The 144,179-nt window shown below is 43.1% G+C and overlaps 4 protein-coding genes, 2 long non-coding RNA genes and 6 pseudogenes across 8 annotated transcripts; 8 read left to right on the top strand and 4 right to left on the bottom strand.

Annotated features, from left to right (window-relative positions):
- Positions 1-13,330: 13,330 nt before the first annotated feature.
- On the top strand, positions 13,331-16,420 carry LOC125541651 (protein neprosin-like; annotated as a pseudogene).
- Positions 16,421-21,726: 5,306 nt separating this feature from the next.
- On the top strand, positions 21,727-23,325 carry LOC147988219 (uncharacterized; annotated as a pseudogene).
- Positions 21,863-25,289, top strand: LOC125529107 (MDIS1-interacting receptor like kinase 2-like). Its single transcript, XM_087520135.1, has 2 exons — positions 21,863-24,620; positions 24,709-25,289. Exons 1-2 carry the CDS (start codon positions 23,432-23,434, stop codon positions 25,134-25,136), a joined length of 1,617 nt encoding a protein of 538 aa, XP_087376261.1. The 5' UTR covers positions 21,863-23,431; the 3' UTR covers positions 25,137-25,289.
- A 7,397-nt stretch (positions 25,290-32,686) lies between these two features.
- On the top strand, positions 32,687-34,364 carry LOC147988218 (uncharacterized; annotated as a pseudogene).
- Positions 34,365-34,548: 184 nt separating this feature from the next.
- Positions 34,549-36,119, top strand: LOC147988217 (MDIS1-interacting receptor like kinase 2 pseudogene; annotated as a pseudogene).
- A 3,622-nt stretch (positions 36,120-39,741) lies between these two features.
- On the bottom strand, positions 39,742-48,789 carry LOC125532490 (uncharacterized). 3 transcript variants are annotated; one of them, XR_015615991.1, is made up of 7 exons: positions 48,499-48,789; positions 48,198-48,416; positions 47,560-47,968; positions 47,019-47,250; positions 41,851-42,122; positions 41,277-41,547; positions 39,742-40,124 (listed from the first exon to the last, which is right to left on the bottom strand). It is a non-coding gene; the product is annotated as an uncharacterized LOC125532490 (long non-coding RNA). The 3 variants fall into 3 exon arrangements; XR_015615996.1 differs by lacking the exon at positions 39,742-40,124 and having other exon boundaries at positions 41,117-41,547; positions 47,560-47,660; positions 47,800-47,968; XR_015615984.1 differs by lacking the exon at positions 39,742-40,124 and having other exon boundaries at positions 41,117-41,547.
- Positions 42,652-46,990, top strand: LOC147988216 (uncharacterized). Its single transcript, XM_087543534.1, has 2 exons — positions 42,652-45,628; positions 45,717-46,990. Exons 1-2 carry the CDS (start codon positions 42,661-42,663, stop codon positions 46,073-46,075), a joined length of 3,327 nt encoding a protein of 1,108 aa, XP_087399660.1. The 5' UTR covers positions 42,652-42,660; the 3' UTR covers positions 46,076-46,990.
- A 1,489-nt stretch (positions 48,790-50,278) lies between the features above and the next one.
- LOC147988214 (uncharacterized) lies at positions 50,279-121,447 on the bottom strand (annotated as a pseudogene).
- LOC147988215 (uncharacterized) lies at positions 77,944-79,857 on the top strand. The gene is made up of 3 exons (XR_015615982.1): positions 77,944-78,237; positions 78,447-78,600; positions 78,686-79,857. It is a non-coding gene; the product is annotated as an uncharacterized LOC147988215 (long non-coding RNA).
- Positions 84,200-87,817, top strand: LOC125541587 (uncharacterized). The gene is made up of 2 exons (XM_048704959.2): positions 84,200-87,232; positions 87,316-87,817. The coding sequence occupies exon 1, from the start codon at positions 84,208-84,210 to the stop codon at positions 86,785-86,787; it is 2,580 nt and encodes an 859-aa protein (XP_048560916.2). The 5' UTR covers positions 84,200-84,207; the 3' UTR covers positions 86,788-87,232; positions 87,316-87,817.
- A 3,700-nt stretch (positions 121,448-125,147) lies between the features above and the next one.
- LOC147988213 (protein FAR1-RELATED SEQUENCE 5-like) lies at positions 125,148-126,582 on the bottom strand (annotated as a pseudogene).
- Positions 126,583-131,173: 4,591 nt separating this feature from the next.
- On the bottom strand, positions 131,174-132,542 carry LOC125527030 (uncharacterized). Its single transcript, XM_048691609.2, has one exon. It carries the CDS (start codon positions 132,450-132,452, stop codon positions 131,334-131,336), a length of 1,119 nt encoding a protein of 372 aa, XP_048547566.2. The 5' UTR covers positions 132,453-132,542; the 3' UTR covers positions 131,174-131,333.
- Between the last annotated feature and the right edge of the window lie 11,637 nt (positions 132,543-144,179).

The following is a 144,179-nucleotide window of genomic DNA, read 5'->3' as shown; positions in this document are numbered from 1 at the left end:
ACCTCCCGAAGTGATCACGGCCCAGTAGTATAGCATGGCAGACGGACAAGAGTGTAGGGCCACTGATGGAACACTAGCATCCTATACTAAGCATTAGGATAGCAGGTAATGGTAACAACAGTAGTAGCAAGGACATGCTATGCATCAGAATAGGATTAAGGAAAGCAGTAACATGCTACACTACTCTAATGCAAGCAGTATAGAGAAGAGTAGGCGATATCTGGTGATCAAAGGGGGGGCTTGCCTGGTTGCTCTGGCAAGAGAGAGGGGTCGTCAACTCCGTAGTCAAACTGGGCAGCAGCAGCGTCGGTCTCGTAGTCTACCAGAGAGAAGAGGGGGAAGAAACAGTAAATACGGAGCAAACAAATCATAACAAAACATAACAAGGCAATACGCGGTGTAGGTATGCCCTAACGCGGTAGTAGGCGATACCGGCGAAGGGGGGAAACATCCGGGAAAGTATCCCCGGTGTTTCGCGTTTTTGGACATATGAACCGGAGGGGGAAAGTTGTGTGTTTGCTATGCTAGGGATGTGTGGCGGACGAACAGACTGCGTATCCGGATTCGTCTCGTCGTTCTGAGCAACTTTCATGTACAAAGTATTTTCATCCGAGATACGGTTTATTTTATATTAATTTTAGAAGTTTTATACCTTTTCTATAATTCTGGAATTAATATTAATTCAAAAATTAAATAGCTAAATGCTAAGTGCACACAAAAAGTGTACACAGCATAATGTGAGGCTGACAGTGGGGTCGTGGGCTGAGTCAGTATGTAAAATGTTGACCAGTTGACTGGTCCTCTGGGTCAACAGGGGCCCACCTATCAATGACTGGGGCAATCTCAGTCAGCATTTGACTAGTCAATGGGACCAGAGGGACCCCGTTGTAGGTCATAGTTCTATTCATCGGAGTTTTGCTAACGTTTTAATTAATCTAATTAAGTAGTGGGGCCTACTGTCATTCTCACATTAGGCTAATTAGAAGTTAATTAGCTAAGTAAGTTAATTAACTATTTGATTAATTAGTTAATTAATTTATTGTTTTTATCTATTATTTTCTTTTCTTTACATTCTTTTCCAGGGGGGCCTGTGGTCAGAGGCACATGCCAGGGGCGAGGCGCGTGCTCGCACATGAGCACCGGAGGAGCTGCGGGCGCAGCCGCGGCAGCGAGCGCCGGCGAGGGAAGGTGGTGGTGCGGCAGGGCGTGCCGGAACGTGGCCACGGCGGTCGGGCGAGGAGGTCGGGCGGGGGCCGCGGTGAGGCAGGCATGCGAGCGAGCGCCGGTGGGGCACAACAGCAGCAGCAGCTGGCCGTGCGTGGCGGTGGCTGTTCGTGCGGTGCAGGGGTACGACGAGCGACGCGGTGAACGCGGGGAAAGAGAAGGGAAACGGGGGCGGCTCACAGCGTTGCTGAGAAGGGGGGTCGGCGTGGCTTGTGGACGTCGTTGTGGAGGAGGACGGAAACGCGAGATCCCGCGATGATGGAGGAGCTCCGTCAAAGGGCGCTCGGCGACGTGGCTCCGAGCGATGGCGATCCGGGGCGGTGGCCGATCCTGGCGAAGACGGTGAGGGGGCTCCGGCGGCGCGGTCCTCGTGCGGCGCCAGAGGTGGTCGGGGCACGATGCGGCGGGGCGCACCCGGCCGGCGGTGCCTGCGGCGGGACGGCGTAGTTGGGGGCCGGCGAGTGCCTGGCAACGGCGAAGCTCTGGGGGAGGCAGAGGGCACGGGGCGCTGAGGTGGTTGCCCCGATCCAGAAGGGGATCGGGGAGTGGGGAGTGAGTGAGGGGAGTGGGGAATCGGGGAGGGAGAATTGGGAGGGGTTAGGGTTTCGGTCAGGTGGACCGGGGTTAAGTGGTGGGGGTGTGGGCCGGCCTGGTTGGCCCGATGGCTAGCTGGGCCGAGGCCCAGCGAGGCAGGGGGGGTTTCCCTTTCTTTTGTCTTTATTTTACTTTTGTTTAGTTTTCCTTTTCTGTTTTCTGTTTTACTTTAGTTCCACTTTTATTTTAGTTTTGTAAACTATAAAAGCAGTCCCTAATTTAGTGTTAGTAAATAGGCTACTGCGACATAAGTTTGGGCAACTAAATAAAATAGTTTAATATTTTATTTTGCAAAAGGCATTTAACTAATTGTTTTTGTTACTGTTTAAAATATTTTTAGAGTATTAAAACCTTTTCTAAAAGTGTGGTTTCCCCACCATACTTTCCTATGCATTATTTTGCTCACCCCGAACATTTTAGTTTTAATATTTGAAAACTTTTATTGTTTGCTTGATTTTGAATTTGAATTTGAACCGATTTCAAACTAACGCGAGATTAGCAACAGTAATCGAGGTGACGTGGCATCATTAGCAGATGGTTACTGTAGCTTAATTATCCGGGCGTCACATCGTGGCACCAGTCGCACTCCCCCGGGAGACTTTCATCGTCCGATGATGATGACGACATATCCTACGTTCATAATTCAAAACTACATCATTTAGGGTTTGTCGACACCGAGGCATCCTAAAAGCTAAGCTTTTATCATTTAGGGTTTGTCGACGCCGAGGCATCCTAAAAGCCTAAGCTTTCATCATTTAGGTTCTTATCGACACCGAGGCACCCTAAAAGCCAAGGTTTTATCATTTAGGGTTTGTCGACGTTGAGGCACCCTAAAAGCCTAAGCTTTCATCATTTAGGTTTTGTCAACGCCAAGGCACCCTAAAAGCCTAAGCGTACATCATTTAGGTTCTCATCGACACCGAGGCACCCTATAGAAGCCAAGTTAAGTTTTCATCATTTAGGGTTTATCGATGCCGAGGCACCCTAGGTTGGGCCTAATCACTTGGCACTAATCACTTGGCTCTATTGCCACCTATGTTGGGTTTATCATCTAGGGTTTATCGATGCTAACGAGAATTCTAAGTTGGGCCTAATCACTTGGCTCTATTGCCACCTATGGTTTAATGCAGCAAGAATGGCAGGGCAGTTGATCCTACTTAACTAAGTACTAAGATACCCCGGCCCATGCATTAGTCGCAAGTACCCCATATGTCCTATTTTTAGCAAAGTCATGCTAAAATTCACGGAAAATTTCGGCATGACCTTTGCTAAAAATAGGACATATGGAGTACCCGAATTTGCCAGAACGGAAGTTAATCGACATTCCGGCACACTCAAGGGCCTCTCGGGGTACAGCAGCAGCATCACAAGTTGACAAAATTCCCAAGTAGTACAGGAGCAGCATCACAAATAGTACCAATGAACATATAGTCCAGCAACTTGAAAAAGCTGAAGTTCTCAGCATGAAGTAAATAGGAGTATCCAGAATAGTTATTTGCTTGATCTCAAGTTTGACATATACGATAGTGATAGATGTAAGGAGCAGAAGAATGCCAAAGCCACAACCTCAAATCAGGAACAAATAAAAACACAAACTACAAATTGATGCGATCTAAATATACTTTTCCCTTACAACAAAATAGCACTGTGATTTACAATGTAATACTCCAAGCTGAGCTGAATATTTTCAAAGGTAGGACTATTTAGTTCATGAAACATAACATAAAATTTTGTTTCCTCTTGTTCAGTAATAATTAGTTTTTTTAATGAATAACAATGGCATTTGATTTCTGCTGGTTTATTTAGAAACAACAGATCCCCAAGTCAAAAAACCAGAATCCTGGAACACTGCAGGAGCACTTGAATTTCAAATTCTGCTGGTTTCTGTTGTTTACATTTAAATAAACAACGCAACTTCAGTAACATGGAACTAAGAGCAGAATAGTTATTTGGGGTACTAGCTAGCCAGACACCACCAATGATCAAACTTAGTTGTTACCTGAATATTTCAAAGCAGACTTAGGTACAGATGTCACCCATACTACCTTGGTTGGAACAGTCAATGCAATCTACTAGGACAGTAATAAGGCATGCATTTACAAGTTTAAGAAAAGTCTATAGATCTTGCTTCAGTTAATCTGCAAGGAAGCCTATAGATCTTGCTCGAATGCAGTAGCAAACTGAAGAGGAAAAACTGAAGATTACTGTGAATAACAATGTACAGTAGCAAACTCAAACTGAATCCAGTAACCATCTGAATTTACAGTAGATTTTATACTCCAAGTTCAAGCCCAAACATCTGAATTACTTTAGCTAAGACTGTACATTTCTGAACTTGTTTCAATTGTTGAACATGTTTCAATTGGAAACCTCGACGGTGCACCAGGTGGAAGAGGAGAGTAGCATGGGGAGAGGGGAAGCTCACCGGGTGGCACAAGGAGGCCGGCGAGAGCTTAGTAGCAGCAGAGGGTGGCGGTGCCCGAGGGGGAAGACTAGGGCGATGCAGCGAAGACGAGCTCGAGTCCGGGGTCGGGGAGGATGAAGCGGAGCTCGTGGACTTGCCGCCGAGGTGCGGGGACGGCGATGGCCGCGGCTAACACGGCGACTAGGCTCGGGATCTGGCGGAGAAGGCGAGCAGGGGAGAGGGCGAGAGGGCGAGCACGGTGGCGCGGCTATGGCGTCGGCCGGGCGGCGGAAGGAGGGGGCGCGCGTGAGGGTGTGGCGAGGGGGGGATCGAAGTGGATCTGGCGAGGGAGGGACTAAGGGATCGGTCGAATTAGCAATGGCGCACCCTAGAGCAGTGCGCCATAAGTAATCTTTTTTTTTGATAGCAATGGCGCACCACCCAGAGGTGCGCCATAAGTAACTTTTTTTGCATAAGTAATTTATTATTATTATTTTTTTTGTTGCATCTAATAATTTTTTAGAAAATGCATATGAATATGAAACAGTAATAATTTTTTTATAAAAACAGTAATATTTTTTTAAAAATATCATCAAATTTGTTATTTGAAAATATTTATGAATCGAAAAATATCATCAAATTTATTATTTGAAAATATCATCAAATTTGTTATTTTAAAATATAAACAAATTTGTTTTTTTGGATTTGTTGCATTCATTTGTGACGGTGGAGTGGGGGAGGGTGCGGGGGGTCGGCGGCGGCGGTGGAGCGGGGGAGGGTGCGGTGGGTCGTCGGCGGCGGTGGAGCGGGGGAGGGTGCGGGGGGTCGGCGGCGGCGGTGGAGCGGGGGGAGGGTGCGGGGAGGGGGTGCTCGGCGGCGAGGGGGATAGCTATCGAGAGGAAGGGGGATCGAGATCGAGTGTCCTCATGAATATTCAATACTTTTTCATATGGAATATGAAAAAATATCATCAAATTTGAAAAAAAATATTCATGAATTCAAAAAGTGCCCATGAAATTTAAAAATATTCATGATATCAAAAAGTAAAAAAAGTGCCCATTACTAGTTTAAACTAGTAATGGCGCACTATGCAACGGTGCGCCATTAGTAGTTTTGCAAAAAAGTAAAAAAATACAGTAGTGGCGCACTCTATGGCTGGTGCGCCATTAGTAGTTCTAACTACTAATGGCGCACTCTGCCCGGATGCGCCATTACTATGTTTGAAAAAATGAAGAAAAAAAACATTTTGTTACTAGTGGCGCACCGTTTGCCTGGTGCACCATTAGTGTCTTCCACTAATGGCGCACCAACAGATGGTGCGCCATTAGTATATAGTAATGGCGCACCACATGTCTGGTGCGCCACTAGTGTCAATTCCATCTATAGCGCTTTTCCTAGTAGTGAGGGCAACTAGGAGCCCAATGATCAGGATCCCCACACACATGACAAGCACCTTTCTTCTTGCCATTCTTCTTCTTGAAGTTCGTGTGTTGCACAGCCTTCTTTTTCCCATCAAACTTTGCTTTTCCATCAAACTTTCCCTTGTTCTTGAACTTGTGGGGCTGGAAGTTCTGCTTCTGTACCACATTAGCACTAGATCCTCCCTCAATACCTCGAGCACGTGTGTCCTTTGCTCTCGCCTTTTCTTCCACATCAAGAGTGCCAATGAGATCTGGGACGAAAAACTCCTGCCTCTTATGCTTCAGCAAGGTAGCAAAGTTCCTCCATGAAGGAGGAAGCTTAGTGATGATACCTCCGGCAACAAACTTGTCCGGTAGCATACAACTGAAGTGCTCAAGTACTCTAGCAAATGACTGTATCTCATGAGCTTGCTCAACCACGGAGCGCTCTTCAGTCATCCTGTAATCATAGAATTGATCCATGATGTACAGCTCAGTGCCAGCATCAAGACCCCAAACTTGGCCTCGAGTGCATCCCACATATCTTTTCCATTATCAATTGACGCATAAGCATCAACTATATTCTCACCAAGAACACTCAAGAGAGCAACCTTAAACAGAGTATCAATTTTCTGAAAAGCTTGTGCCTGTTGAGCATAAAGCTCTCCTTCAGGTTTGCTGAGAGTGGCGTCATAGCAACTCATGGTTTGAAACCATAAGATTGCTCTCACGCGCCACCTCTTATAGTGGATACCCTCAAACATAGGAGGTCTCATGGAAGCAGCAAAACCACTCAGGGTAAATTGCCTATAATAAGGTTTTTGGATTGTTGGAAATATGAGCAATTTACCGAATGATTTTATTAACAGAAATACTAGATAAAGCATGACTAATACAGTAGAGATAAAACAAGTCATGCGTTTGGACAGAGAGAAGGTAAAGAGCATCTGCATATATGAACTTGAACTAAACACATCTAGAACAGACACTAGATGAAGTTGCATATATGAAGTAGAACCTAACACATATAGGACGGAAAGTAGAGCAAAGAACTCTGTCATGACATCTAACAGAAAGAGCAAGAACACGTACGGGACAGCAGCAGTGGAAGTGCTGGACTTGGAGTCGGTGTCCTCGCCTGCCATGTCGTCGAGGAGATCGTGGACGTCGGGGAAGAAGTCGTCGGCGACCGGATCGCCCGTGATGAAGCAGCCAGTAGTCGCGCTGAGCGCTCCCCAAAAACCTTATCACCCTTCTCCCGTACAGGACTCAAAAGGTGCAATTTCGGAGGCCTACTGTCCCGACCTGCGGTGCATGCCGCAAGCCGGGATGGGGAAGATTGTAGCAGCAGCGCAGTGCTCAGGAACTTGTGGCGAGAGGAGGAAGAGGTTCTGGTGCATCTCTCTGGGAGGAGCGACCTCCCTTTTATAGGCGCAAGAGAAGGAGGCGAGAGGGCAACGACGGGAGGCGAAACGAAGAGAGTGTGTGGCAAAAATTTAGATATCGACTCGGCTCTTTCCCGCAACCCGTGGCGCGGCGCGGCGCGGCGCGTCGTGACGAGGCGGGCGGCGGAGGAGCGCGCGTGGATATCCCTCTTGTTCTCATGCTCGTACAAGTGGGAAAAGAACCTCCCTTATAAGGAGGTCCAACTCCCACTAAACTAGCAATGTGGGACTAAACTTTAGTAGTATCACTTGCCTTGCACAAATGGGCTAAGTGGGCCTCTAGGATTTATTAGGAATTTCTGAAATTGTTATTGGGCTGCCCAAAATAAACTAAATTCCAGCAAGATCAAACCTACACCATAGCTTGTTTTTGTTAATTTCAGATACGAATTGACGTGTGTGGCACTGCAGGCAGTCCTAGTTCATCTTCCTGCACAAGCAGAGGAAAGCAAGCACAGCAAATTAGTTTACTAGTTGGGACACAAGCATAGACGTTCACTGAAACTGAAATGAAGCAAAGTATGTGATGTGGTATGATAGGACCGAGACAACGGTAATTGTTCCAAAAGCTCAGGATCAAATCCATCATATGGTACATGTTTGGCATTAAAGTGGTTTGCATGTCCTCCCGTGAGTTGTTTTTGCTGGTAATATCAAGCAAGGATAAGCTCAGTTGTTCACACCAACAATATAGGTACTTGACATGAAATTAAACCCGAAATACACAATTTTTAGGTTAGGAAATACTTCCATAATGATCGCACGTATCTAGCCTGTCATTTAGATCATGTGACGAGATAAAGAAGCCGTTTTACAACTTCACGCACAGTGATTGCATGGGAAATGGCATGAACCATCGATTTCTTTCTCAGGAAATCAACACCATAATCAACATAGCAGAAACTAGTCAGTCTTGCAATTGGCATACCTAACTACCTGCTGCCAGTTTTCCATGACTGCTGCATGACCACTTGGTGAAGCAGGTAAGTTAAGCTCAAAATCAAGATATGTTTTATTTGGTTAGAGGTACGATGGGACTGAATTTGATTTGAAGTCCATCAGCTTCCAAAGCATCGAGCTCTGCATTTTTCAACATATAAAATGAGCGCAGCAAACAAAGAACTGTCTTGTATGTACATTAATAAATAGTGCAGGGATTATGACAAAGTGCCAAAGAAACGTTTTAGGTAAAATCATGGACCTAAGAACTGATAAAAACTGAGAATTGCTGGATTGAATTCAACTACAGAATTTAAATTGATGTGAGCAGTGAAATCATGGACCTAAGTACCACTGTAAGGGAAACTATTTGATTCAGTAACTTTAAGGTGATAATACCTGGTGTTTGAGTCATCTAAGAATAGCCAACTACAAATAAATTCCTCCTCATCAATGTCATCTGGGACATTGTAGCTTCTACCTAGAGTTCCTTGTATTTCACTGCTCACATCCATAACATCTATCGTCTCGTCTTGCATGCTCTGCGGATTATGAAAGCAGGTACGGATTCATATGTAATTCAAACAAAATAAGCTGAAGATCTTGAAAACATGAACAATGATGCTGCACACGTCTATATTTTCAATCCTGACAGTCTTCATCATCCCTTTCAGTTCTTTATTGGCAGCTTTCATTGCAGTCATCTGTTAAATGAAAAACAATTCAACATAAGTTTGGGTGCCACAATAAGAATCTGTCATGAACTAGATAGGAAACTAAGGCAACATATAGTGTGTTGAGCATCTTTAATTCTGTCTGATGCCAAAGCGAGTTGGTCAAGATTATATGTTTGGTTGGACAGGATGTCACGTTGACCTTCATACCTGTAGGGAAAGCATGTGGAGTATAAAGATTGGAGCACTAGAATAATAGCCTACTGCCACAGGAGGAATGATTAAATGATACAGGGTAATCAGTGCCCTTTAACTAATAGCATTTCCATTTCTGTCTTGTCCATGTCAAGAAGTTGTGAAATCAGCAGTTTCTATAACGAGTAACATTGTAGATAAGAACGTAATCTTTTATCTATATATAAGGAGGTTTTCAAACTACACAAAAATGACCTATTATTGTAAAGAAGGGGAAAAAAACCTAAAGGTGTATGAGAGCACATAAACCAGATTCGGGATTGAGCTATATGCCTTCTCGGGCAACCTTTTAGATGGTCACTTGTCAACATTGATGATGGCAGCATGGACCGGCGAGCAGCCGCGAAGAGAGGAGAAAAAAACGTCGCTGCAGCGTGTTGTGGGCATTTCATCGAACATGTGGTGTGCGGGTGCTGATCTTTATGGCCTTGGTCGCCTCTCTCCTCCGATTCCTCGTCTGCCCCCGAAATCGGTGCTCAAACTACCAAAATCAGCAGCAAGCAACAGTTTTCTTCATCCGTGGCATGGCATCAATCAACGGAAGTTGTAGGATTTGGTAGAAGGAGAGAGCACTAGGCGGCGGAAACGCAACACCTACTGACCTGAGGCTGTGAGCACTGGGGGTCGAGAGGGAGTTGGCCAGAGAAGAGCTGGCGGACGTGGTCGGTGTCTTTGCCGACGAGCAGACACCGCAGTCGCTCGCCGACGGGGACGGAGCTCGCGATCTCCCGTCGTGGCGCCGCAACTTGGCAACGACGGCCTCGATATGTAGATATATAGAAAAAGAATAATCCATTCCAAAATAAGTGCCGTGGTTTAGTAGTTTCTAAAGAATGTTCAACGTGTAATATAAAAATGTTTCGGGGAATGTCAAAAATTATGTTCTCACAGTTTTAAAAAATGTTCGTACAACTCAGAAAAATGTTCACGAGTTTAAAAATTTCTCATGCAGTACAATTTGCTTTTATAAGATTTAGAACAAATCACACCATCCAATAAACTGTTTGTGACACTTTAAAATGTTCACACTTATAACAAAATTATGTTCATGAAATTTCAAAAACAAGTTTGTCCATGCTCAACATACAATTAAAAAATGTTCGCATGTATATGGAAGATGTCCAACGCGTATTCAGAAAATATTCAATGTGTATTTAAAAAATATTCATCATGCATTTACAAAATTATCAAGTTGTATCCTGAAAATGTTTCACATGTATTGAAAAATATTAAACATGTACTTGAAAAATGGTTATCATGTGTTCCAAAACATGTTCAAAGACGTATTTTATAAAATGTTCATCATGCATTTGAAAAATATTCAGTGTGTACACAAAAAAAAGTAGAGCATTTGAAAAATATAGCTCTGGCGCTACTATCCATCGCTTTTAGCAAGCGCTAGCGTACGAGTCCCTCGCTGGTCACCCCTAAATAGGTCAGCGAGTGCTAGCACTGTGGCACCAGCGAGCTAGTGTGGTGGTTGTTTTCTTTTTCTCCAAAAATTGTAACTTTTTAATGTTTGCAAATTCAAAATTCTGAATATTTTTATAAATGATAAATTCTTTAAGAAATTTGAATTTTTTAAAGAGTGAACTCTTTGAAAACACGAATAAATGTTGAGAACACGATTTTTTTTAAATCCAAGCAAAAAATCGAAATTCTATCCAAATTTTGAAAAAGTGAACAATTTTCAAATTACTTTTTGAAAAAATACACACTTAACAATTAATTATATATTTTGTTGAACATTTTATATATGGTTAACAATTTTACAAAATCACACTGAAGAATTATTGAATATGCAATGAACATTTTATTTGTGTACAATGAAATTTCCTTAATATACGGTGAATAATTTTTAATTACACTGATCATTTTATGTTTTATGGTGAACAATATTTAAAAATCCCAAATATTTTTTGATGTCTCGAACAATTTTTTAGACATGTGAAAACTTTTTGAAAATTTCTTGAAATTGTGAATAAAATTTAAAATTTTGAACATATTTTTGTAAAATAAAAAAATGATTTGAAAAAAGGTGATTTTTTTCATAAAAACATGAACAATTTAGAATATCTGAACATTTATAGAAAATTTTGAAATTAAAAAAGAAAAGAAAAGAAAATTAAACATAAAAGGTAAAAAAATTGGGAGGAAAAAATAGTAGAAAATAAAACTATTATTTCAAAGTCATGTATTTAAAAAGGAAAAAGTAAAAGAGAAGAACGGAAAACGAAAAAGAAAGAAACCAAAGAAGAAAAAGAAAAAGTAGAAATAGAAACCGGGTCAAAAAAAACAAGCAAAAAACATAGAGAAGAAAAGACCATTGGAAGCTTCCCAAAACTTTTGGGGATGCTTCCTCTCAATGGACTGGCCCGCTGGACACGCCTGTAGGTGATTGACGTCGTAACGCTAGCAAAAACCGACATACATCAGTTGTGATATAGCTCTCGCGCTTGGCGAAGGCAATTCTAGTCAACTGTGTGTGCGTGCCAGGCTCTACGATTTGGTGCCCGTGATGGACCTCACAATTATGATGGGCTGAAGTAGTCTACACCACACAAAATGATGGTCCGAAAACAGCCCAAGAAGTAACTACTTATAGCAAGACTTCTCCCATGTCCTTAGGAACAAACGTAACTACTCAAAAATCATATTCATGTTCATAATCAGAGGGGTATTAATATGCACATAAAGGATCTGAACATATGATCTTCCACCAAATAAACCAACTAGCATCAACTACAAGGAGTAATCAACACTACTAGCAACCCACAGATACCAATCTGAGGTTTTGGGACAAAGATTGGATACAAGAGATGAACTAGGGTTTGAGATGACATGGTGCTGCTGAAGATGTTGATGGAGATTGACCCCCTCTCGATGAGAGGATTGATGGTGATGATTTCCCCCTCCTGGAAGGATGTTTCCCCGGCAGAACAGCTCCGCCGGAGCCCTAGATTGGTTCCGCCAAGGTTTCGCCTCATGGCGGCGGAGTTTCATCCTGAGAGCTTGTTTATGATTTCTTTTTTTCCAGAGCGAAAGACTTCATATAGCCAAAGATGGGCACCGGAGGCCTGCCAGGGGGCCCACGAGGCAAGGGGCGTGCCCCCCACCCTCGTGGATGGTGGGTGCCCCCCTCTGGTGGTTCCTTCGCCCAATATTTTTTATATATTCTGAAACTGACTTCCGTGGAGTTTCGGGACTTTTGGAGCTGTGTAGAATAGGTCTCTAATATTTGCTCCTTTTCCAGCCCAGAATTCCAGCTGCCGGCATTCTCCCTCTTCATGTAAACCTTGTAAAATAAGAGAGAATAGGCATAAGTATTTTGACATAATGTGTAATAACAGCCCATAATGTAATAAATATCGATATAAAAACATGATGCAAAATGGACGTATCATGAGATCGTGAGGATTAATTATCTTGGTGGCGTGGCCCTAGATTGTAGAATGGTGAATGATGAAATTTGTGAGTCAGTCCAACAAATGGTATTGTCAATAGGGTACATATAGTATTTTTTGTAGCCAGGTCAGCCAATGGTCCCATGTCTATAGGTGGTGTAATATTAACATTAGCCCAATTTTCCTGCAATTAACATGGAGACCCTCTTTAACTTAACTGGTATATGTGTTAAATGGAGGAAAGTGTCAATCAAGTCCACTAAGAAATAAAAATTGATGAAAAATCTATCTATATTCATATCTAAACAAAAATATATCATGAATCAAACATTTATTAGATGCAAATCAGCTCCACAATTAAGGAACATTGAGACAATGCCTATTTTTTGCATATAAGAAAATATAGATAATGAGGGCATGTACAATGGTTGATAAGATTGCCTTATCTTATGTCCCCTATGTAATCTAGAGAAGACAACAAAAAATGATGTACAATGTATTACTCTTCGTCTGATCTCTAATAACAAGATATTCCTAATTATGTGGTGAGAGAATTTTTGCTAAGAGATCATCTCTTAATGAAGAGAAGGCAAGTTTTTTCTTATGGTTTCTCTCTCCTCCACCTCTGCAATTATCCTAAGTAGCACTTCTAAGATAAGACCATTGTATATGTCCTCATACATCCTTTCCTTGGATGTAAATCAAGTCCATTGTTAATTATTATTGATGCATAAATTGATCTGTATTCATATAAAAGATAGGCCATCAAGCAATCATTAATTGGATGTAAACCAAGTCCGTATTTAATGAACATTAATTAAACAATTGATTTATACCCAACTCTAGAAAGATTAGTTCACTGGATGACTACCCATTAAATGTTCAGTGCATCATCAGTACAATGCAATCTAAAGCCTTCTAAAAAAGAACCTGGCTCAATTCTATATAAGTTGTGTTCTATGAAGAAGATACAAGTACGTCAAGAATCATATAGTTACTATTTCATGAAAATAACACAATTACCTATACAAATGGGAGGTGATTATGTTGTCATATCGGTCTTACTATGCTTTTTGTGTATAACTTTCCACCTCACCTTTGTTGAATCGATAGACGTAGATGTCAATCTCCAGACAAATGAGAAGGTAACCAATAGTTTACTTTTAGATTTTGATATATACAACTTTTTATCAATTGCTTTATGTATTATCCCATTGTTGTGTCTACTTGACCACTTAATCTTGATAATTACTATTGGTGTTAATATTCATAACTACTTTATGTTACTTATATGCCCAACTAAAATTTAGGACACATATGTGAAACAAATACTTATCTTTCAAAGACTATGTACATCAATTATATATGCTAACTAGTCATGAACTATTATTTCCCTCTACAGAACACCACTCTTTTAAGACCTAAACCTTTCCGTTTTCCTTGGAGAGCTGATATCATGAATGAAGGAAGCGACATTGTTTCTCATGTACACACACTCAACCCCATTCTCTGTATATATCTCTCTTTACTTTTTCATGTGTTAGATTTGGGATATTTTGTTAATTTCTTGTTGGGTATTGATCACAAAAAACGTCACAATGTATATGCCAGAGTGACATGTGACAAATATAAAAGGCAAAGTCAAGGTATTTCCAATATAAGCATCACATATTTAAACCATAGAGAAAAAACAGTAGAAATCTAATTCATTCGTGATGTATCTAAATCATTGCTAGTCAATCTAAATTATGGCCAATGGTCCAAGAGACAAGGTGGTACATAAAGACCAGATAAAAGGCATACACCTAAATGAACTTATCTTGATCCCCTATATACCGCGAAAGCTATGATCATTACATACAAAACATGCTACCAAAATACCGTGAACAACAGATTCAGAGAGGCATTTAAGACATACTCTATTGGAGACTTATGCTGACATACCAACTTTATTGGCAATACACTTCACACCTATTAGAGAGAGAATCAAATCTTGTTTCAACCATGCCACAAGGAGAGAAGATGTTGTGAGCCCAAACACGTAAGTAAGACCATCGAAAATGCACATGAACTAAAGCATTGCATGCATCACCACAAAAGGTATAACTGCGTTGGATTGATACCACACCCCATGGAGGAAGCTAAATCCAGTATCATATACTCAACAAGGCCAATGAAAACTAATCTAGACTAACTCCAAGATAGCATGAAAAATTCCCCATTGTAAATGTCTGGTAGGTGAACCTCATACCAAGGCCAAGAACGCACACCCTCACTTGTTTATTATGTCGTTCTCTATAGATTTTTCTGGTTATTTACTAATTTGAGCTATAATCTTCTATCACTAGTATGCAATGTGGCACACAGAGCCAGGACAATTCTACGGCCTTCGAGCTGACATGAGTATATGGGCTTTACCAAATCAAGGAACTTCTCAAGAATCTGGAGCATCCTTACAGATCTATTGTCAAGATGGAGGAAACTACAACTTAATTCAAGTTGGATTTCATGTACAAACATATCACCCATTATGGTAAAGTCAAAATGCTTTTGAATAAACAACTATTTCATAATTTGCTTCTGCTTGCAGATTTCCCCCTCTTTGTACCATAACAGAGATATTCGCTTCTTTACATATTAGACCGTAAGTATAATCAATGTCATTTTAACAAGTTATATATTATTGTGGTCCCCATATAGTTTTCTGGTATTTCGTAGGAGTTAGAGGCACTATTGGACTAAGTAAAAGTCTCTTTACATCCAAAATAATACATGTCTCCTTTTTTTGTTGCTCAGAAGGACTTGAAATCGAAGGGGTGCTACAACTTGCAGTGCCCAGGATTTGTTCCTGCAAGTCGAGCTAATCTGGTGCCTGGACAAGCCGTGGCTCCTCCATCAATTTATGGCGAACAAGACCACTACGTTAGGCTTAGCCTCAACAAGGTGCACCATTTGTCCCATTCTGGAGATTACTATATCTATACAAATTCACAAATATGCTACTATTTCTACAATAAGTAGATGATACATGCGCGTTCCTGCAGCAACCTCATCGAATGAATCACGTAAATAGATGTTATATAAGAGCAACTACAAAAGGGAAAAAGTTGGATTGTAGTTAATAGAATTCCATTTTTCTAACAAAATGTGAAATATGAACTGCATATGTATCCTCAGTGTGCCCAACATATAATCCATTCATGACAACAAAAAATAAATGCAAAAACAGTAATTTATGATGAACATGCATGACTTGCTGGCGTGGCAAGACTGCATGGATAGGAAAAACAAGCACATATGAAAAATATAACTTACGGGGAACATGCATGACTTGTTGATGTGGTATGGATGCACACATAGAAAGAAAAGTAAACTTATAACTAACATGTATGACTTGCTGACGTGGCATGGCTGCTTGAATAGGAAAAATAGGTAGTGGATTGCAACTATTTAAGAATAGAGGATTAAAATTAACAAAGATATATTTTATTAATGTCAAAATTAGTTAGGCATAAGTTCACATGGTTATTAAGTACCATGCTTTGTATTTTATTAAGAAAATATGGAACATTGGAATCTAGGAAATTGTACGCCACCCAAGATTCTTGCAAATAACAACATGTTTTCTACTCTTCTTGTACATGAAATTTATTGTTCATTGATGTCATCAATCCCTTGTTGACTACAGGATCCAAATTCCGGAGATTGGGTGGTGTACCATCATGATTTACAAAAACCATCATTCTTGGGACATTTTCCAAATAAGCTTTGCCCCGGAACACAACGTATACAAGCCTTGACTAGATTCGTGAATTACTTGAAGAATGCACATGGTCCTCCAATGGGTAGCGGCCACTTCCCCGATTATGACGATAAGAGATCTGCGTACTTCAAGCACATTCAGAATTACAATCCAAATGGCCATTCTTCCGACCTCTTTGGCATTCCCATGGTTAAGTTAGTTGATAGGCCAGATTGTTATAGAGCAAATAATTTATTTCACGAATATAAGAAGGGTTATATGTTCAACTATGGTGGACCAGGTGGTTGTGTTGGTTGATAAAAAAAAGTTGTATTGCCATTTGCGTTCAATAAATAAAAAAGACTGTCCCTTGTTTCATTTCACGAATATAAGAAGGGTTATAGGTCTTGATGTTGATTATCACCATTGTCCTAGTTTATTAAATTGTTGGTTTTCACCGCACACTTAAGCCATTCCCATCGCGTGCACTTCTGACAGGAGCTAGGTGACAATAGTAAGACAAATCAATGAAGCCTCAAAGCAGCAAACACCATACGATCGGACCTCTATGGGCCCAAATATGGGGCAGGAAACCTAGGTAGAACACTACCAACCAATGTGGAATGTTTATTTTGTGTGTGCACTTGCTGCTGTGGCCAAACCCTCCATCCACTGAAAGTCTGAAGCTTGTCTCAGATAGACTCACTGTGTGCAGTGCAAGGTTGGTGCATAGAGAAAGTGGAGCACACTCCTTCCTGCGCAAGCAGCCGAGTTGACGATGATGATGACGGCGAATTTCTCGTCTCTGGGCATGCAGGAGATGACGGCGAGGATGATGATGGTGATGATGACGGGGGCTGATCGAGCACACACCCCAAGCCGGAGACGGGCACGATGCATGCTTTTGCTTTTGTTTCTCGTGATGACTTGTAGCAGAAAATGTAGAACCTAACACAATAATCTGAACAATCATCGAGTTCAGAGACCTTTGCTACACGACAGCTTTGGTCGACAGGCAAGCAATATTACAAAAATGAAGTCCTTGTCCATATGAGCATTATATATCCAGGAATATGTAGTCCTTGTCCTTGGGGCGGAACAGAAAATAATATATGTTTTCAGGGTTAGGGCAGGACTGGCATGAACTGGATCTTTTTATGTGATGGAAACCAATTTTGGATATGCAATTAGAACTGCTGGATTGTTTTGTCCATCAACTGGAGAGTTGCTCCATATATACATATAGCATGGACTCATGCTTGATCAGGCAGAAAAGAGCTCCAAGTCTTCCCGTCAGTGCTGGAGATGTGATGGAGATCATTCAACTGGAAGCATGCAAAGATACATCCTGAGCTGACTCGGAACCTGCAAGCACTCCTTCTGAGGTGATCTGCCTGCTTGTGCTACTAGCCTCATGTGGCGCGTTTTAAAATTTCTCTTGGAAACATGAACCTTACTTCTGATACATGTGCATGTGCTTATAGCATCCGAGCACTTCATACTTCGTTAATACAGTATAATGAAAGCGGGCGGTGCATCCTTTTTCTCTAAAAAAATTGTGGTCGGCTTCACCAAACATTCTCTTTTGGCTTGATTGTCCACCATAATTATTTTGGGCACACCATAGGATTCACCCATGATGGTCGTGATGCTGTGCGCAGCATCTCACGAACTCTGATGATCAGATCCGGCACTGCTGCACATAAGAAATATCAGCTGAGCACAACGATCTATCTACACATGCGTCAGTATATCATTTGGCAGCAGGTGAGCAGGAAGATGCGTCTCAAAGGTTGATACTTGTTGTGGCCTGCCCCTGAAGATTTGTACAATAAATTTATCAGCTAACATAATAGTTTGAATAATCAGAGACTTTTGTTACAGACTTATAGTAGAAGTTTGGTCGACGGTTATGCAGGCAAGCAAACATTGGAAATTCGTCGTGAGCTCATAAGAAAAATGATTGACATGGAACAACAAATAATTTACTACTAGGGTACCTTGTGTCTTACTTAGTTTCAAGCATTACAAACTTAAGATCATGTGAAAAGGCCCAGGTGAAGAAAACAGGAGAGCTAGCAATGCCTCATAAATTCTTTATAATTAAGAAAAGTAGATACCAATTCAACCAAAATAATCATCATAATTCACCTCAGCTAGTGGAACCAGACATGCTAAAAAGAGGACGTACAACCGCATCGGGAGCAGCTCCTCTATCACTCGCTATTATTCCAAAACAAAAGTAGTAAAGAGACATTCCATTGTTCAACTGGGATCAGGAAGGGAAAAAAAAATCAATCTTGCAACCAGGAGCTGAGGCAAGAGAATACCATGCACAGGGTGACGTACAGAATAATGCAGAAAGTGTGTCAAACAGCAAAGGTAGTATGAGTCTACCTTAGAGACTATGTTTAAAATGCAACCAGTCTAATCTACATGTACACAGGCGCCACTTGGAGCTACCAATTACCAAGTATGGGAGCAATAATAATCATTCGCACACTTTCTGATTACTTGTATCTACAAAAGTGCTGGGCTATCAACTCATTCATGGGAAGACGTGCAGAATGTGCTAGAAGAAGTAGAATATTACCAAATCAATCCACTTGAGCTTGGAACTTTTCTTCGGTCAGTGTTGGCCAAAAAATTTGCTTGGCTGTATTCCCCGCTTGTATTCCACAAGTTGAACGTTTCTTCAGCTAGCCACTTGAATTCAACAAGTTGCAGGACTATCACTTTGAATTCAACAAGTTGCAGCCACTGCCTCATATTCCCTCACACAGGGCTTCCAACAATACTTGGTGTCCAGGATTTGTATTAACCCCAATTCCAACACTGAAACCTTTATTATTTTTACCTAATAATAAAGGACGGTGACTTTCATAGTTTTTCATACGTCACTCTTTTATATCCGTTGATTTTGTGTTAACCATAAAGATTGACGGTTCATATTTAAATAAAAACTAGATCTACGTAACGAAAACCGGAAACAAAACCTGAACACACATAAGAAAACGAAACCGAGAAGGAAACTTTCACACACGGACACTCATCCAGTTAATAAAATCAGAACAAAACCTGGATGCACGTAAGAAAAGAAATCGAGAAGAAACCTGACCCTTAAAAAAAAGGAAAAGTACACACACGCCCGCACGGTCCCAGCCCCTTCCTCCACGCTCGAGGGATTCCCCAATTTCATCCCCTCTCCACGGATGCCTAAAACAAAAATCTTCTGAGGACCCGTCACCTGCATGGCTCCACCCGTCCATGCACCTGCGTCTTGGCCGCCGCACCCCAGCCCTCCGATGGCGGCGCCTGATGCTCCTTCCAATGACTTCTTCCCTGTGGTGCCGCCGGCGGCCACTGGTGGTGGCTCTACCCCTCTGTGCACGCATGCGCCTACACCGGTGTCAGCGACGGGCGCTATGCGGTGGCCTTCCTACATCAAGACTGAGGAGAGTGAGTCTCATAGTACGCGTGCGTCTTCTCGCCAGAGACACGGGCATGAACGTGGAGCAAGGTGTCGAGGCTTCCCATGTCGGAGTCCAACCAGGCGTTGTGTGACCTTCATGGCTATGCAGCTGCAAGCAGGTCACCCTGCAAGTGAATCAAGATGGGCTGGGTCGACCTCCTGTGCAGCATCCTCCTTGAATTCAACCTGTTCGACAAAAGTCCCGTCACCAGATCCCAATTGCTGGACCATCGGTAAAGGGTAGAGAGCCACGATAACACACCAAGCAGTCCAGGATATTGTCGCCGTGGTGTCTTCAACCACGTCGCCTCACTGTGCCCATATCAACCAACCAACCCAAGTCAGTGTGGTACACTCCCCAACCTCTCCACTGTCTTTTATTTGGCTTTATTTTCTTGATTCCATCTCTAGGTCAGGACGTCAGGTGAGATGATCTTGTCAAGCTGCAGCTCTTCAGTCTTCACCATCTGCATCCAGAGAAATATTTGGACATGCATCCTGTGATTGGACGGTGTGGAGCAGGCGCTACAGTTATGGGATGGGAAAGAACCCTTATTTGTGCTAATGTGTTTATAGAGTTTATTATAGAGCGCTACACATTAGCACAAATAGGAAAGAACCCTTATTTGTGCTAATGTGTTTATAGAGTTCTCCTACAGTTCGAGAATTTTTTAGGACCATTTGTTTGACTGAAACTAGAGGCGCAGTTATGACAATTTGTACTTAGAAGAGATCTTGAGAATACTAGAAACCTATGGACTGAAACCAGAGCAGATGAGTTTAGTGTCCTGTTTTTGTATCTTGGTAGAATGAGATGACCAGGAAAGTTTATCGCTGCACTCTGTATAACGTGGGATCCTTATAGTGAGACTTTATCCACCTGGTTAAATCCGTGATTTATATAAGTTCTCTTAAGAAAAGGCTCGCAGTAGCTTCTTCAAGAAATAATTTATATTTATTCATGACAACACACTAAACATTACTAGATTTATCTAGGAGGATAATGTACGCAGTTGCAGACTTTCAGTTTGTTGCAATTTATTGTGAATTTCGTATCTCCCTTCTGCACGCTCCAACCCAGTCCTGGTACATAAAGGAATGTGCCTCCGAGTCAGCACTCACACACCGCCACGGTTGCTCAGAAATCAAAACAAAAAACACCATCACAATAGAGATCCCCGCCGCTGCACCGCCTCACGAGGAGGGACTGGTGCTATGTATCCTTCCTCCGCCCTAGATGGGTTAGAACTGCGGCTATTTGCACGGCAAGCTGTTGCTATTTTTCTAGAAGGGCTGATTTTTTAGGAAGTTGTATGATGCTATGTCTCTTATTCAGTTTTTATCTCGAGTTTAGCTCTCTGCTTCAAGCAAAGCCATGTCCTCCAAATAAATAGTGAATCAAATAGAAGGAAAAGCAAGTTATGCTCGCAACTTTATTTTTCGATTATATTTTACCTCTCGATTAATCCACTAGCGAACAACCATTAACTGTAAAAGAAAGGGACAATATTGCTTGATGCGCATAAGGATCCTCAAGAAATATATTTTGCACAATAAATATTAACAGCTGAAATAAATATGCACCCGTTGCAACACACGGGCATTTTTGCTAGTAGTAATATAAAATCAATAGAAATTCAGCATGGAATTTTCCCAAGGATAGTTGCATTGCCGCCCCACCACTTGAGCTAATCTTTTGGTCTGTGTACCAACTGAAAAGCAAGGAGGGAAACATTTAAGAGAATAGCTTAAGACATAATTGAAGCAGTTACAATTTACATCATCAAACAAACAAGAATTACTATCAAACCAATCAGAGGAGCTGCCATCAGATAAAAACTCTGCCGCAATGTTAACTCAAAAGTCCATTCAGTGCATAAGTTGTAGACGGAGAAGAACTCAGAAGGATATGAGTAGGCGTACGCTGTGGGTACCCTTCTATCCCTGCTTTCAATTGCTTTCAAGGAGTAATTACTCTGTCATATTTCCACAGGCATGAGGAAAGAAAATAGAGTAAGAGATGGTGACGCTGAAGGAAAAACAGGCAGTCCAACAGAAGCTTCCTGTTAATTTGTGTGTTGACTGACTGAGGATCTCATAACAGTGGACGACACACACCTTAAATACTCATCAATGGTGTCCACAGAATCACATCCTCCAACCAATAGTCCAATACACAACATGCAAACACTAGGCAGCAAAATGCCATCTTCCTCGACACCATTGTTGTACCTCTGGTGGTGTGCCTTCTTCTCTTGCAAGAAGCACACGCGGCTCACCATGGAGGGATCTCACTGAGGTCGCAACACATGGCCCTCCTCCACTGGAAAGCTACACTTGTGAGCCCACCACCGCAGATGAGCTCTTGGCAGGAAAACACCAGCCTGTGCAACTGGACGGGCATCATGTGCACGGCTGTTCGCCATGGCCACCGCATGCCCTGGGTGGTCACCAACATCTCCCTGCCAGATGCTGGCATCCGTGGTCAGCTTGGTGAGCTCAACTTCTCGGCTCTTCCATTCCTTCAATATATCGACCTTACTAACAATAGTCTCCATGGTGCACTGCCCTCTAGTATCAGCTCCCTGTCAGCACTTTCAGTACTTGGCCTTCAATACAACCATCTCACAGGGAAAATTCCCTATGAGATTGGTGACCTGCAAAGTCTCAGGGTACTTGGCCTCGCATATAACAGACTCACAGGACATATCCCTGTGTCTCTGGGTAACCTAACAATGTTAATTGATCTTTTCATTCACCAAACCATGCTATCAGGCCCCATTCCCGAGGAGATTGGAAGGCTTGTCCACCTACAAGTTCTACAGCTAAGCAATAGCACCTTAAGCGGCATGATACCAAAAACCCTTGGAAATCTGACCCAGCTAATTGGTTTGTTCCTGTTTGGTAATCAACTTTCAGGGCATATACCCCAAGAACTAGGCAGGCTCGTCCATTTGCAAACTCTTCAGCTTAGTTCAAATGATTTTTCAGGTCCAATTCCAGTCTCCATAACAAATCTCACCAAGATAAACCAACTATATCTCCATCAAAATCAAATCACAGGTTCAATACCCCCAGAACTAGGGAACCTGGGTATGCTCAATGTACTTGGTCTCTATACAAATCAAATCGCAGGTTCAATACCACCAGAACTAGGCAACCTCACTATGCTAAAACAACTTGCCCTCTCTGAAAATCAGATAACCGGTTCCATCCCCCAGGAAATTGGCAACCTGATGAACCTCGAATATTTAAGCTTGCATCAGAACCAAATTTCCGGATCAGTACCAAAAACTTTTGGGAAGTTGCAAAGCATCCAAACCATAAAAATCTTTAGTAACAAATTATCAGGTTCTCTTCCTCAAGAATTTGGAGAGCTCATAAGCCTTGTTGACCTTGAGGTGTCAAACAACTCACTTTCAGGACATTTACCTGCAAAGATATGTTCAGGTGGCAAACTTCAATATCTCAGTGTCTCTTTTAACATGTTCAATGGCCCCATTCCAAGGAGTTTAAAGACATGTACGACTTTGGTTCGACTTCTACTGGACTCGAACCAACTAACAGGAGATATATCCCAGCATTTTGGTGTGTATCCACAACTCATAAAGATGCGTTTGACATCGAATAGACTCTTTGGGCAGATCTCACCAGATCTAGGTGCATGTACCCAGTTAGAAGTACTACATCTAGCACAAAATATGATCACGGGTTCCATACCTCCGATCCTTTCTAAATTATCCAATCTAGTAGAGCTAACACTCGGTTCTAATAATCTCAGTGGTGAGATTCCACCAGAAATCTAGACGTTAACTAATCTATATAAACTGAACTTATCATCGAACCAATTATCTGGATACATACCTACACAGATAGAAATGCTAAGCAATCTAGGATACCTTGATATGTCTGGAAACAGACTGAGTGGATTAATACCTGAGGAACTAGGGGCCTGCATAAAACTACAGTCCTTGAAGATCAACAATAACAACTTCAGTGGGAGTTTGCCACCCGCGATTGGAAATTTAGCAGGCCTACAGATCATGCTAGATTTGAGCAACAATAACCTCAGTGGTGTGCTGCCGCAGCAACTTGGGAAGTTGGAGATGCTGGAATTTCTGAATTTATCACATAATCAGTTCAGTGGCAGCATTCCATCCTCCTTTGCAAGCATGGTGAGACTTTCAACATTTGATGTGTCCTACAACGACTTGGAAGGACTGGTCCCAACAACACGGCTACTCCAAAATGCTTCAGCAAGTTGGTTTCTTCCCAATAAAGGTCTGTGTGGTAACCTCTCTGGCCTGCCACCTTGTTATTCAACTCTAGTACCAGCTGGTCATCATAAAAGAAAGGTACTCGGTTTGCTTTTGCCAATTGCTATTGTCGTGGGTTTCGGCACTGTTCTTGTAATTGTTGTCATAGTAATGCTTACTTGTAAGAAGAGAAAACCACAAGAGAGTGTTGCTGCTGAAGCAAGGGACCTATTCTCTGTTTGGAATTTTGATGGAAGATTAGCATTTGACGATATTGTAAGGGCAACAGAAGACTTTCATGATAACTACATCATTGGAACAGGAGGATACGGCAGAGTCTATAAGGCAGAGCTCCAAAACGGGAAGCTAGTTGCTGTGAAGAAGCTTCACCAGACCGAAGAAGAGTTAGATGATGAAAGAAGGTTTCGTAGTGAAATGAAAATCTTAACACAGATCCGACAACGAAGCATTGTCAAAATGTATGGATTCTGCTCCCATCCAGCGTATAAATTTCTCGTCTACGAGTACATTCAACAGGGAAGCCTCCACAGGACATTGGAAAATGAGGAGCTAGGAAAAGAACTGGTTTGGCCCAAGAGAATTGCTCTTGCAACTGATGTGGCTCAAGCAGTATCTTATTTGCACCACGAATGCAGTCCACCTATAATCCATCGAGATATCACAAGCAACAACATATTACTTGATGCATCCTTCAAGGCTTTTATCTCGGATTTTGGTACGGCAAGGATTCTTAAGCCGGATTCATCAAACTGGAGTGCACTAGCAGGAACGTATGGCTACATGGCTCCTGGTATGTACGAGTATAACATTTCTTCTCACCACAGAAGTATTCATGTCTATCCATCTTTTTCAAATTCTAATGATTTGATTTTGTGCAGAACTGTCGTACACATCTGTTGTGACAGAGAAATGTGATGTCTATAGCTTTGGCGTGGTGGTGCTAGAGCTAGTGATGGGGAAGCATCCAAGGGATCTATTGGACGGTAGTTTGTCAAGCGGGGAACAAGGTATACTTGTGAAAGATATTCTGGACCAACGGCCGACAACACCAACAACAACAGAAGAGAAGAGCTTAGCTCTGCTCATCAAGCTGGCCTTCTCTTGCTTGGAATCTTCTCCACAAGCAAGGCCAACCATGCTGGCGGCATACCAAACGCTCATCCAGCAACCTTGTTCTAGTTCAAGTCCCGTGCCTTTCAGCACACTTACATTACAGCAAGGGATGCATGTTGATGATTCGAATTCTAGTGAGAAGCCAGGGTCTATCGTGGCGGAGGTCGATAAAATGTTTCCACTTTTGACTTGAGTCACTCATATTCCACCTATATATACCCCACGTATGCCAACATGGGATGAGTTGATGGCTTATTGTAAGTCTATGTATTTGTGGACACTCTCGTCATACAGTGAAAGATAACCGTCGTGTGCATGTGGTTTTTCCCGCAAGGGTTTTCCACGTAGAAATTGGTGTCATGTGTTCTTGATATTTCTCTTTTTGTTCGCTTGCCAATTTCTAAGAATGCATAAATATAATTTTATTGTGGGTTGCTTGTAATTTATATGTAGTGTTTACACTTATATTTGCTTAGACGTAGTATCCACATGTGACACTTCCTTTGGGTTGTCTGCACAGGTGCTTCAAATGGTGTGCTAATATTTGTCTCTTTTTGTCTACTATTTCTCCCATGAACCTAATAAAAATGAAAAAATGGGAAATATAAAACTGGTGTGATATCATGTAGTCCCGCTTTATAGTTCTTCGGGAATCAAGATTAAAATACCTTGGACTAAGCAGGAACTATCACAATGATCAAGTGGTCAATGCATAAATGGGATCAAATGAATTAGGCACATGGGGCTAGGTGCATAAAAAAGGAAAATTACCACATAGGTCTTTAGGGCTGAAGTATGAAGTCCTTGTCCCTATGATGGAGCATTGTATCCAGGAGTATGTAGTCCTACTAAACTTAGTTTCAAGCATTGGCTGGCGAGATTGATATGGAACAAAGATAAAACCTTCTTTTCTTCATGCCTAATACAAACTTACTAAAGGATCATATGAAAAGCCCTGGATGATAGACAACACGAGAGCTAGAAATGCCCCATAAACTTTTTTTATCAGAAAACTAAATACCAATTCAACTCAGCTAGTGCAATCAGACATTCTGGGATAACCTTTCTTATGGTGCGTTGTCAACGTTGCTGGGTGGCAGCGTGGGCTGGCTCCTTGCCGGTGAGAGGGGAGAAGAAGATGTTGGTGCAGGTGTTGTGGGCATTTCATCGAACATGTAGTGTGCAGGACACCAGGGAGAACTGTTGGCGTTGTCGTGGACCTAGCGGGCGAGCGGACACCGCGGACGCTGGAGTTGGCGCGGGCGCCACCCGAAGCTCGGTGGTGGGGGTTCGTCGCGGCGAGGACGACATCGGCGGGGTCGGCCGGCGAGGCTTCGACGACGGACGGCGACGGGGCGGCTGTACAGCTGTTTTTTTTAGGGTTGGGGGGTCCTATGTGCCGCATTCTGCGTCAAATTGCTGGGCGTTCGCATAGAGCTGCTCGTTCGCGGGCTTAGTGGGCCGATCTCGCTAGACACAAGTAGATACCGGTGGAATAAAAATGTTTAGTGAACCCAAGACTTGCTGCGAGAGAGCATACGACTCCAGCTAGTTGACCTAGTGACCTTTATTGATTACTGTACAACGCAACACCTTAAGAAACTCAAACACCAATCCGTTTTTTTTCAAAAATTTGGACGCAAAAAAAAATTCGGAAATAAAACGTGAACTTTTTACCATACAGGAACATTTTTCGATTTTTTTTGAAAACTCAAGCATATTTAAACACGCAAATGAATTTTGGAGAAGCAAATAATTTTTACAAAGAGAAAAAATTTTAAACAACCCCAAAAACTGAACAAGATTTTTTTTTCAAAAACAGGAACATTTTTCAAATTACAAAACAAAATTTGGAAACACGAACAACTTTTGCACGCAAACAAATTTTGAATTTGCCAAAAATGTTTTGAAAACATGAATGTTTTGGAATTTGTGAAAAAAAATTAAAGCATGAATATTTTTTGAATCTTGAGAACAAATTTTGAAGCGCGAACAATTTTGTAAAGAACGAACATTTTTTGTATCTTAAGAACAAATTTTGAAACAGAGAACAAATTTAAGAAATCCTGAACAAATTAGGAAGCGTAAATTTTTTTGAATACGTGAACAAATAATTGAAACCCGGTACATTTTCTGAATTTCGAAAGTTTTGAATTATTTTGTGTAATGAGAACAATTTTTGAATTTTGAAAACATTTTTTCGACAACTAAACATTTTTTGAAAACATGAACATTTTGGAATTTGTGAACAATTTCTTAAAGCACAAACATTTCTTGAATCTTGAGAACAAATTTCAACGCACGAACTAAATTTTAAAGCAAGGTCATTTTTTGAATCTTGAGAACATATTTTGAAAAATACCTAACAAATTTGAAGCATGATATTTTTGAATACGTGAACAAAAATTGAAATTGGTACATTTTCTGAATTTCGAAAGTTTTGAACTTTTTGTGTAATGAGAACAATTTTTAAATTTGGAGAACATTTTTTCGAAAACTGAACATTTTTATAAACCTGAACAAAACTTGAATATTTTGAAAAAAAATGAAAAAAAGAGAAGTAAGTAAAAAAGAAATAAAAAATCAAAGAAAGAAAATTTGTTGAAAAGAGAAATTCACTTGAAAAGGAAAACTGAAAGAAAACATAAAAGTAACAAAAAGAAAAGACAAAAGAACAAGAAAAAGGAAGAAGAAAAAAAACAGAACGGGTAAAAAAGAAAAAGAAAAAGAAATGGAAAAAAACCGGTTCAGGAACCTTCTAGATGGTTCCCAAAAACAGTAAGAACCGGCTGGGAACGCTCTAGAAGGATCCCAAAACCGGAACCTGTAGGTACGCTAAAGACGGGCCGGCCCAAATAGCTCGCTTGTCGAACCCCCCTGTGCGATTCGTCGACACTTTGCCGCAACGTGCGGCAAATAGGAAATCGCCTGTACAGCTGTTATGCTCCTGTTTGCCGCTCACTCTAATGGGCCGGGCCAATTGCCAGTTTCCCCTGTTTTTATTGGGTTTTTAACTTTTTTCTGCTTTCTTGTGGTTCAGGCTGGATTTTCGGTTTTCTATAGTTTTTTATTTTTTACTAACAAAATGGCACGTGCGTTGCAATGGGAGAAAAAAATCCCAATGGCCATGAACACATTTTGCTGCATCATCAAGATACACTATCACTCTTATTTTCGTGAAATCGTGAACAATTTTAGAAAACCGTGAACACATTTTTAAACTTGTGAACATATCTAAAATTGTGAATACGTTTCAAAATCATTAACGTTTCTACAGATTTTTGAACATTTTCTAAAATCATGAACATGTTTTGAATTCATAAATATTTTATACTATTCGCAAACATTTTTGAAAAATTGTGAACATTTTCTAAAACATTTTTCTTGAATACGTGAACATTTCTAGAGTGGACGAAGATTTTTTTTTGGAAATTGGTGGAACAATTTTTAATTCACAAATATTTTTTTGATTTAATGAATATTTTTTTAAATGCATGATCATATTTTGAATGAGCGAACATTTTATAAATCAACAAACTATTTTGTATGTCACAAAAAGTTTTTGAAGATTTAGGATATTTTTTCAATTCAAGAATATTTTTTGAATTGGGGAAATTTTGTTCAATTTCATTAACATTCTTCAATACACCAACTTCTGCAAAAATCATAAACATTTTTTGATTCTCCAAACATTTGTTTTCAAAATTGCGAACATTTTTGGATATCAATATGTGAACATTTATTTTAAATTGCAAAACATTTCTGAATCCACAAACATTTATGAATTGTTAAACATTTTATTTCAACATTCTCATTTTTTTATCCTTACCATCAATTTGTATTAAACAGAATTCAACACTGAAAGCTTTATTTCTACCGCAGCCGGTGGATAGAATTCAAGCACGGAATTTTCCCGCAATTTGTAGTTGCATTGCGCCACCAGTCATGAGTCGTTAACTCAAGTCCATTCAGTGCATGAGTTGTTGATGGAGAATTGGGAAATATATGAGCAGGCGTACGCCGTGGGTATTGCTTTCTAGGAATAAGTCATGTGTCATTTTTCCATAGGAATGAGGACAGAAAATAGAGGAAGAGATGGCGACACTGAAGAAGGAAAACATGCGCCCAGCAGCAGCTGCCAAAGGGATGTGCCAGCATAAACCTTTTAACCAAAATTCGGCACATAAACCTTTTATCCTTTCCATTGACAGAATTTCCAGCACATAATTTTTCCGACAATTAATATTTTGTTCTACTACTATGTAGCGTCTGAAAAGAAAAAGGTGGAACATTAGTACTGCGGAGAACAGCTTGCTTTCCTGCCAACTTCTCTCTTCGGGAAATTTAGCAGTAAATATACCAATCTGAACAATTATCGAGTTCAGAGAACAGCTCCCTTTATCCTTTTCTAATGGAGAAGGAGATAAGAGAAGTGGATTTATACCAGTTCAGAGTTCTGAGTTCCGAAACCATTTCTAACAAGTTCAGAGTTCAGAAGACAACCATGTACATACTGATAATAGAAGCGGATACCCATTCAACCCCAAAAATCCATCAAAGTTCAGCACCTGAGCTCAGCTAGTGAGGATGTACAATAACCGTACGGCCAGCAGCCCCCATTGTTCCAAAACAAATATTGTTCTAGCTTGCTCAGTGCATTCTCAGATTTTTGACGGAATATCAGAGGTCAACAAGTGGATTTAATTTGCACTCATTTGATTACTCATAAATTACGAAGGGGCATACCTGGGAATATTGGCGTGTTAGATATTACAAGCAATCAACAACGTACATGGCCCGGCAGGCCCACTTGTGCTTGGAATTTTTGCTTTGGTTTGTGTGGCGAAGATACTGCTTGCTGTACAGGCTATGAATCCCACATGACTTCCAACAAGACTTGTATGGTTGTACAGTGCCACTTTATCGTTTTCCTCGGACACATGACTTCCAACAAGACTTAGGGTCCAACATTTGTATTAACAACAATTTAACACTGAAAACTCCACTGCAAGTGTTAACTCAAGCCCATTCTGCACATTAGAAGAAAGCGAGGCTGTGGCACTGAAGACAGAGGAGAATTGGGAAAGATCTTGTGTCATTTTTATGCATGGATGAGAAAAGAAAATAGAGGAAGAGATGGCGACACTGAAGATGGAAAACAGGCAGCCCAGCGACAGCTGCCGAAGCGATGTGACAGCGTCCAAACAAGAGCTTGGAACTTCCTGTAGAGAAAGATGGCAAACACTGAAGAATAGTCATCGAGTAGCAGCTTAAGAAACTGAAAATTTTATTTTTACCATCGGTAGAATTCCACCACTGAATATTTCCCACGTTTAATCGTTGCATTCCACCAGTCACGGTTCTGAAAAGTGAATAAGGGAAAAATTAGAACTATAGATAACAACTTAAGACAAGCTGCTTCAATTTTTTTAATGGAATTGCTATAATTGAAGCAGCTACATGATCACATAAACAAGAAATACTATCAAACCAGGAACCTTGATTCACAGGAATCTTGTAGATGTGTGTCTTAGACGAAGCTTGTAGCAGCCGAGAATCTTCTTTCCGGCAAGCCACATTTGCAGGGACCTTGATTTTAAGAGTTTGTCCAGGCGACGTTGAGATCTGAGACACCGCTCACATCTGGAGGAAGCAGCTACACACACCGTCGCCTTATGTCCCCCCCTGGCGTTTTCATCATTGTGCTTACACTTTTTTCCTTTTCACTTATTTTTCCAATCTTGTGCTTGCTTGATGTATATATGAACCCTGACTGGTGCTTTATCTATAAAGCAGGGCGAGAGCCTGTTCCGGTAGATTGGATAATTTCGTTTATAGACTGAATTTTGGCATGGGGATACCTAGGTGGAATAGTTGGGTTCATCTGATTTATTCTCTAAAGTATGGAAGCAAGTGTAATAATCTGCACCCTTTTTGATTACTCATAAATTACAAATGGTACATCTCGGAATATTGGCATGTCTGATGTTACACGGCAACCAACAGGTAAGCGGGCCAGCAAACGCACAGAAAGCGCCAGTGACCCATGAGCTTGGATTTTTCTTTCCTTCAGCTTGTGTGGTGAAGATGCTGCTCGGTTGTATCGCCTCATATTCCCTCAGACACAGGACTTCCAACACGACTTGGGGTCCAGGATTTTTATTAACCACAATTCAACACTGAAACCTTTATTTTTACCAACAGCGGTGGCGAAATTTTCCACATAATTTGTCGCCATCACTCATCAGTCATGAGTCCTTAAGCTAAATATTTTGTTCTATGTACATAACTGTATGTAACTTAAGACTTCTATGAAAAGTGAAAAGGGAAACATTTAGAGATTAGCTTAAGATATAACTGCAGTTACAAACTACATGATCAAATAAACAAGGAAATACTGAATGCATATGCAGTGTGTGTGCGCGCGTTTGTGTGAGCTTGCTGTTATGGACTGCTGATTGATGCATAAGATTTTCTTCAGTAGACATACAGATGTGTGTGCACTCCCACTAAAAATAGTAATAATCTGCACACTTTTGATTACATGAAAATTACAAAGGGCATACCTGGGATTATTGGCATGTCGGCAATTAACATGTACGTGGGCCGGCCGCGCCAATAACCCACTTGAGCTTGGATTTTTCTGTTCGGCTTGTGTGGTCATGATGCCTGCTTGGTTCTGCAGGCTTTGAATTCAACAAAATTTGCAGTCAGTGCCTCATATTCCCTTGGACACAGGACTTCCAACAAGACCTGGGGCCAGGATTTGTATTGACCACAACTCAACATTGTACTAACCTTTATTTTCACCACCTCAGGTGAATAGAATTCCATCACATAATTTCTCGTTTTGTGTTGCGCCACCGGTCATGAGTCTTTGAGCCAAATGTTCTGTTCGAAATTCTTCAGCTTGTGTGATGATGATGTTGCTTGGTTCTACAGACTCTGAAATTCCCAAGTTACAGCTACTGCGTCATTTCCCCTCAAACACATGACTTCCAATAAGACTTGGGGTCCAGGATTTGTATTAACCGAACTTAAGCAGAGAAACCTTTATGTTTACCATCGACAGAATTCCAGCACAGAATTTCCCCAAAAATAATCATTTTGTTGTGCCACCAGTCGCGAGTCCTTGAGCTAAATCTTCTGTCCTACGTACCAGCTGAACAGCGAAAAGGGAAACATTTTAGAAAATAGCTTAACACAAATTGCTTCAATTTCCCCATAACCGAAGCACTTACCAAAGAAATACTAACAAACAAATCACAGGATATACCCATCAAATAAAAACTATACAATAATGCTAACTAAAGCCCATTCAGTGCATAAGTTGTCGATGGAGGAGAATTGGGAAAGATATGAGTAAGCTAGGTGTACGCCATAGGTATTACTTTCTATGAATGATTCCTGTGCCATTTTTCCACAAGAACAAGAAAAGGAAATAGAGGAAGAGATGGAGACACTGGAGAAGGAAAACAGGCAGCCCGGAAAGCAGCTGCAAAATGGATGTGCACTGGAGAACAGCTGCAAAACGGAAGTAAAACAGGCGTCTGAACAAGAGCTAATACGCATCCAGCAGGCAAAGATAGCAACACTGGAGAATAGTCATCCAGTAGCAGATTCTACTCAACCAGCGTGAGTTCACTGAGGACCTCATAACACTATTTAAATATCAGTAGGGTTGCAGTGTATAGTGAATCACACCACCCAGCCAAACACAGCATGCGAAAACTAGGCAGCAAGATGGGACCTTCGTTCTACCTCTGCCTACTGCTCATGCCATGCCTCCTTCTCTCGCAAGAAGTGCATGCAGCGCGCCATGGAGGGATCTCACTGAGGTCTCAACACATGGCACTCCTCCACTGGAAAGCTACACTTGCAAGCCCATCGCTGCAGATGAGCTCTTGGCAGGAAAATACCAGCCCGTGCAACTGGACGGGCATCATGTGCACAGCTGTTCGCCATGGCCGCCACATGCCCTGGGTGGTGACCAACATCTCCCTGCCAACTTCTCAGCTCTTCCGTTCCTCACATATATCGACCTGTATAATAACAGTCTACATGGTGCACTGCCTGCTAATATCAAGTCCTTGTCAGCACTTTCGGAACTTTACCTTGCCTTCAACCAGCTCACAGGGAAAATTCCTTACGAGATTGGTGGCCTGCAAAGTATCAAGGTTCTTTATCTTGGGTTTAACGGACTGACAGGACATATCCCTGCGTCTCTGGGTAACCTCACAAATTTGACAGACCTTGTCATTGGCCAAACCATGGTATCAGGTCCCATTCCCGAGGAGATTGGAAGGCTTGTCAACTTACAAATTCTACAGCTAAGCAACAACACCTTAAGCGGTTTGATACCAAAAATCCTTGGAAATCTAACCCAACTAAATGCTTTGTCCCTCTATGGCAATCAACTTTCAGGGTCTATACCCCAAGAACTAGGCAAGCTAGTCCATTTGAAAATTGTTGCGCTTAATTCAAATGATATTTCAGGTCCAATTCCGATCTCCATAACCAATCTCACTAAGATGAACGCGCTTGATCTCTTTGAAAATCAAATCACAGGTTCAATACCCCCAGAACTAGGCAACCTTCCGATGCTAAACCAACTTTTCCTCGACAGGAATCAAATAACAGGTTCAATACCCCCAGCACTAGGTAACCTCACTATGCTTGATACTCTTTCTCTCTATAGAAATCAAATCATGGGACAACTACCTTTAGAATTGAGCATCTTGCTGAATCTCCATGATTTGGACTTATCCGACAACAAAATATCTGGCTCTATTCCTGATAGCTTCGGAAATATTACCAAGCTAGTAGGATTATCCCTCCATAAAAATCTGTTAACCGGTTCCATCCCCCAGGAAATTGGCAATCTGATGAACCTCAAATGGTTATTCTTGTCTCAGAACAAAATTTCGGGGTCAGTACCAAAAACTTTTGGGAAGTTGTAAAGCATCCAAAGAATGTATATCGACGATAACAAATTATCAGGTTCTCTTCCTAAAGAATTTGGAGATCTCATCAGCCTTATTGAACTTGGGTTGTCTAATAACTCACTTCCAGGATATTTACCCACAAATATATGTTCAGGTGGCAGACTTCAATATTTCAATGTCCATAATAATAGGTTCAATGGCCCCATTCCAAGTAGTTTAAAGACTTGCACGAGTTTGGGTCGAATTTCCCTTGAAAGGAACCAACTAACAGGAGATATATCTCAGCAATTTGGTGTGTATCCACAACTCATACATATGGTCTTAGCATGGAATAGACTCTATGGGCACATCTCACCAAATCTTGGTGCATGTACCCAACTAACGATGCTACATTTGGAACAAAATATGATCACGGGTTCCATACCTCCAATCCTTTCCCAATTGCTCAACCTAGTAGATCTAAGACTCAATTCTAATAATCTCAGTGGTGAGATTCCATCAGAAATCTTTACTTTAACTAATCTATATAGCCTGAACTTATCATCGAACCAACTATCCGGATCCATACCTACACAGATAGAAAAGCTAGGCAATCTAGGATATCTTGATATATCCGGGAACAGACTGGGTGGATTAATACCCAAGGAACTAGGGGCCTGCATGAAACTACAATCCTTGAAGATCAACAGCAACAACTTCAGTGGGAGTTTGCCTGGTGCGATTGGAAATTTAGCAGGCCTGCAGATCATGTTAGATGTTAGCAACAATAAACTCAGTGGTGTGTTGCCGCAGCAACTTGGGAGGTTGCAGATGCTAGAATTTCTGAATTTATCACATAACCAGTTCAGTGGCAGCATTCCATCCTCCTTTGCAAGCATGGTGAGCCTTTCAACACTCGATGTGTCCTACACCGACTTGGAAGGACTGGTCCCAACAGCACGGCTACTCCAAAATGCTTCAGCAAGTTGGTTTCTTCCCAATAAAGGTCTGTGTGGTAACCTCTCTGGCCTGCCACCTTGTTATTCAACCGCAGTAGCTGCTCACAAAAAGGGGAAGATACTTGGTTTGCTTTTGCCAATTGTTCTTGTCATGGGTTTCGTCATTGTTTCTGCAATTGTTGTCATAATAATACTTACTCGTAAGAAGAGAAATCCACAAGAAAGTGTTACCGCTGAAGCAAGGGACCTATTCTCTGTTTGGAATTTCGATGGAAGATTAGCATTTGATGATATTGTAAGGGCAACAGAAGACTTTGATGATAAGTACATCACTGGAACAGGGGGGTACGGCAAAGTCTACAAGGCACAACTCCAAGACGGGCAGCTGGTTGCTGTGAAGAAGCTTCATCAAACCGAAGAAGAGTTGGATGATGAAAGAAGATTTCGTAGTGAAATGGAAATCTTAACACAGATCCGACAACGAAGCATTGTCAAAATGTATGGATTCTGCTCCCATCTAGTGTATAAATCTCTTGTCTACGACTACATTCAGCAGGGAAGCCTCCACGGAATATTGGAAAATCGGGAGCTAGCAAAAGAAGTAGATTGGAAGAAGAGAATTGCTCTTTCAACTGATGTGGCTCAAGCAATATCTTATTTGCACCACGAATGCAGTCCACCTATAATCCATCGAGATATCACAAGCAACAACATCTTACTTGATACATCCTTCAAGGCTTTTGTTTCGGATTTCGGCACGGCAAGGATTCTTAAGCCCGATTCATCAAACTGGAGTGCACTAGCAGGAACGTTTGGCTATATAGCTCCTGGTATGTACTAGTATAACTTTCCTTCTCACGTCAGAAGCATTCATCTCTATCCATTTGTTCCTGATTCTAATATTCTCGATACTTTTGTGCAGAACTGTCATACACATCTGTTGTGACAGAGAAATGTGATGTTTATAGCTTTGGAGTGGTTGTGTTAGAGCTAGTGATGGGCAAGCATCCAAGGGATTTATTAGATGGTAGTCTTTCTAACGGCGAACAAGCAATAATGGTGAAAGATATTCTGGACCAACGGCCAACAACACCAATATCAACTGAAGAGAATAGCTTAGCTCTGCTCATCAAGCTGGCCTTATCTTGTTTGGAATCTTCTCCCCAAGCAAGGCCAACCATGCGGGAGGCATACCAAACACTCATCCAGCCATCTTCTAGTTCAACTACCGTGCCTTTCAGCGCACTTACATTACAGCAAGGGATGCATGTTGACATAAGGTCTGAATCCTAGTGAGAAACCAGGGTCTACCGAAGCAGAGGCCGATTCATATTTCTGATTGTTTTTACTTACGTCACTCATACAACACCTATATATACCTCTTGCCATATGACATGCCATGCCACACAGGATGAGTTGAAGACTCATTGTAAGTCTATTTATTTGTAGACTCTCCTGATACAACAAAGATCACCGTTGCGTGCCCGTAGTTTTTCCCGCCCCATGTAAAATTGAGTGTCTTGCCCGTGGTTCGCGGGTTGCTTATATTTGTTATAAGACTGTACTGTACACATAGTATCCACGTGTGACACTTTCTTTCGGCTGTTGTCTGCAGGGTAATTAAAATGTGACCTAATATTTGTCTCTTTTATCTACTATTGCTCCCATATGAGAATCAAGATAAAATATCTTGGACCAAACAGGAACAATCACAATTTGTCAATTCATAAATGGGAAGAAATGAATGTAAGCACATTGGAGAGTAGGTGCATAAAAAAAGAAGTAGCACAATATACTAAGTAAAAGGACTTACAGAGGGTTGTAGGGCAGGAGTATGTAGTCCTTTTCCATGTTCTTGCTCCCATGAACCTGAAGGTGAAAAATGGAATGCAAAACTGACACGTTATCATGTCATCCCGCTTTATTGTTCTCTGGGTATCAAAGTAAAATACCTTGCACCAAGCAGGAATGATCACAATGATCAAGTGTTCGATCCGTAAACGGAACAAATGAATGTGAACACACGGATATAGGTGCATAAAACAAGAAAAGTACAACAGTACTAGGTAAAAAGAGCTTACGGAGGATTGTAGGGCACACATATGTAGTCCTTGTTCTTAGGATGCAGCATGTGTAGTCCTTGTCCTTGGGATGGAGCAATAGATAATTTACCACTAAACTTAATTTCAAGCACTGGTTGGCGAGATATTCATGGAACAAAGATACAACCTTCTTTTTCTTCATGCCTAATACAAACTTAACAAAGGATGAGATGAGATGATAGGAAAAAGCCGTGACTGAGAAAATCAGATACCAATTCAATTCAACATAGACATACTAGCAACAGGATGTACAACCATATAGAGAACACTCCCTTTATCACTCACTATTATTCCAACACAATGGAGAAGAGACATTTCATCGTTCAACGAATTGCAGTGGTATATGAGGAACGATGCAATGAATTTGTCCGTGCATAAACAAAGCGTCGACTATTTACAACGAGATCAAACCTATAACGTAGTCTTTTTTGTTACTTTTCAGGTACGAATTGATGCGTGCGGCATTGCAGGCAGTCCCAGTTCATCATCCTGCGCCAACAGACAAAAGTAAGCAGAGCAAATCAGTCTACTGGCAGACAAGTGTAGACAATCAGGGGGAATCAATCAAGCAAATTAAAGTATGTTTCGTTTGAGATGTTCAACAGAGATTTCAAAGTTCAAGGTCAAATCCATTATACAACAGATGTTTGGCGTGAAAATGGTTTTTATATTCCCCCTTCTGCTTGTCTGTTTTGCTAGTAAGATCAAGATAGGATAAGCTCAATTGTTCACACCAACAATACAGGTATTTACCATGAAATTAAGACTGAACTTCATGATTTATGAGTTAAGAAATACCTTTCAATTAGATCACGTGACAAGATAAAAGACACGCGTTTATAGCTTCAAGCACTTTGATTGCATGGGGAAATGACACGAGTCGTGGATTTCTTCCTTGGGATATCAGCACCATAATCAATGTGAATAGAAACTAGTCAGTCTCGCAACTGACATACCTGCTGCCGGTTTGCTGGGACTGCTGCATGACCACTTGGTGCAGCATGTTAGTTAGGCTGAGAATAAAGATCAGTCTCCTTGTCTGATTCGAAGTCCATATCAGCTTCCAAAGCATCAAGCTCTGCATTTTTCAACATAAAAATGAGAAGACCAAACAGAGAACTGTCTTGTCTCTAAATTAACATGTGCATGACATAAAACTACTTTAGTTTTGCAAAAGTGCCAAAGAAATGGTTCAGAAGAAATCTAAGACTGATATAAATTGGAGAGTTTGCTGGATCAGTCTCAACTATGAAATTTATAAATAGAAGTGGTTCCTCCTCATCGATGTCATCATCTCTTCTTACATTGCTCACGTCCATATATCTTGAAAACAATCTAGTAAACAACAGGATGCTGCATACATCCATGTCTTCATCATTCCTTTCAGCTCTTTATTTGCAGCCTTCACTGCAGCTATATGTCGAATGAAAGACACTCCAACATAAGTCTTGGAGCAAGAATCAGAATCTATCATGAACTTGGTAGGAAACTATGGCAACATACAGTCTAGTGAGCATCTTTAATTCCCTCATGGGAAAGCAACTTGGTCGAGATTATATGGTTGTCCAGAATGTCACATTATCCTTCATACCGAAAAAGGGTTTCCCCCTGCTTTGTATTCCAAAGCAAACCACCATGATACATATTGCAATGCTGGGGCGAGCAGCACATCAAGCCCAAAGAAAAAGAAAAAGAAATAAATGCCAACAACGGCAGCTCGACAAAGCGCGGCAGACACACGACCGCTGCGCCCTCCGGAAACAAACCACCACAGCCCGAGGCTCCGATCTACCGCGAACTAAGCAGCACCTCCAAGAAGGGATGCGACGCCGACGACGCTGCTGTCCGGACAAGTCCTAGGGTTTCCCCCAGTACGCGGAGGGAGGTGGGGGATAGCTACTCCCGACACCCTCCAAGAAGGGATAGTGGCACCTGCCGGTGTCACCGCATCGGAGGCGGACGAACCGGCAAGGATTTCTCCCGCACGCCAAACCCCACCGGCCAATCGGAGCCGACCAGCCAAACCACCGCCCAACCATGCGCCATCACGGTTGCGCCGCCACCAACGCCGTCTCGCTGCGAGCACCACCACGAGGCCAAGAAGACCGGAGAGAAGATCCAAGCGACAGGAGCAGCAGCACCGAGGCCGAGCGGGAGGGAACCACCTCCACCACCGTCGTGCGGGAGGCTCGCGCCTCCGGCACCGTCGCGGTAGCCGACCGGACACGGCAGCGGGGCATACCAGGCCACCCCTAGCCCGGCCAGGCCCGAAATGGGCCCGCTAAGCCACGCCGGCCATGCTGCAGCAGGCTGGCATCGACGCCACCAGCCCCCGCCGATCATCACCGCTCGCCACCGCTTCCTGATGACCATGCCAACGCCACGCCAGGCGCCGGACCGCCCAGGCCCAGATGGGGCCCGAAGGGCCCAGTCTGGGCCGGGCGGGCGCCGCCAGCCCGCGCCACCGCGCAGCCCCGCCGCCAACGGCGCCGCCGCCGCCCAGAGCTCGCCCCCGCCGCCGCACAGGAATCCCCGCCGCCGCACAGGACCGCCGCCGCCTGAAGACACCGCCCGGGGCGCTCCGTCCCGCGCCGGAGAAACCCTAGACGGGTAAGGGCCAGGGGCCGCCGCCGCCAACGTCGTCCGGGCCAGGCCCGCGGCGGGCGCCGGCGACGGCGGCAGGGAGGAGGTGGAGAGAGGGAGAGGGCTCGCGGGGAAGGGGGGGAGGCACGACCGGCCACCCGCAGGGGCGGCGCGGTCGCGGTCGAGAGGAGAGGAGGATCCTCTGGTGTTAGTTCACATTATCCTTCATACCTGTAGGGAAAGCATGTGGAGTATACAGATTAGAGCAGTAGACTAATAGGCTGCTGCCACAGAAATGAAATGAATGATTAGATGCTGCAGGATCATCAGCTCCATTTAACTATGGCCAGGAGCATGGAGCAACAATAGCACAACTCCTATATGTAAGGAACTTCTGAAACTACACAAAAATGACATATATTATTGTACAGGAGGGGGAAAAATTCTAAAGGTGTATTAGAGCACATCGACCAGATTCATGTCGCAACACACAAAGCACTTCGCTGGTACCAATAATGTGCTCTAACTGTGCACCGCTGTGTCGATTTATTCCACGGTGTATTTCAGAGAAAGGATCATAGGCCCATACACGCTGTATTCCTTCAGAGATAAACTGCAGAATACACACATCACGATTAATAAAAGGGAAAGTAGATAAGAACCCAAATAAAGTGACAGTACTTTGGATCATGATGTTGATCATGGCTAAAACTAATTCACATCAAACGGGTGTTTGGATCTATTTTCATATCCTGGACTGTCGAGGCATAAATAATCCATCAACTAAAGTGACAGTAGATAAGAACCCAAATAAAGCAGCTGAGCTGCACTGTTAGCAAGCTCGGCGTACCATTTTGCTAGCTCTTCTGTTGTAGCAAAAATATCTGTCTACTCAGATAGCTACACAGGTAGTGACTTCTTTCAGCCTGCTTGTCTCTAGGAAATTTAGCAGCTAAGACAGGCAAGGTTCATGTGTGTATGTATGTACTCATAAAATATTCACATGGAACGACAAATCATTTACATCATTTGCTAATAACCAGATGCCTGAAAATCAAATAAGCGCCCATCAATTTTCCTGAAGACGATTGCGAACGCTCAGGACCGAGCACCCCAACCCTGATGCTTTTTTTAGAACATCAGGGAGCAAGACGCCATCCCCGGTTCCATTATCAAAATGAAACCAAAGGTAAAAGAGTGCAATAGTATACTTATTACAGTCCGGAGCCACATTTTAACAGAGCAATCGCTGCTGCTGCTGCTGCTGCTGCTGGCGCGATTCCAGCCAAAGGAGTTGGCTCGGTCTTCGACCTCTTCAGTGAAGATTGATTTGGAGCCTGATGCTTTCGTTTCTTGTGACTGACTACTTTCAGCTAGGTTTGGTGCCTACTACTCATGCAGTAAATCTAGCAGGCAACATAACACTGAAGAATCGTCGCGTTCGGACGTTTGCCACACAACAGCTTTGGTCAACAGGAAAGCAGCATATATATTAGGAAAAAAAAGCTTCCACCTGCTCTAAGACAAGTTTCCATATGTGTTATATAATTTAGTTCTACTGGTGGCTTGCTTATTTTAATTCAAGCATTGGTTGGCGAGATTGGCTTCGACCCAAAAAATGATGCAACCTTATTATTTCTTCATGCCCCACGATTAACAGAGGATGACAGAAAACAGAGATGGCCCGAGGAAGACAGAAAAAAACAGAGCTAGCAATGCCCTAGAATTTCTTTATCAAAAAAAGTAGATACTAATTCAACTCAACTCAGAACTGTTGACTGCCGTGTAACATCCAACAAGACCACTTGACCATAGAATGCTGCTTGAATTCCACAGGTTGCAGCCACTGCCTCGTTTCCCTGGGCACACGACTTGACTTCCAACAAGGCCTGGGGTCCAGGATTTGTTGGACCACAATTAAACACTGAACCTTTTTATTTCTACCAGCGCCGGTGGCGAAATTTCCACGCAACTTGTCTTTGCGTTGCGTCACCAGTCATGAGTCCTTGAGCTTAATATTTTGTTCTATGTACCAGCTGAAAAGTGAGAAGGGAAACACTTCAGAGAATAGCTTAAGACATAACTGAAGCAGTTACAAGTTACATGATCAAATGAACAGAAAATGCATAAGTGTTTACTGCCGTTTCTGATATGTTGTACCCTACATCTCTATGCACTGCTATGAGATACCGAAGTACTGAAGCAGTAATAATAATTTGCACACTTCTGATTACTACTTGTAAAGTACAAAGGGCATACACCAAAGGGAATTCTGGCGTGTTGGATGTTACACGGCAATTAATCAACACGTACAGAAAGCACTAGTAGTAGAAATTTACCGAGTCAACCCACATGAGCTTGGAACTTTCCTTCAGTCAGCTTCGTCATGATGTTGCTTGGTTGTGCAGGCTTTGAATTCCACAAGCTGCAGCCACTGCCTCATTTTTCCTCAGACACATGACTTCCGGGAAGACTTGGGGTCCAGGATTTGTATTGACCAATATTCAACACGGAAACCTTTGTTTTTCCAACAAGAATTGTGAACTTTTCCCACATTTAATCATTGCGTTGCACCACCAGCCATGAGTCCTTAATTAATCTTTTGTAGCAGCTGAAGAGCCAATAAGGGAAGCATTAGTACTATAGAGAATAGTTTGAGACAAGCTGCTTCCATTTATTTATGGAATTGCAGTCACATGTTGCATGATGAAATAAACAAGAAAAACTATCAAACCAATCACAGGATATACCATTAAATAAAAAACTCTACTGCACTGTTAACTCAAGTCCATTCAGTGCATAAGTTGTAGACGGAGGATAGCTTGGAAATATATGAGTAGGCATATGCAGTGGGCACACTTCTATCCCTGTCTTCAGTTGCTTTCTAGGAATAATTAATGTGTCATTTTCCTGTAGTCATGAGGAAAGAAAAAAGAGGAAGAGATGGCGACACTGAAGAAGAGATGCCCAGCAACAGGTGCAGAGATGGTGACAGACCGAAGAATAGTCATCTAGCAGCAGTTTCCACTCATCTGTTGTGCGTTAACTGACTGAGGGCCTCGTAACAATGGACGACACAGTCATTAAATATCAATGGTTGCATTCTGCACAGAATCACCCCCCCCCCCCCCCCCCAACCAATACACACCATGCAAACACTAGGCAGCAAAATGCTATCTTGCTCAACACCTTTGTTCTACCTCTGCTGCCTAATGTTGGTCTCAAGCCTTCGTCTCTTGGAAGAAGCACATGCGGCGCGCCATGGAGGGATCTCACTGAGGTCTCAACACACAGCCCTCCTCCAATGGAAAGCTACACTTGCAAGCCCATCGCTGCAGATGAGCTCTTGGCAGGAAAACACCAGCCCATGCAACTGGACAGGGATCATGTGCGCGGCTGTTCGCCATGGCCGCCGCATGCCCTGGGTGGTAACCAACATCTCCCTATCGGGTGCTGACATCCATGGCCAGCTTGGTGAGCTCAACTTCTCGGCTCTTCCATTCCTCGCATATATAGACCTCAGCAGCAACAGTCTTCATGGTCCAATACCAGCTAGTATCAGCTCTCTATCAGCACTTTCAGAACTTTACCTTACCTACAACCAGCTCACAGGGAAAATTCCCCATGAGATTGGTGCCCTGCAAAGTCTCGGAGTGCTTGAGCTCTCTTTCAACAGACTCATGGGACATATCCCTGCGTCTCTTGGCAACCTAACAATGTTAACTGATCTTATCATTCACCAAAACATGGTATCAGGTCCCATTCCGAAGGAGATTGGAAGGCTAGTTAACCTACAAATTCTACAGCTAAGCAACATCACCTTAAGCGGCATGATACCAAAAACCCTTGGAAATCTGACCCAACTAAATACTTTGAGCTTATTTGGTAATCAACTTTCAGGGCCTATACCCCAAGAACTAGGCAGGCTAGTCCATTTGCACATTCTTCAGCTTAATTCAAATGATTTTTCAGGTCTGATTCCAATCTCCATAACCAATCTCACAAAGATGAACACACTTTTTCTCTTCGAAAATCAAATATCAGGTCCAATACCCCCAGAACTAGGCAATCTTAATATGCTAAATATACTTTCTCTCTACAATAATCAAATAATAGGTCCAATGCCCCAAAAACTAGGCAACCTCACTATGCTCAGTGAACTTCTTCTCTATACAAATCACATCACAGGCCCAATACCTTTAGAATTGGGCAACTTGTTGAATCTCAAGCTTTTAGACTTGTCCGACAACCAAATAACATTTTCCATTCCCCAAGAAATTGGCAATCTGATGAACCTCAAACTTTTAGGTTTGTCTATGAACCAAATTTCAGGATCAATACCAAAAACTTTTGGGAAGTTGCAAAGCATCCGAAATATGCAAATCTACGATAACAAATTATCAGGTTCTCTTCCTCGAGAATTTGGAGATCTCACAAGCCTTGTTAACCTTGACCTATCTAACAACTCACTTTCAGGACCTTTACCTGCAAATATATGTTCAGGTGGAAGACTTCGATATTTCAATGTCCATTCTAATATGTTCAATGGCCCCATTCCAAGTAGTTTAAAGACTTGCACAAGTTTGGTTCGAGTTTCCCTTAGAAGGAACCAACTAACAGGAGATATATCTCAACAATTTGGTGTGTATCCACAACTCATACAGATGGTCTTGGCCTCGAATAGACTCTCTGGTCACATCTCACCAAATCTTAGTGCATGTACCCAACTAACGATACTACATCTGGCACAAAATATGATCACAGGTTCCATACCTCCAAGCCTTTCTCAATTGCCCAACCTAGTAGATCTAAGACTTAATTCTAATCATCTCAGCGGTGAGATTCCACCAGAAATCAGTACTTTAACTAATCTATATAGCCTGAACTTATCATCAAACCAACTATCTGGATCTATACCTACACAGATAGAAAAGCTAGGCAATCTAGGAAATCTTGATATATCTGGGAACAAATTGAGTGGATTGGTACCTAAGGAACTAGGGGCCTGCACAAAACTACAGTCCTTGAAGATCAACAACAACAAACTAAGCGGGAGTTTGCCTGATGCGATTGGAAATTTAGCAAGCCTGCAGATCACATTAGATGTGAGCAACAATAACCTCAGTGGTGTGTTACCACAACAAATCGGGAAGTTGGAGATGCTAGAATCTCTGAATTTATCACATAATCAGTTCAATGGAAGCATTCCATCCTCCTTTGCAAGCATGGTGAGCCTTTCAACACTTGATGTGTCCTACAATGACTTGGAAGGTCCAGTCCCAACAGCACACCTACTCGAAAATGCTTCAGCAAGTTGGTTTCTTCCCAATAAAGGTCTATGTGGTAACCTCTATGGCCTGCCACTTTGTTATTCAAATCAAGTAGCTGGTCACCGTAAACGCAAGATACTTGGTTTGCTTTTACCAATTGTTCTTGTGGTGGGTTTCAGCATTGTCGCTACAATTGTTGTCATAATAATGCTTAATTGTAATAAGAGAAAACCTGAAGAAAGTGCTAGTGCTGAAGCAAGAGACCTATTCTCCGTTTGGAATTTTGATGGAAGATTAGCATTTGACGATATTGTAAGGGCAACAGAAAACTTCGACGATAAGTACATCATTGGAACAGGAGGATATGGCAAAGTCTACAAGGCACAACTCCAAGACGGGCAGCTAGTTGCTGTGAAGAAGCTTCATCAGACCGAAGAGGAGTTGGATGACGAAAGAAGATTTCGATGTGAAATGGAAATCTTATCACAGATACGACAACGAAGCATTGTCAAAATGTATGGATTCTGCTCCCATCCAGCGTATAAATTTCTTGTCTATGACTACATTCAGCTGGGTAGCCTCCACAAAACATTGGAAAATGAGGAGCTAGCAAAAGGCTTAGATTGGCAAAAGAGAATTGCTCTTGCAACTGATGTGGCTCAAGCAATATCTTATTTGCACCACGAATGCAGTCCACCTATAATCCATCGAGATATCACAACCAACAACATCTTGCTTGATACAACCTCCAAGGCTTTTGTCTCAGATTTCGGCACAGCAAGGATTCTTAAGCCCGATTCGTCAAACTGGAGTGTACTAGCAGGAACGTATGGCTACATAGCCCCTGGTATGTACTAGCATAACATTTCTTCTCACATCAGAAGCATTCATCTCAGTGCATTTGTTCCTAATTCTAATGTTTTGATTTTGTGCAGAACTATCACACACATCTGTTGTGACAGAGAAATGTGATGTCTATAGCTTTGGCATTGTTGTGTTAGAGCTAGTGATGGGGAAGCATCCAATGGATCTATTGGACGGTAATTTACCAAGCGAGGAACAAATTATACTGGTGAATGATATTCTGGACCAACGAGCGACAACACCAACAACAACGGAAGAGAATAGCTTAGCTCTGCTCATCAAGCTGGCCTTCTCTTGCTTGGAATCTTCTCCACAAGCAAGGCCAACCATGCGGGAGGCATACCAAACACTCATCCAGCGACCCTCTTCTAATCCATATCCCGTGCCTTTCAGCGTACTTACATTACTGCAAGTAAGGGATGCCTGTTGATATATTATCTGAATTCTAGTGAGAAGCCGATTGAGGTTTCCGTTTTGCGTCGAGTCACTCATATCCCACCTATATATGTTGAAGTCTATGATTCTCACATGTCATCTCGTAGGTTTTATTTCTAGAAAAAACAAAACCGGTACATGCAGCGTGAGCCTGTTCACGACATGGCCAGATCAGTAGCTACATGCTGTTATGATCACATCGTGGGATGGCACGAGTACCGGCGTAGCGGCTTAAGACTTGAGGCATGGTCAAGGGACGTGGGATGGCACGTCCGTGAAGCTTGGTCATGGCACAATATTAGGATCTTTCTGTTACTTAATTGAGCTAATGAGCTGTTTAAATAAATAGGAAAACAAAGCAAAAAATCTGCAACGTTTTATGCGGCACAAATATCCTGACTTTCCACTGATTCTTCTCCCTCCCGTTTATGCTCCAACAACATATACTTCAGGATGAGTTCATGACTTATTGTAAGTCTGTGTTTGTAGACACTCCTGATAAAGTGAAAGATACGTTTGCCCATGGTTTTCCCACAAGGGTTTTCTAACAATGCATAAATATAATTTGTTTGCCCGGTTGCTTCTAAAACATATGCGGTCTCTATGCTTATATTTGTTTAGACATAATGCTCACATGTGACACTTTGTTCCGGCTATTGTCTGCAAGGGTACTTGAAATGGTGTACAATTTTTTTTTCTTTTTTATCTACTTTTGCTCCCATGAAGGTGAAGATGGCGAAAACGAAATCCAAAATTGGCATGAGATGATGAAGTCCCAGTTTATTGTTCTCTAGGAATCAAAGTAAAATACCTTGGACAAAGCAGAAACAATCATAATGATCAAATGGTCGATGCAAACGAGAACAAATGAATGTAAATACACAAAGCTAGGTGCAGAAAAAAGGAAAATTACCACAGGACTAAGCAAAAGGACTTACATAGGGCTGTAGGGCAGGAGTATGAAGCTCCTTCGGATGAAACAACAAATCATTTACTACTACACTTGATTTCAAGCATTGTTGGCGAAATTGACATGGAACAAAAATACAACCTTCTTTTTCTTCATGCCTAATACAAGCTCAGAATCAAAGATCAGTCTCCCTGTCTGGTTTGAGGTACGATAGGACTGAATTTGATTCAAAGTCCATATCAGCTTTCAAAGCATCATCTCTGCATTTTTCAACATGCAAAATGAGAAGAGCAAACAGTGAACTGTCTTGTCTGTAAATTAACACACGCATAACAAAAAACCAGTACAACAGATGAGCCAAAAAAAACATTTCAAAAAAGAAATCCTGGACCTAAAACTGATATAAGCTGGAGAGTTTGCTGGATCAAATTCAACAACAGAATTTAATTTGGAGTGGTTCCTGGCTGGTTGCCACTGTAAGGAAAACTAGCTGACTCAGTTACTTTAAGGTGATAATATGTGGCGTTTTAATCATCTAATAATTAACAACTGCAAAATAAGAGACATACCCCCCATAAGATCCTTCTCATCGATGTCATTTGGGGCACTGCACTTCTACCAAGAGTTTCTTGTATTTCATTGCTCACATCCATAAGATCCATCATCCCGTCTTGCATGCAATGCAGATTTGAAAAGCAGGTATGGATTCAGATGTAATTGGACAAAAGCAATGAAATGTGACTATATGTAATGTAAGTTGAAAATCCTGACAACATGAACAGCCTGGTAAACAACAGGATGCTGCATACATCTATATCTTCAATCCTGACAGCCTTCTTCATCCCTTCCAGCTCTTTATTGGCAGCCTTCATTGCACAGACACTTCAACACAAGTCTAGTCTGGGAGCATCTTTAATCCACTCTGATGCGAAAGGAACTTGGTTAAGATTATAAGTTTGTTAACGCTGCCCTTCATACCTGTAGGGAAGCATACAGATTATAAATATTAAATCACGAAACAAATAAGGCTCCTGCCACAAAAGGAATGTTTAAATGCCACAGGATAATCATGGAGCAACAAGAGCATTCATTTCCACTTATGTCTTAACCATGTCAAGAAGGAAAATCAGCTAGACAGCGTAATAAATAAGGAACAAAGATTGAAAAGGTGTACGGAAGCACTCTGACTAGATTCAGCTATATATACCTGCTCAGCTAGGATTTTAGACAGTAACTTGTCGACATTGATGGGTGGCACAAAGAAAAGGAATCGGGATTCAGGTGTCCCCTCCTTGTCGGCGAGAGGGGAGAAGAAAACGTCGACACGGCGCGTTGTGGCCTTGTAGGCATTTCGTCGAATAGGTAGCGTGCACGGGAAGTGATCTTCATGGCCCCCTGCCCCAATCCAAATTTGTGACTGTTCTCCCTGAAATCGACTCACAAGCAACCAAAATCAGAAGCAACAACGAAATCCTCTACATCCATCGCATCACGCACCAGAAGCCAACCTGATGCCGGTGGAGGATGAGCACTGGAAGTAGTTCCAGGGAGTTGGCGACCAGTGCTCACGAGAAGCGGGGAGAAGAGGACCTTGTCATAGACTCATGGCAGAGTTCGCGGACACCACAAAGCCTAAGGTCGCGGCGTTGCCGATGAGCGGACACCGAAGCTCGCCGGAGGAGGACGGGAGGCAGGGAGGATGCCGCCGGGATGCGGGGAGGCAACTTGGCGTCGGCCCGTTTCGAAAAGAAAAAAAAAACATGGCAACCAAACGGAAAAAAAAATAGTTTTGTGGCATTAGCCTATTATTGGTCAGGTGCTCTAATCTTTGTACTCCATATGCTTTCCCTACAGGTAGGTATGAAGGTCAATGTGACATGCTGTGCAACCAAACTTATGGTGCACTACCCCCTAGTATCAACTCCTTGTCAGCACTTTCGATACTTAACCTTCCCTACAACCAGCTCACAGGGAAAATTCCTCGTGAGATTGGTGACCTGCGAAGTCTCGAGGTGCTTGATCTCTCATTCAACGGACTCATAGGACATATCCCTGTGTCTCTGTGTAACCTAACGGACTCATTGGTGACCTGCTTTATTTATTCCATATGGGAATCAAGATCAAATATCTTGGACCAAGCAGGAACAATCACAATGCATAAACGGAACGAAATGAATGTAAGCACATTGGAGATAGGTGCATAAAAAAAGAGCAAGTGCCACAATATACTAAGTAAAAGCACTTACAGAGGGTTGTAGGGGAGGAGTATGTAGTACCTTCTCCTTATTATTGCTCCCATGAACCTGAAGGTGAAAAAACTGGAATCCAAAACTGACACGTTATCATGTCATCCCACTTTATTGTTCTCTGGGTATCAAAGTAAAATACCTTGGACCAAGCAGGAACTATCACAATGATCAAGTGTTCGAACGGACCAAATGAATGTGAACACACGGATATAGGTGCATAAAACAACAAAAAGTACACCGGTAATAAGTAAAAGGGCTTACGGAGGGTTGAAGGGCACGCATACGTAGTCCTTGTCCTCATGATGGAGCATATGTGTTCCTTGTTCTTAGGATGGAGCAATAGATAATTTACTACTACACTTAATTTCAAGCACTGGTAACGAGATTTTCATGGAACAAAGATACAACCCTCTTTTTGTTGATGCCTAATACAAACTTAACAAAGGATGAGATGAGATGATAGGAGAAGCCGTGACAGACAACACGAGAGCTAGCAATGTCCCATAATTTCATTATCAGAAAAGCAGATACCAATCCTCAAAATTCAACTCAGCAGAGACATACTAAGAACAGGATGTACAACCATACAGAGAACAATCCCTTTATCACACAGTATTGTTCCAACACAAAGGGAAAGAGACATTCCATCGTTCAACGAATTGCAGTGGTATATGATGCAAGATACAATGAATTTGTCCATGCATAAACAAAGTGCCGACCATTTACAAACATAACAAAGATGAGATGATAGGAAAAGCCATGACAGACAACACGTGGGCTAGCAATGTCCCATAATTTCATTATCAGAAAAGCAGATACCAATTCAACTCAGCAGACATACTAACAACTGGATGTACAACCGTATAGAGAACACTCCCTTTATCACTCACTATTATTCCAACACAATGGGGAAGCGACATTCCATCATTCAACGAATTGCAGTGGTATGAGGAAAGATGCAATGGATTTGTCCATGCATAAACAAAGTCTCGACCATTTACAATGAGATCAAACCTACACCATAACTTTTTTGTTACTTTCAGGTACGAATTGATGCGTGTGGCAAGGTAGGCAGTCCCAGTTCATCCTCCTGCATCAACATAGAAACGGTAGCAGAGTAAATTAGTCTACTGGTTGACAGGTCTTGACATTGCAATCAGGGGGTATCAAGCAAATTAAAGTATGTGGTGTCTGAGTTTTTCAACGGAGACTTCAAAGTTCAGCATGAAATCCTTCGCATACCACATGTTTGGCATGAAAATGTTTTGCCTGTTCTCCTTCTGTGTGTTTCTTTTACTACTAAGATCAAGCTAATATAAGCTCAAATTGTTCATACCAACAACATATGCATGAATCATAAAGTTGAGCCCAAAATACAAGAGTTATGAGTTCAGCACTACATTCATAATGATCTCAAGCATCTAGCCTATCAAATTACATCATCTCACAAGATAAAGGAAAAACTGATTGCATGGGAAATGACATGAACCATCAATTTCTTCCTACGGATATCAGCATCAGAATCAATGTGAACAAAAACTGAACTAGTTAGTCTTGCAATTGACATACCTGCTGCCGGTTCGCCGGGACTGCTGCATGACCACTTGGTGCAGAAGGTAAGTTAAGCTCAAAATCAAGATCAGTCTCCTTGTCTGGTTGGAGGTACGATGGGACTGAATTCGATTCAAACTCCATATCGGCTTCCAAAGCATCAAGTCTGCATTTTTCAATATATAAAATGAGAACAGAAAACAGAATTGTCTGTAAACTAACACATGCATGATGCAATGTTAACTCATGTCCAGAGAGTGGACGTTCCGGCACGAATCCCCGCGTAAGTTGTAGACGGAGAAGAACTTGGAAAGATATGATCAGTAGGTGCCATGGTGATCAGTAGGTGCCATGGGTACCCTTATATTGTTGGAAATATGCCCTAGAGGCAATAATAAAATGGTTATTATTATATTTCTTTGTTCATGATAATTGTCTATTGTTCATGCTATAATTGTGTTATCCGGAAATCGTAATACATGTGTGAATACATAGACCACAACACGTCCCTAGTGAGCCTCTAGTTGACTAGCTCGTTGATCAAAAGATAGTCATGGTTTCCTGACTATGGACATTGGATGTCATTGATAACGGGATCACATCATTAGGAGAATGATGTGATGGACAAGATCCAATCCTAAGCATAGCTCAAAGATCGTGTAGTTCGTTTGCTGTAGCTTTTCCGAATGTCAAGTATCATTTCCTTAGACCATGAGATTGTGCAACTCCCGGATACCGTAGGAGTGCTTTGGGTGTGCCAAACGTCACAACGTAACTGGGTGACTATAAAGGTACACTACAGGTATCTTCGAAAGTGTCTGTTGGGTTGGCACGAATCGAGACTGGGATTTGTCACTCTGTATGACGGAGAGGTATCTCTGGGCCCACTCGATAATGCATCATCATAATGAGCTCAATGTGACCAAGTGGTTGATCACGGGATCATGCATTACGGTACGAGTAAAGTGACTTGCCGGTAACGAGATTGAACGAGGTATTGGGATACCGACGATCGAGTCTCGGGCAAGTAACGTACCGACTGACAAAGGGAATTGTATACGGATTGATTGAATCCTCGACATCGTGGTTCATCCGATGAGATCATCGAGGAGCATGTGGGAGCCAACATGGGTATCCAGATCCCGCTGTTGGTTATTGACCGGAGACTCGTCTCGGTCATGTCTGCGTGTCTCCCGAACCCGTAGGGTCTACACACTTAAGGTTCGGTGACGCTAGGGTTGTTGAGATATTAGTATACGGTAACCCGAAAGTTGTTTGGAGTCCCGGATGAGATCCCGGATGTCACGAGGCATCTCCTAGGGCCGGCGCCCCCCCTAGGGGTTCTATAAATAGTGGGGGGGGGGGGAGGGAGGGCAGCCGCACCCTAGCCCCTGGCCTCTCCCTCTCCCTCCCGTGACACTCCTCCATCTCCCTGTGCTTGGCGAAGCCCTGCCGAGATCACCGTTGCTTCCACCACCACGCCGCCGTGCTGCTGAATCTTCATCAACCTCTCCTTCCCCCTTGCTGGATCAAGTTGGAGGAGACGTCTTCCCAACCGTACGTGTGTTGAACGCGGAGGTGCCGTCCGTTCGGCGCTAGGTCATCGGTGATTTGGATCACGACGAGTACGACTCCATTAACCCCGTTCTCTTGAACGCTTCCGCGCGCGATCTACAAGGGTATGTAGATGCACTCCTTTCTCCCTCGTTGCTAGATGACTCCATAGATTGATCTTGGTGATGCGTAGAAAATTTTAAAATTCTGCTACGTTCCCCAACAGTGGCATCATGAGCTAGGTCTATGCGTAGTTTCTGTGCACGAGTAGAACACAAAGCAGTTGTGGGCATTGATATTGTCAATTTGCTTGCCGTTACTAGTCTTATCTTGATTCGGCAGCATCGTGGGATGAAGCGGCCCGGACCGACCTTACACGTACGCTTACGTGAGACTGGTTCCACCGATTGACATGCACTAGTTGCATAAGGTGGCTGGCGGGTGTCAGTCTCTCCCACTTTAGTCGGATCGGATTCGATGAAAAGGGTCCTCATGAAGGGTAAATAGAAATTGGCATATCACGTTGTGGTTTTGGCGTAGGTAAGAAACGTTCTTGCTAGAAACCTATAGCAGCCACGTAAAAACTTGCAACAACAATTAGAGGACGTCTAACTTGTTTTTGCAGCATGTGTCGTGTGATGTGATATGGCCAAAAGGATGTGATGAATGATATATGTGATGTATGAGATTGATCATGTTCTTGTAATAGGAATCACGACTTGCATGTCGATGAGTATGACAACCGGCAGGAGCCATAGGAGTTGTCTTTATTTATTTATGACCTACGTGTCAACATAAACGTCATGTAATTACTTTACTTTATTGCTAAAGCGTTAGCCATAGTAGTAGAAGTAATAGATGACGAGACAACTTCAAGAAGACACGATGATGGAGATCACGATGATGGAGATCATGGTGTCATGCCGGTGACAACGATGATCATGGAGCCCCGAAGATGGAGATCAAAAGGAGCAAATGATATTGGCCATATCATGTCACTATTTGATTGCATGTGATGTTTATCATGTTTTACATCTTATTTGCTTAGAACGACGGTAGCTTAAATAAGATGATCCCTCGTAATAATTTCAAGAAAGTGTTCCCCCTAACTGTGCACCGTTGCGAAGGTTCGTTGTTTCGAAGCACCACGTGATGATCGGGTGTGATAGATTCTAACGTTCGAATACAACGGGTGTAAGCCAGATTTACACACGCAATACACTTAGGTTGACTTGACGAGCCTAGCATGTACAGACATGGCCTCGGAACACAGAAGACCGAAAGGTCGAGCATGAGTCGTATAGAAGATACGATCAACATGAAGATGTTCACCGATGTTGACTAGTCCGTCTCACGTGATGATCGGACATGGCCTAGTTAAATCGAATCATGTTTCACTTAGATGACTGGAGGGATGTCTATCTGAGTGGGAGTTCATTGAATAAATTGATTAGATGAACTTAATTATCATGAACTTAGTCTAAAATTTTTACAATATGTCTTGTAGATCAAATGGCCCATGTTGTCCTCAACTTCAACGCGTTCCTAGAGAAAACCAAGCTGAAAGATGATGGCAGCAACTATACAGACTGGGTCCGGAACCTGAGGATCATCCTCATAGCTGCCAAGAAAGATTATGTCCTAGAAGCACCGCTAGGTGACGCACCCATCCCAGAGAACCAAGACGTTATGAACGCTTGGCAGTCACGTGCTGATGATTACTCCCTCGTTCAGTGCGGCATGCTTTACAGCTTAGAACCGGGGCTCCAAAAGTGCTTTGAGAGACACGGAGCATATGAGATGTTCGAAGAGCTGAAAATGGTTTTCCAAGCTCATGCCCGGGTCGAGAGATATGAAGTCTCCGACAAGTTCTTCAGCTGTAAGATGGAGGAAAATAGTTCTGTCAGTGAGCACATACTCAGAATGTCTGGGTTGCATAACCGCTTGACTCAGCTGGGAGTTAATCTCCCGGATGACGCGGTCATTGACAGAATCCTTCAGTCGCTTCCACCGAGGTCCAAAAGCTTTGTGATGAACTTCAATATGCAGGGGATGGAAAAGACCATTCCTGAGGTATATTCAATGCTGAAATCAGCGGAGGTGGAAATCAAAAAGGAACATCAAGTGTTGATGGTGAATAAAACCACTAAGTTCCAGAAAGGCAAGGGTAAGAAGAACTTCAAGAAAGACGGCAAGGGGGTTGCCACGCCCGGTATGCAAGCTGCCGGGAAGAAGCCAAAGAATGGACCCAAGCCCGAGACTGAGTGTTTTTATTGCAAGGGAAGTGGTCACTGGAAGCGGAACTGCCCCAAATACTTACCGGACAAGAAGGCCGGCAACACTAAAGGTATATGTGATATACATGTAATTGATGTGTACCTTACCAGTACTCGTAGTAGCTCCTGGGTATTTGATACCGGTGCGGTTGCTCACATTTGTAACTCAAAGTAGGAGCTGCGGAATAAGCGGAGACTGGCGAAGGATGAGGTGACGATGCGCGTCGGGAATGGTTCCAAGGTCGATGTGATCGCCGTCGGCACGTTACCTCTACATTTACCTACGGGATTAGTTTTAAACCTCAATAATTGTTATTTAGTGCCAGCTTTGAGCATGAACATTGTATCAGGATCTCGTTTAATTCGAGATGGCTACTCATTCAAATCCGAGAATAATGGTTGTTCTACTTATATGAGAGATATGTTTTATGGTCATGCTCCGCTGGTAAATGGTTTATTCTTAATGAATCTCGAGCGTAATGTTACACATATTCATAGTGTGAATACCAAAAGATGTAAGGTTGATAATGATAGTCCCACATACTTGTGGCACTGCCGCCTTGATCACATAGGTATCAAACGCATGAAGAAGCTCCATGCAGATGGACTTTTGGAGTCTCTTGATTACGAATCATTTGACACGTGCGAACCATGCCTCATGGGTAAAATGACCAAGACTCCGTTCTCAGGAACAATGGAGCGAGCAACCAACTTATTTGAAATTATACATACTGATGTGTGCGGTCTAATGAGTGTTGAGGCTCGCGGTGGCTATCGTTATGTTCTCACCCTCACTGATGACTTGAGTAGATATGGGTATGTCTACTTAATGAATCACAAGTCTGAGACCTTTGAAAAGTTCAAGGAATTTCAGAGTGAGGTTGAGAATCAACGTGACAGGAAAATCAAGTTCTTGCGATCAGATCATGGTGGAGAATACATGAGTCACAAATTTGGCACACACTTAAGAAAATGTGGAATAGTTTCACAACTCACGCCGCCTGGAACACCTCAGCGTAATGGTGTGTCCGAACATCGTAATCGCACTCTATTGGATATGGTGCAATCTATGATGTCTCTTACTGATCTACCGCTGTCATTTTGGGGCTATGCTTTAGAGACTGCCGCATTCACTTTAAATAGGGCTCCGTCGAAATCCGTTGAGACGACACCGTATGAATTATGGTTTGGGAAGAAACCTAAGCTGTCGTTTCTAAAAGTTTGGGGATGTGATGCTTATGTCAAGAAACTTCAACCTGAAAAGCTCGAACCCAAATCGGAAAAATGCGTCTTCATAGGATACCCTAAAGAAACTATTGGGTATACCTTCTACCTCAGATCCGAAGGCAAGATCTTTGTTGCCAAGAATGGGTCCTTTCTAGAGAAAGAGTTTCTCTCGAAAGAAATAAGTGGGAGGAAAGTAGAACTTGATGAAGTATTACCTCTTGAATCGGTAAGTGGCGCAGCTCAAGAAAATGTTCCTGAGGTGCCTGCACTGACTAGAGAGGAAGTTAATGATGATGATCATGAAACTTCAGATCAAGTTGCTACTGAACTTCGTAGGTCCATGAGGACACGTTCCGCACCAGAGTGGTACGGCAACCCTGTCTTGGAAATCATGTTGTTAGACAACGGTGAACCTTCGAACTATGAAGAAGCGATGGCGGGCCTGGATTCCGACAAATGGCTGGAAGCCATGAAATCCGAGATAGGATCCATGTATGAAAACGAAGTACGAACTTTGACTGACTTGCCTGTTGATCGGCGAGCCATAGAAAATAAATGGATCTTTAAGAAGAAGACATACGCGGATGGTAACGTAACCATCTATAAAGCTCGGCTTGTCACTAAGGGTTATCGACAAGTTCAAGGGGTTGACTACGATGAGACTTTCTCACCCGTAGCGAAGCTGAAGTCCGTCCGAATCATGTTAGCAATTGCCGCATTCTATGATTATGAGATATGGCAAATGGACGTCAAAACGACATTCCTTAATGGTTTCCTTAAGGAAGAATTGTATATGATGCAGCCGGAAGGTTTTGTCGATCCTAAGAATGCTGACAAGGTGTGCAAGCTCCAATGCTCGATTTATGGGCTGGTGCAAGCATCTCGGAGTTGGAACATTCGTTTTGATGAGATGATCAAAGCGTTTGGGTTTACGTAGACTTATGGAGAAGCCTGCATTTACAAGAAAGTGAGTGGGAGCTCTGTAGCATTTCTCATATTGTATGTGGATGACATACTGTTGATGGGAAATGTTATAGAATTCTTGGAAAGCATAAAGGCCTACTTGAACAAGTGTTTTTCAATGAAGGATCTTGGAGAAGCTGCTTATATATTAGGCATCAAGATCTATAGAGATAGATCGAGACGCCTCATTGGTCTTTCACAGAGTACGTACCTTGACAAGATATTGAAGAAGTTCAAAATGGATCAGTCAAAGAAGGGGTTCTTGCCTGTATTGCAAGGTACGAGATTGAGCAAGGCTCAATGCCCGACCACGGCAGGAGATAGAGAAAAGATGAGTGTCATCCCCTACGCCTCGGCCATAGGGTCTATCATGTATGCTATGCTGTGTACCAGACGTGATGCAAACCTTGCCGTAAGTTTGGTAGGAAGGTACCAAAGTAATCCCGGCATGGAACACTGGACAACAGTCAAGAATATCCTGAAGTACCTGAAAAGGACTAAGGATATGTTTCTCGTTTATGGAGGTGACGAAGAGCTCGTCGTAAAGGGTTACGTCGATGCTAGCTTCGACACAGATCTGGATGACTCTAAGTCACAAACCGGATACGTGTATATTTTGAATGGTGGGGCAGTAAGCTGGTGCAGTTGCAAGCAAAGCGTTGTGGCGGGATCTACATGTGAAGCGGAGTACAAGGCAGCCTCGGAGGCAGCACAAGAGGCAATCTGGGTGAAGGAGTTCATCACCGACCTAGGAGTCATACCCAATGCGTCGGGCCCGATGACTCTCTTCTGTGACAACACTGGAGCTATTGCCCTTGTCAAGGAGCCCAGGTTTCACAGGAAGACCAGGCATATCAAGCGTCGCTTCAACTCCATTCGTGAAAGTGTTCAAAATGGAGACATAGAGATTTGTAAAGTACATACGGACCTGAATGTGGAAGATCCGTTGACTAAACCTCTCCCTAGAGCAAAACATGATCAACACCAGAACTGCATGGGTGTTCGATTCATCACAATGTAACTAGACTATTGACTCTAGTGCAAGTGGGAGACTGTTGGAAATATGCCCTAGAGGCAATAATAAAATGGTTATTCTTATATTTCTTTGTTCATGATAATTGTCTATTGTTCATGCTATAATTGTGTTATCCGGAAATCGTAATACATGTGTGAATACATAGACCACAACACGTCCCTAGTGAGCTTCTAGTTGACTAGCTCGTTGATCAAAAGATAGTCATGGTTTCCTGACTATGGACATTGGATGTCATTGATAACGGGATCACATCATTAGGAGAATGATGTGATGGACAAGACCCAATCCTAAGCATAGCTCAAAGATCGTGTAGTTCGTTTGCTGTAGCTTTTCCGAATGTCAAGTATCATTTCCTTAGACCATGAGATTGTGCAACTCCCAGATACCGTAGGAGTGCTTTGGGTGTGCCAAACGTCACAATGTAACTGGGTGACTATAAAGGTACACTACAGGTATCTCCGAAAGTGTCTGTTGGGTTGGCACGAATCGAGACTGGGATTTGTCACTCCGTATGACGGAGAGGTATCTCTGGGCCCACTCGGTAATGCATCATCATAATGAGCTCAATGTGACCAAGTGGTTGATCATGGGATCATGCATTACGGTACGAGTAAAGTGACTTGCCAGTAACGAGACTGAACGGGGTATTGGGATACCGACGATCGAGTCTCGGGCAAGTAACGTACCGACTGACAAAGGGAATTGTATACGGATTGATTGAATCCTCGACATCGTGGTTCATCCGATGAGATCATCGAGGAGCATGTGGGAGCCAACATGGGTATCCAGATCCCGCTGTTGGTTATTGACCGGAGAGTCGTCTCGGTCATGTCTGCGTGTCTCCCGAACCCGTAGGGTCTACACACTTAAGGTTCGGTGACGCTAGGGTTGTTGAGATATTAGTATACGGTAACCCGAAAGTTGTTCGGAGTCCCGGATGAGATCCCGGATGTCACGAGGAGTTCCGGAATGGTCCGTAGGTGAAGATTTATATATAGGAAGTCAAGTTTCGGCCATCGGAAAAGTTTCGGGGGTACTCGGTATTGTACCGGGACCACCGGAAGGGTCCCGGGGGTCCACCAGGTGGGGCCACCTATCCCGGAGGGTCCCATGGGCAGAAGTGGGAGGGGAACCAGCCCCTAGTGGGCTGGTGCGCCCCCCATGGGCCTCCCCCTGCGCCTAGGGTTGGAAACCCTAGGGGTGGGGGCGCCCCACTTGCCTTGGGGGGCAAGCCACCCCCTTGGCCGCCGCCCTCCCTTGGAGATGGCATCCCCTAGGGCCAGCGCCCCCCCTAGGGGTCCTATAAATAGTGGGATGGAGGGAGGGCAGCCGCACCCTAGCCCCTGGCCTCTCCCTCTCCCTCCCGTGACACTCCTCCATCTCCCTGTGCTTGGCGAAGCCCTGCCGAGATCACCGTTGCTTCCACCACCACACCGTCGTGCTGCTGGATCTTCATCAACCTCTCCTTCCCCCTTGCTGGATCAAGTTGGAGGAGACGTCTTCCCAACCGTACGTGTGTTGAACGCGGAGGTGTCGTCCATTCGGCACTAGGTCATCGGTGATTTGGATCACGACGAGTACGACTCCATCAACCCCGTTCTCTTGAACGCTTCTGCGCGCGATCTACAAGGGTATGTAGATGCACTCCTTTCTCCCTCGTTGCTAGATGACTCCATAGATTGATCTTGGTGATGCGTAGAAAATTTTAAAATTCTGCTACGTTCCCTAACATATATCCCTACCGTCAATTGCTTTCATTTTTTTCCACAGGCATGACAAAAGAGGAGGAAGAGATAGCGACACCGAAGAAGAAAAAAAGGCAGCCCAGCAGCACCTACAAAAAAAATGGCGACATGCACTGAAGAACAGTCATCCAGCAGCAGCTTCCACTCAAATCCTTTTTGAAAAGAAAAAAAGCTTCCACTCAACTGTTGTGTGTTGAATGAGGACCCCATAACAATGGCCGGCACATTGTTAAATACTCATCAATAGAGCTGCATTGTGTATTGAATCACATCCCCCAGCCAAACACATTTCCAAAATTCTAGATGCAAAAACTAGCAAGGAAAATGCGACCTTTACTGTACCTCTGCCTACTGCTGCTGTCGTGCCTTCTTCTCTTGCAAGAAGCGCATGCAGTGCGCCATGGAGAGATCTCACTGAGGTCTCAACGCATGGCCCTCCTCCACTGGAAAGCTACACTTGCAAACCCACCGCTGCGCATGAGCTCTTCGCAGGAAAAGACAAGCCCGTGCAACTGGACAGGCATCATGTGCACTGTTGTTCGCCATGGCCGCCGCATGCCCTGGGTGGTGACCAACATCTCTCTGCTAGATGCTGGCATCCATGGCCAGCTTGGTGAGCTCAACTTCTCGGCTCTTTCATTCCTCGCATATATTGACCTCAGCAACAATAGTCTCCATGGTCCACTGCCCTCTAGTATCAACTCCCTGTCAGCACTTTCGGAACTTTACCTTCAGCAGAACCAGCTCCCAGGGAAAATTCCTAATGAGATTGGTGACCTGCAAAGTCTCAGGCAGCTTGGTCTCTCATTTAACAGACTCACGGGACATATCCCTGCGTCTTTAGGAAACCTAACAATGTTAACTGATTTAGCCATTCACCAAACATGGTATCAGGTATCATTCCCGAGGAGATTGGAAGGCTTGTCAACCTACAACTGCTACAGCTAAGCAACAGCACCTTAAGCGGCATAATACCAAAAAACCTTGAAAATCTAACCCAACTAAATACTTTGTATCTGTTTGGTAATCAACTTTCAGGCCCTATACCCCAAGAGATAGGCAGGCTGGTCCATTTGCAAGATCTTGCTCTTAGTTCAAATGATTTTTCAGGTCCAATTCCAATCTCCATAACCAATCTCACTAAGATGGACACACTTATTCTCACTAAGATGGACACACTTTTTCTCACTAAGAAAAAAAAACATGGCAACAGCGGTCCATGGGCCGGAGCACGGTGGACGGCCTAATGAGATCCCAATTAAGTAGTTTTTTTTCTAAAATCATTAATTAAGAAGTACTCGTTGCAAAGAACACTCCACGTTCTTAGGTCGCGACAAGTGGCGCATATGCAGCGTGCCACTTGTCGCAACGTGGAAGTTTTCCTTTTTTCGTAGATTCGTTTATTCAAAACGCTTAATCTTTTAAACTGTGCGGTCAAATCTCGAACCGTTTTCACCATTAGATTCCTCGCGTCGAGATCTTTAAAACTAGATCCCATGTTGATAGGTTTTGACGAACTTTTTTTTCAGAAAAAAATTGGACGAAAAAAACCGGGCGAAAAAACCGAACCGGGAGCATGGCTTTTTCCCTTTCCGAAAGAGGCACGCCCATGCCTCTTGCGAAATCACAACCGTGCCTCTCATGAAAGCAAACCGTGACTCTCGTGAAAGGAAAAAAACAGAAAACGCGTTTTTTCGTTTCCGAGAGGCACGGCCGTGACTCTCACGAAGGCACAACCGTGCCTCTCACGAAAGCAAAACCGTGACTCGCGAAAGAAAAAAAAAACAGAAAACGTGTTTTGTTTTTCCCTTTCCTAGAGACACGGTCGTGACTTTCGTGAAAGCACAACCGTGCCTCTCATGGAAGCAAAACCGTGACTCTCACGAAAGAAAAAAAAACAGAAAACACGTTTTGTTTTTCCCTTTTCCGAGAGGCACGGCCGCGACTCTCGCAAAAGCACAACCGTGCCTCTTGCGGAAGCAAAACCGTGACTCCCGTGAAAGAAAAAAAAACAGAAAACGCGTTTTTTCGTTTCCGAAAGGGACGGCCGTGACTCTCGCTAAAGCACAACCGTGCCTCTCGTGGAAGCAAAACCGTGACTTTCGCGAAAGAAAAATAAAAGAAAACGCGTTTTTTCGCGTAAATTTTTTTTTTTGATCGAAAAGCTAAGAAAAACCGGGGGGAAACCAAAACATCGAAAAAACCCGGGTAAACACCGTTTAAAAAGCCGAAAACGCGTGCAAAAAAATAAAAATAAAAACAAAATCCGAAAGGAGCGTCTAGAGCGCGACACATGGCGAATGGCTGAGAGCGCGCCCAGTGGCGTTGATCGTTGCGAGGCTCCCGAAGTAGCGCTCGTTAACTAGTTGCTCCCGTGTTTTCTTCTGTCGGCTGGCGTTGGCCCAAAAAAAAGCATTCAAGTTGGCTGGAGTTTTTTTTGTGTTTTTTTCTTCGTGTCCGTTCTTTTTTTCATTGCCAATGCTCATAGTGCTTTTTTATTTCATCATGTGTTTCAGCAATTCATCCTTTTCTCAAAATTGTTTATCATGTAGCATCTAAGAACTCTTTGCCATGTATCTAGGAATTGTCCAGTGTATAAAAGATATTCACGGTGTTCCTTTAAAAAAATATTAACATGCTGACATGGGCAGGCTGGTCGGGCGGATACCTCCTGCACATGAATCTTGCCCCGATTTGATAGCAGGTGAGCGGGAGGAAGATGTGTCACTTGGGATATTTGTGGTGTGCTTTCACTTTTAACAAGGTACTAGAAACGGCCGCGCACTTTATCGTGTCACTAGGGTTGTATCGATATTCGACTTGTTAGTTCTGTGTTTTCTTTATGTGTTAAGAAAATCACTCGATATACGAAGCAACCACGTCCACACACACAAGAGCCAGAAAAAGCATAAGCAGCGGACAAAGACCATTAGACAACGAGACAGAGACGTCACACATGTGATCCACTCGAAGACTATCCATGAATATAGTTATAATAGGCCAAGTCGAACCTACATAGCCAATTCTATGTGGCGTACACGCCACATTGACCCATGGTTGACAACAACGGCTCATCAATAGGATGTTGCAAAAATGGTTCATGAGCATGGCGTTGATAACGATATAGATGCAGCAGGGCCGCAAGCTAGGGGGAGGGGGGCAAAACGGTGTGACATCATCAGGTACTAGCATAACATTTCTTTTCACATCAGAAGCATTCGTCTCAGTCCATTTGTTCCTAATTCTAATGTTTTGATTTTATGCAGAACTATCGTACACATCTGTTGTGACAGAAAAATGTGATGTCTATAACTTTGGCCTTGTTGTGCTAGAGCTAGTGGCGATGTTAGGATGATCTCCACCGTGTGGGCCTAATGGCCCACCAGGCCCTTAGATCCGCGCCCTGATCGGGGGCGCTCAACCCACTATGGGTGACGGGCCCCTGTCACCTGCACTATATAAAGAGGTGAGGGCCGGCGGCTCGCATCACGAGGTTCTTCACAGCGCCGTACACCCCACCTAATCCCCTACCGATCTAGGGTTAGTGCAGTGCTGATGGAAAGTACCGCCACCACCACTCTCTGCCATCACATCGGCACCGGCCCCATAGCCAGCAACCGGAGCTCCTCGAGCCACAAGGAAAGGTAATACCTATCACTGGTTGCCGGAATCCTAGCCTAACCGATCCACAGTATCTATCAATGGTTTCAGAGCCATGTTAGGCTAAGATCTTCGGTACAAAGCATATACAGAGAAAGAAAGATCCTCCTTTCCCCCCAAGAACTCTAGACAAGGCAAAGAAATCACCGGGCAGGGCCTTGAGCTCGTCGCCAAAGAGCGTCGCTGCAAGGCCGAGCCGTTCCTCTCGATCCGGACGCGCATCGGTAAGCCGAGGCGTCGGAAGAAGAATAAAAAAAGGGAAAAAAGGGGCACCGCGGCCAAACCGTTCGACGGCGGCGCGCTCACCGCGAGGCGAACGCGCAGCCGGCGAAGGGGATGGCAACAACGCAAATTGGAAGGGGGCAGAGGGGGCGCAGCGGCGCCGCGACACTCTCCTTCTATCGTTCTCTTTGCCACAGAAAAAGAAGGAAGAAAAGGAGAGGGGAGGTCGCTCGTGTGGCGCGGTGGTTTTGCACCGGCGCAGCCGTGCCCCACCGCTACTCCACCAGAGAAGGGCGCCGTCGAGCGCAAAGGGGAGCAGAGGAGGGCGCAAGCACGTCCCTCCCTCTCTGACAGTGGATGACGGTGGGTAGGGGACGAACAGGAGGGAGAAGTAGAAAGAACGGCGCGGCGCAGTGGTAGTTGACGCCGGCGCCGGCGCCCTGGCGCGGCTGTTGGCCGTCGACGCCATAGCTGGCAGCCGGGCGCGGCGCGGTGGCCGGGCGTGCGAGAAAGAGCCAGCGACGGAAAAAAATCGAATGGGATTAGGGTTTCCCAAGCGGATCGGGACTGGTTTTGATCCAGCGATATCCGCGCTGGGCCGTCAGATCGTCACGGACGCCCGTGATTAAAACCCTAGCCGAAGCTAGGTCTTATGGGCCGAAAGAAAGGCGGGTCTTTGGTCCGACGGACCAGGCTGCAGCCACATTGCCGCTGTGGGCCATGGGCCGAGGAGCTTGGGCGGCCGAGCGAAGCTCGCCCAGCAGGCCATGGGCCGCGAGCGGCGCGCGCGCACATAACACTTTCACTGTCCTTTTTTGTTTTTGTCCAGTTTTTTTGGACAAATATGACACAGTTTTTCTATTCAAATTATTCAGAGATTTTTTTTCTAGAAAATAGAAAAGTAAAAGAAAAGTTGATGAAAACAATAAAGTTGATGAATTTTTTCATGATTTCCGCTGCAAATAGATAAAAGTGCTCTTCTAAAAGTGAACAGAACTAACGTAAAAGATTAAATTGTTGCTTCTCTAATGCAATTTTGAACAAACCGGTTAAAATTGCTTAGAGAGTAAAAGAGTACAGAATTGTTTCTGATTAGAATATTGTAAAGTTTCTGCTGCAAAGAAAAAGTTTTATCCTCCGATTAAATTGGAACCAACGGGAAAATTTAATTGGAAGAATTGTTCTTAGCAATGTTTTTCCCTATGGGTGAAATAAGATGCAGATAGTTTCCGATATGATAAAAGAAAGATATTTCTTTTAAAGTTAAAATATGGTATTGTTATTTTCTGACCAACGTTGATGATAACAGTACTATAATTCTATGAGTCTTATGTTCAAAGCTTAAATCTCTGATAAATTTTGTATCCAAGTGATCATTTTTCAAAGAAGAGTTAAAGATGAAGAAATGCTCTTGAACTAGCGAAATGTATATTTCTTGTTTCCGCTGCAATAAAGTTGATGATGATGATTATTTATTAGCAAAGTTGTTTAATATAAATACTATCATCACATTGTTTATGATTTATATGCATTATTTCCATTTCCGCCCAACGGTGATATGGAACTAATGTAGAAGAATGAGTTTTATTCTAATTCTACCACAACGGTGATTTAGAGTATAAAAAGAAAGCTTTACAAAAGTTTAATGTGCATATTTATTAACCAGACCAACGTAGGGTTATTTTTATGCTCATTATTGTTGATTATTGGCTATGTTTTCTCAGACTAAAAGTTTTTCATGCTTTCATTCATGAAAGAGAATGGCTGGGTACTTGTGACCCGAAAGATGACCAGGAAAGGTCATAACGTGAGGGAGTATGTTCTCTCTAAAGAATGGCTTCAAAAAAAATTTCTTGGATATTAATCCAAGAGAAGAAAACAGATAGATCATTGAGAGTCTTGGTTGACGAATGTCTTTCATGTATTCTATATGAAGAAGATTTTTCAGTCAACATGATTTGAGATGAAACAAGCAACATGCGTGTTTAATTTGACCAACGTCGGATTAAGCATGTGTGTCAAAGAGCGTTCGGATTTATTTCTGAATTTGATGATTGCATATGCGGTCAAAAGAGCCAATTCTGGCATTCATGTTCCTTACAGGGAATTACCTGCATAGCGGGAAAGAGGATTATGATAAAACCCGCATGGGGGGGAAAGTCTGGGAAAATACCAGCGTAACTGGGTAAAGTTGACATAGTATTATGTCAAAAATCCTATATGTCAGGAGAAATTCTGGCAAAGGACTTATCCTGTATGACAGGAGAAAAATATGATGACTCATGTGCTTAATGTGTCTCACTCTAGGAGAAAAGTATGAAATAGCTATTATGCTTTTCTAGTATCGACCGTACACCTTATGTGTAATGGTCATTAAGCACTCAATAAATCCAAAGAGATTAAAAGTTACAGATGAACCTAAAGATAAGAATGATATGCAAGTGTGACTTGCAAAAGTAATAATGATAAAGAACTCTGTTGAGTTTCTGAAATGAAATGAGGAAAAAGTACTCCCATATTAGTTAAAAGATAACTTCATTTTGTATGAAGAGATAACTTCATTTCGTATGAAGTAATCTGATGAATGAAGTAGATAATCGAAGTTTCCTCAATTCACAAGAGTTATCAATGGTTTTCAAAATTGTGGCAGAAAAGTTCTTGCCACATATCGAGGGGGAGAAAGAAATATGAGATAAATTAAGATTGATGAAACTCCCCTATACTTTAGATAACGTGATGAAGAATGTGATCATCTGGGGGAGTAGGATGGTCATAATCATACCCCTAAAGAAAAGAAATAGTTGTATTTCTAGATCTTTTACAATTCCGAAAGCAGAGTAAGGAATACTAAGACGGTGCTTAAAGTGCCATAAAGAAGAAAGTTTTAACAGAATAAACCCATATTATAAAGTTTAAAGATATGCCATTTTTAGTGAAGATGGAGTAATCTGGGAGAGCATGTTGTATGACCTATACAACACATGTTGTTAGCTCTATAAAGGAATGAGAAAATCAGATACTTCTGATTACTATAAAGTCTATGTTAGTGAAATTCAAATGGAGGTTGATCCCACCTCATTTAAAGCGCTCATTCGAGCTTTGTGAAGTGTCTGCTTATCTAAATGATAAGAGACTATGTGAGATGAAATGAAATTGTGCATCCCGACGATGTTTGGGACTGATGAGTAATTTCCAATGGAGCCAAAACAGTAGGCTGCAAAGAGTCTACAAGGACAATGTGAGTCCAAAGGAAATATGTAAAGGTGTAAAACACGACTTAAATCGAAAGATTTTTGCGCGTTTTGCACTGAATAGATTACAATGAGTGTTGGTAGCACATCATGATCTGAGTTACATCATATGAAAGATATTATGATCTAAGTTACATCAGATGAAAGTAAAGAACACAAGGGATACTACCTGAAGAAGTCCTTTATGGACTAAAGCAATCAAATGTTGTTTTGGGTTAAAGAAAATGAGAGGACAATTGTATTCGGGCAAAGTTATAGAATGGGAAATTCATTTCCTAATCCTGTGCATGTGGATGACATCCTACTTGCTAGTGGTGATGTCAACCTACTGCAGGAGGAGAAAAGAGGTTCTTGTCCTCAAAGTTAAAAGAATGTTCTCGGTAGAGTGTCTCTCGTTATAAGTAGCGAGATTCACGAAGAAAAGAATAAAAGAGGGTATTAGGGATGTCGAATGGACATGCTAAGAAAGGTCTCTAAAGTATGCATGCGAGAAAACCTACGCCTGTTCTTATAGTCAAGGGTAATGGAACTGGAAATTATGGTGTTCCAAGAGTTGATGAGAAAAGATTGAAAACGGATATGGTACCATATGCTTCAGTTGTTGGAAGCTCAATACATTACCCTGACACAGTTCACATATCCGGGTTGTTTTGGCAATGTCCAGTCCATATATAGATCACTGGAATGGAGTCAAAGATATCGGCCTCAAGCTGAAAGAAATAAGTGCTCCCCAAAGATTGTGAGTACAAAGACATGACTTGTGAAATGTATAGCGTGAAGGAAATATGCCCTAGAGGCAATAATATAGTTATTATTTATTTCCTTATAATCATGATAAATGTTTATTATTCATGCTAGAATTGTATTAACCAGAAACATAATACATGTGTGAATACATAGACAAACAAAGTGTCACTAGTATGCCTCTACTTGACCAACTCGTTAATCAAAGATGGTTATGTTTCCTAACCATGAACAATGAGTTGTTATTTGATTAACGGGATCACATCATTAAGAGAATGATCTGATTGACATGACCCATTCCATTAGCTTAGCACCCGATCGTTTAGTATGTTGCTATTGCTTTCTTCATGACTTATACATGTTCCTATAACTATGAGATTATGCAACTCCCGTTTACCGGAGGAACACTTTGGGTACTACCAAACGTCACAACGTAACTGGGTGATTATAAAGGAGGACTACAGGTGTCTCCAAAGGTACATGTTGGGTTGGCGTATTTCGAGATTAGGTTTTGTCACTCCGATTGTTGGAGAGGTATCTCTGGGCCCTCTCGGTAATGCACATCACTTAAAGCCTTGCAAGCATTGCAACTAAATGAGTTAGTTGCGGGATGATGTATTACAGAATGAGTAAAGAGACTTGCCGGTAATGAGATTGAACTAGGTATTGGAATACCGACGATCGAATCTCGGGCAAGTAACATATCGATGACAAAGGGAACAACGTATGTTGTTATGCGGTCTGACCGATAAAGATCTTCATAGAATATGTAGGAGCCAATATGGGCATCCAGGTCCCGCTATTGGTTATTGACCGGAGACGTGTCTCGGTCATGTCTACATTGTTCTCGAACTCGTAGGGTCCGCACGCTTAAGGTTACGATGACAGTTATATTATGAGTTTATGCATTTTGATGTACCGAAGGTTGTTCGGAGTCCCGGATGTGATCACGAACATGACGAGGAGTCTTGAAATGGTCGAGACATAAAGATTGATATATTGGAAGCCTATATGGACATCGGAAGTGTTCCGGGTGAAATCAGGATTTTACCGGAGTACCGGGAGGTTACCGGAACCCCCCGGGAACCATATGGGCCTTAATGGGCTTTAGTGGAAAGGAGAAAGGGGCAGCCCAAGGTGGCCGCACGCCTCCCCCCTCCCCTAGTCCTATTAGGACTAGGAGAGGTGGCCGGCCCCCCTCTCTCTCTTTCCCCCTCGGGGAATCCTAGTCCAACTAGGATTGGGGGGGGGGGAGTCCTACTCCCGGTAGGAGTAGGACTCCTCCTGCGCCCTCCTCCTGGCCGGCGGCCCCCTCCCCCTTGGCTCCTTTATATACGGAGGCAGGGGGCACCTCTAGACACACAAGTTGATCATTGAGATCGTTCCTTAGCCGTGTGCGGTGCCCCCTGCGACCATATTTCACCTCGATTATATTGTAGCAGTGCTTAGGCGAAGCCCTGTGATGGTAGTACATCAAGATCGTCACCACGCCGTCGCGCTGATGAAACTCCTCCCCGACACTTTGCTGGATCGGAGTCCGGGGATCGTCATCGAGCTGAACGTGTGCAAGAACTCGGAGGTGCCGTAGTTTCGGTGCTTGATCGGTCGGATCGTGAAGACGTACGACTACATCAACCAAACGCTTCCGTTGTCGATCTACTAGGTATGTAGATCACACTCTCCCCTCGTTGCTATGCATCACATGATCTTGCGTGTGCGTAGGAATTTTTTTGAAATTACTACGAAACCCAACAGTGGCATCCGAGCCTAGGTTATTTATGTTGATGTTATATGCACGAGTAGAACACAAGTGAGTTGTGGGCGATATAAGTCATACTGCCTACCAGCATGTCATACTTTGGTTCGGCGGCATTGTTGGACGAGACGACCCGGACCAACATTACGCGTACGCTTACGCGAGACCGGTTCCCCCAACGTGCTTTGCACATAGGTGGCTTGCGGGCGACTGTCTCTCCAACTTTAGTTGAACCGAGTATGGCTACGCCCGGTCCTTGCGGAGGTTAAAACGGAGTCAAATTGACAAACTATCGTTGTCGTTTTGATGCGTAGGTAAGATTGGTTCTTGCTTAAGCCCGTAGCAGCCACGTAAAACTTGCAACAACAAAGTAGAGGATGTCTAACTTGTTTTTGCAGGGCATGTTGTGATGTGATATGGTCAAGACATGATGCTGAATTTTATTGTATGAGATGACCATGTTTTGTAACCGAGTTATCGACAACTGGTAGGAGCCTTATGGTTGTCGTTTTATTGTATGCAATGCAATCGCGATGTAATGCTTTACTTTTATCACTAAGCGGTAGCGATAGTCGTAGAAGCACAAGCTTGGCGAGACGACAACGATGCTATGATGGAGATCAAGGTGTCACGCCGGTGATGATGGTGATCACGACGGTGCTTCGGAGATGGAGATCACAAGCACAAGATGATGATGGCCATATCATATCACTTATATTGATTGCATGTGATGTTTATCCTTTTATGCATCTTATCTTGCTTTGATTGACGGTAGCATTATAAGATGATCTCTCACTAAATTACCAAGAAGTGTTCTCCCTGAGTATGCACCGTTGCGAAAGTTCTTCGTGCTGAGACACCACGTGATGATCGGGTGTGATAGGTTCTACGTTCAAATACAATGGGTGCAAAACAGTTGCACACGCGGAATACTCAGGTTATACTTGACGAGCCAAGCATATACAAATATGGCCTTGGAACACGGAGACCGAAAGGTCGAGCGTGAATCATATAGTAGATATGATCAACATAACGATGTTCACCATTGAAAACTACTCCATCTCACGTGATGATCGGTTATGGTTTAGTTGATTTGGATCACGTAATCACTTAGAGGATTAGAGGGATGTCTATCTAAGTGGGAGTTCTTTAATTAATTTGATTAACTGAACTTAAATTTATCATGAAACTTAGTACCTGATTAGTATCTTGCTTGTTTATGTTTGATTGTAGATAGATGGCTCGTGCTGTTGTTCCGTTGAATTTTAATGCGTTCCTTGAGAAAGCAAAGTTGAAAGATGATGGTAGCAATTACACGGACTGGGTTCGTAACTTGAGGATTATCCTCATTGCTGCACAGAAGAATTATGTCCTGGAAGCACCGCTGGGTGCTAGGCCTGCTGCAGGAGCAACGCCGGATGTTATGAACGTCTGGCAGAGCAAAGCTGATGACTACTCGATAGTTCAGTGTGCCATGCTTTACGGCTTAGAATCGGGACTTCAACGACGTTTTGAACGTCATGGAGCATATGAGATGTTCCAGGAGTTGAAGTTAATATTTCAAGCAAATGCCCGGATTGAGAGATATGAAGTCTCCAATAAGTTCTATAGCTGCAAGATGGAGGAGAACAGTTATGTCAGTGAGCATAAACTCAAAATGTCTGGGTATAATAATCACTTGATTCAATTAGGAGCTAATCTTCCAGATGATTGTGTCATTGACAGAATTCTTCAATCACTGCCACCAAGCTACAAGAGCTTCGTGATGAACTATAACATGCAAGGGATGAACAAGACTATTCCCGAGCTCTTCGCCATGCTGAAAGCTGCGGAGGTAGAAATCAAGAAGGAGCATCAAGTGTTGATGGTCAACAAGACCACTAGTTTCAAGAAAAAGGGCAAAGGGAAGAAGAAGGGGAACTTCAAAAAGAACGGCAAGCAAGTTGCTACTCAAGAGAAGAAACCCAAACCTGGACCTAAGCCTGAAACTGAGTGCTTCTATTGCAAGCAGACTGGTCACTGGAAGCGGAACTGCCCCAAGTATTTGGCGGATAAGAAGGATGGCAAGGTGAACAAAGGTATATGTGATATACATGTTATTGATGTGTAGCTTACTAATGCTCGCAGTAGCACCTGGGTATTTGATACTGGTTCTGTTGCTAATATTTGCAACTCGAAACAGGGACTACGGATCAAGCGAAGATTGGTTAAGGACGAGGTGACGATGCGCGTGGGAAACGGTTCCAAAGTCGATGTGATCGCGGTCGGCACGCTACCTCTACATCTACCTTCGGGATTAATATTAGACCTAAATAATTGTTATTTGGTGCCAGCGTTAAGCATGAACATTATATCTGGATCTTGTTTGATGCGAGACGGTTATTCATTTAAATCAGAGAATAATGGTTGTTCTATTTATATGAGTAATATCTTTTATGGTCATGCACCCTTGAAGAGTGGTCTATTCTTGTTGAATCTCGATAGTAGTAACACACATATTCATAATGTTGAAGCCAAAAGATGCAGAGTTGATAATGAGAGTGCAACTTATTTGTGGCACTGCCGTTTAGGTCATATCGGTGTAAAGCGCATGAAGAAACTCCATTCTGATGGACTTTTGGAACCACTTGATTATGAATCACTTGGTACTTGCGAACCGTGCCTTATGGGCAAGATGACCAAAACACCGTTCTCCGGTACTATGGAGAGAGCAACAGATTTGTTGGAAATCATACATACAGATGTATGTGGTCCGATGAATATTGAGGCTCGTGGCGGATATCGTTATTTTCTCACCTTCACAGATGACTTAAGCAGATATGGGTATATCTACTTAATGAAACACAAGTCTGAAACGTTTGAAAAGTTCAAAGAATTTCAGAGTGAAGTTGAAAATCATCGTAACAAGAAAATAAAGTTTCTACGATCTGATCGTGGAGGAGAATATTTGAGTTACGAGTTTGGTGTACATTTGAAACAATGCGGAATAGTTTCGCAACTCACGCCACCCGGAACACCACAGCGTAATGGTGTGTCTGAACGTCGTAATCGTACTTTACTAGATATGGTGCGATCTATGATGTCTCTTACTGATTTACCGCTATCATTTTGGGGATACGCTCTAGAGACGGCCGCATTCACGTTAAATAGGGCACCATCAAAATCCGTTGAGACGACGCCTTATGAACTGTGGTTTGGCAAGAAACCAAAGTTGTCGTTTCTGAAAGTTTGGGGCTGCGATGCTTATGTGAAAAAGCTTCAACCTGATAAGCTCGAACCCAAATCGGAGAAATGTGTCTTCATAGGATATCCAAAGGAAACTATTGGATACACCTTCTATCACAGATCCGAAGGCAAGACTTTTGTTGCTAAATTCGGAAACTTTCTGGAGAAGGAGTTTCTCTCGAAAGAAGTGAGTGGGAGGAAAGTAGAACTTGACGAGGTAACTGTACCTACTCCCTTATTGGAAAGTAGTACATCACAGAAAATTGTTTCTGCGACACCTACAACAGTTAGCGAGGAAGCTAATGATGATGATCATGAAACTTCAGAACAAGATACTACTGAACCTCGTAGATCAACCAGAGTAAGATCGGCGCCAGAGTGGTACGGTAATCCTGTTCTGGAAGTCATGCTACTAGATCATGATGAACCTACGAACTATGAAAAAGCGATGGTGAGCCCAGATTCCGCAAAATGGCTTGAAGCCATGAAATCTGAGATGGGATCCATGTATGAGAACAAAGTATGGACTTTGGTTGACTTGCCCGATGATCGGCAAGCAATTGAGAATAAATGGATCTTCAAGAAGAAGACTGACGCTGACGGTAATATTACTGTCTACAAAGCTCGACTTGTCGCAAAAGGTTTTCGGCAAGTTCAAGGGATTGACTACGATGAGACCTTCTCACCCGTAGCGATGCTTAAGTCTGTCCGAATCATGTTAGCAATTGCCGCATTTTATGATTATGAAATTTGGCAGATGGATGTCAAAACTGCATTCCTGAATGGATTTCTGGAAGAAGAGTTGTATATGATGCAACCAGAAGGTTTTGTCGATCCAAAGGGAGCTAACAAAGTGTGCAAGCTCCAGCGATCCATTTATGGACTGGTGCAAGCCTCTCGGAGTTGGAATAAACGTTTTGATAGTGTGATCAAAGCATTTGGTTTTATACAGACTTTTGGAGAAGCCTGTATTTACAAGAAAGTGAGTGGGAGCTCTGTAGCATTTCTGATATTATATGTGGATGACATATTATTAATTGGAAATGATATTGAATTGCTGGATAGCATAAAGGGATACTTGAATAAGAGTTTTTCAATGAAAGACTTCGGTGAAGCTGCTTACATATTAGGCATTAAGATCTATAGAGATAGATCAAAACGCTTAATTGGACTTTCACAAAAAACATACCTTGACAAAATTTTGAAGAAGTTCAAAATGGATCAAGCAAAGAAAGGATTCTTGCCTGTGTTACAAGGTGTGAAATTGAGTAAGACTCAATGCCCGACCACTGCAGAAGATAGAGAGAATATGAAAGATGTTCCCTACGCATCAGCGATAGGATCTATCATGTATGCAATGCTGTGTACCAGACCTGATGTGTGCCTTGCTATAAGTCTAGCAGGGAGGTACCAAAGTAATCCAGGAGTGGATCACTGGACAGCGGTCAAGAACATCCTGAAATACCTGAAAAGGACTAAGGATATGCTTCTCGTATATGGAGGTGACAAAGAGCTCGTCGTAAATGGTTACGTTGATGCAAGCTTTGACACTGATCCGGAAGATTCTAAATCGTAGACCGGATACGCGTTTACATTAAACGGTGGAGCTGTCAGTTGGTGAAGTTCTAAACAAAGCGTTGTAGCGGGATCTACATGTGAAGCGGAGTACATAGCTGCTTCGGAAGCAGCAAATGAAGGAGTCTGGATGAAGGAGTTCATATCCGATCTAGGTGTCATACCTAGTGCATCGGGTCCAATGAAAATCTTTTGTGACAATACTGGTGCAATTGCCTTGGCAAAGGAATCCAGATTTCACAAGAGATCCAAGCACAACAAGAGACGCTTCAATTCCATCCGGGATCTAGTCTAGGTGGGAGACATAGAGATTTGCAAGATACATACGGATCTGAATGTTGCAGACCCATTGACTAAGCCTCTTCCACGAGCAAAACATGATCAGCACCAAGGCTCCATGGGTGTTAGAATCATTACGGGATAATCTAGATTATTGACTCTAGTGCAAGTGGGAGACTGAAGGAAATATGCCCTAGAGGCAATAATACAGTTATTATTTATTTCCTTATAATCATGATAAATGTTTATTATTCATGCTAGAATTGTATTAACCGAAAACATAATACATGTGTGAATACATAGACAAACAAAGTGTCACTAGTATGCCTCTACTTGACTAGCTCGTTAATCAAAGATGGTTATGTTTCCTAACCATGAACAATGAGTTGTTATTTGATTAACGGGATCACATCATTAAGAGAATGATCTGATTGACATGACCCATTCCATTAGCTTAGCACCCGATCGTTTAGTATGTTGCTATTGCTTTCTTCATGACTTATACATGTTCCTATAACTATGAGATTATGCAACTCCCGTTTACCGGAGGAACACTTTGGGTACTACCAAACGTCACAACGTAACTGGGTGATTATAAAGGAGTACTACAGGTGTCTCCAAAGGTACATGTTGGGTTGGCGTATTTCGAGATTAGGTTTTGTCACTCCGATTGTCGGAGAGGTATCTCTGGGCCCTCTCGGTAATGCACATCACTTAAAGCCTTGCAAGAATTGCAACTAATTGAGTTAGTTGCGGGATGATGTATTACAGAACGAGTAAAGAGACTTGCCGGTAACGAGATTGAACTAGGTATTGGAATACCGACGATCGAATCTCGGGCAAGTAACATACCGATGACAAAGGGAACAACGTATGTTGTTATGCGGTCTGACCGATAAAGATCTTCGTAGAATATGTAGGAGCCAATATGGGCATCCAAGTCCCGCTATTGGTTATTGACCGGAGACGTGTCTCGGTCATGTCTACATTGTTCTCGAACCCGTAGGGTTCGCACGCTTAAGGTTACGATGACAGTTATATTATGAGTTTATGCATTTTGATGTACCGAAGGTTGTTCGGAGTCCCGGATGTGATCACGGACATGACGAGGAGTCTCGAAATGGTCGAGACATAAAGATTGATATATTGGAAGCCTATATTTGGACATCGGAAGTGTTCCGGGTGAAATCGGGATTTTACCGGAGTACCGGGAGGTTACCGGAACCCCCCGGGAACCATATGGGCCTTAATGGGCTTTAGTGGAAAGGAGAAAGGGGCAGCCCAAGGTGGCCGCGCGCCTCCCCCTCCCCTAGTCCTATTAGGACTAGGAGAGGTGGCCGCCCCCCCCTCTCTCTTTCCCTCTCGGGGAATCCTAGTCCAACTAGGATTGGGGGGGAGTCCTACTCCCGGTAGGAGTAGGACTCCTCCTGCGCCCTCCTCCTGGCCGGCGGTCCCCTCCCCCTTGGCTCCTTTATATACGGAGGCAGGGGGCACCTCTAGACACACAAGTTAATCATTGAGATCGTTCCTTAGCCGTGTGCGGTGCCCCCTGCCACCATATTCCACCTTGATTATATTGTAGCAGTGCTTAGGCGAAGCCCTGTGATGGTAGTACATCAAGATCGTCACCACGCCGTCGTGCTGAAGAAACTCCTCCCCGAAACTTTGCTGGATCGGAGTCCGGGGATCATCATCGAGCTGAACGTGTGCTAGAACTCGGAGGTGCCATAGTTTCGGTGCTTGATCGGTCGGATCGTGAAGACGTACGACTACATCAACCAAACGCTTCCGTTGTCGATCTACTAGGTATGTAGATCACACTCTCCCCTCGTTACTATGCATCACATGATCTTGCGTGTGCGTAGGAAATTTTTTGAAATTACTACGAAACCCAACATAGCGAAATCCATAATTGTCGCTAACTTTCATACTTGGAGGTTTTTGCGTGGAAAAGCTCCAAAGAATGAAACAATTATCATCAATGTGATGCAAAAATATTTTATAGCTTGATATGAGGCTGAGGGACAGGCAAAATGGTTAAGGAGACATGTACCCAGAGTTGATAATGGTTGACAACATCGATAACTATTTTAAGTCTTTTGCTCCTATGACAGCGAGTCAAGTGTTGATGCCAAACACACTGACACAGAGTTATGCGTTGTAAAGGAGAAAGTCCGGAATTATGTAGGAATGCTTGAAGCATAAAAGCAACAGACAAGTGTTTGCAGATCTGTTTATTAAGGGCTTACCACCCAGTGTGTTTGGAGAACACACAGTCGACATGGGTTTTATGGTATAGTCTAAAATTTCCGGACAATAAAAGGGCCCAAGGTTAAAGAATTTGTTTCAAAACAGAGAGGTACGTTGTGGCTGTCTGATTCTATCGGCAGTTGAGCTGTGACGATGAAACATGTTCTATGTATTGATCTATTATGAAACGAGTAAAGTAAAAGTATAAGGTCAAAAGTAAAAGTTGAGATCAAGGGGGAGAATGTTAGGATGACCTCCACCGTGTGGGCCCAACGGCTCACCGGGCCCTTAGATCCGCGCCCTGATCGGGGCGCTCAACCCACTATGGGTGACGGCCCCTGTCACCTGCACTATATAAAGAGGTGGGGGCCGGCGGCTCGCATCACGAGGTTCGTCACAGCGCCGTACACCCCACCTAATCCCCTACCGATCTAGGGTTAGTGCAGTGCTGATGGGAAGCACCGCCACCTCCACTCTCTGCCATCACACCGGCACCGGCCCCATAGCCGGCAACCGGAGCTCCTCGAGCCACAAGGAAAGGTAATACCTATCACTGTTGGTGGAAGCCTAGCCTAACCGATCCACAGTATCTATCAGGGGAAGCATCGAAGGGATCTATTAGATGGTAGTTTTCCAAGTGGGGAGCAAGCTATGTTGGTGAAAGATATTTTGGACGAACGAACGACAACACCAACAACAACACAAAAGAATAGGTTATCTCTACTCATCAAGCTGGCCTTTTCTTGTTTGGAATCTTCTCCACAAGCAAGGCCAACCATGCGGGAGACATACCAAACACTGATCAAGCGACCCTCTTCTAGCTCATGTCCCGTGCCTTTCAGTGCACTTACACTACAACAAGCAGGGGCGGAGCTAGGCCCCGGGCACCCAGGGCCCAGGCCCGGGGCATGGAATTTTTACTAGCCTATTATATATGCATAATTTTCTACAGCCCGGGGTGCAGCCCAGTAAAACGAAGGCCCAGAGCGGCATTTGCTGTCTCGGCTCATGAAACAGACGCGAATCAATCTGTGGTTGAGTTGGTTAGGTGGACAGTGGTATCCCAACCCACCAGGGTTCTAATCCTGGTGCTCGCATTATTCCTGGATTTATTTCAGGATTTCCGGCGATACGCTTTCAGTGGGAGGAGACGTTCCCGTCGACGACGAGGCGCCTACGGTGACTTTGTAAATCTCAAGATGATATGCCGGCTCAGTCTCTCGGAGGTGCTCATAGGGATAGGATGTGCGTGTGTGCGTTCATAGGGGTGAGTGTATGCGCGTGTATATGAGCGCTTGTGTCTGTACTGATGCTCAAAAAAAAAACTCGTGAAACAGACGCACGAGGATGAGGAGACTTCCCTCGACAAAAAAAAGAGCACGAGGAGATCTCCAACTCACGCACGGACGCGGCAGGAAAATAGGAAACCGACGGACCCACGCACATTACGAATCTTCAGGAGACGCCAGCGATCGCGAGGCCGCCGCCAATCTAACGCGCACGCGACGCCTCCAGCGTTCCAGCGAACACAAGATCAATCTGGCAGAGGTACATAGTCCAGGCTCCAGCGCTCACGCCGGCCTCCGGCGCCGCCGTTCGCCGCCGTCTCGGCTACTGCTGGGCAGCCTTCCTGTGCGCAGTGCGCTGTTCGCCCAATCTGCCGCTTCTTGACTGCTGTACCTTGGTAATTTTTTTATGCTTTCCCGGTACCTTGTCTGTTGTATCATGTTCTACAACGTCGGTGTGACATTTGTATATATTACTGTGTGTCTATGTATCAGTGTATATAAACTGCTCTTAATTGCAATAATGTGTGTATGTGTATCAAGTCATATATCTAGTGTATTGTTGAACTCGAATTGATGTGATTGTCAATTTCATTTCATATTGTAGAAAAACAAGATGAAGAGATTTTTTTCACCGGTGTCTGCAACGAGGGTGTCCACACCTATCGTTTTAGATGTATTTGCAAGTACTAACGATGATGATATTGTATATCGATTTCAATCATATATGTCTCGCAAAGGGCTTTTACCCCGTCGAAGTGGTAAGTTTTAGATTTGTATCAATGATAATTCTTTCACTTGATATCTAGCCTTCTCATATGAAATTTTGCTTTTCATGTCTTCAAGGTGTTGGCTCTTCTTCCAGCGATGATGAGTTTAGGTGACGCACTGATGAAGCAAATCATTGATTTGGTACTTTTTTTATCACATAATGTTCTTTGTAGTGCTTGACATGTTTTATCTAATTTTTTGTACCATTAAGCATTGAGCTTAAATTCTAATTTTTTTGTTCATTTGAGCCATATTTTGTATGGGGTTTCTTTTATGGTAGCTAAGAGCCTTATGGACATTAAATATTTTTCTTGGGGCAAACTTTTTTTGGGCCCGGGGCTTGCTCCAATCCTGGCTCCACCACTGACAACAAGTAAGGGGTTCTTGTTGATATATGATCTGAATTTTAGTGAGAAGCCAGGTTCTATCGTAGCGGAAGCTGATTTAGGTTTCCGTTTTTCCTCGAGTCACTCATATGCCACCTATATATGTTGAAGTATGTAATCATGTCGTGTCATCTCTAGGTTTTATTTCTAGCAAAAATAAGAACCGGTCTATGCAGCGTGAGCGTGTTCATGACATGGCCGGATCAATAGCTGCATGTTGTCATGATCGGCTCATGGGATGGCACGAGTACTGGCCGTAGCGGCTTAGAACTTGAGGCATGATCAAGGGAAGTAGGATGGCACGTCCATGAAGCTTGATCAAGGGAAGTAGGATGGCACGTCCATGAAGCTTGATCATGGTGCACGAATAGGATCTTTATGTAGTTAATTGAGCTAATGAGCTATTTAAATAAAGAGGAGAACAAAGCAAAGCAGAAAAGTTGCAACATTTTACACGACGCAAATATCCTGAGTGTTCACTGATTCTTCTCCTTCCCCTCTCTGCTCCAATAATATATACCTCGGGATGAGTTCATATGTCTCATCCGGAAGACAACGGTGGGAGACAGTACCTGCCTGCGGGGGTGAGATGTGCTACTCTGGTCTTTGCTTTCGCAGCGGTTGCAGGTGCCAGTACCCCTACTGCTGGAAGCGCCCAACGCTTCCTGCTTGAAGCCCTCCCATGCATGCATCAACCCTAAAATGTTGGAACGACTATATATGTACGCCGTGGTCGCATGCTTTCTTTCTCAAGCTACCACTATACACGAATGTGAACTATGGTATGTGTGGCTCTCGTGCCTGCAGTCAGGAGATGTGGATAAGAGCGTGGTGGTGTTGTAATACCTATGTTGGGTGGTTAAATAAATGGCATGCGTGTTGTATGTGTTATGTCTCGTGTAACTCAAATATACATTTGTACTATGTTCATGTGGTTATAAATGTCTGCTTGCCGCAAGTTTTGCATCTTTCATCGTGCATATCAACTCGGGTTCCTTCTACATGCATATACGAATTGATTATTCCATCAAAATACTAAAGAACGTATATTCCTGTTGAGTGATGAGATAGTGACTGGCCCGCCACAACTTGTACAGGCATGCTTCGTCCTCCAAACTAATACTCCCTCCGCTCCAAATTACTTGTCGTGGTTTTAGTTTAAATTTGAACTAAAACCACGACAAGCAATTTGGAACGGAGGGAGTACATTCAAAAATGTGTAGTCACATTGAGGAAACAGAAGAGTGATCCAGCCCCGTATAAATTAATTTGTGTCCAGCTTTTACCGTTCAACATCCTAAAGGCTCCAAACCTCCATATAAGCCAATCAAGTCTTCTTCAAGAGGCATAAAATACAAACTATGAAAAACCCAGTCTACTTACCGACCCTTGGCGGCGGAAAGATGGCCTCAGGCCAATGTCCACCACCATGCTTGCTTAATATAAGCAATGAATTTCACAGTGATTTCATAGTTCATACGCAATTTATGTGACTGAATTGTGTGGATGTTCCATAGATTAACTGAATTATGTCTCCCATGGGTGCACTTTTCATCAATATCTTGTCCGTAGTTGGTTCATATCTGCGTTACATTTCTGGGACTTTTCTTTCTTTCGAGAATGTCTTGTGTAACTCAAATACATTTGGGATACGAGCATTTGTACGGTGTCATGTGTTAGTGACCATAAGCTAGTTGCCAGATTAATTATTTGCAGTATTCATTGTTCAGCTTACCACAATGTCTATCTAGTATTTATTATTATCGATTAACTAAATTATCTCTCTGTGATGCATCTTTTTACTGTTAGTGTCTGGTCGTGATACATGTTTCTGCCATTGATGTTTCTGGAAAAGGACCGGCCAATCAACCATGACAGCTCCTCGCCAATCACGTACGTGAAATATAACAGGCCACTGCAGGCAAAAGTATCTTTCTACACACGAGCACAAATGCTACAGGTGCAAACAGTAAAAATCCAAAAATAGAAAAAAAATCAAAAAATTCTGAAATTTTTGTGTGGAATACTTTAAGAAATGTTTATTGTGCATGCAAAATTTCATCACGAAATCAAATTGATGGAAGTCATGGTAAAAAAATGTTTATTGTGCATCAACTTTATTTTTTTTACCACGCCTTACACCAATGTGATTTCGTACTGAAATTTTCCACGCACAACAAACATTTCATAAAGTATGCCACAAAAAAAACAGAAATTTTTTATTATTTTTTTCTGTTTTTAAATTTTACTGTTCACACCAGGAGCATTTGTGCCCAGGTGTAGAAACTCCACGTCCCATTGCAGCGAAGTTTATGTCTGGTAGCAGAAATCTAGCATCGTCGTCTGTCTGCTAGCAGGAACAGCTACTGGCCATGCTTGTACATGTTGCTTGGTCCAGACAATGTGATAAGGAGATGGCGACTGCCCCGCCATGACTTGTACATGCTTGCTCCAGACAAATACATTCAAAAGAGTACGTGACCTTTTAATTCTAGCACCAACTCTTGGAGATTCTTTCTCAAACACGGCCTTTCAAATCTGAAGCTCAGAGTCGCCTAGAGCATTGCCCATCTGTGATGTGTGTCACTTAACGATTTCCTGTCACCCTTGGTTCTACATGTTAGCTAAAACTGCCTTATTTTCTCATTTCTTTGTAGTTCTGCAGATATATGGGGCTGCCTTGGTCCAGGGTGTTAATCGAGAAAAGACTGCAATATACTTTAGTCCGAACTCCGAACACGCCTGCTAGCTGCAGACAAACCATCAAGCTGACGCTTGACATTAATGTGTAGGCGTTCAGTGAATGCTACATTGGGCTCCCTAACCAGCGGTACCTTTGATCATATTGGCAAGAGAGCGAGGAGTATATGATGCAAGATGAAGATGGTCAGAACAACAGTTCGAAGTTTTAGGTTGGGAAACAATTTTGAAATAAGCAATCCAGGCTATCCCGACGTATAGCCTTAGTTGTTCGGTTTACTGCAATGTCCATCTAGAGGGGCAGTTTTAATTGTAATATCTATTATTATTATCGATTAACTGAATTATCCCTCTGTGATGTCTTCCTGAACACGATGTAATATTATCCAGTTCAGCAATTTAAGCTTCCAACTCAATTACAAACATGTTGTGTGAACCAGAGAAAACTACATCCCAGAAAATTACAGCCAGACAGATGACTGATACAGATCATGTGCTCTCAAGCAACATTTTTGCAACTTCATTATCCCACCCACTGCACATCCCTGTGCTCCAACAATTGCCCCTCTCCCCTCGTCAGAACACGAGCAGTAAGAAAAATAGAAGCAAGACTTCCAATCATTTATCCTCAAGTAGCATGATCCCACACATGAATCCTGCCCGATTTGGTAGGAGGTGCCTTAAAGGTTTGCACTTTTAGTCGAACTGAGGAGCTGTTTGACCTGAGTAGTGTTCCTGAAAAATATGGCAGCCTGAGAGTAGCCGGAGTCTCTGACGATTTTTGCCTCACAGCCATGCTTGAGACATGATTGTTTGGTTCGTGACTTTAGCCTGCGAAACAGAGAAATGCAAGTAAAATAATACTACAAGATACAGAAAGAAGGCGATAGGCACTGAACAGGAAGTGGATTAATATGCTAACAATAATGGGTGGAAGCTCCAGGTCTCCTACCAAGCAGCTCGCAGGTAGTCGTCTGGTCAGGTGAGTTCATGTCAGGGTTTCAACCAATGTGTATGCTTGGCTTGGCTTGCACATCTCTCGTCTCAACCCAGGCCTGGGAATTGCAGTGCTTGAAACTAAATCGCCATCCTTGGGAATCCAGTGCTTGCTTCCCTCAGCTAGGAATACCTACCTGCCTCTGCAGCAAATTCAGCAGCTAACATAATAGTCTGGACAATCGTCGAGTTCCAAAACAACAAAGTCTTGTCGACAGGCAAGCTTAAATCCATGTGTGTATGTATCTACTCACAAGAGATTCACATGGAACAGCAAATAATCTACTACTACTAGTACAGTTTCAGGCAATGTCCAAACATTGGCACCTTCGGTTAGGCATGTACAAGTACTTCCTCCGTTCCTAAATGTAAGTCTTTCATGAGATTCCACTATGAACCACATACGGATGTATATAGATGCATTTTAGAGTATAGATTCACTCATTTTGCTTCGTATGTAGTCCACAGTAGAATCTCTACAAAGACTTATATTTAGGAACGGAGGGAGTAGAAGCACTGGAACATTAAATGCAGCCACATTCTTACTTCTCAATAGGATGGAATGAGGAGAATGATAATGTGTGAAACAAACAAAAAACCCAAGCAACAAAAAGCAGAAAGCAATATTCGAGAACAGCAAGATATCATAACAGTACCAACCAACCATGCAATGGGAGCCCACCATGGGCAGGCAGGCATACAGAAAGCGATGGTAGTAGAATCGGTGGATCGAGTACCCACCTGAGCTTGGAATTTTTCTAGAGTTTGTGTGGTCAAGATGCTTCTTGCTTCTTGTACTATTGATTTGAATTCCACAATTGCAGCCACTGCCTAATTTTCCCCCCGACAAGTACAGGATTTCCAGCAAGACTTGTCTCAGCCGACACTGGCAGGTTAGGTGTCTCTGCAGCAAATTCAGCAACTGAGACAATAGTCAGTCATAATAGACAATGGAAAATAGCCTGCAAACAACAGTCAGTCAGAATTTCGGCGGATGAGTACCCACTTGAGTTTGAAATTTTTCTTCAGTTTGTGTGGTCAAGAACTCAAGATGCTGCTTGCTTGTACAATTGCTTTGAGTTCCACAAGTTGCAGACACTGCCTCATTTTCCGGCGGACTTCCAACAAGACTTGTTTCAGCTAGGTTAGGTGCCTGTCTACGTTCCTCTACGGGATTAATTGGCACCCACCTGAGCTTGGATTTTTTTTCTTGCTTCAACTTGTGTGGTGAAGATGCTGCTTGGTTTGTACAGGCCTTGATTTCCGCAAAAGCTGCAGCGATTGTCGCGTGTTTCCTCAAATACATGACTTCCAGCACGACATGCGGTCCAAACAAAGAACTAATTGGCATCCAGCACGCAAAGATGGCATCACTCATGACTTGAAGAAAAACAGGTTGCCCAGTAGGAGCTGCCAAAGGTGTGTTCTGTTCACTCAGGACCTCATATAACACTATTTATCTATGAATAGTGTTGCAACGTCTACTGAATCACACATCCCCCAACCAAACACAACATGCAAACACTAGGCAGCAAAATGGGACCTTTGTTCTACCTCTGCATGGTGCTCATGCTGCCATGCCTCCTTCCATTGCAAGAAGCACATGCCGTGCGCCATGGAGGGATCTCTCTGAGGTCTCAACACATGGCCCTCCTCCACTGGAAAGCAACACTTGCAAGCCCACCGCTGCAGATGAGTTCTTGGCAGGAAAACACCAGCCCCTGCAATTGGACGGGAATCATGTGCACGGCTATTCCACATGGCCGCCACATGCCCTGGGTGGTGACCAACATCTCCCTGCCAGATGCTGGCATCCATGGCCAGCTTGGTGAGCTCAACTTCTCAGCTCTTCCATTCATCACATATATTGACCTTCATAACAATAGTCTCCATGGTGCACTACCCGCTAGTATCAGCTCCCTGTCTGCACTTTCGAAACTTACCCTTCAGCAGAACCAGTTCACAGGGAAAATTCCTCATGAGATTGGTGACCTGCAAAGTCTCATGTTGCTTGCTCTCTCATTCAACAGACGCACGGGACATATCACTGCATCTCTGGGTAACCTAACAATGTTAACTGAACTTGTCATTCACCAAAACATGATATCAGGTCCCATTCCCGAGGACATTGGAAGGCTTGTCAACCTACAACTTCTGCAGCTAAGCAACAACACCATAAGCGGCATGATACCAAAAATCATTGGAAATATGACCCAACTGAATGTTTTGGACCTATATGGTAATCAACTTTCAGGGCCTATACCCCAAGAACTAGGCACGCTAGTCCATCTACGAAGTCTTGATCTTAGTTCAAATGATTTTTCAGGTCCAATTCCAATCTCCATAAGCAATCTCACTAAGATGAACCGACTTTTTCTCCATGAAAATCAAATCACAGGTCTAATACCACCAGAACTAGGCAACCTCGCCATGCTAAGCCAACTTGCTCTCTGCACAAATCAAATAACAGGTTCAATACCCCCAGAATTAGGGAATCTCACTATGCTCAATCTACTCGTGCTATATAGAAATCAAATTACAGGCCCAATACCTTTAGAATTGGGCTACTTGCTGAATCTCCAGGATTTAGAATTGGATGAGAACCAAATGTCTGGCTCTATTCCTGGCAGCTTAGGAAATATAACCAAGCTAGTACGACTTGCCCTCGCTACAAATCAGATAAGCGGTTCCATCCCCCAGGAAATTGGCAATCTGATGAACCTAAAATATTTATCCTTGCCTCAGAACCAAATTATAGGTTCAATACCAAAAACTTTTGGGAAGTTGCAAAGTATCCAATCAATAAAACTCTTTGATAACAAATTATCAGGTGCTCTTCCTAAAGAATTAGGAGATCTCACCAACCTTGTTGAACTTGCAGTGTCTAACAACTCACTTTCAGGACCTTTACCCACAAATATATGTTCAGGTGGGAGACTTCAACATCTCACTGTTCATTATAATATGTTTAGTGGACCCATTCCAAGGAGTTTAAAGACATGTACGAGTTTGGTTAAAATTATCCTTCAGAAAACCCAACTAACAGGAGATATATCTCACGATTTCGGTGTGTATCCACAACTCATATGGATGATCTTGTCATCGACTAGACTCTTTGGGCAGATCCCACAAAGTTTAGGTGCATGTACCCAACTAACGGTACTACATCTCCAAAAAAATAACATCACTGGTTCCATACCTCCAATCCTTTCAAAATTGTCCAGACTAGAAGAACTAAGACTCGACTCTAATCATCTCAGTGGTGAGATTCCACCAGAAATCTACACTTTAGCAAACCTATATGGACTGAACTTGTCATCAAACCAATTGTCTGGATCCATACCTACACAGATAGAAAAGCTTGGCAATCTAGGATACCTTGATATATCTATGAATAAACTGAGTGGATCAATACCTGAGGAACTAGGGACCATGAAACTACAGTCCTTGAAGATCAACAACAACAACTTCAGTGGGAGTTTGCCAGATGCAATTGGAAATTTAGCAGGCCTGCAGACCATGTTAGATGTCAGCAACAATAATTTCAGTGGTGTGTTGCCGCAACAACTTGGGAAGTTGCAGATCCTAGAATTTCTGAATTTATCACATAATCAGTTTGGTGGCAGCATTCCATCCTCCTTAGCAAGCATGTTGAGCCTTTCAACACTCGATGTGTCGTACAATGACTTGGAAGGACCAGTACCAACAACACGGCTACTCCAAAATGCTTCAACAAGTTGGTTTCTTCACAATAAAGGTCTATGCGGTAACCTCTCTGGCTTGCCTCCTTGTTATTCAACTCCAGTAGCTGGTCACCATAAATGGAAGATACTTGGTTTGCTTTTGCCAATTCTTCTTGTTGTGGGTTTGAGCATTGTTGCTGCAGTTGTTGTCATAATAATGCTTAATCGTAACAAGAGAAAACCTCAAGAAAATGTTACTTCTCAAGGAAGGGACCTATTCTCTGTTTGGAATTTTGATGGAAGATTAGCATTTGACGACATTGTAAGGGCAACAGAGGACTTCGATGATAAGTACATCATTGGAACAGGAGCATACGGCAAAGTCTATAAGGCACGACTCCAAGACGGGTAGCTAGTTGCTGTAAAGAAGCTTTATCAGACTGAAGAAGAGTTGGATGACCAGAGAAGGTTTCACAGTGAAATGGAAATCTTATCACAGATCCGACAACGAAGTATTGTCAAAATGTATGGATTCCGCTCCCATCCAGCATATAAATTTCTTGTCTATGACTACATTCAGCAGGAAAGCCTCCACAGGACATTGGAAAATGAGGAACTAGCAACGGAACTAGATTGGCACAAGAGAATTGCTCTTGCAAATGATGTGGCTCAAGCAATATCTTATTTGCACCACGAATGCAGTCCACCTATAATCCATCGAGATATCACGAGCAACAACATCTTACTTGATACAACCTTCAAGGCTTTTGTCTCGGATTTCGGCACAACAAGGATTCTTAAGCCTGATTCATCAAACTGGAGTGCACTTGCAGGAACGTATGGCTACATAGCTCCTGGTATGTACTAGTACTACTATAATCTTTCTTCTCATGTCAGAAGGACTCATCTGAAGGAATTCTAATGTTTTTATTTTGTGCAGAATTGTCGTACACATCTGTTGTGTCAGAGAAATGCGATGTCTATAGCTTTGGAGTGGTTGTGCTAGAGCTAGTGATGGGGAAGCATCCAAGGGATCTATTAGACGGTACTTTGTCAAACGGAGAACAAGTCATACTGGTGAAAGATATACTGGACCAACGACTGACAACACCAACAACAGAAGAGAATAGGTTATCTCTGCTCATCAAGCTGGCCTTTTCTTGCTTGGAATCTTCTCCACAAGCAAGGCCAAGCATGCGGGAGGCATACCAATTGCTCATCGAGCGACCCTCCTCCAGTTCATGTTCTGTGCCTTTCAGCGCACTTACGTTACAGCAAGTAAGGATGAGTTGATGACTCATTGTATGTCCATGTATTTGTAGCCACTCTCCTGATATAGTAAAAGATACCATCATGTGCCCGTGGTTTTTTCCCGCAAGGGTTTTCCACGTAAAAATTGGTGTCCCGTGTTCTTGATATTTCTTTGTTTACTCGCTTGCTGATTTCTGACAATGCACAAATATAATTTGTTTTGTGGGGTGCTTGTAAAATGTATGCAGTGTCTATGTTATATTTGTTTAGACATAATACCCACATACGACACGTTGTTTATGCTATTCTCTACATTCTACAAGGGTACTTGATACGATGTATTAATGTTTCTACATTTATCTACTAACTGGCGTGATATCAGCGGTCATGCTTTATTGTTCTCTAGGAATCAAGGTAAAATACCTTGGACCAAGCAGGAAAAATCACAATGATCAAGTGGTCGATGCGTAAACAGGAACAAATGAATGTAAACACGCAGAGCTGGGTGCGTAAAAAAGGAAAATTACCACAGTACTATGTAAAAGGACTTCCAGAGGATTGTAGGGCAGGAGTATGAAGTCCTGGTCCTTGTGATGGAGCATTGTATCCAGGAGTATGTAATCCTTGTCCCTAGGATGGAACAACAAATAATTTACTACTACACTTAAATTCAAGCATTAGTTGGCGAAATTGACATGGAACAAAGATACAACCTTCTTTTTCTTCATGCCTAATACAAGCTAAAAATTCAACTCAGCTAGTTGAATCACATACATACTAAGAACAAGATGTACAATCGTATAGAGAATAGCTCCATTTACGATTGTTCAACGACTTGCAGTGGGTATATGAGGAAAGATACAATGAATTTGTCCATGCACAAACAAAGCGCCAACCATGTACATCAAGATCTGTTGGAAATATGAGCAATTTACCGAATGATTTTATTAACAGAAATACTAGATAAAGCATGACTAATATAGTAGAGATAAAACAAGTCATGCATTCGGACAGAGAAGGTAAAGAGCATCTGCATATATGAACTTGAACTAAACACATATAGAACAGACACTAGATGAAGTTGCATATATGAAGTAGAACCTAACACATGTAGGACGGAAAGTAGAGAAAAGAACTCTGTCATGACATCTAACAGAAAGAGCAAGAACACGTACGGGACAGCAGCAGTGGAAGTGCTGGACTTGGGGTCGGTGTCCTCGTCTGCCATGTCGTCGAGCAGATCGTGGACGTCGGGGAAGAAGTCGTCGTCGGGGAAGTAGTCGTCGGCGACCGGATCGCCCGTGATGAAGCAGCCAGTAGTCGCGCTGAGCACTCCCCAAAAACCTTATCACCCTTCTCCCGTACAGGACTCAAAAGGTGCATTTTCGGAGGCCTACTGTCCCGACCTGTGGTGCACGCTGCAAGCCGGGATGGGGAAGATTGTAGCAGCAGCACAGTGCTCAAGAACTTGTAGCGAGAGGAGGGAGAGGTTCTGGTGCATCTCTCTGTGAGGAGCGACCTCCCTTTTATAGGCGCAAGAGAAGGAGGCGAGAGGGCAATGACGGTAGGCGAAACGAAGAGACAGAGATGAAGCGAATAGCCAGCAGCCGAAGGGCTGCGCCGTTCGCATTCGAACTCCACTTTCGCAAAAATCTTTTCAGCTTCCGTGTGACCTTTCGTATACCCGTAGTGCGTGGCAAAAATTTAGATATCGGCTCGGCTCATTCCCGCAATCCGCGGCGCGGCGCGGCGGGCGGCGGAGGAGGAGCGTGCGTGGATATCCCTCTTGTTCTCATGCTCGTACTGTTGGCGAACGTAGTATAAATTCAAAATTTTCCTACGTGTCACCAAGATCTATCTATGGAGTCACCTAGCAGTGAGGGAGGAGTGGATCTACATACCCTTGTAGATCGCGCGCGGAAGCGTTCAAGAGAACGGGGTTGATGGAGTCGTACTCGTCGTGATCCAAATCACCGATGATCCTAGCGCCGAACGGACGGCACCTCCGCGTTCAACACACGTACGGAGCAGCGACGTCTCCTCCTTCTTGATCCAGCAAGGGGGAAGGAGAGGTTGATGGAGATCCAGCAGCACGACGGCGTGGTGGAAGTAGCGGGATTCCAACAGGGCTTCGCCAAGCGCTGCGGGAGGAGGGAGATGTGTCATGGGAGGGAGAGGGAGGCGCCAGGGCTTAGGTATGGTTGCCCTCCCTTCCCCCCACTATATATAGGGCCAAGGGAGAGGGGGGAGGCGCAGCCTTGGCCCTTCCTCCAAGGAAGGGTGCGGCCAGGGGAGGAGTCCATCCTCCCCAAGGCACCTCGGAGGTGCCTTCCCCCTTTAGGACTCTTCCTTTCCCTCTCTCTTGGCGCATGGGCCTCTTGGGGCTGGTGCCCTTGGCCCATATAGGCCAAGGCGCACCCCCTACAGACCATGTGCCCCCCCCGGGGCAGGTGGCCCCACCCGGTGGACCCCCGGGACCCTTCCGGTGGTCCCGGTACAATACCGGTGACCCCGAAACTTGTCCCGATGGCCGAAATAGCACTTCCTATATATAATTCTTTACCTCCGGACCATTCCGGAACTCCTCGTGACATCCGGGATCTCATCCGGGACTCCGAACAACTTTCGGGTTACCGCATACTAATATCTCTATAACCCTAGCGTCATCGAACCTTAAGTGTGTAGACCCTACGGGTTCGGGAACCATGCAGACATGACCGAGACGTTCTCCGGTCAATAACCAACAGCGGGATCTGGATACCCATGTTGGCTCCCACATGTTCCACGATGATCTCATCGGATGAACCATGATGTCGAGGATTCGATCAATCCCGTATACAATTCCCTTTGTCTAGCGGTACGATACTTGCCCGAGATTCGATCGTCGGTATCCCGATACCTTGTTCAATCTCGTTACCGGCAAGTCTCTTTACTCGTTCCATAACACATCATCCCGTGATCAACTCCTTGATCACATTGTGCACATTATGATGATGTCCTACCGAGTGGGCCCAGAGATACCTCTCCGTCACACGGAGTGACAAATCCCAGTCTCGATTCGTGCCAACCCAACAGACACTTTCAGAGATACCCGTAGTGTACCTTTATAGCCACCCAGTTACGTTGTGACGTTTGGCACACCCAAAGCATTCCTACGGTATCTGGGAGTTGCACAATCTCATGGTCTAAGGAAATGATACTTGACATTAGAAAAGCTTTAGCATACGAGCTACATGATCTAGTGCTATGCTTAGGATTGGGTCTTGTCCATCACATCATTCTCCTAATGATGTGATCCCGTTATCAACGACATCCAATGTCCATGGTCAGGAAACCGTAACCATCTATTGATCAACGAGCTAGTCAACTAGAGGCTTACTAGGGACATGATGTTGTCTATGTATCCACACATGTATCTGAGTTTCCTTTCAATACAATTCTAGCATGGATAATAAACGATTTTCATGAACAAGGAAATATAATAATAATCAATTTATTATTGCCTCTAGGGCATATTTCCAACAGTCTCCCACTTGCACTAGAGTCAATAATCTAGTTCACATCGATATGTGATTAACACTCAAGGTCACATCCCCATGTGACTAACACCCAAAGAGTTTACTAGTGTCACTACACTAGTTCACATCATCATGTGATTAAGACTCAATGAGTTCTGGGTTTGATCATGTTTTGCTTGTGAGAGAGGTTTTAGTCAACGGGTCTGAACCTTTCAGATCCGTGTGTGCTTTACAAATCTCTATGTCATCTCCTAGATGCAGCTACCACGTTCTATTTGGAGCTATTCCAAATAACTGTTCTACTTGGAGCTATTCTAAATTGTTGCTCCATTATACGTTCCGGTATCTCTACTCAGAGCTATCCGGATAGGTGTTAAGCTTGCATCGACGTAACCCTTTACGACGAACTCTTTTACCACCTCCATAATAGAGAAAATTCCTTAGTCCACTAGTTACTAAGGATAACTTTGACCGCTGTCCTGTGATCCATTCTTGGATCACTCTTGTACCCCTTGACTGACTCATGGCAAGGCACACTTCAGGTGCGGTACACAGCATAGCATACTGTAGAGCCTATGTCTTAAGCATAGGGGACGACCTTCGTCCTTTCTCTCTATTCTGCCGTGGTCGAGCTTTAAGTCTTAACTTCATACCTTACAACTCAGGCAAGAACTCCTTCTTTGACTGATTCATCTTGAACACCTTCAAGATCATGTCAAGGAATGTGCTCATTTGAAAGTACCATTAAGCGTTTTGATCTATCCTTATAGATCTTGATGCTCAATGCTCAAGTAGCTTAATCCAGGCTTTCCATTGAAAAACACTTTCCAAATAACCCTATATGCTTTCCAGAAATTCTACGTCATTTCTGATCAACAATATGTCAACAACATATATTCATCAGAAATTCTATAGTGCTCCCACTCACTTCTTTGGAAATACAAGTTTCTCATAAACTTTGTATACACCCAAAATCTTTGATCATCTCATCAAAGCATACATTCCAACTCCGAGATGCTTACTCCAGTCCTTAGAAGGATTGCTGGAGCTTTGCATACTTATTAGCATCACATAAAGCCTTGACCGATACGTGGCTACCGTGGGTCTTACCCGCGGGTGGAGCTTATGCGTCATACTCCGTGACCTTTCATGAGTTTACTAGAGAGAACCCTACTCTCATAGATTGCGACGTTTGACCATCAGACTCATATAGGTGTGTTCTTCAAAAGATGTTCTGCAGGATAACATCTCTGCTTAAATAAGTCACTTAGAACACATTAAGATATACATCAACCTGCCATGCAGATTAGGAGAGTATTGCATCTCCATGGAGTGGTATTGTGAATAGTAAGGATACTCTCCTCTTAGTTGAAAAACAGCTTGTCTTCCACATCTAATTCACGGGATCTCCGATCACAAAGAATAGGTTACCACTGTGAACAACTCATATTGTGGGTTGTGATGGCCTGACTTATTAGGGATGATAGACTACTCATATCAATAAGGAATTCCTTCTTTTCCGGTAGCCCATTCGGACAGAACTCCAAAGTTAAGCGTGCTCAGCTTGGAGTAGTGTCAGGATGGGTGACCGACCGGGAAGTTTCTCCCAGGTGTGCATGAGTGAGGACAAAGTGCGCAGAAAAGACTAGTATTGATCTGTGGGGCCAGTCTAGATCCCGCCAGGAGTAACGACCACCGGCGGGTGTGTCCGGGGCGTTACAAGTTGGTATCAGAGCCGACCCTCGCGGTTACACGGATGTTTGCGGATAGGTGCGCGGTCATGTTGTTCATGACGTTTGTGACCTGTCGTGGCACCCGGCATGGCACATGTACCGGACTGGATGCACAGACGTATGTGCCAAGAGGGAACGTTCCTGTGGCCCGACGAGGACGTCGGTTCCTCTGAGTGGGGGTGTATGTGATGGCCTGGCTTATTAGGGATGATAGACTACTCATATCAATAAGGAATTCCTTCTTTTCCGGTAGCCCATTCGGACAGAACTCCAAAGTTAAGCGTGCTCAGCTTGGAGTAGTGTCAGGATGGGTGACCGACCGGGAAGTTGCTCCCGGGTGTGCATGAGTGAGGACAAAGTGCGCAGAAAAGACTAATATTGATCTGTGGGGCCAGTCTAGATCCCGCCAGGAGTAACGACCACCGGCGGGTGTGTCCGGGGCGTTACATGGGTCTCATACACATCTCCCTCGATGCATTATCTATCACATTACGTGATAGATCCTTGGTAAAAGGATCTGCCAGATTTTTAGACGTTTGGATATAGTCCAACGCAATAACTCCGGAGTTTTTCATTTTCCTGACAGACTTTAACCTTCTCTGAACGTGTCTTGATGACTTCATGTTATCCTTTGAGCTGCTCACTTTCATGATCACAGTTTGATTGTCGTAGTTCATAAGGACACCCGGTACAGGTTTCTCAACAACCGGCAAGTTATTCAAGAGCTGGCGAAGCCAATCTGCTGCAACCGTAGCTGTATCTACTGCTGTGAGTTCTGCTTCCATTGTTGACCTCGTTAAGATGGTATGCTTGCAAGACTTCCAAGAAACAGCGCCACCTCCATGAGTGAATACATAACCGCTCGTGGCCTTTATCTCATCAGCATCTGAGATCCAGTTTGAGTCACTATACCCTTCAAGCACCTTTGGGTGCCCGGTGTAGTGAATTCCATAATTTGCAGTGCCTTTCAAATAACGCAAAACTCTCTCTAGAGATTTCCAATGCACATCTCCTGGTTTTGAGACAAACCGACTCATTTTGCTAATAGCAAAAGAGATGTCAGGTCTTGTAGCACTTGCTAAGTACATAAGTGAGCCAATAATCTGAGAATATTTCAATTGATCTCTAGCAATTCTTCGATTCTTTCGAAGTAACACACCGCATCATATGGTGTTGGAGAGGGCTTGCGGTCACTATAACCAAAGTGACTCGAGATCTTTTCCACATAGTGAGATTGAAGCAATGTAATCCCACCATCATCGTCTCTCAACAACTTGATGTTCAGAATGACATCAGCCACTCCTAAATCCTTCATCTCAAAACAATGAGATGGGAAATCCTTGACCTCCTTAATAACATTCAGATTTGTTCCGAAAATCAGTATGTCATCAACATACAAGCACAAAATAACTCCCTCGCCCCCACCATGGCGATAGTACACACATCTATCAGCTTCATTCACAACAAAGCCTGCAGCTGTTAAAGTTCTTTCAAACTTCTCATGCCACTGTTTGGGTGCTTTCTTAAGTCCGTACAAAGACTTCAGCAACTTGCACACTTTCCCTTCCTGACCATCTAGTACAAACCCATCTGGTTGTTCCATATAAATTTCCTCGTCCAACTCTCCATTTAGGAAAGTAGTCTTAACATCCATTTGATGAACGAGAAGACCATGCGAGGCAGCTAGTGAAAGTAGAACTCGAATAGTGGTCAGTCGAGCCACAGGTGAGTAAGTATCAAAGAATTCTTCACCTTCCTTTTGGGTATAACCCTTAGCCACGAGCCGAGCCTTGTACTTTTCAATAGTACCATCAGGCCTAAGCTTCTTCTTGAATACCCATTTGCATCCTATAGGTTTGCACCCATAAGGACGATCAGTTATCTCCCAGGTTTCATTCGCCAAGACGGAATCCATCTCGCTATGAACCGCTTCCTTCTAGTAGTCAGCATCTTTAGATGCATAGGCCTCTGAAATATAACTGGGAGTGTCATCTATGAGATACACAAGAAAATCATCACCAAAAGGCTTTACAGTCCTCTGTCTCTTGCTCCTAGTAGGAACTTCATTGTTCTCCTCCACAGGACTTTCAAAGTGTTCCATCGAAATGGCAGGTTCGGTAATTGTAACTGGTTCCTGATTCGATGAACTAGGCATCTCCTGATTAGATGAGGTAGCCATATCCTTCAGGGGAAAGATATCTTCAAAGAAAGTCGCATCATTCGACTCCATGATCATACCGACATGTATGTTAGGTACCTCAGATTTTACAACCAAGAATCTATAGGCAATGCTATGAAAAGCATATCCCAGGAAAACACAATCCACAGTCTTTGGTCCAAGTTTCCGCTTATTTGGAATTGGAACATTGACTTTCGCCAAACAACCCCATGTTCGTAGATAAGAGAGTTTTAACCTTTTCTTCTCCCATTCCTCGAATGGAGTTATCTCTTTGTTCTTTGTGGGAACTCGGTTTAGGACATGGCATGAAGTCAATATCGCCTCCCCCACCATGCCTTGGAGAGACCCGAAGTGTCTAACATGGCGTTAACCAAATCTGGTAGAGTACGGTTCTTTCTTTCGGCCACCCCATTTGACTGAGGTGAATAGGGAGGCGTCCTCTCATGGATTATACCATGTTCCGCACAAAAAACATCAAATTCATTGGAAAAATACTCTCCACCACGGTCGGACCTAAGCCTCTTGATTTTTTGATCAAGTTGGTTTTCCACTTCAGCTTTATAGATCTTGAAAAAGTTCAAAGCCTCATCCTTAGATTTCAGAAGATACACACAGCAGTATCTAGTGGAGTCATCAATTAACGTCATGAAATATTTCTTTCCACCTTTTGTCAACACACCATTCATTTCACATAGATCCGAATGTAAGAGCTCTAGTGGTGCAAGATTTCTTATTTCCGCAGTCATGTGAGACTTACGAGGTTGCTTAGCTTGCACACACACTTGACACTTAGATCCCTTGACGGTGGTCAAACTAGGGATTAAGTTCAACTTCGCTAGTCGCGACATGCAACCAAAGTTAACATGAAAAAGACGTGAATGCCACACATTGGATTCACTATTGTTGCAAATATGATTAACAACTTTATTGCAAACGTCTGATAAGGATAAACGAAACAAGCTTCCTGACTCATAGCCTTTATCAACAAAGGTTCCATACTTGGATATTACAAATTTATTCGACTCAAAGACAAGCATGTAGCCATCTCTACACAGAAGAGATCCGCTAACAAGATTTTTATTAACGGAGGGGACATAATGCACGTTCTTTAGCCGCACGATCTTCCCCGAAGTAAACTTCAGATCGACCGTGCCAACACCACGAACAGAAGCACTTGAACCGTTGCCCATCAGCACGGTTGAAGTCCCTGCGGTCTGATAAGAAGAAAACATGGAAATATCACCGCATACATGCACATTAGCACCCGTGTCAATCAACCAGTCAGGAGAATGACATACTGAAAGAATAGTGGGAAATATACCATACCCAGCATCCTTCATGTCAGTGTCTCCAATGACAACATTAGCGGTCTTGCCGCCTTTCCCAGGATGACGCTTGTCATAGCGATTAGGCACTACTAGGAAAAGGCCTACTAATGGCGCACCAGTTTTGCCTACTAATGGCGCATCACTGGTGCGCCATTAGTATCACGCCACTAGTATTTATTACTAATGGCGCTCTACTGGTGCGCCATTAGTATCTGGTATACTAATGGCGCACCACCCAGTGCGCCATTAGTATATAACACCATGCGCCATTAGTATGCCTCCCAGGGGCCATATTTAACCATGTGCTTTGGCACACTAATGGCGCACTGCGGATGGATGCGCCATTAGTATACTTGGCATACTAATGGCGCACTCTGTAGTGATGCGCCATTAGTATGAATATTAGGTTTTATTTTTTTTACTTTTCTGATTTTTGCATAGGTTACAAAATATATTATTGGACAGAATATAGACAGTAGCACACAGTAACAGCAGATTCATCGAATACAATAGAAGATTAGTCTCCGAATACAATTCATCATATTAGTCTCCGAATTCAAAAGACCGAACAAAGATAAAACATTACAAGTCTCGAGACCGCGAGTATCGAGTTTGTCGGAAGTAATACTAATCCTAACAAATCCTACTAATCATCATCATCATACAACTTCTACTCGTTATTCATAACAAGTCATACGATCATCATCTTGATAGTCATCGAACCAACCCTACTTAATTGTTCTTAGCACATGATCATCAGTATTAGGCAGGACCTAAATACCCTATGTAAGCTAAAATAGCATAAAACAATATAGACCCTGACTCTCCATTATGGAGAATGGAGAACATCCTGTCTCCAATTCTTGTGCTTTGCTTCCTTTTGCTTCCAAGAAGCTCCTTATGACTGTCCATACATTTTTTCCATCCTTTGATTTTCATGTCTCCACTTCTTTTAGAAATCTCATATGGACAGTTGAGATTCGTAGGATGACCTGGCTGTATGTTCAAAACATTAAGACTACCTTTCTGATACATCATATGAGGCACACAATTCTCTGGGATTATCTGTTGAAAAACATAGTAATAACTTCATAGTTAGCAATGATGTACTAGTTTTAGAAGTATGCAAAAGATGCACGGATGTCGTAATAGTAAAAATCTTATCAAGGTATCTCCATGGTAGTTACCGTAGTTGAACACATGCACTAGTGGCACGTATTTACCATAATGTTGAGGAGTTTGATTGTGGATATTGTAATTCTCAATGTCAGTACAAAATTCGACCAGATGATTTTTCTCCTTGTAAGTTGTTAATTCGGAGCCATCGGTGTAGTGGGTTTTGTCTACCATCTCCCGCACATTCTTTGAACAATAAAAATAAGCTGTCAATGGAAATAAGCTGTCAACTATTTTGAAATAAACAATATAAATTAGCTAATAACTATGTTTGAGAAACTCACATAGCGGTAGAACTGGAGGCGTATCAACAAGGACCCAAATGTCCATATTGTCTTGGTTGATGTCAGGATTACCAAGATCCATGGTGATAAGCATACCCTCATCAAAACCATACATCTTGCAAAATGCTTCCCAATTTTTGCAACCAAAATGGGTTATGCTCTCAGAATTATATAGATTTACTTCAAAGTCCACATCGTGATGAGTCCTTAGGTGAATTTTCTTTGTTTCAGAAATTTCATGGTCTTCAAAATCCATCATCTCCAAGACATAGCGTCTTGCATGGCATGGGATAAGCTATACTTGAATTGTAAAAGATGAAAATTACACGTTGAAATAGTTGAAGTCATGCTTAATTATGAAAATAACACTTGTCGTCGTTGTGTACCGTTTCAACTTCGAAGGTCTCCTCGAGCTTAATGCTGAAGCACCGATCATCGTCCAGGTGAGGCATGTCGCATAGACCTCGATCGTCGTGGCACCAGTCGCACTCCCCCAGGAGACTTCCGTCGTCCGATGATGATGATGACATATCCTACGTTCATAATTCAAAACTACATCATTTAGGGTTTGTGGACATCGAGGCATCCTAAAAGCTAAGCTTTTATCATTTAGGGTTTGTCGACGCTGAGGCACCCTAAAAGCCTAAGCTTTCATCATTTAGGTTCTTATCGACACCGAGGCACCCTAAAAGCAAAGGTTTTATCATTTAGGGTTTGTCGACGTCGAGGCACCCTAAAAGCCTAAGCTTTCATCATTTAGGTTTTGTCGACGCCGAGGCACCCTAAAAGCCTAAGCGTACATCATTTAGGTTCTCATCGACACCGAGGCACCCTATAGAAGCCAAGTTAAGTTTTCATCATTTAGGGTTTATCGATGCCGAGGCACCCTAGGTTGGGCCTAATCACTTGGCACTAATCACTTGGCTCTATTGCCACCTATGTTGGGTTTATCATCTAGGGTTTATCGATGCTAACGAGAATTCTAAGTTGGGCCTAATCACTTGGCTCTATTGCCACCTATGGTTTAATGCAGCAAGAATGGCGGGGCAGTTGATCCTACTTAACTAAGTACTAAGATACCCCGGCCCATGCATTAGTCGCAAGTACCCCATATGTCCTATTTTTAGCAAAGTCATGCTAAAATTCACGAAAAATTTCGGCATGACCTTTGCTGAAAATAGGACATATGGAGTACCCGAATTTGCCGGAACGGAAGTTAATCGACATTCCGGCAAACTCAAGGGCCTCTCGGGGTACAGCAGCAGCATCACAAGTTGACAAAATTCCCAAGTAGTACAGGAGCAGCATCACAAGTAGTACCAATGAACATATAGTCCAGCAACTTGAAAAAGCTGAAGTTCTCAGCATGAAGTAAACAGGAGTATCCAGAATAGTTATTTGCTTGATCTCAAGTTTGACATATACGATAGTGATAGATGTAAGGAGCAGAAGAATGCCAAAGCCACAACCTCAAATCAGGAACAAATAAAAACACAAACTACAAATTGATGCGATCTAAATATACTTTTCCCTTAAAACAAAATAGCACTGTGATTTACAATGTAATACTCCAAGCTGAGATGAATATTTTCGAAGGTAGGACTATTTAGTTCATGAAACATAACATAAAATTTTGTTTCCTCTTGTTCAGTAATAATTAGTTTTTTTAATGAATAACAATGGCATTTGATTTCTGCTGGTTTATTTAGAAACAACAGATCCCCAAGTCAAAAAACCAGAATCCTGGAACACTTCAGGAGCACTTGAATTTCAAATTCTGCTGGTTTCTGTTGTTTACATTTAAATAAACAACGCAACTTCAGTAACATGGAACTAAGAGCAGAATAGTTATTTGGGGTACTAGCTAGCCAGACACCACCAATGATCAAACTTAGTTGTTAGCTGAATATTTCAAAGTAGACTTAGGTACAGATGTCACCCATACTACCTTGGTTGGAACAGTCAATGCAATCTACTAGGACAGTAATAAGGCATGCATTTACAAGTTTAAGAAAATTCTATAGATCTTGCTTCAGTTAATCTGCAAGGAAGCCTATAGATCTTGCTTGAATGCAGTAGCAAACTGAAGAGAAAAAACTGAAGATTACTGTCAATAACAATGTACAGTAGCAGACTCAAACTGAATTCAGTAACCATCTGAATTTACAGTAGATTTTCTACTCCAAGTTCAAGCCCAAACATCTGAATTACTTTAACTAAGACTGTACATTTCTGAACTTGTTTCAATTGTTGAACATGTTTCAATTGGAAACCTCGACGGTGCACCAGGTGGAATAGGAGAGCAGCATGGGGAGAGGGGAAGCTCACCTGGTGGCACAAGGAGGCCGGCGAGAGCTTAGTAGCAGCAGAGGGTGGCGGTGCCCGAGGGGGAAGACGAGGGCGATGCAGCGAAGACGAGCTCGAGGCCGGGGTCGGGGAGGACGAAGTGGAGCTCGTGGACTTGCCGCCGAGGTGCGGGGACGGTGATGGCCGCGGCTAACACGGCGACGAGGCTCGGGATCTGGCGGAGAAGGCGAGCGGGGGAGAGGGCGAGCACGGTGGCGCGGCTATGGCGTCGGTCGGGCGGCGGAAGGAGGGGGCGCGCGTGAGGGTGTGGCGAGGGGGGGATCGAAGTGGATCTGGCGAGGGAGGGACAAAGGGATCAGTCGAATTAGCAATGGCGCACCCCAGAGCGGTGCGTCATAAGTAATCTTTTTTTTGATAGCAATGGCGCACCACCCAGAGGTGCGCCATAAGTAACCTTTTTTTGCATAAGTAATTTATTATTATTATTATTATTATTATTATTATTATTATTTGTTGCATCTAATAATTTTTTAGAAAATGCATATGAATATGAAACAGTAATATTTTTTTATTAAAACAGTAATAATTTTTTAAAAATATCATCAAATTTGTTATTTGAAAATATTTATGAATCGAAAAATATCATCAAATTTATTATTTGAAAATATCATCAAATTTGTTATTTGAAAATATAAACAAATTTGTTTTTTTGGATTTTTAGTTGCATTCATTTGTGACGGTGGAGCGGGGGAGGGTGCAGGGGGTCGACGGCGGCGGTGGAGCGGGGGAGGGTGCGGGGGGTCATCGGCGGCGGTGGAGCGGGGGAGGGTGCGGTGGGTCGTCGGCGGCGGTGGAGCGGGAGAGGGTGCGGGGGGTCGTCGGCGGCGGTGGAGCGGGGGGAGGGTGCGGGGGGGGGGGGGTGCTCGGCAGCGAGGGGGATCTGGCGAGGGGGATAGCTATCGAGAGGAAGGGGGATCGAGATCGAGTGTCCTCATGAATATTCAATATTTTTTCATATGGAATATGAAAAAATATCATCAAATTTGAAAAAAAATATTCATGAATTCAAAAAGTGCCCATGAAATTTAAAAATATTCATGATATCAAAAAGTAAAAAAAAGTGCCCATTACTAGTTTAAACTAGTAATGGGGCACTATGCAACGGTGCGCCATTAGTAGTTTTGCAAAAAAGTAAAAAAAAAATACAGTAGTGGCGCACTCTATGGCTAGTGCGCCATTAGTAGTTCTAACTACTAATGGCGCACTCTGCCCGGATGCGCCATTACTATGTTTGAAAAAATGAAGAAAAAAAACATTTTGTTACTAGTGGCGCACCGTTTGCCTGGTGCGCCATTAGTGTCTTCCACTAATGGCGCACCAACAAATGGTGCGCCATTAGTATATAGTAATGGCGCACCACATGTCTGGTGCGTCATTGGTGTCAATTCCATCTATAGCTCTTTTCCTAGTAGTGAGGGCAACTAGGAGCCCAATGATCAGGATCCCCACACACATGACAAGCACCTTTCTTCTTGCCATTCTTCTTCTTGAAGTTCGTGTGTTGCACAGCCTTGTTTTTCCCATCAAACATTGCTTTTCCATCAAACTTACCCTTGTTCATGAACTTGTGGGGCTGGAAGTTCTGCTTCTGTACCACATTGGCACTAGATCCTCCCTCAATACCTCGAGCACGTGTGTCCTTTGCTCTTGCCTTTTCTTCCACATCAAGAGTGCCAATGAGATCCGGGACAGAAAACTCCTGCCTCTTATGCTTCAGCAAGGTAGCAAAGTTCCTCCATGAAGGAGGAAGCTTAGTGATGATACCTCCGGCAACAAACTTGTCTGGTAGCATACAACTGAAGTGCTCAAGTTCTCTAGCAAATGACTGTATCTCATGAGCTTGCTCAACCACGGAGCGCTCTTCAGTCATCCTGTAATCATAGAATTGATCCATGATGTACAGCTCAGTGCCAGCATCCAAGACCCCAAACTTGGCCTCGAGTGCAACCGACATATCTTTTCCATTATCAATTGACGCATAAGCATCAACTATATTCTCACCAAGAACACTCAAGAGAGCAGCCTTAAACAGAGTATCAATTTTCTGAAAAGCTTGTGCCTGTTGAGTATCAAGCTCTCCTTCAGGTTTGCCGAGAGTGGCGTCATAGCAACTCATGGTTTGAAACCATAAGACTTCTCTCACGCGTCACCTTTTATAGTGGATATCCTCAAACATAGGAGGTCTCATGGAAGCAGCAAAACCACTCGGGGTAAATTGCCTATAATAAGGTTTTGGATTGTTGGAAATATGAGCAATTTACCGAATGATTTTATTAACAGAAATACTAGATAAAGCATGACTAATATAGTAGAGATAAAACAAGTCATGTGTTTGGACAGAGAGAATGTAAAGAGCATCTGCATATATGAACTTGAACTAAACACATCTAGAACAGACACTAGATGAAGTTGCATATATGAAGTAGAACCTAACACATGTAGGACGGAAAGTAGAGCAAAGAACTCTGTCATGACATCTAACAGAAAGAGCAAGAACACGTACGGGACAGCAGCACTGGAAGTGCTTGACTTGGAGTCGGTGTCCTCGCCTGCCATGTCGTCGAGGAGATCGTGGACGTCGGGGAAGAAGTCATCGGTGACCGGATCGCCCGTGATGAAGCAGCCAGTAGTCGCGCTGAGCGCTCCCCAGAAACCTTATCACCCTTCTCCCGTACAGGACTCAAAAGGTGCGATTTCGGAGGCCTACTGTCCCGACCTGCGGTGCACGCCGCAAGCCAGGATGGGGAAGATTGTAGCAGCAGCGCAGTGCTCAGGAACTTGTGGAGAGAGGAGGAAGAGGTTCTGGTGCATCTCTCTGGGAGGAGCGACCTCCCTTTTATAGGCGCAAGAGAAGGAGGCGAGAGGGCAACGCCGGGAGGCGAAACGAAGAGTGTGTGGCAAAAATTTAGATATCGGCTCGGCTCATTCCCGCAACCCGCGGCGCGGCGCGGCGCGTCGTGACGAGGCGGGCGGCGGAGGAGCACGCGTGGATATCCCTCTTGTTCTCATGCTCGTACAAGTGGGGAAAGAACCTCCCTTATAAGGAGGTCCAACTCCCACTAAATTAGCAACGTGGGACTAAACTTTAGTAGTATCACTTGCCTTGCATAAATGGGCTAAGTGGGCATCTAGGATTTATTAGAAATTTCTGAAATAGTTATTGGGCTGCCCAAAATAGACTAAATTCCAGCAAGATCAAACCTACACCATAGCTTGTTTTTGTTAATTTCAGATACGAATTGACGTGTGTGGTACTGCAGGCAGTCCTAGTTCATCTTCCTGCACAAGCAGAGGAAAGCAAGCACAACAAATTAGTTTACTAGTTGGGACACAAGCATAGACGTTCACTGAAACTGAAATGAAGCAAAGTATGTGATGTGGTATGATAGGACCGAGACAACGGTAATTGTTCCAAAAGCTCAGGATCAAATCCATCATATGGTACATGTTTGGCATTAAAGTGGTTTGCATGTCCTCCCGTGAGTTGTTTTTGCTGGTAATATCAAGCTAGGATAAGCTCAGTTGTTCACACCAACAATATAGGTACTTGACATGAAATTAAACCCGAAATACACAATTTTTAGGTTAGGAAATACTTCCATAATGATCGCACGTATCTAGCCTGTCATTTAGATCATGTGACGAGATAAAGAAGCCGTTTTACAACTTCACGCACACTGATTGCATGGGAAATGGCATGAACCATCGATTTCTTTCTCAGGAAATCAACACCATAATCAACATAGCAGAAACTAGTCAGTCTTGCAATTGGCATACCTAACTACCTGCTGCCAGTTTTCCATGACTGCTGCATGACCACTTGGTGAAGCAGGTAAGTTAAGCTCAAAATCAAGATATGTTTTATTTGGTTAGAGGTACGATGGGACTGAATTTGATTTGAAGTCCATCAGCTTCCAAAGCATTGAGCTCTGCATTTTTCAACATATAAAATGAGCGCAGCAAACAAAGAACTGTCTTGTATGTACATTAATAAATAGTGCAGGGATTATGACAAAGTGCCAAAGAAACGTTTTAGGTAAAATCATGGACCTAAGAACTGATAAAAACTGAGAATTGCTGGATTGAATTCAACTACAGAATTTAAATTGATGTGAGCAGTGAAATCATGGACCTAAGTACCACTGTAAGGGAAACTATTTGATTCAGTAACTTTAAGGTGATAATACCTGGTGTTTGAGTCATCTAAGAATAGCCAACTACAAATAAATTCCTCCTCATCAATGTCATCTGGGACATTGTAGCTTCTACCTAGAGTTCCTTGTATTTCACTGCTCACATCCATAACATCTATCGTCTCGTCTTGCATGCTCTGCGGATTATGAAAGCAGGTACGGATTCATATGTAATTCAAACAAAATAAGCTGAAGATCTTGAAAACATGAACAATGATGCTGCACACGTCTATATTTTCAATCCTGACAGTCTTCATCATCCCTTTCAGTTCTTTATTGGCAGCTTTCATTGCAGTCATCTGTTAAATGAAAAACAATTCAACATAAGTTTGGGTGCCACAATAAGAATCTGTCATGAACTAGATAGGAAACTAAGGCAACATATAGTGTGTTGAGCATCTTTAATTCTGTCTGATGCCAAAGCGAGTTGGTCAAGATTATATGTTTGGTTGGACAGGATGTCACGTTGACCTTCATACCTGTAGGGAAAGCATGTGGAGTATAAAGATTGGAGCACTAGAATAATAGCCTACTGCCACAGGAGGAATGATTAAATGATACAGGGTAATCAGTGCCCTTTAACTAATAGCATTTCCATTTCTGTCTTGTCCATGTCAAGAAGTTGCTAGTGTTTGAAATCAGCAGTTTCTATAACGAGTAACATTGTAGATAAGAACGTAATCTTTTATCTATATATAAGGAGGTTTTTAAACTACACAAAAATGACCTATTATTGTAAAGAAGGGGAAAAAACCTAAAGGTGTATGAGAGCGCATAAACCAGATTCGGGATTGAGCCATATGCCTTCTCGGACAACCTTTTAGATGGTCACTTGTCAACATTGATGATGGCAGCGTGGACCGGCGAGCAACCGCGAAGAGAGGAGAAGAAAACGTCACTACGGCGTGTTGTGGGCATTTCATCGAACAGGTGGTGTGCGGGTGTTGGTCATTATGGCTCTGCTCTCCTCCGAATCCTCGCCCTGCCCCTGAAATCGGTGTAAAATCAGGAGCAAGCCAGTTTTCTTCATCCGTGGCATGGCATCAATCAACGGAAGTTGTAGGATTTGGTAGAAGGAGAGAGCACCTACTGACCTGAGGCAGTGAAAAATACACAGTGAAAAATTCATTTTGAACATTCTTTCAATTCATTTTGAACAATACACAGTGAAAAATTAATTAACAATATGATGAACATTTTATTTACATGAAATAAACGGTTTTTAACATATGGTGAACAATTTTTCGAAATACACACTGTACAATTATTTAATATATGATGAACATTTTATTTGTGTAAGATGAATTTTTTAATAGATGGTCAACAATTTTTAATTACACAGTGATCATTTTATGTTATACGGTGAATTTTTTCTTAAAACCGCTAATAATTTTCAACATGTCTAACAATTTTTGAAAACTGTTATCGTTTTTTGAAAATTTCATGAACTTGTTATTTTTTCAAAATTCCGATATTTTGCTAAAACAATTTTTTTAAAGCATGAACTTTTTCTTAAAACGTGAATATTTTCTTAAAATGTGGAACACTTTGAAAATTTCGATAATTTATTGCAATTTTGGAATTAGAAAAACATCAAAGAGAAGAAAATAAAATAGAAACAAAAACAGAAAAGGTGAAAAAACTGGAAGGAAAACAAAAAAGAACTGGTAAATTGTTTTTTAAAAGTCACGTATTTCAGAAGAAAAATTAAAAGGGATGAAAGGAAAACAAAAAATAAAAACAAACCAGAGTAGAAAAAGAAAATGAAGAAATAGAAATTCGTTCACAAGAATAGGGTAAAGAACACAAAGAAGAAAAAAATCTTAAAACTTCTCAAAACCATTGGGAATACTTCCAATCAATGGGCTGGGCCGCTGGACGCTCCTGGAGGCGATTGACGTCGTAACGCTCGCAAATAACGACATATATCATTTGCGATATAGCTCTCGTGCTCGGCAAAGGCAATTTCGGAGCATGGAGCAACAATACCATTCCCACCTTTGTGCTGTCCACTTCAAGAACTTGCTAGCTTTCCATATGAGCAAATCCTAGTTTATCTAACAAGTAACCTAAGCAGATAAGAACACAAGCTTTAACTATCAACAAATTCTGGAAGTAAAAAAATGACGTATTGTAAATAAGAAACAGAATAATTAAAGGTGCATGAAAGGGGAAAAGCCAAACCACGTGTTTTTTTTTGCATTTGCTCAAAAAAGAAACATGTTTTTTTGCAACATTACCAAACGACTTGGATGTTGTCCGGTTTAAGAAATTGTAAATTAGTCCCTTGGAAATTTAAGAAATTGCAAATTAGTCCATGGAAAGCCAGCTATACCCATCCTCTTGAGCGACCGATGGGGAGCCATCGCTGCCGCTCCCGATCCATAGCCAGAGCATGCAAAACTTTTCTCCACATGAATGGGAAGTCATCACTGCCAAACGACCCAAAGTAGGAACCGCCATCACTGATGCAGTCCAAAATCGAAGATCTAGCCACCCGACGCAAGCCGCATCGAGGCCGTCTTCGCCACCGCGTTAACCTCGCCCGGCAGTTCCTCCTCCGAGATCCATGGCCGAACACAACCGGAGGTTCCCTGCATCATGCCAGTTTACCGTGTATTCCACTTCTTTCTCAAATATTTCTATTACGGTCATCTTAAAACTATGTTTTCTGTGTACTACTCCCAACGTTCACAAATATAAGATGTTTTGGATATTTCAATATAAAATACATACCGACTTAAATGAGTGAACAAACACAGTAAATACATCTATACACCCAAAACAAACAAAAGGTAGAAGTAGAACATCTGATATTGGTGAATGAAAGGAGTATCATACTATGTGGAATATGTTGTTGCGTCAATGTTTTAGTTTTGCTATTTTGAATAAATAAGAGGCCGTCAAATGGAGAGAAATGGTAACATAAAGCAAACTCAGATCCATGATAGCACTATTTTGATGATTTCATTTTCTATGCAGCTAGAGACGATGTGCTTGGCGATGGCTAAGGCTTATTTAAAGTTATAGCAATTAATGATGGCCAGTTCTTGTTTAAAGAAGACACGACGCGCTTGACAATATTGGATGATGGAACAAAAAGTGATGGCTACTAGAGGTTTGTCTTTCCATAACTTGAGCATTACTAATGATCCTTATATATTGAAGTTGAATACTTGGCGGTTGTCTTAAATAGATTTCATGCATTGTTTATATCTATAACTATGTTGAGATGTCTCTCCAAAGTAACCAGAAAAACAACGGATGATGGCATACCGCATACCCAAGGAAGCGCTAGCAGCATCGATCTATGATAAGAGGGGTACTTGGTATGTCTCTGCTTGAACCAAACACCAACGAACCCCACGTGTCCCAGTCAATTGGTTGCACGTAACTTTGTGTCCACATGCAGCATGTGTGTGATACTCTTGTTGCATGGCCTACTTTCGAGAGAGCACTTAATTAAGGTATCCACGACGTCCAAGACGCCTTGCACGAGTGCATAACCACCACCATAACAGTTTCATTTTCGTAACCACACAAGACACACATACAACCTCCAAAGCATAGACGATGCTTTCGGCTACACACACCCCATTGTTCCTCCAGATCTACCGCCAACATATCAGCATGGCTTGAATCACTTCGCCTAGCTTGGAGCCGAGGAAGACAGGAGGGGAAGAAGGAGGTGGTTGGAGGACCCTGCCGCCGCTGGCAATGGCATGGGGGGTAGAGAGTTGACAAAGGGTCAGCTGCGACATGTGGTGCTGAGGCGCTAGGGTTTTCCTCGATGTTGCTCCACGGTCAATGTGGTTGCCTATTTCCAATGCACTCCAAAGATTCCCATGACTCGCCTTGTTGACCAAGTGGCTTCCTACCATGTTAGGGCTCCAGGGGCCTGGACGATGCTCGGATTTGGTGGGCATCATGGGTCTAACTGTGTTGGTGTTGCTTGTCTGGTAGCGTATCCCAGTCTGGGTGTGTTACCTCAATCGACCAGGCTCTTGGTCTTGTGGAGGCACGACACATTGCCCGAGTCGATCCTTTCCCACTGCCCTCTTAGGTGCCTTGTGAGTTGTTCTTGAATTCCTTTAAGTTTGTCATCTTAGAGTGGTGCCTGATACGTCTCCAACGTATCTATAATTTATGAAGTATTCATGCTATTATATTATCATCTTAGATGTTTAATGGGCCTTTATATGCCGTTTTATATGATTTTCGGGACTGACCTATTAACCTAGAGCCTATTGCCAGTTTCTGTTTTTTTCCTTGTTTTTGAGTATCATGGAAAAGGAAAATCAAACGGAGTCCAATTGACCTGAAAATTCACGGAGATTGTTTTTGGACCAGAAGAAACCCATGGAGTACCAGAGATGGACCAGGGGAGTCCCGAGGCCACCACGAGGGTGGGGGTGCGCCCTATCCCCTGGGCGTGCCCCCTATCTCGTGGCTGCCTCAGGGACCCCCCTGACTTGTTCCCGACTCAAACACCTCTTATTTATACCCAAAGTTCCAGAAAGAAACCTAGATTGGAAGTTCCACCGCTGCAAGCCTCTGTAGCCACGAGAAATCAATCTAGGCCCTCTCTGGCACCCTCCCTGAGGGGGCCATCATCACCGGAGGCTATGGAGGAGGATCCCAGAGGGGCCATCATCACCATGAAGGCCAAGGACCAGAGGGAGAACCTCTCCCCGTCCAGGGGGGAGGCCATGGAGGAGGAAGCACAAAGGGGAGAACCTCTCCTCCTCCCTCTCGGTGGCACCGGAGTGCCATCGGGAGGGGAATCATCGTCGCGGTGATCGTCTTCATCAACATTGCCATCATCATCACCATCCTTATCTCTTTTACGCGGTACGAGTTGTATGTTTTGTTTTGGTGTTGTCCTATTGTGCCCTCCGTGTCACCCAAGCGTGAGGGATTCCCGCTATAGGGTGTTGTAATACGTTCATGATTCACTTATAGTGGGTTGCTTGAGTGACAGAAGCGTAAACCCGAGTAAGGGGGTTGTTGCGTATGGGATAAAGGGGACTTGATGCTTTAATGCTATGGTTGGGTTTTACCTTAATGATCTTTAGTAGTTGCGGATGCTTGCTATAGTTCCAATCATAAGTGCATATGATATAAGAAGAGAAAGTATGTTAGCTTATGCCTCTCCCTCATATGAAATTGCGATGATGACTATCGGTCTTGTTAACAATTTCCTAAGACAATTCCGCACACCGATCCACCATTATTCCACACTCGCTATTTATAATATTTTGTAATATATTCTAACTTTATGATAACATCGCCTACTTTTATATTTTATCTCTCCGATACCATGCAAAGTTATCCTTTTCATTCCCACAACATAGTTTTATTTCTCGTTTCTTGTAGGAAGCAAATGTTCGGTGTACGTAGAGTCGTATCAGTGGCAGATAGGACTTGAGAGAATATTGATCTTACCTTTAGCTCCTTGTGGGTTCGACACTCCATACTTATCACTTCCACCTTTGGGAATTGCTACGATGATTCCCTGCACTTGGGAATTATCAGTGCCAAACCCCATACCAGCATGTGCGGTAGAGCATCCAATGCATGGTTTAGTAAGAGTGTGTTTTGTTGATGAACCAAATGAAATTTCTAGAGATGATGAGATTACCTCCCATATGTTGAAGTTGTACAATCAAAACAAATATAGCCTTTGCAATTTCAATTACTATTCAATTTTTAACCAGCATTTAATTTGCATCTATAGAACATACAATTAACATAAAAACCCTAAGACACATATATGTGCGTAGGTATAATGGCGTGAGTGAGTCCTTGTGATCTAAAGAAGAAGAAGCTCCACCAAATAGAAGCTGTCCGCTCCACCAAGTGGAGGTAAAACAAATGCAAGGGGATACGTGCACATGAATGCGAACCACGTTAGGACTCAGCTGCTAAGTAATCATCGTCTTCCTTCTAATCATCATCAGGGTTTGCAGTAAGACAATGCATTAGCCAAGATAGCTTTTGGACTGTGGAAGAGGCAGTACGCAAGGCAAAAAAATTACTCTCTGTATTCCAAATTAAGCGTCGCTGATTTAGTACAACTATTCAAAACAAAGGGAGTACTAAACACCAAATTCTCTTCAATTAAGAAACAATATTTTGTGTGGCTCCCATTCCCACTCGCATGAGGACTGTGGAAGAGGCAGTATTGCGTGTCGCCTGAGCCATCCCCGCATCGCCGGTTGGCGAGAGGTGATTGGCACGTTGCTGGGTCCATGGCGCGACCAGCGAGAGGCGGCCTCGTGTCGCCTGCAGAGGCGGACGCTGCAGCGCATGCGCCCGCGGCTGCACCCGCATCTGTTGCGACAGATCCTGAGGGGGATCAGAACAATATTGATGATCACTTGTTGTCTAATCCCGCTGATATTCTGCATGAGACTTGTGTTGATGAAACACGCACAAATGGTGAAAACAATGCAGAAAACGTTGCAAATATTGGGCCTTATTTCATGTGTCCAAAAACAGGAGACATAGTCTCCTCGGGATCGGCGCAGCATCAGGAAATCAGAGACAGGCGGAAACATCTTACCCGATCTAGGGCAACGTGCTGCATGTTTAATAGGCAGGGTGCGAACCTGATATGCGTACAAGAGTTTGCTGGAGATACAACTTGGGAAGAAAGAAATACAAGAGATAAGCTAGCTAGTGGTTACAACAGAATATATCCTATGTGCCTAGCTATCCAATATCTCTCCAACCGAATGATCTTCTCAGCCTCCTGTACGTGACACATAACCATGTGTTTAACACCCTCCCTTAGTCACAGCTTGGTCAAGTTGAGATTATGTTTGAAGTCTCCAAAGCTTCGTACATGCAATGCCTTTGTGAATCCATCTGCAACTTGATCTCTAGAGTGCACAAAACGAAAGTCAAGTTTCTTCTGAGCAACTCTTTCTCTGACAAAATGGAAGTCAATTTCTATATGCTTTCTCCTAGCATGAAAAACTGGATTTGCAGAGAGATAAGTGGCACCAAGGTTGTCACACCACAAACATGGAGCTTGTGTGGTTTTCACGCCAAGTTCCTGCAACATAGATTGAACCCATTATCTCTGTTGTAGCATTTGCCAATGCTTTGTATTCTGCATCTGTACTTGACCTGGAGACAGTGGCATGTTTTTGTGCACACCATGATATCAAGTTAGGTCCAAAGAATATAGCAAACCCACCAGTTGATTTCCTGTCATCCAAGCATCCTGCCCAATTCGAATTGGAAAAGGCACTGACCAGAGTAGAGGGTGACTTGCTGAAATTTAGACCAATGCTCAAGGTGTTTTTAACATATCTAACTATGTGTTTTGCAGCAGTCAAGTGAATACTGGTGGGTGCATGAAGAAACTTACAAACTTTGTTAACTTCAAAGGAAATGTCAGGTCTAGTAAGAGTAATATACTGTAATGCTCCCACTAAATTTGTGTATCTTGTGCTGCCCTCTTGGTTCAAGAGTGTCCCTTCTGTGAGAGATAATTTTTCTGAACTGGATAGTGAAGTAGGTGAAGGTTCACAATCTTGCAAACCAACCCTTTTTACCATATCAGTTGCATACTTTTCTTGAGAGAGGTGAAGTCCATCCTTGTTTCTCTTTACCTCAATCCCAAGAAAGAAGTGCAAGTCTCCAAGATCCTTCAAGGAAAAATCTGCACCCAAGTCCTTTTAAGAGCCCTGTGTTTGCTTCATTAGATGAGCTTGTCACAATAATGTCATCTACATATATGAGGACAAATATACATGTGTTGGAATTGTTGTAAATAAACAATGAGGTGTCGAACTTGGATGGGACAAAGCCAAGTGCCTGCATCTTATGACAGAGATGAGAATACCATGCCCTTGGAGCTTGCTTTAACCCATATAGTGCTTTATCAAGTTTGCACAAATGAGAGGGAGCACTTTTACTTACAAACCCTAGAGGTTGCTTCATGTACACTTCCTCTTCCAGAACACCATGGAGGAATGCGTTATGGACACCTAGCTGTCTGAGACTCCAGCCCCTGGAAACAGCAATAGATATGACAAGGCAGATGGTAGCAGCTTTTACAACGGGACTAAATGTGTCCTCATAGTCTATGCCATACGGATGTTTAAAACTTTTGGCAACAAGCCTAGTTTCATAACGATCAATGGTTCCATCAGATTTTCTTTTAATCCTGAATACCCACTTGTAGTCAATCAAATTTTTACCTTGCTGTGGGGGAACCAAATGCAATGTTTTATTTTTCTTAAGTGCCATGTACTCTTCATTCATTTGTGCTATAGCTCTCGCGCTCGGCAAAGGCAATTTTGGAGCATGGAGCAACAATACCATTCCCACCTTTGTGATGTCCACTTCAAGAACTTGCTAGCTTTCCATATGAGCAGATCCTAGTTTATCTAAGAAGTAACCTAAGCAGATAAGAACACAAGCTTTAACTATCAACAAATTTTGGAAGTACAAAAATGACGTATTGTAAAGAAGAAACAAAATAATTAGAGGTGCATGAAAGGGGAAAAGCCAAACCACGTGTTTTTTTGCATTTGCTCAAAAAAGAAACATTTTTTTTGCAACATTACCAAACGACTTGGATGTTGTCCGGTTTAGATCGTGTGGTTGCAATCTCCTTATTCGGTTGCTGAAAAAATGGAGAAGATAGAGTTGAGACGAATTAACGCACATATGCCAGCACAAACTAAAGCGCGTAACGGTTCACTTGATCAAAATCAGGCGGTGGCCGTTTCCTCTGTTCTCTCTCGCACCCTGCCGCGTGGATAAGTTGGAATTCCAGTTTGTTGTGTGGATAAATTGTCAAAACTTCTACCAAAGCGGCAGTTTTAGTTGTACATTATCTAGCTACTTTGCAGAAAGGATTTGTTTGCGAAGATACCGTCAGATATATTAATTGGCCAACAGAAATACAAGGCAACCCTGTGTTGGAAATATGCCCTAGAGGCAATAATAAATTGGTTATTATTATATTTCCTTGTTCATGATAATCGTTTATTATCCATGCTAGAATTGTATTGATAGGGAACTCAGATACATGTGTGGATACATAGACAACACCATGTCCCTAGTAAGCCTCTAGTTGACTAGTTCGTTGATCAATAGATGGTTACGGTTTCCTGAACATGGACATTGGATGTCGTTGATAACGGGATCACATCATTAGGAGAATGATGTGATGGACAAGACCCAATCCTAAGCCTAGCACAAAGATCGTGTAGTTCGTATGCTAAAGCTTTTCTAATGTCAAATATCATTTCCTTAGACCATGAGATTGTGCAACTCCCGGATACCGTAGGAGTGCGTTGGGTGTGCCAAACGTCACAACGTAACTGGGTGGCTATAAAGGTACACTACGGGTATCTCCGAAAGTGTCTGTTGGGTTGGCACGAATCGAGACTGGGATTTGTCACTCCGTGTAACAGAGAGGTATCTCTGGGCCCACTCGGTAGGACATCATCATAATGTGCACAATGTGACCAAGGAGTTGATCATGGGATGATGTGTTACGGAACGAGTAAAGAGACTTGCCGGTAATGAGATTGAACAAGGTATCGGGATACCGACGATCGAATCTCGGGCAAGTATCATATCGATAGACAAAGGGAATTGTTTACGGGATTGATTGAATCCTTGACATCGTGGTTCATACGATGAGATCATCGTGGAGCATGTGGGAGCCAACAAGGGTATCCAGATCCCGCTGTTGGTTATTGACCGGATAGTTGTCTCGGCCATGTCTGCATGACTCCCGAGCCCGTAGGGTCTACACACTTACGGTTCGATGACGCTAGGGTTATAGGGAAAGTATGTACGCGGTTACCGAATGTTGTTTGGAGTCCCGGATGAGATCCCGGACGTCACGAGGAGTTCCGAAATGGTCCGGAGGTAAAGATTGATATATAGGAAGTATGGTTTTGGCCACCTGAAGTGTTCCGGGCATCACCGGTAGTGTACCAGGACCACCGGAGGGGTCCGGAGGTCCACCAGGTGGGGCCACCAGCCCCAGAGGCCTACATGGGCCAATAGTGGGAAGGGACCAGCCCCTAGGTGGGCTGGGGCGCCTCCCACCAAGGCCCAAGGCGCCTCCAAGAGGGGAGGGAGGCAAACCCTAGGGTAGATGGGCCCTAAGGCCCACCCCAGGTGCGCCTCCCCCTCTCCCCCTTGTGGCCGCCACCCTAGATGGGATCTAGGGCTGCCGCCCCCCTTGGGGTGGAAACCCTAGGTGGGGGCGCAGCCCTCCCTCTCCCCCTATATATAGTGGAGGCAAAGGGGCAGCCCAACACACGAAGTTCTTCCCCTGTTGGCGCAGCCCTACCCCTCTCCCTCCTCGTCTCTCGTAGTGCTTGGCGAAGCCCTGCTGGAGTCCCGCGCTCCTCCACCACCACCACGCCGTCGTGCTGCTGCTGGACGGAGTCTTCCCCAACCTCCCCTTCTCCCCTTGCTGGATCAAGGCGTAGGAGACGTCACCGGGCTGTACGTGTGTTGAACGCGGAGGCACCGTTGTTCGGCGCTTAGATCGGAATCGACCGCGATCTGAATCGCCGCGTGTACGACTCCACCAACCACGTTCTTGCAACGCTTCCGCTAAGCGATCTACAAGGGTATGTAGATGCACTCCCCTTCCCTTCGTTGCTAGATTACTCCATAGATTGATATTGGTGATGCGTAGAAAATTTTAAGTTTCTGCTACGATCCCCAACACCCTGGAAATTTAAGAAATTGTAAATTAGTCCCTTGGAAATTTAAGAAATTGCAAATTAGTCCATGGGAAGCCAGCTATACCCATCCTCTTGAGCGACCGATGGGGAGCCATCGCTGCCGCTCCCGATCCATAGCCAGAGCATGCAAAACTTTTCTCCACATGAATGGGAAGTCATCACTGCCAAACGACCCAAAGTAGGAACCGCCATCACTGATGCAGTCCAAAATCGAAGATCTAGCCACCCGACGCAAGCCGCATCGAGGCCGCCGTCGCCAGCGCGTTAACGTCGCCCGGCAATTCCTCCTCCGAGATCCATGGCCAAACACAACAGGAGGTTTCCTGCATCATGTCAGTTTACCGTGTATTCCTCTTCTTTCTCAAATATTTCTATTACGGTCATCTTAAAACTATGTTTTCTGTGTACTATTCCCAACGTTCACAAATATAAGATGTTTTGGATATTTCAATATAAACTACACACCGACTTAAATGAGTGAACAAACACACTAAATACATCTATACACCCAAAACAAAGAAAAGGTAGAAGTAGAACATCTGATATTGGTGAATGAAAGGAGTATCATACTATGTGGAATATGTTGTTGCGTCAATGTTTTAGTTTTGCTATTTTGAATAAATAAGAGGCCGTCAAATGGAGTGAAATGGTAACATAAAGCAAACTCATGATCCATGATAGCACTATTTTGATGATTTCATTTTCTATGCAGCTAGAGACGATGTCCTTGGCGATGGCTAAGGCTTATTTAAAGTTATAGCAATTAATGATGGCCAGTGCTCGTTTAAAGAAGACATGACGCGCTTGATAATATTGGATGATGGAACAAAAAGTGAATGGCTACTAGAGGTTTGTCTTTCCATAACTTGAGCATTACTAATGATCCTTATATATTGAAGTTGAATACTTGGCGGTTGTCTTAAATAGATTTCATGCATTGTTTATATCTATAACTACGTTGAGATGTCTCTCCAAAGTAACCAGAAAAACAACGCATGATGGCATACCGCGTACCCAAGGAAGCGCAAGCAGCATCGATCTATGATAAGAGGGGCACTTGGTATGTCTCCGCTTGAACCAAACACCAACGAACCCCACGTGTCCTAGTCAATTGGTTGCACGTAACTTTGTGTCCACATGCAGCATGCGTGTGATACTCTTGTTGCATGGCCTACTTTCGAGAGAGCACTTAAGGTATCTACGACGTCCAAGACGCCTTGCACGAGTGCATAACCACCACCATAACAATTTCATTTTCGTAACCACACAAGACACACATACAACCTCCAAAGCATAGATGATGCTTTCGGGTACACACACCCCATTGTTCCTCCAGATCTACCGCCAACACATCAGCATGGCTTGAATCACTTCGCCTAGCATGGAGCCGAGGAAGACAGGAGGGGAAGAAGGAGGTGGTTGGGGGACCCTGCTGCCGCTAGCAATGGCATGGGGGGTAGAGAGTTGACAAAGGGTCAGCTGCGACATGTGGTGCTGAGGCGCTAGGGTTTTCCTCGATGTTGCTCCACGGTCAATGTGGGTGCCTATTTCCAATGGACTCCAAAGATTCCCATGACTCGCCTTATTGACCAGGTGGCTTCCTACCATGTTAGGGCTCCAGGGGCCTGGACGATGCTCGGGTTTGGTGGGCATCATGGGTCTAACTGTGTTGGTGTTGCTTGTCTGGCAGCGTATCCCAGTCTTGGTGTGTTACCTCAATCGACCAGGCTCTTGGTCTTGTGGAGGCACGACACATTGCCCGAGTCGATCCTTTCCCACTGCCCTCTCAGGTGCCTTGTGAGTTGTTCTTGAATTCCGTTAAGTTTGTCGTCTTAGAGTGGTGCCTGATACGTCTCCAACGTATCAATAATTTATGAAGTATTCATGATATTATATTATCATCTTAGATGTTTAATGGGCCTTTATATGCCGTTTTATATGATTTTTGGGACTGACCTATTAACCTAGAGCCTAGTGCCAATTTCTGTTTTTTTCTTGTTTTTGAGTATCACGGAAAAGGAAAATCAAACGGAGTCCAATTGACCTAAAAATTCACGGAGATTGTTTTTGGACCAGAAGAAACCCATGGAGTACCAGATATGGACCAGGCGAGTCCCGAGGCCACCACGAGGGTAGGGGTGCGCCCTATCCCCTGGGCGTGCCCCCCTATCTCGTGGCCGCCTCAGGGACCCCCTGACTTGTTCCCGGCTCCAACAACTCTTATTTATACCCAAACTTTCAGAAAGAAACCTAGATTGGAAGTTCCGCCGCCGCAAGCCTCTGTAGCCACGAGAAATCAATCTAGGCCCTCTCTGGCACCCGACCGGAGGGGGCCATCATCACTGGAGGCTATGGAGGAGGATCCCAGAGGGGCCATCATCACCATGAAGGCCAAGGACCAGAGGGAGAACCTCTCCCCGTCCAGGTGGAGGCCATGGAGTAGGAATCACAAGGGGGAGAACCTCTCCTCCTCTCTCTCGGTGGCACCGGAGTGCCATTGGGAGGGGAATCATCGCCACTGTGATCATCTTCATCAACATCGCCATCATCATCACCATCCTCACCTCTTTTACGCGGTCCACTCTCCCTCACCCCGCTGTAATCCCTACTTGAGCATGGTGCTTTATGCCACATATTATGATCCAATGATGTGTTGCCATCCTATGATGTTTTGAGTAGATATCCTTTGTCTTTGGGTTGATTGATGATCTAGATTGGTACGAGTTGTATGTTTTGTTTTGGTGTTGTCCTATTGTGCCCTCCGTGTCGCACAAGCGTGAGGGATTCCCGCTATAGGGTGTTGTAATACGTTCATGATTCGCTTATAGTGGGTTGCTTGAGTGACAGAAGCGTAAACCCGAGTAAGGGGGTTGTTGCGTATGGGATAAAGGGGACTTGATGCTTTAATGCTATGGTTGGGTTTTACCTTAATGATCTTTAGTAGTTGCGGATGCTTGCTATACTTCCAATCATAAGTGCATATGATATAAGAAGATAAATATGTTAGCTTATGCCTCTCCCTCATATGAAATTGCGATGATGACTATCGGTCTTGTTAACAATTGCCTAAGACAATTCCGCACACCGATCCACCATTATTCCACACTCGCTATTTATAATATTTTGTAATATATTCTAACTTTATGATAACATCGCCTACTTTTATATTTTATCTCTCCGATACCATGCAAAGTTATCCTTTTCATACCCACAACGTAGTTTTATTTCTCGTTTCTTGTTGGAAGCAAACGTTCAGTGTACGTAGAGTCGTATCAGTGGCAGATAGGACTTGAGAGAATATCGATCTTACCTTTAGCTCCTTGTGGGTTCGACACTCCATACTTATCACTTCCACCTTTGGGAATTGCTACGATGATTCCCTGCACTTGGGAATTATCAGTGCCAAACCCCATACCAGCATGTGCGGTAGATCATCCAACGCATGGTTTAGTAAGAGTGTGTTTTGTTGATGAACCAAATGAAATTTCTAGAGATGATGAGATTACCTCCCATATGTTGAAGTTGTACAATCAAAACAAGTATAGCCTTTGCAATTTCAATAACTATTCAATTTTTAACCAGCATTTAATTTGCATCTATAGAACATACAATTAACATAAAAACCCTAAGACACATATATGTGCGTAGGTACAATGGCGTGAGTGAGTCCTTGTGATCTAAAGAAGAAGAAGCTCCACCAAGTAGAAGCTGTCCGCTCCACCAAGTGGAGGTAAAATAAATGCAAGGGGATACGTGCACATGAATGCGAACCACGTTAGGACTCAGCTGCTAAGTAATCATCGTCTTCCTTCTAATCATCATCAGAGTTTGCAGTAAGACAATGCATTAGCCAAGATAGCTTTTGGACTGTGGAAGAGGCAGTACGCAAGGCAAAAGAATTACTCTCTCTATTCCAAATTAAGGGTCGCTGATTTAGTACAACTATTTAAAACAAAGGGAGTACTAAACACCGAATTCTCTTCAATTAAGAAACAATATTTTGTGTGGCTCCCATTCCCACTCGCATGAGGACTGTGGAAGAGGCAGTATCGCGCATCGCCTGAGCCATCCCCGCATCGCCGGTTGGCGAGAGGTGATTGGCACGTTGCTGGGTCCGTGGCGCGACCAGCGAGAGGCGGCCTCGTGTTGCCTGCAGAGGCGGACGCTGCAGCACGTGCGCCTGTGGCTGCACCCGCGTCTGCTGCGACAGATCCCGAGGGAGATCAGAACAATATTGATGATCACTTGTTGACTAATCCTGCTGATATTCTGCATGAGACTTCTGTTGATGAAACAGGCACAAATGGTGAAAACAATGCAGAAAACGCTGCAAATATAGGGCCTTATTTCATGTGTCCAGAAACAGGAGACATAGTCTCCTCGGGATCGGCGCAGCGTCAGGAAATCAGAGACAGGCGGAAACATCTTACCCGATCTAGGGCAACGTGCTGCATGTTTAATAGGCAGGGTGCGAACCTGATATGCGTACAAGAGTTTGTTGGAGATACAACTTGGGAAGAAAGAAATACAAGAGATAAGCTAGCTAGTGGTTACAATAGAATATATCCTATGTGCCTAGCTATCCAATATCTCTCCAACCGAATGATCTTCTCAGCCTCCTATACGTGACACATAACCATGTGTTTAACACCCTCCCTTAGTCACAGCTTGGTCAAGTTGAGATTATGTTTGAAGTCTCCAAAGCTTCATACATGCAATGCCTTTGTGAATCCATCTGCAACTTGATCTCTAGAGTGCACAAAACGAAAGTCAAGTTTCTTCTGAGCAACTCTTTCTCTGACAAAATGGAAGTCAATTTCTATATGCTTTCTCCTAGCATGAAAAACTGGATTTGCAGAGAGATAAGTGGCACCAAGGTTGTCACACCACAAACATGGAGCTTGTGTGGTTTTCACGCCAAGTTCCTGCAACATAGACTGAACCCATTATCTCTGTTGTAGCATTTGCCAATGCTTTGTATTCTGCATCTGTACTTGACCTGGAGACAGTGGCATGTTTTTGTGCACACCATGATATCAAGTTAGGTCCAAAGAATATAGCAAACCCACCAGTTGATTACCTGTCATCCAAGCATCCTGCCCAATTAAAATTGGAAAAGGCACTGACCAGAGTAGAGGGTGACTTGCTGAAATTTAGACCAATGCTCAAGGTGTTTTTAACATATCTAACTATGTGTTTTGCAGCAGTCAAGTGAACAGTGGTGGGTGCATGAAGAAACTGACAAACTTTGTTAACTTCAAAGGAAATGTCAGGTCTAGTAAGAGTAATATACTGTAATGCTCCCACTAAATTTGTGTATCTTGTGCTGTCCTCTTGGTTCAAGAGTGTCCCTTCTGTGAGAGATAATTTTTCTGAACTAGATAGTGAAGTAGGTGAAGGTTTACAATCTTGCAAACCAATCCTTTTTACCATATCAGTTGCATACTTTTCTCGAGAGAGGTGAAGTCCATCCTTGTTTCTCTTTACCTCAATCCCAAGAAAGAAGTGCAAGTCTCTAAGATCCTTCAAGGCAAAATCTGCACCCAAGTCCTTTTAAGAGCCCTATGTTTGCTTCATTAGATGAGCTTGTCACAATAATGTCATCAACATATATGAGGACGAATATACATGTGTTGGACTTGTTGTAAATAAACAATGAGGTGTCAAACTTGGAAGGGACAAAGCCAAGTGCCTGCATCTTATGACAGAGATGAGAATACCATGCCCTTGGAGCTTGCTTTAACCCATATAGTGCTTTATCAAGTTTGCACACATGAGAGGGAGCACTTTTACTTACAAACCCAGGAGGTTGCTTCATGTACACTTCCTCTTCCAGAACACCATGGAGGAATGCGTTATGCACACCTAGCTGTCTGAGACTCCAGCCCCTGGAAACAACAATAGATATGACAAGGCGGATGGTAGCAGCTTTTACAATGGGACTAAATGTGTCCTCATAGTCTATGCCATACCGATGTTTAAAACTTTTGGCAACAAGCCTAGTTTTATAACGATCAATGGTTCCATCAGATTTTCTTTTAATCCTGAATACCCACTTGTAGTCAATCAATTTTTTACCTTGCTGTGGGGGAACCAAATGCCATGTTTTATTTTTCTTCAGTGCCATGTACTCTTCATTCATAGCTTTCTTCCATTTTTCATCGCCAAGTGCTTCTTCAACTGTACTTGGTTCACTTGGTTCACCTGTAGAACAGATCATACCATATTTGACTATATGTCTGTAATTCACAGGTTGTGTTGCCCCTTTTTGCAGTCGTGTGCGCCGTGGTGATGACGCAGCCAAGTCCATGGCGACAGAAGATCCAGCCGCCTGCACAGGAGTTTCAGCCGAAACTGATCCGGAGGAGGATCCCGCAGGTACAACAGCGCGAGTTATCTTGAGCGGATCTTCTGCGGCTCGTGACGGCACTGTTGCATCTGAGGAGGCCTCGGAGAATCCCGGCCTCTGGACCCTCTGGACCGGACTATCATCCTCTAATGATGGCGGATCAGCACCGGTTGCCGCACCAGGGCCCGCACTGGGGGAGCGACCCAGAGTCCGCCGCTTGTAGCATACCGGTTGGCCGTGGTATCGCGCGTCGCCTGAGCCATCCCCGCATCGCCGGTTGGCAGGAGGTGGTTGGCACGTCGCTAGGTCCGTGGCACGACCAGCGAGAGGCGGTCTCGTGTCGCCCGTAGAGGCGGACGCTGCGGCACGTGCGCCTGCGGGTGCGCCCGCTTCTGCTGCGACAGATCCGGAGGGGGATCGGAACAATATTATGATCACATGTTGACTAATCCCGCTAATATTCTGCATGAGACTTGTGTTGATGAAACAGGCACTGAAACAGGCACGAATGGTGAAAACGATGCAGAAAACGGTGCAAATATTGGGCCTTATTTCATGTGTCCAGAAACAGGTGACATAATCTCCTCGGGATCGGCACAGCATCAGGAAATCGGAGACAGGCAGAAACGTCTTACCCGATCTAGGGCGACGTGCTGCGTGTTAAATAGGCAGGGTGCGAACCTGATACGCATACAAGAGTTGTTGGAGATACAACTTGGGAACAAAGGAATACAAGAGATAAGCTAGCTAGTGGTTACAAATATATCCTATGCGCCTAGCTATCTAATATCTCTCCAACCGAATGATCTTCTCAACCATGTGTTTAACAATATGAATTAATTTGTATTGTTATTCTTTTTTTGCATATTTTTGCTGTTTTTTGCTAAAAAGTAAACTGTCGTGGTCACTTTGAAGGGTTATATTGTTATATTTTTCGAACTGTCTCATACTCACTCCGTTCCGAAATAGAATAGTGCATATAAAGATTGTCACAAGTTGAACTTTACAATGTTTGACCGAGTTTATATATAGGGGTAAATATGGACACCCACAGTATCAAATGTGATATTTATTTGGCATTGTAGCTGTTGATATACATTGCATAATTCAGTGTTGATTATTTCATTCTTTTGAAGAATCCCACTATTCCACATTTGATCAACGTGCTTGCATGTCCTTCGACGGTGGGTGAAGTCAAACAATGCATGTTTCCTTTCAAATCACCCATCTCTAGGTGCCATATACTATGAGTAAACAAAATTAGTTCTCATCGGTTAGCTTTTGTCGAGTAGTAGATCTGGCTAGATATATAGTTGGCCTATCGTCGTCATTGTATCACATATCACTGGTTGACCCCCATGTGGTAACTATTTGTCAGGTACCAAGCTCGGGTGTTGCTCCATTCAACTGTTGGACATGTAATAACCCTGAGAACGATTCAGATCTATTAATTCTGAGAGAGCTAACTGGAAACTTAATTTGTGATTGACATGTTCATCTCCTAGGGAATGGACTGGAAGCACCTTGGTAGATGTTAGAAATGGGAACTTTGAAGCTGGGGTGTCTTCAATAGTAGTCAATTTCATATTATTTTGCAGGTTAATCGTGTGGTCAATTTAATGTACTCAAACACTAGTGCTAATATGAATTATTATTTTTTGCATAATTTATACTATATTTGCCACAAAAAAACAAATTGACAACCACGTGTACTTGCCACAAAAAAACCACATATAGAGTATGATGGATGTATCTGTAATACCTTGCAATTAATGACGATGTTGTCCGCTAGTACAAATAGCAAAAATAAAGATGCGAGAAAGACACATCAACAGCAGGGAACAGGTGAAGAACCTATAAATAGGGCTGGGATCAAAGGTGTAGGTAGAGGGTGCAAACTAATACCAACCAAACACACACACTTACAAAGAGAGAGGGCCACGGGAGATGGCGAGTGCCAACAAGAAGGCGGCACTGGGTGTGATGTCGATGTTGGTGGTTCTGCAGCTGCTCGTGGCAGCTCCGATGGCCATGGCCCGCTCGCCGCGGGCTCTGGAGGAGATGACGCTAGCGATAGCAATGGAACACTTCATCCTGGAAACACTTCTAGGAGCCAGCTATTGTAGTGAAACATGCTTCAATGTTTTCTGCAACACCGATGGTTGCACTTGTCACTTTCCTTTCTGCATGCGGGCCGGCTCCCTCCATGACTGACGCTACTTAGCTCTGAAATGTCGGCGGGGCGACGTCGGTATGTGTTGTGGTTGCTTTCTACATGTGAAGTATTTATGTATTTGTGTGTATGTATGTGCAAATGTGGTGATCAAGCGAAGGGAAGGCGTGCGTATATGCATGCGTGTATTTAGGCTACATACAGTACACTATGATTCATACAAACGCCATCACGTGGAATATACATATATACTCAGTATGATTTGCATCTCCTGCCCTCGCTTTAATTTCCTGGATGATCGATGTGCCCATGCATCGTTGCACCCTGGATGCCATTGGGGCAACTGCTCACCAAACATGAGTTGTTGGACAATGCGGCGTCCACGTTGACCTTCATCTTGAACCCCGGGGTTGGTTCAATCCACGTCGCTCCTACCGGCTGCCACACGCCTGTCCTTATTGCTTCCAGCTTGAGCTGCTCTAGTTGAGAGATAAATAGTATTACATCCGTAAACAAATGTAAAACAGTTTAGGTCCACTGCTTACAGAAGAGAGAGTTGAATGAATCCAAACAATTTTCATCATCAAGAGGACTTAATCTATCGTTCAACATTGTTCGAATGATGTATGATGTGCTCAACACGTTTAGCACATAATGTCCCGCAATTACAAGCCATTTACATTGGTTGATAAGACAGTTTGATCTTAAATCTTCTACGTAATTTAGAGATAACAACAAAAAATGTACAATGAATTATCTCTTAGACTTATCTCCAAAAACTAGCTATTCTCCTAAAAACGTGCTGAGACATATTGTGCAAGGATCATCTCTTAATTAAGAGAAGGCAAATCTGTTTTCCTTGTTTCTCTTTCCTTCACATCACCACTTATCTTATGTGACACTCCTAAGATAGCACCATTATTCTACACGCCCTAATATCCCGCAATTACTGTTCATATAATCGCTCGTTTCTCCACTGCACACAAAACATGTATGCTCAGTGAACCGCTCCTAATCCATTTTCCTTCTCTATGTGATATATGGGTCATTTCAGCAACTGGGGGGGGGGGGGGGGCGATAACTATGACTGTGTTATTTTTTCCTTATTATTTTATTATTTTTATTTCTAGATTCCTATTCTCTTATACTCATCTTCACTTTTTTTTTCATCCTTTATATTTTCTGTTTAGTTTTCATGTTATTATTTTCCTAGGTAAATAATGAGTATTTGTATGAGATACATGAGCACTTAATTTTTAACACGTGCCGAAGCATGAGCATCTCTTTAAGATATATGAACATTTCCTTCACATGTGAGAATCCTTCCGAAATACTCTTATGGATCTACATGAGCATTTATTTTTAAATACAAGAGCATTTATGAAAATATACATGCCCACTTTTTCATAAAGGCAAACATTTATTTTATTTTGATACATGTGAACATTTTTCATCACACATGAACATTTTAAAAAGTTGCTACGCATTTTAAAAAGTAGATGATGCATGACTAAAATTCCTTAACTTACGGTACCTTTGCAGGGTTGCAGAGTATTCATACATTTCGGTCTTTCTGGTTGGTGCGAATGCACATTTTGCACTCATTGTCCACCTAGTGGAAACACAACACCTGGACAGTGTTTCTTCTTGTAAAATTCTCAATATGTAAAATATGTGGGAACATGGTGTGCCTACGCATTCCAATTTGCGGCAAGAAAAACTGATCCTGTGAAGCAGACCTTCCTTCGACTCCGTGCGCACTTCAATCTTTTTATCCATTCTTTCCCTCTTAGACACAACGTATGTGGTAACTTCTGCTGCATCAAGTACCTCTCTGATCTCACATTTTCTTACAACATTTATGCTCCATAAGACCAACTTAAACACAGCAGGAGTGAAAACTTTTGCGGCGTATTTCTCAAGACTTGAAGCATTTTCCTCTGTGAACGGAATGGACTGCAAGGCCTCGATGTCTTGGAGAGCCTCGTTCAAGCGTCGCGACACAAGGCAACGCTCATAGTAGTGCTCTAGCATTTGAAACAACGTCATCTTAGCCTCAAGATGCGTATGTAACACCGAGTTTAAACTCTCACTCTACTGATTGCTACTCAATCCTAGGAAACAATGCCTCTCAAGATATGGAGCACACCACAGTTTTCTCATCTTATACATCCGATGCAGCCAGGACTCCTCACTTGTTACTTTATTCCGTTGTAAGAATTGTAACCATTTTCTCTCATGCTCTTCAATGGAAGATATATCATATATGAAAGATCTGAATTCTTCCTTTATCGTGTCATCATGCAGATGACGTACAATGTTCTGTTGAATGTGCCATATACAGAGCCTATGGTTTGAGTCAGGCCACACCACCCTGATTACTCTCTGCATTGCAAGGTCCCTATCCATGATCACAGATATAGGATGATTCTATCCCATAACATCAAAAAAGGTCCGTAACATCCACTCGTATGTCTGGCTTGTTTCATGTGAAATGATACCACATGCAAAAATAATAGTGTCACGGTGGTGATTCAACAAGACAAACGACACAAATGGCAGATTGTACTTATTGGTTTTGTATGTGCTATCAAAAACAATAACATCTCCAAAAGCCTCGTAGTCAAGTCGGGATTGACTATCACACCAGAACAATCCCTTCAGATGGCCAGCTTCATCAACCAAGTACCTGAAGAAGAAAAATCTGAATCTCGCTCTCGCCGCGCCACCACGTGATTGACCACCGTTTGAGCATCCCCGGAAGCGATTGATTCCTGCTTGTTAGCATGGCAGAAATTGTAAATGTCCCTCATCGTGCATCCAACCTCGTCATATCCACTGTATTGCATGCACAAAATATCCATAATATGGTGTTTCCTGATCACTGATTTTTCCATGTCTGCAATGTCCGCTTTCTGCTCATCGCTAATTCTTCTGTGTGAACACAAAAGACACGACAGATCCCGTGGGGCTAGAGGATGGTTGTGTTCATTGATGAAATCCTTCACAAACCACTGACATGTTTCCTCCTGTCGTGCAATCACCAATTTAGCTTTACACCCTACATGAGTTATACTCCATGGCCTCCTCTTTCTATCTTCCATTTTCCTCTTCATGTGCTTCTCTTCACGAACCTCTTCACGACTACACACAAATTTTCTTAAACCAAACATGAGCTGTTGGACAATGCGGCCTCCACGTTGACCTTCATCTTGAACCCCGGGGTTGGTTCAATCCACGTCGCTCCTACTGGCTGCCACACGCCTGTCCTTATTGCTTCCAGCTTGAGCTGCTCTAATTGAGAGATAAATAGTACTACATCTGTAAACAAATGTAAAACGGTTTAGGTCCCCTGCTTACAAAAGAGTGAGTTGAATGAATCCAAACAATTTTCATAATCAAGGGGCCTTAATCTATCATTCAACATTGTTCTAATGATGTATGATGTGCTCGGCATATTTAGCACCTAATGTCCTGCAATTACAAGCCATTTATATTGGTTGATAAGACAGTCTTATCTTAAATCTTCCACATAATTTAGAGATAACAATAAAAATATGTGTACAATGGATTATGTCTTAGCCGTATCTTCAATAACCAGTTATTCTTCTAAAAACGAGGTGAGACATGTTGTGATAACACATCATCTCTTAATTAAAAGAAGGCACATATATTTTCTTAGTCCTCCACCTCATCACTTACCCTACGTGACACTCCTAAGATAGCACCATTCTACATGCCCTAATGTCCCTCAATTATTGTCCATAGTTATTATTCCCGTAATTATCTCATATAATCGCTCGCTTCTTCACTGCAAACAAAACATGCATGCTTAGCGAACCGCTCCTAATCCTTGCAATCACCACGACTACCGACTAATGAATAGGCACAACCCAATGTCGCCTTTCCGTCGGTAGCCTCCCCAACCGTTTGCCTCCCTACGCACCGGTCACCCGCGGAGTCCACCTCTTGCCTTCTTGGCGATGTTCCCACATCGGCGATGTCACCTCTGATCCACACACCACCTTGGCTCCGCTCCTAGGCGAGGCCACCGTCCATGAGCCCCCATCCCACCTCGAATTGGATGTCGAAGCCTTGCGTGTCCCAAAATGTTGACTCCCTCATGTCCCGATGCTGAACAAGACCTAGATCTGACCAGACACCGAGCACCAACCATTACGAGGCACTGCCCTCTACCCGGAGTCCTCCTCCTCCACCTCGGTGTCTTCGTCTACCCTGGCATCCCCTCGGTGGTCTTCTCCCCACCTCTTTTTTTATATGTATTCCGTATGTGTTTGTTATAAGAATGTTGCCAATTAATAACATTGTGTGAGAACATATGTCATACATTTGTTTAGTCCTCATATTTCTTTTTGTATGTTTTTCTTCAATTTATTTTCGTAGATGGTGTGTACAATCTATGAACATTGTGGTTGGATTACCGATGTTATTGTTTGATGTATACCATTGTTAGATGGGGACACTTCATCAGTGGGTATATACAAGCCTGACAATTTTAGTTTATTTGATAATTACCATTTTTAAATGGGGATACTTCATCAATTTTACCACTGCTTGATGTTTCCCCTTCCTTTTTTAAGCAACAAACATGCATAACAACAATAACATTTTACATCTACAGAGCATGTCAAAAAAGAAAGCAGTTGACAATAATAACTAAATCTAATGGAGTAGTGAGGATGACTCTCTCCCCGCGCATTGCTGCGGTAACTTTGTTAAAAAATGTGTAAGTAGTTGACAATAATAACTAAAGCTAATGGAAAAGAAAGTATAAGCTTGAAAATCAATAAAAGAAAGTGTCTAAAAATATAGAATAAAAACTTTTGAAATACCGTTAAAATGTCATTTCAAACCAAAATGTGAAGGATGACTAACATGAATATATGATGTGGTAGTGTGACATGCATAGACTAATGCAAAAATAATTGTAAATGCATAACTCGCTTATGTGGCAGATTTTGCATGGCTTAGCGGGAGAGAACACTTCAATGCATTGCTTAGTGGGACGTTGAGGTGGACACTTTGCATGTTGAGAGAATTGGGACCAACTTCTTAAGAATGTAAGATATAGATTAATTAGAGAAAAAGTTGTTGGTGCAGTATTTTCTTAATACTGTCAAAATTTACTAATGGCATGGTCGAAAAGTGTCATGTCAGTAGTATATTATTTACTAAACGCAAGTACGGTGGGCAACGCCACTAACTTGGAATGTATCTCTTGCATTTAGTTATCAATGACGTTTGGGCGTGATGCCACTAACGTTTTTCTACTAGCGGCGTTGGCGGCCACCGCAACTGGTGACACCATACCAAAGGCGTCATACTAGCGGCGCCGGCCTGCAACGCCAATGACTGTGTTTTACGAACGTCGCTAGTAGGCATTTTCTGCACTATTGAAACAAAATCCTTAACTGGTTTAAAACACGTATTTTCCTTCTCTATGCGATAAATGGGTCATTTCAGCAACGCACGGGTCATGGCGCAATCAATGATTGTCTTATTAATTTCCTTATTCTTTCATTATTTTTATTTCTATATTCCTATTCTCTTTTACTCATCTTAACTTCTGTTTTTCACCCTTTATATATTTTGTTTAGTTTTCTTGTTATTATTTTCCTAGGTAAATAATGAGTATTAGAATGAGATACATGAGCACTTCTTTTTGAACACGTGGCAAAGCATGACCATCTCTTTAAGATACACTATCAACATTTCCATCACATGTTAGAATCCTTCCGAAAATACTCTTATGGATGTACATGAGCATTTATTTTTACATACAAGTGCATTTATGAGAATACATGTCCAGTTTTTCATAAACACAAACATTTATTTTATTTTGATACATGTGAACATTTCGCGACACACATGAACATTTCTTTTTTGTATACAGGGACATTTAAAAAAACTGCTAGACATTTTAATAAGTAGATGAAATTTTGTTTCATGGACATGGACATATTTTAAAATGCCTTAAATTTTACTCATTTACTGAAATGATTATATAAACATTATATATATTTTTCTTACTTTTAAATTTCTCTGTGTTTATCAAGAAAGAAAATGTGTAGAAGGCCGAAAAATAGCGCTCGTCGGCCCACAGCCATTCTGGGTGTGGAATGCCCACATCTTCCTCCGCTCCTCCGCTGGAAATTACAGAGACAAGTGAGGTCATACCATGACCACCTCGACACCGCTATGCCACACCCCCCTCCCCTCACATGGCACCAAGTGAGGAGATAGATGGGGGGGAAAGGTAAAAAGTTGAGCAGTGACGAGTGGGCTCCATATGTCATAATAAAATAGGGATGTAAAAGGTTGCTTCTGGAGTTGGAGGCTTTTTTGGGATGAAAAAGTAGGGGATAGAACCTAGCTGGCCTTGGGGGATTGTTTTAGGGGCTATTGCAGGGGATGCTCAAGATGGAATCAGATGCATTGACTTTGCTCTTTGCCACATGTGGACCCACAACTGAACAAACCACTCCTTCCCCCAAAGGGGTTCAGTGATATGGTATTTTGGCTTGAAGACGTGATCTAAACAATTTTCAATGAGGGTGTGCAAAGTAGACTCAAGCAATAACACCGGAAATAGAGTTATCAAAGAATAAAACAATAGACCAACATATGTCATGTATGTTTTGCTATCTCTCCATCTTGCACATGAATGGGCTATATTGGCTATATTTCCCCTCCTAATCTTTGGTTAGAGTTTGCTCCTGAGGACATTGTCCCAATGCTTGTAAACGGTGCGACCATTCTTATGAATTAATAAAGGAGGGTTGGAGTTTAAAAATTCTTGTCTCCAACACCCATAATATATGTAATGAGAGTGTGACTAGCACAACCTTTAATAAATGCTTCCGACCATTGGCCAGTTATACCAAACAGACCATCTTCGTCATGATCATATTTCTGCAGGTAACTTGTAATACTATAATCTTTAATCCCAAGTTACATGTGCAAGCGAACTAGAAAGAATAAATTCAATCATCCCTTCATCTTGTCTAGTTGCAAGAAATCAATATGGGGTAAGGTGCAAGTGAGTATTTTCTAATGTAAGCAACCCTCCATTAAAGAGGCTATTTGAATAATTACAAAATGCAACACAAAGTCGTCATGATCTCCCTCCCTTCCATATAAAGCAGGTACTGAGAATAACACCGAGACCAAAGATCGGTCACCATATCTCCATATCTTTAACCATATGTCGCCTCATATGCACCTCGACTGTTGTAAAAATATTGTGTTTATGTACAATCTAGAATCATATCATACAAGAAGGTCACACAATTCATATGGCTAGCTACCGAAGAGATAATTTACATTTACTCATTAGTTTGTATTACTTCAATTTAAACCAAGTTTCACATCCACTGGTTATGTTAGGTTCATATGACTTCACTTTATAAATAGGTAGATAATGCATAAGACTGAGATTGTAGTTAGGGATGAAAATTTAAATGTGGCATGAATGTAAAATTACTAGCAATGTCTTTGTGACAAGAACTTTCTTTGTCTTTTATTCCCATGTTTGAACTAGTATAGGTCGGGGTTACACATGATGGTGCACATCACTTTATTTATCATCGTTACATTGAACGCTCATTGACTAAACAACGATGATCCATCCATCTTGCATTACAGGTCTTCATTTCATTGGCCACCAATGCTTGTTACACTACTCCCAGATGGTTGTTGTTGTTGTAGATAAGGTTGTTGAGGTTGGTGTGGTTGCTGGGGGGATGGTTGTTGGGGTTGCTGGGAAATTATTTGTTCTGCTTGCTGGGGTAATGGTTGTTGGGGCTGGATAAATGATTGTTGTGGTTGTTGGGGTTGCTGGGGTAATGGTTGTTGCGGTTGCAAGATGGATGGTTGTTGGGATTGTCGGGGTTGGGGCTGGGGAAATGATTGTTGTGATTGTTGGGGTTGCTGGGGAAATGGTTGTAGGAGGAGTAGTTGTTGTGATTGTTGGGGGAATGGTTGTTCAGGCTGGGGAAATGGTTGTTGCGGTTGCTGCGGGAATGGTTGTTGCAGTTGTTGGGGGAATGGTTGTTGCGGTTGCAGAGGAAATACTTGTTGTGGTTGCTGGGGAATTGGTTGTTGGGGTTGGGGAAATGGTTGTTGTGGTTGCCAGGGGAACTGTTGCTGGGGCTGGGGAAAAGGTTGTTGTGGTTGTTGGGGGAATGGTTGTTGTGGTTGCAGGGGGGTTGGTTGTTGGGGCTGGGGAAATTGTTGTTGGGGTTGGTGGGGGAATGGTTGTTGGGGCTGGGGAAATGGTTTTTGCGGTTGCAGGGGGAATGGTTGTTGGGATTGCTGGGGAATTATTTGTTCTGGTTGTTGGGGGAATGGTAGTTGCGGCTGGGGAAATGGTTGTTGTGATTGTAGAGGGAATGGTTGTTGTGGTTGCCAGGGAAATGGTTGTTGGGGCTGTGGAAAAGGTTGTTGTGGTTGTTGGGGTTGCTGGGGAAATGGTTGTTGTGGTTGTAGGGGGATCGGTTGTTGGGGCTGGGGAAATGGTTGTTGTGGTTGCTGAGAGAATTGTTGTTGGATTGTGGGAAATGGTTGTTGCGATGAATATGGTTGTTGTGGTGGATATGGTTGTTGTGGATATGGCTGCTGCGAATATGATTGTTGTGTTGGAAATGGTTGTTGTTGATGGAAAAATGATTGTTGGGGTGACTGTAACTCTTTGTTGCTAGGGTTTAGCTGCCTAGCGGCAGTGGCGATGTTCATCACCATGCCAAGGAGGACAAAGATGAGGAGGGTCTTCATGTTGAATTTCTATTTACTACTGCTTGCTTGTCTTTGATGTTTGTGGTCTAGGTGCGTGAAGTTTGGATGATGGAAGGTGGCCTTGATGGTGTATGTGTATTTATAGTTGTCATGGCATGGTTTCTTTTCATCTTTGCATCCGCTTTTTGAAAAAGTGCACCAATGCTTATCCAACTAATCATTTGGTATGTTGTGTTTGGTGGCACTACTTACTAGCGAGATTTTGGATTTTCATGATAGTTGCTTTTTGTTGCACATATCATCTGATTATAAAGAATGTTGGATAACGACCAATGACTCATCTTCTTCACTTTACACTGCAAACATTTATCTAAATTTTGTCCCTTTTTGAAATTTAGTTTGTGAAGCTCTACATGATGTTAGGCTTATCCATATGGACATAGCTTGAGTGGAATTAAGTTCGTAAGCTTGCGTGCGTCATTATGATGGATTACACTATTATTGTGAAGATTGTTCTAGAAACTTTCTTTCCAAAAGTAACTTTATGTTTTTTGCCCAATATGATTCTAAGACAGATAACCAAACATGACTCATCAAATAACCAGATAAACCAAGTAGCAAGTTGAGGGTTATAAGTTATAACGTGGACTTTTTCTCTAAGATACACCATCTTGTCTTGCATGCTTTGTGTACATGAAAATCACCTAGCAATTTTGATGCAACTAAAACAAAAGTAGACTGGAAAGATAAGCAAAACGAACTGAGAATACTATAATGTGAAGCTCTACATGTCTGATAAATAGTAAGATACTGCATACATCTATATCTTTCAATCCTCACAGTCTTCCTCATCCCTATCATCTCTTTATTGGCTACTTTCATTGTAGTCATCTGTTAAATAAAAGGGTTTTCTATTTCTATGCCCTTGGTTGGTTCGTTTTGCTCAGTTTTTCCCCTGGCAACTAACGTTGCTCACTTTTGCCCTCCCTACTCCACCAGGTGCTCACAAAAAGCCCCAGCGGAGCATTTCCATCCGGTCAAAGTCTTTGATCGTTACCTCCTGACTAGTGGGGTTGCTCTACTCTCTCTCTCTCTCTCACCACAGTGGGTGTCGCGGTAGGGGTTGAGGCAACTTATGACTAGTGGGGTCGCGTAATATCCTGACAGGTGGGGTCGCTCCACTCTCTCTCACCATAGTGGTGACGCAGTAGAATCCTGGCATGTGGGAGCGACGCAACTTATGACATGTGGGGCCGCTTGATACCCTGGCAGGTGGGGTAATGCCACTCTCTCCCCACAGTGCTGACGCGGTAAGATCCTGACTTGTGGGGCCGAGGCAACTTATGACAAGTGGGGTATATTCTCTTTATATTTTGTCAATGGCCGACCACGCACAGCCTCGAGCACCTTCCCCACGGAGCAGCCACAGCCATGGCTGCAGCTTGCTTGCATCGACGGATCTGATTCCTACGCCTACCAGTGGCCAGCGGCGGTGCACATCCGCCACGGCACCGGCATTATTTCTCTGCCTACATTGTCCCTCAAGGCCAACATACCGCACGCAGAGCTGCCACCCCACCCCTCCCCACCATCTGGATTTGCTATGCCGTCGAAGACAACCACCGGCATTATTTCTTAGTAAGCTCTCGGATCCTAATCCCCCTTATTCAAGCGCTTCTGAACCCTTTCCCTTAATCAGTACGTATGGGAGGAGTGTGTGCTTTCCACGTGAAGCATATTTTCCTTCTTGCATGAAGCACATGTGTGCTTCATGAGTGAAAAGCATAGTTGCACTTCATGGTGAAGCACAGTTGTGCTTATGTGTTTTTTCAAAACATATATGAATATTTTCTTCACATGTAAGAATCCTTCCGGAATATGAGGTAATTCCTACTGACGTACATGCGCATTTATTTTTACATACAGGAAGACTTATGAAAATATGCGTGCCCACTTTTTCATTAAGACAAACATTTATTTTATTTTGATATGCAAACATCTTTCGTTGCACATGCACATTTCTTTTTGCACACATGAACTTTAAAAAAAGCTGCTAGACATTTTAATACGTACTAGATGAAAAATTGTTCTTGTGGACATGGGCATATTTTACAATGCCTTAAAATTTTGCTCATTTACTGAAATGATTCTATGAACATTCTATATTCCTTCCTCGCAAAAAAAAAACATTCTATATACTTTTCTTACTTTTAAATTTCTGTGTTTATCAAGAATAAAAATGTGTAGAAGGCCGAAAAATACCTCTCGTCGGCCTGCAGCCCATTCCGGGTGTGGAAAGCCCATGTGAGTGAGGCCCACATCTTCCTCCGCTCCCTCCGCTGGAAATTACAGAGATGAGCGAGGCTAGTTCTAGGGTTTACACTCTGCTCTGCTCTCTTCCTCCTCCGCCATCTCCGAGCGAGGCCGAGCGGCGGCGGCGGCTACGGTCTCCCGGCCGGCCGTTTTTCGATTCTCCTCTCCTCTCCTGAGAGACCCCTCCCTCCCCGATTCGACATGTAGACGCTTTTTCTTTTCTTTTCTGATTCACTTTCTTGTTCTTGATTGATAGGGGAAACCAATCCGGTAGTATCATCCATCCATAAGCTTAGTTATTATATAATGTTGGAAAGCCATTCTCCTAGGTAGTAGTAGAAAGTAAGCTTTTTGGCTAGGGTTGCAGAAAATACTACTACTCCACACTGCTGCGGTTCAACATCTCCAGAAAAATTAAAATCATTCTCGGGTGTGTGCAAAACAGGAACATCACAAAACAGTTCACTCATTAGATGTTTTGGATTAGAATGCTAACTGAATTCAGACTACTAAAGTTCACTTGCCAGACAGAAATTTCGGTCATTTCAAACTGAATGTCCATGCGCCTGTGTCGGGGAGCGACGTTTTGTCGATTGGAGACGACGAGGAGCGCGGGTTGTGTCGGGAGTTTGGCAAGGGGTTTTCTGTAAAAATGTCACTGCGACAATAATTTCAGGACGGAGGGAGTAGTATTTCTAGTTGAACAGGTATTAGATTGGCCCTGTGAACTCAGTAATCCAAACAATACAAAAAGAAAAAAATTGGCCCTGTGAACTCATCCTGTTGTGGCAAAATTATTGATTTCCCTAGTTTCTTTCTTGCCCAACCAAGACCTGTAAGTACATACTAATTTGCATAAATTCTCTGGTTTTCATGTTCAGATTCTGCAATTAGTAGTAATTCTTCTTGCAGAATTGCTTGCTTCAATTGTAGCTCATTATTCAGGCTTTTCTACTTAATCATGGTAGTAGCTAGTTTAATTTAATGATGTGGCCTGCCTGGAGCGTCATTTTTTCTTCCTAATTAAGTTTTGGACATACAGCAGAGAGTGCTCAAAGTTCATCAGTAGTTGGAATTCTTCGTAATGAGTGTCTGTCTGCCATTGTGATCTCCATCTATCTTCACATGCATGCATTATTCTGATATCATATCATAGAAGTTTGAGTCCAGCTCTTTCGGTTGTTTTTCTGAACCTTGATATATATTTCCTGATGATTGGTACAGCTGAAGTGTTCGATGGAGGACCTACCGGAGGCTCTGCCGACTGAGATTCTCAAGAGGATCACCAGGACAAGTGATCTCAATTCTCTTTCCCTTGTGTCAAAGCAGCTCTACAAGATACAGGGGAATCAGAGGGATGCTATCCGTGTTGGTTCTGTTGAAAATATTAGCACTTTTCCGATTAGACTTATCCACGAGTAAACAGTAAGCATGGCATAAAAGGTACGCATCTCATAGCGATACCTAACCATACTAGCACGTATAGAACATAGAATCGAACCATCTATGAGCAGCACATATACGGCTAGCATAAGTACGAGTAAATGAGGGATGAACAGATCATACCCTCCGGTTGGCCAGGCCAACGCGGCGGTGGCAGCAGCAGCCTCGGCGTCGTCCGTGGCCTTCTTCTTGGAGGCGGCGTCGTCGGCCATGGTGTCGATGCAGGGAAAGTAGTGGAAGTAGAGGCGGACGAAGTTGGGGACGGATCGGGAGCAGTCGCGTCGAGACGCTCCCCAAAAATCTTATTGCCGTTCTCCCGGGCAGGATCTCGAATGACAGGGTTCTGGAGGCACCTGCTCTCCCGACCAACTGTGCACGCGGTCATCGGGATGAGATCGCCAGAAGCAGCACAGAGAGAGGAACAGTAGCTGACGGCTAGGGTTGTACGAGAGGGAGTGAGTGAACTGAGTTAGGGTTCACTCCACTGGCCAGTGCCTTCTTATATAGGCCGTCAGGTAGATGGGCCTGAGCCAGGCCCACGACCGAGTCCGCGAACAGCCCATGGTCCAAAGTCTCGGACAGTGGCGCTTATGTAAGCGACTCGTTAATTAATTAACAATTAATTAACCATTCCTGAGCGGCAAAAATAAGCTTCGGCTCGGCTCATTCCCGCAACCCGCAGAGCGCGTCGTGACGAGGCGAGGCGGGCGGCGGAGGAGGAGGAGCGCGCGTGTACAACTCCTATTCCCAAGCTCCCAATAGCAAGTGGTAGAGCAGCCCTTATAAAGAGGTCTCACTCTTCTTACTGTAGCAGTATGTGTTGGGGAACGTAGTAATTTCAAAAAAATTCCTACGCACGCGCAAGATCATGGTGATGCATAGCAACGAGAGGAGAGTGTGATCTACGTACCCTTTGTAGATCGACAACGGAAGCGTTTGGTTGATGTAGTCGTACGTCTTCACGGCCCGACCGATCAAGCACCGAAACTACGGCACCTCCGAGTTTTAGCACACGTTCAGCTCGATGACGATCCCCGGACTCCGATCCAGCAAAGTGTCGGGAAAGAGTTCCGTCAGCACGACGGCGTGGTGACGATCTTGATGTACTACTGCAGCAGGGCTTCGCCTAAACTCCGCTACAATATTATCGAGGACTATGGTGGAAGGGGGCACCGCACACGGCTAAGAATATGATCACCTGGATCAACTTCTGTTCATAGGGTGCCCCTTTCCTCAGTATATAAAGGATGGAGGAGGAGGAGGCCGGCCAAGGCTAGGTGCGGCCAGGATGTGGAGTCCTACTAGGACTCAAGTCCTAGTAGGAGTCCACCAAGAGGGGAGGAAGGGAGAAGGAAGTGGAGGAGAAGGAGAGGTGGCCAGCCCCCTTTTCCCTAGTCCAATTCGGACTAGAGGGGAGGGGGGCGCAGCAGCCCCTTGGCCCTTTCTCCTCTTCCCACTAAAGCCCATCAAGGCCCATTGCTTCTCCCGTAACTACCCGGTACTCCGAAAAATACCCGAATCACTCGGAACCTTTCCGATGTCCGAATATAGTCACCTTTTATAGTGGATACCCTCAAACATAGGAGGTCTCATGGAAGCAGCAAAACCACTCGGGGTAAATTGCCTATAATAAGGTTTTTGGATTGTTGGAAATATGAGCAATTTACCGAATGATTTTATTAACAGAAATACTAGATAAAGCATGACTAATATAGTAGAGATAAAACAAGTCATGTGTTTGGACAGAGAGAATGTAAAGAGCATCTGCATATATGAACTTGAACTAAACACATCTAGAACAGACACTAGATGAAGTTGCATATATGAAGTAGAACCTAACACATGTAGGACGGAAAGTAGAGCAAAGAACTCTGTTATGACATCTAACAGAAAGAGCAAGAACACGTACGGGACAGCAGCACTGGAAGTGCTTGACTTGGAGTCGGTGTCCTCGCCTGCCATGTCGTCGAGGAGATCGTGGACGTCGGGGAAGAAGTCGTCGGCGACCGGATCGCCCGTGATGAAGCAGCCAGTAGTCGCGCTGAGCGCTCCCCAAAAACCTTATCACCCTTCTCCCGTACAGGACTCAAAAGGTGCGATTTCGGAGGCCTACTGTCCCGACCTGCGGTGCACGCCGCAAGCCGGGATGGGGAAGATTGTAGCAGCAACGCAGTGCTCAGGAACTTGTGGAGAGAGGAGGAAGAGGTTCTGGTGCATCTCTCTGGGAGGAGCGACCTCCCTTTTATAGGCGCAAGAGAAGGAGGCGAGAGGGCAACGACGGGAGGCGAAACGAAGAGTGTGTGGCAAAAATTTAGATATCGGCTCGGCTCATTCCCGCAACCCACGGCGCGGCGCGGCGCGTCGTGACGAGGCGGGCGGCGGAGGAGCGCGCGTGGATATCCCTCTTGTTCTCATGCTCGTACAAATGGGGAAAGAACCTCCCTTATAAGGAGGTCCAACTCCCACTAAATTAGCAACGTGGGACTAAACTTTAGTAGTATCACTTGCCTTGCACAAATGGGCTAAGTGGGCATCTAGGATTTATTAGAAATTTCTGAAATAGTTATTGGGCTGCCCAAAATAGACTAAATTCCAGCAAGATCAAACCTACACCATAGCTTGTTTTTGTTAATTTCAGATACGAATTGACGTGTGTGGCACTGCAAGCAGTCCTAGTTCATCTTCCTGCACAAGCAGAGGAAAGCAAGCACAACAAATTAGTTTACTAGTTGGGACACAAGCATAGACGTTCACTGAAACTGAAATGAAGCAAAGTATGTGATGTGGTATGATAGGACCGAGACAACGGTAATTGTTCCAAAAGCTCAGGATCAAATCCATCATATGGTACATGTTTGGCATTAAAGTGGTTTGCATGTCCTCCCGTGAGTTGTTTTTGCTGGTAATATCAAGCTAGGATAAGCTCAGTTGTTCACACCAACAATATAGGTACTTGACATGAAATTAAACCCGAAATACACAATTTTTAGGTTAGGAAATACTTCCATAATGATCGCACGTATCTAGCCTGTCATTTAGATCATGTGACGAGATAAAGAAGCCGTTTTACAACATCACGCACACTGATTGCATGGGAAATGGCATGAACCATCGATTTCTTTCTCAGGAAATCAACACCATAATCAACATAGCAGAAACTAGTCAGTCTTGCAATTGGCATACCTAACTACCTGCTGCCAGTTTTCCATGACTGCTGCATGACCACTTGGTGAAGCAGGTAAGTTAAGCTCAAAATCAAGATATGTTTTATTTGGTTAGAGGTACGATGGGACTGAATTTGATTTGAAGTCCATCAGCTTCCAAAGCATTGAGCTCTGCATTTTTCAACATATAAAATGAGCGCAGCAAACAAAGAACTGTCTTGTATGTACATTAATAAATAGTGCAGGGATTATGACAAAGTGCCAAAGAAACGTTTTAGGTAAAATCATGGACCTAAGAACTGGTAAAAACTGAGAATTGCTGGATTGAATTCAACTACAGAATTTAAATTGATGTGAGCAGTGAAATCATGGACCTAAGTACCACTGTAAGGGAAACTATTTGATTCAGTAACTTTAAGGTGATAATACCTGGTGTTTGAGTCATCTAAGAATAGCCAACTACAAATAAATTCCTCCTCATCAATGTCATCTGGGACATTGTAGCTTCTACCTAGAGTTCCTTGTATTTCACTGCTCACATCCATAACATCTATCGTCTCGTCTTGCATGCTCTGCGGATTATGAAAGCAGGTACGGATTCATATGTAATTCAAACAAAATAAGCTGAAGATCTTGAAAACATGAACAATGATGCTGCACACGTCTATATTTTCAATCCTGACAGTCTTCATCATCCCTTTCAGTTCTTTATTGGCAGCTTTCATTGCAGTCATCTGTTAAATGAAAAACAATTCAACATAAGTTTGGGTGCCACAATAAGAATCTGTCATGAACTAGATAGGAAACTAAGGCAACATATAGTGTGTTGAGCATCTTTAATTCTGTCTGATGCCAAAGCGAGTTGGTCAAGATTATATGTTTGGTTGGACAGGATGTCACGTTGACCTTCATACCTGTAGGGAAAGCATGTGGAGTATAAAGATTGGAGCACTAGAATAATAGCCTACTGCCACAGGAGGAATGATTAAATGATACAGGGTAATCAGTGCCCTTTAACTAATAGCATTTCTATTTCTGTCTTGTCCATGTCAAGAAGTTGCTAGTGTTTGAAATCAGCAGTTTCTATAACGAGTAACATTGTAGATAAGAACGTAATCTTTTATCTATATATAAGGAGGTTTTTAAACTACACAAAAATGACCTATTATTGTAAAGAAGGGGAAAAAACCTAAAGGTGTATGAGAGCGCATAAACCAGATTCGGGATTGAGCCATATGCCTTCTCGGACAACCTTTTAGATGGTCACTTGTCAACATTGATGATGGCAGCGTGGACCGGCGAGCAACCGCGAAGAGAGGAGAAGAAAACGTCACTACGGCGTGTTGTGGGCATTTCATCGAACAGGTGGTGTGCGGGTGTTGGTCATTATGGCTCTGCTCTCCTCCGAATCCTCGCCCTGCCCCTGAAATCGGTGTAAAATCAGGAGCAAGCCAGTTTTCTTCATCCGTGGCATGGCATCAATCAACGGAAGTTGTAGGATTTGGTAGAAGGAGAGAGCACCTACTGACCTGAGGCAGTGAAAAATACACAGTGAAAAATTCATTTTGAACATTTTTTCAATTCATTTTGAACAATACACAGTGAAAAATTAATTAACAATATGATGAACATTTTATTTACATGAAATAAACGGTTTTTAACATATGGTGAACAATTTTTCGAAATACACACTGTACAATTATTTAATATATGATGAACATTTTATTTGTGTAAGATGAATTTTTTAATAGATGGTCAACAATTTTTAATTACACAGTGATCATTTTATGTTATACGGTGAATTTTTTCTTAAAACCGCTAATAATTTTCAACATGTCTAACAATTTTTGAAAACTGTTATCGTTTTTTGAAAATTTCATGAACTTGTTATTTTTTCAAAATTCCGATATTTTGCTAAAACAATTTTTTTAAAGCATGAACTTTTTCTTAAAACGTGAATATTTTCTTAAAATGTGGAACACTTTGAAAATTTCAATAATTTATTGCAATTTTGGAATTAGAAAAACATCAAAGAGAAGAAAATAAAATAGAAACAAAAACAGAAAAGGTGAAAAAACTGGAAGGAAAACAAAAAAGAACTGGTAAATTGTTTTTTAAAAGTCACGTATTTCAGAAGAAAAATTAAAAGGGATGAAAGGAAAACAAAAAATAAAAACAAACCAGAGTAGAAAAAGAAAATGAAGAAATAGAAATTCGTTCACAATAATAGGGTAAAGAACACAAAGAAGAAAAAAATCTTAAAACTTCTCAAAACCATTGGGAATACTTCCAATCAATGGGCTGGGCCGCTGGACGCTCCTGGAGGCGATTGACGTCGTAACGCTCGCAAATAACGACATATATCATTTGCGATATAGCTCTCGCGCTTGGCAAAGGCAATTTCGGAGCATGGAGCAACAATACCATTCCCACCTTTGTGCTGTCCACTTCAAGAACTTGCTAGCTTTCCATATGAGCAAATCCTAGTTTATCTAACAAGTAACCTAAGCAGATAAGAACACAAGCTTTAACTATCAACAAATTCTGGAAGTACAAAAATGACGTATTGTAAATAAGAAACAGAATAATTAAAGGTTCATAAAAGGGGAAAAGCCAAACCACGTGTTTTTTTTGCATTTGCTCAAAAAAGAAACATGTTTTTTTGCAACATTACCAAACGACTTGGATGTTATCCGGTTTAAGAAATTGTAAATTAGTCCCTTGGAAATTTAAGAAATTGCAAATTAGTCCATGGAAAGCCAGCTATACCCATCCTCTTGAGCGAACGATGGGGAGCCATCGCTGCCGCTCCCGATCCATAGCCAGAGCATGCAAAACTTTTCTCCACATGAATGGGAAGTCATCACTGCCAAACGACCCAAAGTAGGAACCGCCATCACTGATGCAGTCCAAAATCAAAGATCTAGCCACCCGACGCAAGCCGCATCGAGGCCGTCGTCGCCACCGCGTTAACCTCGCCCGGCAGTTCCTCCTCCGAGATCCATGGCCGAACACAACCGGAGGTTCCCTGCATCATGCCATTTTACCGTGTATTCCTCTTCTTTCTCAAATATTTCTATTACGGTCATCTTAAAACTATGTTTTCTGTGTACTACTCCCAACGTTCACAAATATAAGATGTTTTGGATATTTCAATATAAACTACATACCGACTTAAATGAGTGAACAAACACAGTAAATACATCTATACACCCAAAACAAACAAAAGGTAGAAGTAGAACATCTGATATTGGTGAATGAAAGGAGTATCATACTATGTGGAATATGTTGTTGCGTCAATGTTTTAGTTTTGCTATTTTGAATAAATAAGAGGCCGTCAAATGGAGAGAAATGGTAACATAAAGCAAACTCAGATCCATGATAGCACTATTTTGATGATTTCATTTTCTATGCAGCTAGAGACGATGTGCTTGGCGATGGCTAAGGCTTATTTAAAGTTATAGCAATTAATGATGGCCAGTGCTTGTTTAAAGAAGACACGACGCGCTTGACAATATTGGATGATGGAACAAAAAGTGATGGCTACTAGAGGTTTGTCTTTCCATAACTTGAGCATTACTAATGATCCTTATATATTGAAGTTGAATACTTGGCGGTTGTCTTAAATAGATTTCATGCATTGTTTATATCTATAACTATGTTGAGATGTCTCTCCAAAGTAACCAGAAAAACAACGGATGATGGCATACCGCATACCCAAGGAAGCGCTAGCAGCATCGATCTATGATAAGAGGGGTACTTGGTATGTCTCTGCTTGAACCAAACACCAACGAACCCCACGTGTCCCAGTCAATTGGTTGCACGTAACTTTGTGTCCACATGCAGCATGCGTGTGATACTCTTGTTGCATGGCCTACTTTCGAGAGAGCACTTAATTAAGGTATCCACGACGTCCAAGACGCCTTGCACGAGTGCATAACCACCACCATAACAGTTTCATTTTCGTAACCACACAAGACACACATACAACCTCCAAAGCATAGACGATGCTTTCGGCTACACACACCCCATTGTTCCTCCAGATCTACCGCCAACACATCAGCATGGCTTGAATCACTTCGCCTAGCTTGGAGCCGAGGAAGACAGGAGGGGAAGAAGGAGGTGGTTGGAGGACCCTGCCACCGCTGGCAATGGCATGGGGGGTAGAGAGTTGACAAAGGGTCAGCTGCGACATGTGGTGCTGAGGCGCTAGGGTTTTCCTCGATGTTGCTCCACGATCAATGTGGGTGCCTATTTCCAATGCACTCTAAAGATTCCCATGACTCGCCTTGTTGACCAGGTGGCTTCCTACCATGTTAGGGCTCCAGGGGCCTGGACGATGCTCGGATTTGGTGGGCATCATGGGTCTACCTTTGTTGGTGTTGCTTGTCTGGCAGCGTATCCCAGTCTTGGTGTGTTACCTCAATCGACCAGGCTCTTGGTCTTGTGGAGGCACGACACATTGCCCGAGTCGATCCTTCCCCACTGCCCTCTCAGGTGCCTTGTGAGTTGTTCTTGAATTACGTTAAGTTTGTCGTCTTAGAGTGGTGCCTGATACGTCTCCAACGTATCTATAATTTATGAAGTATCCATGCTATTATATTATCATCTTAGATGTTTAATGGGCCTTTATATGCCGTTTTATATGATTTTTGGGACTGACCTATTAACCTATAGCCTAGTGCCAGTTTCTGTTTTTTTCCTTGTTTTTGAGTATCATGGAAAAGGAAAATCAAACGGAGTCCAATTGACCTGAAAATTCACGGAGATTGTTTTTGGACCAGAAGAAACCCATGGAGTACCAGAGATGGACCAGGGGAGTCCAGAGGCCACCACGAGGGTGGGG

Source organism: Triticum urartu, chromosome 1A, assembly GCF_056163025.1.
Source record: "Triticum urartu cultivar PI428250 chromosome 1A, HENAU_Tu73, whole genome shotgun sequence".
In the NCBI taxonomy this organism is placed as follows: Eukaryota; Viridiplantae; Streptophyta; class Magnoliopsida; order Poales; family Poaceae; genus Triticum; species Triticum urartu.
Note: the sequence above shows the minus strand (reverse complement) of the source record. Positions and strands in the feature narration are given on the sequence as shown.

Bases quoted from the DNA above. Each gene is read 5' to 3' on its own strand.
- LOC125529107 (XM_087520135.1), top strand. From the start codon at position 23,432: ATGCTAAGCAATCTAGGATACCTTGATATGTCTGGAAACAGACTGAGT. The intron at 24,621-24,708 runs GTATGTACGAGT...GATTTTGTGCAG, and splicing joins GTATGGCTACATGGCTCCTG to AACTGTCGTACACATCTGTT.
- LOC147988216 (XM_087543534.1), top strand. From the start codon at position 42,661: ATGCAAACACTAGGCAGCAAAATGCTATCTTGCTCAACACCTTTGTTC. The intron at 45,629-45,716 runs GTATGTACTAGC...GATTTTGTGCAG, and splicing joins GTATGGCTACATAGCCCCTG to AACTATCACACACATCTGTT.
- LOC125541587 (XM_048704959.2), top strand. From the start codon at position 84,208: ATGCAAACACTAGGCAGCAAAATGGGACCTTTGTTCTACCTCTGCATG.
- LOC125527030 (XM_048691609.2), bottom strand. From the start codon at position 132,452: ATGAAGACCCTCCTCATCTTTGTCCTCCTTGGCATGGTGATGAACATC.